This window comes from Aphelocoma coerulescens, chromosome 11 (assembly GCF_041296385.1).
Source record: "Aphelocoma coerulescens isolate FSJ_1873_10779 chromosome 11, UR_Acoe_1.0, whole genome shotgun sequence".
In the NCBI taxonomy this organism is placed as follows: Eukaryota; Metazoa; Chordata; class Aves; order Passeriformes; family Corvidae; genus Aphelocoma; species Aphelocoma coerulescens.
This window is the reverse complement of record NC_091025.1, coordinates 21,015,228-21,158,419: the sequence shown is the minus strand read 5'-3', so window position 1 is coordinate 21,158,419 and position 143,192 is coordinate 21,015,228. Positions and strand designations below refer to the sequence as shown.

The 143,192-nt window shown below is 39.2% G+C and overlaps 5 protein-coding genes across 13 annotated transcripts; 2 read left to right on the top strand and 3 right to left on the bottom strand.

Moving 5' to 3' along the window:
- Positions 1-6,269: 6,269 nt before the first annotated feature.
- SLC7A9 (solute carrier family 7 member 9) lies at positions 6,270-17,997 on the bottom strand. 3 transcript variants are annotated; one of them, XM_069027112.1, is made up of 14 exons: positions 17,904-17,997; positions 16,914-17,284; positions 16,583-16,708; positions 15,255-15,402; positions 14,077-14,319; positions 13,405-13,530; positions 12,981-13,080; positions 11,613-11,657; positions 11,143-11,266; positions 10,078-10,181; positions 9,189-9,285; positions 8,282-8,431; positions 7,551-7,725; positions 6,270-6,577 (listed from the first exon to the last, which is right to left on the bottom strand). In XM_069027112.1, exons 3-14 carry the CDS (start codon positions 16,685-16,687, stop codon positions 6,513-6,515), a joined length of 1,482 nt encoding a protein of 493 aa, XP_068883213.1. In that variant the 5' UTR covers positions 16,688-16,708; positions 16,914-17,284; positions 17,904-17,997; the 3' UTR covers positions 6,270-6,512. The 3 variants fall into 3 exon arrangements, with proteins under 3 accessions (XP_068883213.1, XP_068883212.1, XP_068883214.1); XM_069027111.1 differs by having other exon boundaries at positions 16,940-17,284; XM_069027113.1 differs by lacking the exon at positions 17,904-17,997 and having other exon boundaries at positions 16,864-16,945.
- Positions 17,998-29,592: 11,595 nt separating this feature from the next.
- CEP89 (centrosomal protein 89) lies at positions 29,593-83,861 on the bottom strand. 3 transcript variants are annotated; one of them, XM_069027291.1, is made up of 19 exons: positions 83,718-83,860; positions 81,273-81,379; positions 79,964-80,119; positions 79,166-79,334; positions 77,779-77,884; positions 76,154-76,182; positions 74,917-74,971; positions 72,911-73,129; positions 72,383-72,525; positions 71,972-72,022; positions 70,800-70,883; positions 69,278-69,379; positions 56,526-56,637; positions 55,712-55,892; positions 54,666-54,833; positions 53,833-53,974; positions 52,454-52,543; positions 39,203-39,372; positions 29,593-32,207 (listed from the first exon to the last, which is right to left on the bottom strand). In XM_069027291.1, exons 1-19 carry the CDS (start codon positions 83,754-83,756, stop codon positions 31,970-31,972), a joined length of 2,361 nt encoding a protein of 786 aa, XP_068883392.1. In that variant the 5' UTR covers positions 83,757-83,860; the 3' UTR covers positions 29,593-31,969. The 3 variants fall into 3 exon arrangements, with proteins under 3 accessions (XP_068883392.1, XP_068883391.1, XP_068883393.1); XM_069027290.1 differs by having other exon boundaries at positions 79,166-79,364; positions 83,718-83,859; XM_069027292.1 differs by lacking the exon at positions 29,593-32,207 and adding an exon at positions 37,172-37,990 and having other exon boundaries at positions 79,166-79,364; positions 83,718-83,861.
- A 106-nt stretch (positions 83,862-83,967) lies between these two features.
- On the top strand, positions 83,968-87,486 carry FAAP24 (FA core complex associated protein 24). 2 transcript variants are annotated; one of them, XM_069027296.1, is made up of 5 exons: positions 83,968-84,387; positions 84,650-84,811; positions 85,424-85,563; positions 85,872-86,024; positions 86,626-87,486. In XM_069027296.1, the coding sequence occupies exons 2-5, from the start codon at positions 84,700-84,702 to the stop codon at positions 86,866-86,868; spliced, it is 648 nt and encodes a 215-aa protein (XP_068883397.1). In that variant the 5' UTR covers positions 83,968-84,387; positions 84,650-84,699; the 3' UTR covers positions 86,869-87,486. The 2 variants fall into 2 exon arrangements, with proteins under 2 accessions (XP_068883397.1, XP_068883396.1); XM_069027295.1 differs by having other exon boundaries at positions 83,968-84,392.
- Positions 87,487-88,808: 1,322 nt separating this feature from the next.
- Positions 88,809-117,179, bottom strand: RHPN2 (rhophilin Rho GTPase binding protein 2). Of its 2 annotated transcripts, XM_069027293.1 has the most exons (15): positions 117,021-117,179; positions 108,381-108,496; positions 105,077-105,205; positions 102,244-102,319; positions 101,162-101,239; positions 100,368-100,492; positions 99,269-99,435; positions 96,808-96,995; positions 95,360-95,516; positions 94,780-94,899; positions 94,489-94,683; positions 93,624-93,700; positions 92,755-92,901; positions 91,780-91,935; positions 88,809-90,516 (listed from the first exon to the last, which is right to left on the bottom strand). In XM_069027293.1, exons 1-15 carry the CDS (start codon positions 117,087-117,089, stop codon positions 90,265-90,267), a joined length of 2,052 nt encoding a protein of 683 aa, XP_068883394.1. In that variant the 5' UTR covers positions 117,090-117,179; the 3' UTR covers positions 88,809-90,264. The 2 variants fall into 2 exon arrangements, with proteins under 2 accessions (XP_068883394.1, XP_068883395.1); XM_069027294.1 differs by lacking the exon at positions 105,077-105,205.
- A 126-nt stretch (positions 117,180-117,305) lies between these two features.
- Positions 117,306-139,148, top strand: GPATCH1 (G-patch domain containing 1). Of its 3 annotated transcripts, none has more exons than XM_069027288.1 (22): positions 117,306-117,750; positions 120,997-121,145; positions 123,458-124,351; positions 125,402-125,536; positions 125,819-125,904; positions 126,285-126,445; positions 126,791-126,888; positions 127,024-127,082; positions 127,412-127,657; positions 128,444-128,591; positions 129,327-129,406; positions 130,421-130,625; positions 131,234-131,521; positions 133,265-133,443; positions 133,711-133,838; positions 134,108-134,241; positions 134,568-134,737; positions 135,402-135,612; positions 136,338-136,439; positions 136,906-137,024; positions 137,546-137,691; positions 138,835-139,148. In XM_069027288.1, the coding sequence occupies exons 3-22, from the start codon at positions 123,868-123,870 to the stop codon at positions 138,854-138,856; spliced, it is 3,201 nt and encodes a 1,066-aa protein (XP_068883389.1). In that variant the 5' UTR covers positions 117,306-117,750; positions 120,997-121,145; positions 123,458-123,867; the 3' UTR covers positions 138,857-139,148. The 3 variants fall into 3 exon arrangements, with proteins under 3 accessions (XP_068883389.1, XP_068883390.1, XP_068883388.1); XM_069027289.1 differs by lacking the exon at positions 117,306-117,750 and adding an exon at positions 118,707-120,278 and having other exon boundaries at positions 135,405-135,612; XM_069027287.1 differs by lacking the exon at positions 117,306-117,750 and adding an exon at positions 119,839-120,278.
- The last annotated feature ends 4,044 nt before the right edge of the window (positions 139,149-143,192 follow it).

The window sequence follows — 143,192 nt, the reverse complement described above, 5'->3', positions numbered from 1 at the left end:
GTATCTGTGGAAACGCAAGCATACCCATGACCCCAAACGATGAGCTCATGAGGGCCTTCCCACTGGTTAGTGAGTAAATTCCGCACCCAGACTTTTGCCCGGGGCAGTTGTGTCTCACCTGCAGACTGCAATGAGAGAAAATGATTCAGAATAACAGGATTATTTGAATTTTGTGGTACTGTAAGGTGATTAATTGTACACAAAGCTTTTTCTAGTTCACTCTGTGGGGTTTCTCCATGCATTCCCCTTTTCTGCTTGCCCAAAACACGCTTCAAGGTACCATGAGCACATTCAACAATGGCTTGGCCAGAAGGAGAATGTGGGATACCAAAGGTATGGTCTACACCCCATAGGTGTAAAAACTGCTGCGTCTTCTCCGAGGCATAGGCAGGACCATTATCGGTTTTCACAGAAGCTGGCACGCCCAGGACTGAGAAAGCCAATTTCCAATGGGCAATGACATCACGGCCCTTCTCTCCAGTGTGAGCAGTAGCCCACATAGCCAAGGAGAAAGTGTCAATAGACATGTGCACATATTTCAAATTCTGGGATGTGAGTTACATCCGTTTGCCAAATCTGCAAGGCTTTTAGCCCTCTGGGGTTTACCCCCGCTGGCAAAGGCGCAGCGAGTCCATGACAGTCAGCACAAGCGCTGACAATGTCGCATGCTTTGGTTGGTGTCAAATGAAACTGCTTCTGCAGAATATGTCCACTTTGATGGAAGAAAACATGCAATGCCTTGGTTTGTGCAGTTCTGTCAGGCTGAGGCCCTACCCACGCAGGGTTGGCCAGCATGTCAGCCCTGGCATTGCCTTCTGTTAGAAAGCCTGGTAAATTGGTGTGGCTTCGAATGTGCAGAATGTAATATGGATGCACTCGAGCCTGAATTGCAGACAAGGTTTGCAACAGCGAAAACAGAGCCGCATTGTTCACCTCCTTCAGAAGGGAACAATCTAAGCGTTGGGTGATATCTGCTACATAAGCAGAGTCAGTAACCAAATTCAAAGGTTCCTGTGAGAATCGCTGAAAAGCCATGGTAACAGCCCTTAATTCAACTAACTGAGCAGAGTCTGACTCGGATTGGTGTATTAATGAACCACCTCAAAGGCAGTGTAGGATCCTGTGCGCCTGTCTTGGTTTTGAAAGACAGGTGTCTGCTAAGGAAGGCAGAAGCCTCCCTTGAGGTGGCAGATGTAACCCCTTTCCCTCCGAGTTATTATAATTTTGAAATCAAGGGCCTTTAGGCAAAGATGTGGGAAATAGGAATAACAGTTCTTTACTATTATATATCTATATGTGTATAACCAGTCAAACAAACAGCAATAACTCTGGCAGTAACAGCAAACAATCACAAACCCAGTCCCAGCCTTCTCGGCTGTCAGGCCCTTTCCCCTCGGGTGCAGTTCCGCTCGCAGCCGGCAGGGGCGCTGGCGGCTCCCGGTGAGCAGGGCAGGTGCGATGGTTCCCCCGCGGCTGCAGGGGGCGCTCCGGAGCGAGCTCGGGGAGCAGCGGCACCGGTGGCCTGGGATCCCGGGGAAGGATGGAACAAAGGCTTCACAAACCCCTGGGCAGCTGATCCCGGACTCTCAGGTACAGCAGGCTGGAACGGCAGGCTGGGAGCGGCAAGCACAAACACAAATCCCGGGTGGCAGACGAGATGTATCCAAACGGAGAACCCCCTGGGGCTCCAGGCAGGCAGGGCGAGCACGGCTACAATGCAGTGAAGGCTCGAAGCAGCAGCAGGGCAGGGCGGCCACAGCCCAGCTCCTAACAGGGCAGGGAAAGCAGCTTTGGGATCCTGGTGTTGTTTCCAGCAGAAAAGAGAAACGGCCGAAAAAAGGAACCAGCAGCTCCTTTCTCTGCAGCTTCTCTCTCTGGACGCTGAGAGTGAACTGAACTCACACTCAGGTGAAAACAAAAGCCTGGCCAGGCCCTTTTGTCTTCTCTTAAGTACGGCCATTTGTCCCCTAGCAACATGCATATGGGAAAAAATTCCTTTAACAGGAGAAAAACTAGGACTAAACTAAAACCCCAACAGCGCCCTTACGCAAGGTGACCCCTACTAAAAATTTGTCCCAATCCGTACACCCCAAGCTGCCAACACATCCTGTCCCCAAAGGTTAAGGGAAGTGGTAGTAACATAAGGCCTAATCATAGCTGTGTGCCCCTCTGAGTCCTTCACCACCACAGGCCATTCACTTAAATAGCTGTGTGGTTCCTCCTAATCCTGGCTGATCCCACCAGGGCTAAAGGCCATGAGGGAGGCCATGCAGAGAAGGAGATGATGGTTACATCAGCACCCGTATCAATCAAACCTCGAAGCTGAGTCCGAGGCGGATGGGCGTTCGGCAGGATCAGGGTACATGTCATCTGTGGCCTTTGGTCAGAGATGTTTGCAGTCCAGAAGGCCTGCGGAAGTCCCGTAGATCCACTGCCGTTATCTTTGTGAGTTTGTTGTTCTATCCTGGGGACACAAGACTTAAAAGGCACTAATTTAGCAAGGCAGGTCTTTTCAGGAATAGTTACAGGGGGTTTTTGCGTGGAGACCATCACGCAAATCTGACCTTTAAAGTCAGCATCAATAACTCCTGAGTGCACTAAGATTCCTTGATGGGCAACATCAGGTTTTCCCACCAGCATCGCACTGGATCCCTGGGCTAAGGGTCCTTATGCGTCCAAAGGAACCTTATAAATACCACTGGAGTCTAAGACGACTGTGGCTGCGGTGTGGACGTCAAACCCATCTGATCCATGGGTGCTGTCTGATCCCTGGGTGCCGTCTCTAGGGTGGCTGGGCAGGCCTGTGCCTGTACCTGTGCCACTCTGGGGGAGAGACTGCATCGGAGAGCAATTCCCCCTCCTTGCACTTCCTTGTGGAAGTTTCCCAACAAAGGCTGACCGTCGGCATGAGTCCGGGATCTACAATAGTCCGAGCAATGCCCTGGCCTGCCACACCTCTTGCACTGGGGGATCGGTGTGTTTTCTTTTTGGCTCAGCTTAGGCCGCTTCCGTTTCTTCACTTGTTTTGGTGGCTTTGGTTCACAACCAGAAGATGTGTGAACAGGCTGCAGAAGCACAGCCAAAGCAGACCTTTTCTGGTTCCCAGATCCCACCTTAGCACAGGCCTCAACCATGTCCGTTACCTCAGGGTCCCCTGGTAAGGCATCTATGATTTTTCTGCACTCCTCGTTTGCGTTATCTCTCACTAACTGCCTTAACAACATCTGTCTTAACCCATCATCCTTAACCTGCTTCTCGAGAGAAGCAGCGAATGAAGAAGAGAGGAATGACTGTGATCTCCCTTGAACTATTTCAGTATATCACTTTCTGGGCGCAGATATCTCTATGGTTTTCAACAGGGCAGCCATGCCAACCTGCTGAGCTTGCTGCAGGACACTAGAGGGAAAGGTACCCTGTAGACTGGGATCAGAGAAGGGACCAGTCCCCATAAGAGCATTCGTTCTTGCTGCCTGTCTAGGATCGGCAGCAGGGAGCTGCATATTCCCTAATGCATTTCCCTAATTCCCCTTGTCAGCCAGCTTACTCCAGGTTTTCTCAAAAACTGTAAATTGTGTATGTTGTTGAAATAGTATTTGACCTAAGTGTCTGATATCAAATGGAGCAAGCAAATCTGTATTTATCACCCTTGTTATCTGCATAACCTCAGCAGAACCTAGCCCATGTTGTGCCACCTTGGATTGCAGATCCTGCGCAACCTTCCAAGTAATCACCTCATGCTTATCACACTCACCTGAATTTGGGAGAGCCTTATACACTGGGAAAGCTTGGATCTCTCCTTTCAGGGTGTCACTACCATCCTGAACAGCCTGTGGATGGAGTGTAACAGCTTCCTGATTACTCCCAGAATCCTCAAATCTGTTTGGCATCCCAAGTGTTTCCAATAAATTCCAATCTCCCTCCTCCAAGGTTTGCATCTTAACTGACTCTAAGAAATGATTGTAGTGAATCAGACACACTGTCACCATGCAGTCCGGGAAGGTCCAGGGGCGAGACCGGAGCAGCCTTTTCTTTCGCCACCTGGGCAGCTTTACGCCCCGGGGCCAGAACCTCATCTGCCTCACTGCCTGATGATGAATCATCGGGTAAAGGCAACTCTGAGGTGCTGTGAGCGAACAGAGGTGGGCGGGGAGGAACGGACTGACCAGAGGCAGAACAGGCAGCACAGGCTACAGTCGGCTGCACTGTAGTTTGAACTGCAGCCTCTTTTTGGGATGCCATCTCGGTCGGTTCTGACCGAACTGGTGCTGGAACTGCTGCGGCCATCTCCGGGGCTGCAGCCACGCCCGGCGCTGCGCCTGTCTCCTGTGCCGCGGCAGCACCTGGGGCCACCACCGGCCGGGCCACGGCCACCGCGTCCGCCGCTTCTGTCGCTGGTCCCGGCTCCGCAGGCAGCTGGAGCGCCGGCGCCGCGCCGGTCGCTGACACCGCAGCCATGGCTGCCGCCGCGGGTTCTGCATTCGCCGGCAGCCGCGGCACTTCCGGTTTCAGCGCTGGCCGGGACACTTCCGGGTTCGGTGCCGCGGCTCTTGCGGGTGCCGCGGGCGGTGCGGGCCCAGCGCACCCTGCACGGCGGGGTGCCTCTGGCATCTGCAGCAGCTGCTTTTGCAGGCTGAGCAGTTCCGATAGCTGTCGTGATGTATGTGGCAGTTCCGACAGCTGCCGTGAGATATTCGGCAGTTCCGTCAACAAAGGCAGATGACATATTGGAAGGTCGACTGCTCGGGTCTGCGATGCGCAGAACAGTCCGGCGCCATGGAGGGCGATGGGCCGCACCCGGGCATTCTCGGTGCGGCCACGCCCAGGCCTACACCGGCCAACAAGGTGCAGCTGGGCAGTTTCGGCGCAGCCGATGGGCTAGAAGCCGCCATAATTGACATGGGTCAATTATGCATATTCAAACTTTCCCCAAACCAGTTTACATGTTCCAGGAACTGTTCAGCATGGGTTGTCCTTGGATCCGCCTTTTTAGAGCATGCACATTTCTTGGCTGTGGTTTCAGTCAGTTTTTATCATCACCCTCAGCGTGGGCTTTGGTCTATGGTTTCTGCAGACGGTAGTTGCTGATAGTTGGCATGTCAGTAGCAGGGGTCTTCAACACATTGGTTGGATGTTATCCAACCAAGCAGACAGTTCAATTACCACAAGCAGAACTATATTAGCTATTTTACTATTATGTCTAAGTTTAGTTAATGACAGAAATAAAGGCATTAGTTATTGTTACAAAACTACATCTTTATAACAAAGCTACTTTAACATTATACATATAGCATCTATTTGTAGAAAGCCAGTATTATAATATGCATCTATGACAATAACAAAGCTACTTTATACAGATTGCATCTATTTTAACATTTGTAGAAAGCCAATATTATAATATGTATCTATCACATTAAGATTATGATCTGGGCTCAGAGAGAGAGCAAAAATGTAAAGGTACATGCAGCTGAAATCAAAAAACAACACCTATGTGTGTTCTGCAGCTTAAAGCTGCATAGAGAAGTGATGCTCAGCACTGCCTTTTTATATTCTAGGATGTTTTTTAAGGCAGCAGCCCCTGAATGTGTCTCTGTGAGACTGAAGTTATAGAATGCAATATTCAACTTTAAAGACTGATGTTTTGATAGCTAATGTTTGGTCTAAGAACCTGAGGAGAGAGCTAGTCTGGCATTAATGTGATTTTTGTCCTTTCTGTGATGCTGTAAGTAAGAGCTGCATTGTTCTTTCCATAGTGTCATCAAAAGAATCTTGATGCTGTTGCTGCTAAGTTCTGCCATCTTCATAACTGAAAAGGTTTTTGAGTCACTTCGTATGGAAAATCACACTACGAAAAGCCAGTGTCCACAAAGGAGACAGAGGAGTCCTGCAGCTTTATTCGAAGAGATGGAGAGAGGCCACTGGGGCACACACCCACCAGGGTTCCTCTCCGAGGTTTCGGAGGGTACAGCCTCCTTTTATCCTAAACTCCTGGCTGCATGTTGCCCTCTTCCTTTCCCCATTGGCTGAGATACTAGGAAAGTACAGCCTTCCCAAACCACCTACCACATATCCCCACTTGAACCTGTCATTTTATCCCAAAGTTCAGAAGTTCAGGCTTGTGCGGACCCTTTGTCTGTTGCAGGAGTCAAACAGTCTGGGTTCTGTAACAAACCTGTGGCTTGAAGTTGGTAGAGACATTAAGACCCATTTCAAAGACATTAAAACCCACCCCCTCAACCATGGAATTGTTTGTAAAGACATGAGCACACATCTTTGCTTTCAATTTTAATTCAGAAAACAAGACACCACAACTGATTAGCAAACAACAAAAGCAGCTTTGCTGGACACTGTAGTCTGGCTTAGAAATCTTTTATTATGTATATTTAATGCTTTGAAGTACTAATGTGTTGCAAAACTAATACACCAGTACAAATTTAGCAATTATATATGTGTGCCAAACGACATTGAATCTACTTCAACCAGTACAGCACTTAACCTGGTAGGTATAAAATACTTCACTGAGTAACTTCCTCTTCTGGAACAACTTCCAAAAGCATCTGGAGGTGCATAGTGATGGGCTCTGAGGAAAAGATTTATTGTGAGAGGCTTTATCAGAGAGAACAATATTTCAATTCAAACTATTTTTCTAAGTAAGAAAATTATCCTTCTGCATAGTTGTTTGTCTTATCTGTATTCCTATTTCAAAATGAAAAATAAAGGATGGGGAATAAACAGTCTTAATATCCAAACTACAGCATTCCACATTTCCAAACTTACATTAGAGTACAATGCTTCCAATTACATAATTTAAATTATAATTCATTACAATTATTTAATTATAATTAATTCTATTAATACATTATAATTAATAGGCCCAGGGGACAAGAGAGACAGATGATGGATTTTTTGAATGCTGTAGAACTACTAATCCTGTTGTATTCAGCTAGTTCCAATTAGCCTCTTAGAAATACCTGTGTATCCTGTTTTACCTGAGATAATATCAGAGTTTCTCTAGCGACTATGCAATCAGTTAATAAATGGTCGTGCTGGGTTCTCGCAGCTTTCACTATAATCAGCACTGGGATTATTTTTTTATCTTAATGCTGTTAACATTTTCTTTAATAAGTATTGTAAAATTAATAATCAGAGTTAAGAGCCCAGTGTTTGGTGGCATAAGAAGTTATGTCTGCTAATCTTTAGTTAATCGCTAAAGCAATGTTTTGAAATACAGATAACTGAAAAACTAACTTTATGGACTAATTAGTTCCGTGAACTTTAAAAGTCGGTTTCTTTGTGTTACTACAGTGATGTGTTGTTTTTTGTGAATTAAGTTTAATTTTTCCTCAAGTCAGACATTACTTTTTTTCAATAGGAAGAAGTAAAATACAGTCTTCAGTTAAGCCCACTACATGCTAGGGAAATTGTTTCCCCCCACATCCTGCTCATGTGCTTTAGAAGGGATGGACCAGATAGTGAGTTTTATTATAGTAATTAATCTCAAGTTTAGCAAATGTTCTGTTGAGTTTGGAGCTGGCTACCTGATGTATACTTACTTGATATTTTTTGGGGCCAGTTGAATTTGAAATGAACAAAAAGTACATAAACTATAAGTCCACTAAGTATAAATAAAATACAGTACAAATAGGCCAGTTCAGGTGCACTGATGATTGGTGCCAATACCAGTAAAATTGCGACCAGTGTCACTATGACAGGAATGATGATGGGTATCTGCAAGATACAAAGAATAAAATCACTTCTTCATTCTTTAGCTGTTCTTACAGAGGTTTCCTGTATGAAAGAATATTTTGATTGTCTTATGCATTTTTTACTTTTAAAATTTCTGGAATCAGATGGGGCAACTGAAGGAGTAGCAGAAGTATGGATAGGGAAAACTCTTCTGCTAAATTATTCACTAAGATCTCTTTGTCTGCATTTCAAATTTCAGTGTACAAGCTTGCAGTTTAATAAATGTGGGACCTGACTTATGTGCAATGACCTGGGGTCTTATTTTGGATATTCTTTCAGCGGTAGTCTGCTGACTGCAATTACACATCTCTGAAAATTTGGCTTGTGCCCTGTGGTCTATACAAGTGAAAACCAACATCTTTTCCCAGTCCTTATGAGCTTAGTCCTAGTGCAGAACTACTATTAAATAGCTAGATTTCAGGTAAGGGGAGTAAAAAACGAGGATAATGTGCAAGGGTCCTGGTTAAATATCCAGACACTTAGGGTGAATCCATGCTACAGCATCTATGGAATGGAGGAAAAGCCATACAGAACTTACCCTGATAGGTCTCCTGAGTTCCTTCCTTGTAAACCTCATAACAATTAGTCCAAGTACAGTTAAACCATAAAATATCCAGACTGCAAAACTGAAGTAATTTATGAGTGTGTCAATGTCACCAGGAATAATATAAATAATAGCAATGGCACCCTAAAAATGAAAACAAAAATTAGTATAGTCTATTATAGAAGAAGGCTGAATTTTATTTATTTCCCAATACTGTTGTATGCTTAGTGTTCCAGAGAATGAACTGTGAATGTTTTTGCTTAAACATTTGGGTGTAAGTGTATTGCAGCACCTTTAAAGATTGTGACTACATCCTGCCAACATGTCCTTATTTTTGTATGTAATATTAATTCCATTTTAAGTCAAAATGCTTATAATTTTTATGCATAAATCTGTTTCATTATTAATTGAATATCTTGAAGATACAAAATGTATTTTTAGGTTTTTAATGTTACTGGGATTGAATAGATCTTGTTTTTCCTTGAAGATAAATGGGTAAAATAAAAATAACAAGATGTTCTAGATTTATTCTTAAATGTATTTACTGACTGGATTTTTTTAGTGAGATGTAAATTTCGTATGTGGAGGAAACAGGGTAGTGATAGCTTGCTTGCAAGCATCCTGTGAAAGGATTCTGTAATACTAACCATTCATTTAAGTTTTTGATTTCATGCCATTGATCCTTAACCATTTTGATTTTTAAAATCCAGTTCTGGAATGAGTATATTCAATTTACAGAAGTTGGGGGTTTTATGTAGTCTTTTTTCCAAAATGTATTTAGCAATTTTTTTGTCTAGATAGTTAAAGATATGTGTCAAGACTGCTTGTAAGAAACTGTGAAAGTATGTATTACTGGAGAATTTTTGTTGATAATTTTTCTGTACTTGGAATATATACTTACATAAAATATGATAGCAGGTGCTGGTGTTAAGTGCTTAACACTAATGTAAGATAGTACCTTTAGCATGTGCCCTTCACGACCTGCAACATAAACAAGTCTGACAAAACAAAAACAAGGCAATGTAGTTAGTGTGGCACCTAGACTTTAAGTGGCACTACTAATAATAGACATCTGACTAATTTAATCAGTATTTTCTTTGATATGCATTGGGATTTAAAGAGTATTGTAGCAGTTTAAAATAAGGGAAATAACCAGTATTAAAGCAGTGAGCTAAAACAAATTCTGAACCAGTATTAAAATAGTACACTTGAAATTAATTTCAGAATCATTATTTTGCACATATAGTTGAAAATTATTTTGGGAAATGTTACCTACTGTGTCCCTTTTAATTAAATATTTCCTTTTTCATGTGCTTCATAGCAAAAAGCTATATTGACAACCTTTTCTCTAAAAATGGCCTTTACATCCGCATTGTTTTCAGATGGTTTTGAAATTTTAAAATACTTTAAATAGTAAATGGAAGCACTGAACAACTAATAGAAAGGAATAGCTTCTCAGTTACGTTTGCTGGTGTAGTCATGTTTTTACTGCTAACTTTTAATTGTTTAATTCTCATCTTTAAAACTGATGATTGATGAAAAAACCCTTTAGTGCTATAGTGCTATACCTGCATAGAATTGAGAAGAGACCATGTTTTCTAATTTTTCAAACCTGAACAGACACTGTTTATTTTTGAAAATTAATCAATAAGGCTAGATTTACAGGCAATTCTAAATTACATTTTTATAATGTGGATCAGAAGAATGTCTTTATGTCTGTAGATACATGTATATAAATTTTTCCATCCTTCAAAATCTTTCATTTGAAGATATTTAGAATGGGAACTTACCTGCCTGCAGTAAAACAGGTGCCATTGGCAGATCCAAGTGTAGAAAATACCACAAAGAGAGGAACTATCCAAGAGGCTGGATAAAGGACTCTATCTCCAAATGTCTGGGATATGGGATTAAAATTAATAATTTTGGCATTTTAACTACCATTTAGTATATTCAGTAATGTTAGAACCTCTCTGTAGGTAAAGTAAATCGGTATCTGAGCTATGTTACCAACAAAAACATGTTGTATATTTTGTGTTCTTAAACAAGATTTAACTTGATACATTCTTTGCTGTAACTCCTGGTGCAGACAAGCTGCTGAAATGCACAGAAGATCTAAATTTTAAAAGCTTTTATTTAAAAAAAAAAAATTAAGCATTTCAACATGTGTACTTCTTCACTTTGCTACCCTATATACTGTTTGTTTTCCCCGAAAATAAACATTAAAAAAATTGTTGCATGACCTCAACAGTTATTTCAAAGACATGGAAAATTTACTGAGCAGAACTGAAGCGACAGATGTATTTTTTAAGGTTTCAGAAACTTACATAGTTTCTAATTCTACCTGTAAGAGTATATCTTGCAAAAATGTAAGAATTTTATCTTTCAAATTTGTTAAGAAAAAAAACCAAAAAGAATAAGGTGGAAATGAATGATGGACCATTTGCTGTTATCTCCAGAACAACAAACTTTGATCTACTGTCATTTGGCATGTGTTTTTTTTCTCAGAAATACTGAAAATGGCAAAGCAACTGTCAAATTTTATTTCTCTTTCCATGTTTTTGATGCCTATGGAAAGCAGTCACCCTCTGAGCTGCAATGTTTACAAAATGTTTGCTGAAGACTGTATTACTTTTGCTTCCTTCTTTTATTCCTATTGGGATATTATAGAACTACTCTTTAAATTAGGCATTACTGAAATTTTAGATTAAGAAATGATAGCAGATAATGGAGGAAAAGGTGGCACTAACATCTTAAACTAATTTTATCTTTAAAAAATTAATGGAACTGAACGACTTACATGACTTCAATGCACACAGCCTTCTTCAGATGTTCTATTAAAAAATTAAGTAGCTTACCACAGCAACTGCCTGGGACTGCAGGAGTTCTGTTGAAGTCATTACGGTGAAATAGGAAATGTTTATCAGAACATAACAAACCGTAACCAAGGGGATTCCAATAATTATAGACAGTGGTAGATTTCTAAAGAATGGAAAAGTAAGATCCCATCAGCATTGATCTATCACTGGTACAGTTGTCATAGTAAACTGTGGATTCTTTCTTTTCCTGATATGTTCTTTAGGTGTATTTACTTTTTTTTTTTTTTTTACTGTAGAGCTAAGGAAATCAGGATTATAAAAAAGGAAAACTATAAATTATGCAAAGATACAAAGCCTGTAATACAGGCTAATTAGCTTTGTCTGTTAGTGCTCAAACCTTGAATAACTAGTGCTTTTAAAAAACAAACCAAAATATATGCTTGCTTGTAGAAAAATATTTAGTGTTTGATTTTTGCCAGTAAAAACACTGCTTTCCTACATAGTTTTACCTGTAAGGATTTTTAAGTTCTTCTGTGATGTAATTGAGTTGATTCCTGGAAGGAAAAACATTCATAGAGTATTTTAGCAGTCAGGTGTTTAAATATGACTAGGCTATAAGGTGAGGTGTTATTTCTTGTGTTATTGTTTTTAATCTTTTCAGTTTAAAAAAAAGAAAAAAAATAAGTACAATCAAACTTTTAAGTGGGAAAACTGCAGGACAAAACCTGTGTGAGCTTCTTATCCAAAAGTCAGCCTCTTGATTCACCATCTCTTTCTGCATTATCTCTATTATCTCTGAGACTTTGAAATCTTGGATAAAATATCCCAGAGTAATCAAACAAAAATTTGGTAGACACTAAGATTTACAAGATTGCCTTTCAACTTCAAGCTTTGCAGTATTTGAGTCTTTTCATATAAAAGCAAAAGTGTGCTGAGGGCAAGGAGTGAAGCAAGCCTGCTGATGTTTCACAGTGGTTCTGTAAGTCATACTAGCATAAAAACCTTTCTAACGATTATACCTATCTGAATTATAATTTCCAAATACTCATTTTTGCTAGAGCATGTAGACAAATTGAAGCAACGTTTTTATATTCATCTGCTCTGAAAATGGGAAGAGTTAGTATTTATGGTTCAAAAGGCAAATTTTCAAATGTTAGTGCCTGGTGGTTACATACACAAGTAATTATTTAGGAATTAGCTTCTTTGCCCTCTTAAAAACTCCATATGAGTGCCTGAATTAGGAGACTTACATGCCTGAGTTGAGACACTCAAGCTTGGAAATAGAACCTAAAAAAAATCTATTTAAAAATAAATTCAGCTTCAGAAGCTTTTAGGTACAGACCTATATGCAGATTTATGCAGTTTGTACATTTAAGAATATCAGTGGATTTGTGCCAACAGAACACTATGCCAACTGACATTCCCTGAGAAAAAATCTGCAGGTTGAACGTCATAATTTCTGATATAATGTTCTTTTTTATGTTCTCCTGTACTAATCAAACACCACTACATATTTTCCAACAAATGGAATTTGATGGAGTAACCTGCAGGGAGAGCTATTTTGCCTAACACAAGGGAATTAAACTGTGTTATATCCTCCTCATCACTTCAGTTTCTAAGCACCTTCAGCAGCAAAGCAGTAGTAGTAGTAGTCCTTTTTGGATCTAATATAATTTCTTTCCCTAGTAAACAGCAACTAAAAGAAGGTGGAGTTTTGGGGGTTTTTTTAACCAAACGAGTGTTCTTTTTCCAGAACTCATCAAGACATTCTTAATAACAGGTCAGTTGTTAACTTTCTCAGAGAGTTCCACAGGGAGAGAGTAAACCAGTTAAAGGCTGTTAAAATGTAACTGTTAAGGCTAATAAAGATTCCTTACCATCCATCATACGCCCAGAGTCCATTATAAAATGCCAAACTGATAGAGCTAACAGAAATTTTACTGTCCTTGAAAGAATCTTTGAAGTTTTCAGTTTTTCCTGCAAATAAGAGGAAGATTACTGATCAGTGTTAAAACTAATTCTTGTAATCCCCACCAGATGAAAAAACATTCCAACATATGTCTCATGTTTTGAAACTTTTCACTTTAATTAATACCCTTTTGTATTAATTGATTGGTAGTGTTGCATTGCCCACCCATCCCCATTCTCTAAAAAAAAATACCATAGCTTCCAAAAGATGCAAAACTGAATGAAGAGATTCAGGGCTGTGCCTTATTACTGTGTCACTTCTGTCAGTGGGGAACTTTTTAATGATCATAGCAAAAGCTAAAAGAATTTTTCAAATAATGTATATTTTATTACCTTTTGCAAGGAGAACAATTCCACTTACAATAATGATTGTGACAATGATCATTTTAGCAGCTGTGAGAAAATTCTGGAGGTAGCTTCCCAGCTTCACACTCAGTGAATTCACAATTGTAATTACCACTAAAAGAAATCAAATTACAAATTTTTGCATTGTTTGTCAGAATTTAAAGAAAAGTTGCCCCTCCCCTTATTTACTGTACTGCTTTTCCCTCCCTCACACTTTTTGTCTATATTATGTACAGTTTTTAATTACTGTGTTTGGATAACTTTTAAAATAGTGAGGAAAAACACATTTATGAATTAGATTTTGATAATACCTTTTACAAAAAATATTTTGAAGTTGCACAGCATTCTGATAAATAAAAATAGTATTTCCACACTTATTTTTCCTTCCTTTTCTGCTAGAGATAAGAATTATACAGCTGCATCTATCTTAATAAAGAATTAAAAACTCCTTGGACTAGGAACAAACCATTTTTAAACCTATCCTTTTTATGTTGTTGGATTAGTTATTGTGGGAAGGACTGTGTCTTAAAGATTTCTGGTGTCTTTGTGAAGATGAACCTAAGGAAGTTTCAGGGTACGGAAGTGCACTTATTGATGGGGCCAGACACAAGTCACTATGCAGTTTTGGATCTGGCCTGTCTTAAAAAGTGTGAGTCTTACCAATAGCAGCTGCTGCAAGACACTTGATGACAACTTGGGGTGGATCACAACCTGGATAAAAAGGGGCTGATGCATATTCTGCAAAGCTGAGACAAATGATTGCAAATGAACTGGGTTTTGTAACCAGTAAGCTTGTCCAAGAAAACAAAAATGCTGGAATTGGGCCAAATGCCTCCATAAGGTAAGGATATTCTCCCCCAGACTTTGTGATCATTGTACCAAGCTCAGCAAAACAAAGTGCACCTGAATAACAAGAAAAGCAGGTTCAGTTAATACACTTGTGAACCTGGGACTGCTTGAAGAGATGATCACATTTTAATAGGTAGAAAAGTTAAGGAAATTTATATATACAGTGCATCATTACTCTCTTCAAGTTTCTGTATATTTTACTGTATATGCAAAACAAAATTTTAATTACCTGTGAGCAATTGAAAAAAATACCCTGAAATTATTAAGATGCAGTCTAAAAATTACTACGATTGATGTTTAAGACTTCACCAAAACCAGTACAAACAAACATCGTGATTTCATTGGATTTCCGTTTAAGAAACGAACACTATAAGAAGTGTTTAAGTGGCTGACATACCTTTTGGAAACCTCAAAAAACAGACTTTCTGCACAATTTTGAAATAAAATGGCTGCTAAGTACAACATTAAAGCACAGTGATACTTCCTGTTCTATTGCTGTATGTGGCATCTTGAATTAAGGGTTTTCTGTATGCTGTCCACCTTGATACAATGCTCAAAAATTTCTTTGTTTTACTTCTTGAAATATTTTGAGGCGCTTAGTGCTAAATTTTCAGATAACAGGGTTAGAATCATGGAAGTAGAAAGCTAGCAGAAAGTACCTAGCTCACTACCAGTAAATTTCACATATTGCCAGTTATTTAAGTAGAAGAGTATTCTCTTTATTACAGTCAGTGGATGAAGCAGGCAAAACTAAAACTTTGTTTCAAAATAAATTGAGAGTGTGATTTACAATTTTAAAAACTTAATTTGTCTTCTATAAACACCCCATTTTAAATTTATGGTTGAGTACTGCTATGGATATATACAGCAGGATTTAGTTGATTTTGGTCTAGGTGCTATTAGCTAATTTGTGAAATGAGAGTAGTATGCAGAAACAGCAGATTTAAAGATTTAAGGCAAAGATTCAGATTCTTTGTTGACTCTTTTACCTAATGTTGCCAGAACTCCACAGGCTGCCCAGACAGTTAAACAAGGACCCACAGCTTCAACATTGGCAAGCACTGATTTTGGAGAAACGAAGATACCTGAGCCAATAATTGTACCAACAATCATACAGATTCCACTAATGAGGCCCACCTTGAAATAAAATGAGATGTATTTGTAAGCAATTTCTAGTAATTCAGCAATTACTTCTCAGTATCATAGAACTATAGTAGTTGTCATTACTGACTTATTTTTATTGGCTTGCAATATATCATTCTATAAAGAAATATATTAAAACAATTTTGCAAGGTTTCACTCTTCTTTCCAAGATTGGTGTGTACCCTGTGGTGTACTCCTGCTGTTTTCAAAAGTACATCTATTTGTGTTTTGCCTGCCTGTGTATTTCCTTTATTAAACTGTCTTTTGGATTGGGTCTCAAATATAACCATGGATGGGTGAATTTGCCCTTTCCTCTCTGATTAAGCAATGACATTCTGTTACAAGCAGTTGGTGAATTCTGAATTTTCCAGGATTCAGAAATTGTCTTTCATGGATGGAGTCTGTTTTTGTTTTGGTTTTTTTTTTCTTTCTGAGCAGCTGTTTTCCTCTCCTTGCTTTAAATATTTGTGCACAGGAATCGTGTTGATACTGCTAGGTGGTGATAAGATCATGTTCTCCTAAATTTGTAGTGACCTACAAGTGGCACAGGCAGCTTAATATTTTCTGATAGTTACGGCTACTCTAATGACATCAGTATTTTTCCAGTCTTGCCATCAAACTACATCAAAACCACATAGAGAATCTTTTTCCAGGTAACTTAAATTAATTTTAAGAGAAATGCCACTCCCCTCCTGAGAGGAAGTGATACAACTGTTTTCTAAAGCATCTGTAATTTTCTGGAGGAGACAGATTTTCACTTGTCTTCAAGCACCAGTGCCTATTTCCTGGCTATAAACACTAACAAATTTTCATAAACAATGAGCTGGACAACCCACTACAACTTCTGAAAAGTCCATGTGGAAAAAAAAAGTAAAGTTTATGAAATGCCTCAGTTATCAACTTAGGATAAGTCTTTGAATTCTTTTTATATCGGATAACTTAAACGACATATTCTTGGGGTTTTATTCTGTTTATATCAGAACCATTTAACTCTAGTAATTAGCAGTTTCTAAAAATTTAAACCAACCACATTGTTGAGATATTAGCATATTTTTGCTAAATTGGGTCACAGTAGTGGTTTCTGTAGGCTGATGCATATGCACAAATACCCCCTTCTGCCTCCCTCTGCCAACCCCTCACACATGGATCAAAGGGGGAAAAGAAAAAGGTTTGCCTGCTTTTGTAGGTTCATCGTTTGAGGTTCATGATTCTGAATGGATTGTCTGTCCTCTCTTCCTTTGTGCTCTCCTTTTCTTTTCTTCAAGCTTTCTTCACCCATTTGTTTTTCCTGTTGAAATTTCTAAGGGAATAAAAACAAAATCTCACTGTAGCATAATAATGTTGCTTGACTTTTGCTGATGATGTGGGTCCAAAATAGTGTAGGTAAATATTACCAGGAAACAAATACATGCACACACTCACTCAAAGGCAAAGGACTTCCATCGAACTACCTACTCAGAGAAGAAATCGAAGAGGAGAAGTTATGTCAACTTCTGATGTCTGACCTGCTGTGGATTTTCCTCATACCCACCCGGCAAGTGAATATCTGTGTCTTCTATAGCAGACTACATTCAGTTTCGAGGATGTCCTTACTGGAACGATCAAGCTTTTATAGCCGGTCCTTCCTCTGTATTCCTCCAAATGTCCAGACAGATTTTATCTTGCTCCCAAAAGCTAGTCTGTTTTCTCCTTATCTGGGAGACATTCTTTCTGTTCTTCATTAAATTAGGCCCTGCCTCAGTTCCTTGGAGATGGAAGGATCTGATAAACAGAGTGTGGGCTACTATAATTATCTAATTAGCAACTCTTTGCCTCAGGAGTCACCAGTCTTCTCTGTGTTGATTCAGGATGAATGTCTTCCACTCAACGTTTTGTCCTGTTTAGAAAAGGAATGTAAACAGTTTGTTTTCAAATTTAAATTTAGACTTACAATTTTTTTTTTTGGTGAGGATTTTGCTTGTTTCCCCTAGTATTGGCCTACAATACAGTCTGAGACAGTGAAGGAAATTGATTGGGTTAGGTCCTGAGTCTCTAAAGTGGATTCAGTCAGAAGTCTCTTCTCTCCTAAGACTCTACAACTATAATTTCTTGAATTTGAATGCTGAAGATAAGTATGCTTTTATACAGATGGTAACCCTGGAAGGCATCATGTCTAGGAAAGGTAAGTTGGGGTTTTTTGTAAATTAAGTAGTAACTGGCTACAGAAACTGCACCATTTTAAATTGACAGAACACCTATCTCAGTATTGTGGTCTTCAGAAACATTTGGGCTATAAAAACATCTTTTTGATGTTTTTTATCTTTTGAATTAAAGATTTTTTAAAGAATCATAACAAATCCAACTTTTAAGATTAAACCTATGATAGAAAACACATGAAGAATGCAGGGCTTGGGTCCCTGAACTTCATTATAGCTTTGTGCCCAGCGTCTCTCTTTTAAAGTCATGTATTTAGACTACTTCAATTATCACCTTTAGCAATTCTTGCTTTCACTTACCTTCTTTATTTATATTTGTTTGGTGTTAATCGAGTCCGGGAATTCTTGTCAAGTGCATTTCTCCTATTATTTCCCAGCCAGTTACAAGCAAGGAATGTCCATGTCTGAAACCAGAATATGCAGGAGCAGCAGCTTAAGTACAGAGGTTATAAAAGGTAATCATTAAACCCATTCTCTGCCAAGAAGCTTTGAGTTAGGAACCACAGGTAAACTGATAGTCCAAGTAGTTTATCTTCAAAAACAAGAAAACCTGTCTTTGTTCCATTTGTGAATGTCTCTCCAGTGCCTAAGTAAGTAGTGTATTACATAGTGGGAGTGAACCATAATTTGGAGAGTCTATTTTGATGATTTTTATAGCAAGCAGTTGCTAATTAAGAAATGCTTTGGAAAGATAACCTTGAAGTAATTGTCATTTTATGAGTGCATTAAAATCATCTGTAGAGATGTTATTTGAATCCTATAAAAATAGTTGATGTTTTTATCTTGAGAAGGTAGAGAAGCATGAGAAAAAAGGTTTCCTTTGTTTTTCATTAACCTGAGGCAGCTGAGTGGGCAGCTTGTGTTCCCTTTGCTTGCAGTTACAAATATTTTCCATTTTTGTAAATATTTAAAAATCTTGCTTCAGTGAAAAATGCCATTCTCTATTTCTGTGCGGTTGTATATCCAGGAAAAAAAAAGTATTATTATCCTGAATTCTGTAATAAGGCAACAGCTTTCATTTGAGCTAGTCATCCCTAAAACACTTGGAAAAAAACCCTTATTCATGTTAATCACTTAATTGTTTTTAGCAATGCAGTTGAACAACTCCTTTGCTGTATGACATTCAAACCCAAACCCCTCTAAATGCAGATGAGTTTTTCAATAAATATCTACTGTTAAAAGCTAAAAGATGTTCAGATACTGGTTCCTGATGTTAACATTTAACATTTGTTGCCTTCTTGAGATAATGCCTCATAAGCAGGCAGTACAGGGCTGGAAATAAGACCAAATTGCTTGGCCTGAGTATCAACAAAACTATCCTAAGCATGATTTGACAATCGTTTTCCTCACTTTTTTTTTAAACTTTTTAAGCATGCAGGATTGATCAACAGGAATTTCTTCTGTAATGATGATGTAAATCTGTGACTAAACATGGACTCTTAAGAATATGTGAAACACTTGTTTCACATGCCTCGTTTGGGATCAGGTATTATGTAATGTATTTCTGTGTTCCTTATACTGGTAATTTTGAAATGAAGATTTATAATCTTATCATTCCTATGTTGTTCATGAAATGCTACAGAGACTATTGAAATAGCTAATGTGAAAAGAAAAAAAGAATGGGAGGATCATATTATGGGGCTACCATTGTCCATTGAAATGAAGCAGGCACATCTTTCACATCATCTCTACCCTGCATCTTCCAAACCAACAAAAAAAACCCTGAAAAAACATGTAATTTTGATGAAGATAATGGGGTATGTAACCTTTAATGTTCTGTTAAGTAAGGTTTTGCTTGGGAATTTTTCTTAGATTTAGTGTAGGTAGTCTTTGATTTTTTTTGTGTAGATGTATGCCTCAGTTGACTTTTCTTTCTCCTTCAGATCTGTACTCCATTTTGTTTCTTCAGGTCCCATAAAAGACACATTGAAAATATGTTGTTTGAGTTTTTGCCTAAGCAACTGGTTTCTTTAGTCAACCTGGAATGTCCATCTGGAGGATTCCCACCTGTTCAATAGAAGTCTTAAGTCTCTGTAGTGATTTGACCTTAACTAGTCTGTGTTTCTTTATAAAAATAGAAAAGTATCTTCGTTTATTGTTTAATTTTGTTTTAGGCGTTACTCTTCTTGGGATGATGTAAACCTATTAAAAGATTTGCAATTTTACCAGCAGTCCTTTTCCTCAGCCACTGAAGTTAAAAATAAACATTGATTTCAAGGATTCTAATAGTATTTCCTTCATAGACAAGAGAAATGACATTTTACAGCCCTGGGAAAAGAGTCCTTCCTTCTCAAATAGGTACACAGATGAAGAGATGAAGGAGTTCAAATTCCAAGGGACTACACAGGCAAACACTCCAGGGCTGGTCCTATTTAAATACAGCAGTTTGAACCTTTTCAAATGCTATTTACCAATTAAATTGTAAAAAGTAACATTAAACTTTAATTCAGGAAATAGCAAGGGCACAGTGTAGAAATACACTTTATTATCATTACTTACTAATAATAAAGGTTAATGTTTGTTAGGGTTGGTATTTATTGCTTGCAGTAATGCATGTTCTACTTTGACCAATACTAAAGCAAACCATAAGGATCATCCTAACTTGCAGCTTTTAATTGTAGCTTAGCAGCATCTCAGAGTGGATACTTTCCATTCTAACATTCCTGCTTACAAGTTACTTAATTTTAATGAGAGGACCAGTGTGTTTCCTTGTATTTGGCCTTGTTTGAATCTGACCATTAATAGATGTGTTCTATGATGTGATCTCAGTAACGTCATCCTTAGAAGCATTTTTTTTCAGAGTAATTGCAGGTATGCTGCAAGTGGAATATAAGGAAAAGGTCTTATTTAATAGCTATGGTGATGGTGGGTTATGCTACGGATTGCAAGATCTTTGCATCTTGTGGAAGTCAAGAGGAAATATTAGGTGACTGTAGTTCTTAACAGAACTACTTAATAGACTATGGATCTTAACAGAATATATGGGGTTTAAATACCCGTATGTTTCCCCTACATAGTTCTTGGTTAAAGTGTAATTCTTTTTTTTTCTGTGACAAATATGGCTTTTGAAAAGATATTCAGGTTTGCTAAAGGTTTTGTACTATATCTACCTGAATAGTGCAGAGTCTTCCGTCTACAGAGAGATTTCTTTTGGTATAATGTATTTTTTAAGCACAGCTGTTCAGAGACTCTTAACAAACTCCTAAAAGCTGGGTATGTTGTTCTATCCAAAATGTCATAAAAAAATCAAGGAGTCTCTTCATAAGGATATTCTAAGGGAATTTTCATGGCCTCTGAAGAAAATTAGCTTGAGTATGTCACACTAGGTTTTTTTTTCAAAGACTCTGAAGTTTTTAACAGTGCATCAAAGTCTGATCAGAATCAATGATTTTTCTGATAAACAACCCGCTTCTCTTTTAAAAACAAGGCCTGATTTTCATCTCCTTTTTGAGTCCAAAACTCACATTGCATTCCACTGGCCTTTCACCAAGGAGGGATTACCAGGTAACATTGATTTTGGAAGACACATCTGTCTTGTGCCTATCTCTAGCTGAGGAAGGAAACAGTGAATACTGAAGCACTCTACTGAGGTCATGATGTTCTGTGCTACTTTTGAAGTCTCATTTTAATTTTACATTTATCAAAACCAAATACTTGAGGTATAAAACAACTCTAATTGCTACAACAGATATCCTTCTATATTTCATATCTGAACATGTGCTTAATAGGTATGTTGAAATAAATTTAGTACAGAAGGAAAAAGTTCAGGACTAAAGAAAATCTGGAGAGCTCATTCTCTGAGAAACCACATTTTTGAACATAAAGAAGCCTTCAAAGTGCATCTGCTTTTCCAGATTCAAGCTGATTGGTACCATGGAGTTTTTACCACACTTATTTACACTAGATTTGGAGAGAAGGATGAGTGCTTAGAATTCTCCTAAATGGAAGAGCCCTGCCTGGCCAAGGATTTGTAGTCCCGAGGGAAAAGCTCTTAGAACTCCTGATGCAATGTACCAGGAGAGTGCCATGAATTTTTCATAGTGAAAAAGTCCTAGTGGGTTCTCTCTTCTGAGCTGGTGGAAGGCAATCTGATGGGCTGAAAAACAGCATCTTTCAGGCTTGAAAATAGAGGTAGGGGAAAAGAAAACAGCTGGGTTTAAATGACTTCTTAATGGTTGGGGGAAATTTTCTAGAAACTGGAAAAAATGATAAGGCAAGTATATGTCAATGTTCTGTCAGTTCACAGGACATTGGTACATACTTACCTTAATGTGACTGCTGAGTGTCAGACTCTTCCGGGTATTTATGCAACCAAGACACAGAATATGAAATGCTTTGTTTTGACAATAGAGTAAGAAGTAATGCTACTATTTTAGCAGTAGTTGACAAACGCATTGGAACCACTGAGATTTACTCTGAACTCGCCTGTGGTTTTGGTTTTGGAAGAGTGATAGCAATGTTTGCTTTTTGAATACATAATTACATTATTTATTCCAAATTATGGCAACATTGTGTTCAGTTATTATGGACAGAATATGCTCTGTAAATTCATCAATGTAACTTGAATGTGACTACAGTTCCACAAATCCTGAATTGTTTTCCCTTTTCTTGGTAGGAATGGAATAATGTTTTAATGTTGTCTTGTGAAAGGAAGCTGAAACTACTTAATGGATTCGATTTACTGACTGGAAGATCTGGAAGATATTTTAAGTGGAAGGCAGGTGCAATATAACGGAGTCAGGATGCTCTGCCAGCTGTGGTCAAGGGAAAAGAGCAAGTTGCTATTGTCAGGTGGGTAACAGAAAAAGAATAAATTGTCATGGGTAGAATTATTGTACTAGAATAAAAAGTCAAATAATTTCTTAAGTCATCTAAATTTAGCATAATATCTATGAAACAAGGCAAAGCTATGATTTTAAAATTCTCATTGTTACACACCTTTAATGAAACATCATCTGGCAGTAGTGACCCAGTAAATCCTCCTAATAAAGGCATTTTTTAGTCATCCTGGATTTTCTGAAAACTACACCAAGCATGGGAAAAAAATGAGAACAAGTGTGCCACCTTCATGAGACACAATAGTTAGCATCACCAAAAGCTTTTGTGGCTCCTCAGCTATCGTGTATAGAAGACATTCTGAAAACTTTTGAATTCTGGCTTGTGAACATCAAGCAGGATTCCAGAATGTGCTCTGGTATGTGATTTCTATGCAAATCATGCCAGCTGGAGAGAAGAGAGCAGAACTTTGTTTAGCTGATTGCTGCAGGAGGTACAAGCTCTAAGGGTTTACAATATCTATATAATGTCCACAGAGTACACTGGAGTTTAGGTAACAAGTTCTTCATGAATATGCATCACAGAAGTTCTGCAGCCTCTGCGAGTTTCACATGCATGTTCCTGCTCTCATTTTTATAGCAGTACTCAGTCTAGATGATGTTCATATCTTCTAAGTGTATCCTGTTGTAATCAACTCAGCATTCTGGAAGCTGATGGCTTTAGTCTTAAAACTGTTTAATGATTTTTGACACTGCCATAAATCTTATTCAGTACCATCACATGGCACATACAGGACAACCTAGGGATCAGGCCTAGCCAGCATGGATTTAGGAAAGACAGGTCCTGCTTGACAAACCCTATCTCCTTTTATGACCAGATGACCCACATATTAGATGAGGGAAAGGTTGTGGATGTGTCTACCAAGACTTCAAGCAAGGCCTTTGATACTGTCTCCCACAGCATTCTCCTGGAGAAGCTGGCAGCTCATGGCTTGGACAGGTGCGTCTTCACTTGGTTGCAAACTGGATGGATGGCTGGGCCAGTGGAGTGGTGCTGAATGGAGTTAAATCCAGTTGGCAGCTGGTCACTAGTGGGGTTCTCCAAGGCTCAGTATTGGGGCCAGTCCTGTTTAATATTGTCATAGGTGGAGTGGAAACTTCAGATGAAGTTTATTAGAGAAGCTCCCACTGAGTCACAAGGTGCAGAAAGGACCCTGTACTTTCTAAACTCCTCAGAGTGCAGCCCGGGGGCAGCTGGATCCAATCTTAGTCCCAAACTGTCAGTGACTTAAGTCTGAGGAATTATAGACACGTGTTATTGAACCTTTGTACAACTTTGTCCTGCAGAATTAAGGATGGCAAATTAGATATATTTATATAAAAATTAATTATTTATTATGATAAATTATTAGACAAAAGATCTTAATCAGAATTAATTACTACACAGTATAGAAGTATAGGATAGGATAGGATAGGATAGGATAGGATAGGATAGGATAGGATAGGATAGGATAGGATAATGCCCTATAGCAAAGCAATTGTATCAAAACTAGCAAAAAAACTGTATTATTAAGTAAAGATTTATGTAACTGACCCATACAACAACTTGGGGCAAATTTTGTTCACTCAGTCTTGATGAGTAATTTTGAGGGGTGTCTCCACCCAAAGGAGGAATCTCCATCCAAACTCCAAGAAGGGATATGTTAGAAGAACCTGCCATTTGGAAGTGGGACTGGACTTTCATAGTTTAAAGTGATTGACTGCCAGTCATATGTCTCCAGATGGCTTAGCAGCTTATCTGCCAAACCCTTGCCTCACCATCAGGATATTAATTTGATATGTAATGCTGGTTTTAGGTTAATTCAACACCAAAAGCAGCACATGAGCCCCTCTCGGTCCACCATTGATAGCCTTGTAAATAGGCATTGTCCAAGTTGCTTGACCACATTCCAGGACAGAGCATCTTGCTCCAAGCATCCTTTATCTGGATGAGAAGGTCCAGTATGCCTCAGTCATTTCAAAGGCACCACCAAGCTGGGTGGGAGTGCTGATCTGCTGGAGGGCAGAAAGGTTCTGCAGAGCGATCTGGAAAGGCTGGATAGATGGGCTGAGGTTCAACAAGGTGGAGTGCCGGATCCTATGTTTGGGGCACAATCCCATGCAGTGTTACAGACTGGGGGAAGAGTGGCTGGGATGCTGGTCAACAGTGGCTGAACCTGAGCCCAGGAATGCCCAGGCAGCCAAGGTGGACAATGACACCTGGCTTGCTATCAAAAATAGTGTAGCTGGACCAGGGCAATGATTGTCTCTCTGTACTGGGCACTGGTGAGGCCACACCTCGAGTGCTGTGTCCAATTCTGGGCCCTTCACAGCAAGAGAGATCTTTTGGTGCTGGAGCCTGTCCAGAGAAGGGCAGAACTGGGGAAGGGTCTAGAGAGTAAGCCCTGTGAGAAGCAGCTGAGGGAGCTGGGGGGCTCAGCCTGGAGAAAAGGAGGCTCGGGGGGACCTTCTGGCTCTGCACAACTCCCTTACAGGAGGGTGCAGCCAGGGGAGTTGGGCTCTTCTCCCATGGAACAGGGACAGGGGAAGAGGGAATGGCCTCAGGCTGTGCCCAGGGAGGTTCAGGCTGGACATCAGGAGGAATTCCTTCACTGAAAGGACTGTCAGACATAGAGAGGGGCTGCCCAGGGAGATGGTGGAGTCCCCATCCCTGGAGGTGCTGAAGGAACTGGACATGGCACTCAGTGGTCTGGTTTGGTTGACAAGGTAGTGTTTGGTCAAAGGTTGGATCTTGAAGGTCTTTTCCAGCCTTAATGATTCTGGGATTCTGTCCATATGGATCACAGCCTTTGTGAGGTCGACTTCTCTGAAAACTAAAGCTTCATATATGCAGTTTGAAAAAGAGCTAAATTCCTATTGCTTCTGAAAATGTTTGTAGTTTCAATTCATGTATCTTAAAACAGGGTGACAGCAAGCCCTAGGAGTAGAATTCTGTTGTTCATGCACTGTACAGCTACACTGAAGCCATCAAATACAGTTTTCTCCTCATTTGGTATCTTATCACTCAAGGAGTTCAACATCATAAAAATACTTGTTTCCACATGCAGGTTTAGTTTGAATGGAGTTTCTGTGGTTGCTTTTAGTCAGCTTTCCTATAAAAAAATATTTGCCGTAATGGTAAAAAAGCTGCATCTTTTTCCTAGCAACTGTGTGGAATATATACTTTCTTTGCTGAAGCTTTCTCTGGCAAGTGTTTTTTTTAAGTTGGTTTTTTGAAATACCTTCTGTAACCTAGATGTTTGGATGTGCTAACACAGAACTGTTTATTCCGGCTAATTACAATTAGCCAGTTCGTGCCTCTGCACTATCCCTAGTACATTGCTAAAATGCAGGATGAAAGAATTAACTTTCAGTTCCTTTTTTGTAGTGTTGTGATTCCACATCCTTTTGACTGCATTATGTTAGATTATGTAGGTTAAGATTATTTTCCTACCAAAATTTGAGAAGTGCTTGGTTTTCTGCTTGGAATTGCAAGGTGATTAAAATTGTATGACCAGTGGGGAGGAGAACTAATAGGTATTAAATAGTGTTCAGAACACTTGCACGTGTATGTATACAAAATGCTTATCACAGTGAATGGTAAAAGGGAAAAATTCACAGATCCATCTTTGTATCGGAAGTGCTGACTTATTTTTTGCTTTTGATCTTTAGATCAAAATTAATTCTTAATTAAACATTAGATTGACTTAGATTGGACAAGTCCTATCCTAACTTGTCCACTTTGCTTCTAACTCTTGTACGCACCTCTTTCCTGCCTTCCTGCTGAGTCCTGCAGAACAACAAGAGTATGACAGTGAAGAGGAATCACTGGGCACAAGGCAGCAGCATGTTTGAATTGGGATTTTAATACAGCTACAAAAGGAGAAGGTAAGGAAGGCAGTTGTGTCTAACAGCTTGTCATGGTTTGACACTTGCCAAATGCCAGGCACCCACGACAGTGGCTCACTCGCCCTCCCCTGCCACAGCTAGGCAAAGGAGACAAAAAAAACCAAAATGAAGGGTTCACGAGTTAAGGACTAGGAGAAAACACTCCAAGGGCATAACAGGCTCAACTTAGAGGTACAAAGTGAATTTATTACTAACAGAGTGAGAGGAGGATAATGAGAAGTAAAATAAGCCCTTGAAACACCTTTTCTTCCCCCAACCCCTCCCTCCATCCCACCGACAGCGCAGGGGGACAGGGCAGGAGGGTTTGGTCAGTTCATCACCCAAGTTCTTCCACTGCTCAGGGAGAGGAATCCTTCCCCTGCTGCACCGTGGCGTCCCTCCCACAGGAGACAATTCTCTGGGAACTTCTCCAGTGTGGGTCCACTCTCACGACCACCAAAACTGCTGCAATATGAATCCCTCCCATGGCCACACAGTCCTCTCAAAACTACTGCAGTGTGGGTCACTCTTCCACGGGGTGCAGTCCTCCAAGGACAGGCTGCTCCAGCCTGGAAGCAGGGACCCTCTCTCTCCACCAGGTCTCCCACTGGAACACAGCCTCCTCCAGGCATCCACTCACTCTGGCATGGGCACCTCCCCCAGGGGCTGCGGGTGGATCTCTGCATCCCCCGTGGATCCCCAGGGGCTGTGGGTGGATCTCTGCATCCCCCGTGGATCCCCAGGGGCTGCGGGTGGATCTCTGCATCCCCGTGGATCCCCAGGGGCTGTGGGTGGATCTCTGCATCCCCCGTGGATCCCCAGGGGCTGTGGGTGGATCTCTGCATCCCCCGTGGATCCCCACGAGCTGCTTCACCATGGTTGTCACCACGGCCTGCAGAGGAATCTTGGCTCTGGGGCCTGGAGTACCGCCCTCCCCCTCCTTCTTCACTGACCTTGGTGTCTCCATGTTGTTTCCCTCACATGTTCTCACCTCCTCTTCTCTAGCTGGAATTAACAGTGCCCCTCTTTGTTTTGGTTTTCTTCTGAAATCTGTTATCACAGAGGCATTACCAGCCTCTCTCAGTGGCCCAGCCTTGGCCAGTGCCATGTCCATCTTCAGAGCCATCGGGGATTGGCTCTGCTGGACATGGTGGAAGCTTCCAGCAGCTTCGCACAGAATCACCTCTGTGGCGCCCCTGCTACCAAAAAACCTGCCTGTACAAAACCAAGAAGTGTAATACTGTCATCTCATCACTTCTCACAAATCCTTGGTGGCTGTACTGAGGAACTGCTGATCACTCTATCCTTTAGATAGTGTTTCACACTATGCTGAGATGCATCTTTGTCTTCAGACCTGTCTGCCTGATACCCCTTTATTTAAGCTATTTTTCCTGTTGCTCTGATAAAGTAAAATGAGTTTCAGAAATACTGTTCCTTGTGACATTTGGTTACCAAATAATGCTATTAACTCTCCTTAACTGCACCTCCTAGAATTATCCTCAATATTTGATATTCTGAAGCTGAAAAGATTAACTGCCAAAATACACAAAATGTCTCTAACTGGATTGGTTTCTAGTGGTTACTCTTTTTTTCCTTTCTTATTTTTAATTATTTCTTTAGTGCAGAAGTGATGGAGATACATTATTTAAGTTCTTCCTTCTATCTAGCTTTTGAGACATTGGATTTGGTTTGATTAGGTACTGGTATTGCCTGCTAAGCAATTAAGCTCCTAAAATTATCAACTTTGTTAGTAATTTTAGCAGGACTTTTCTGTTGCTTTTTGTTTTTCCTTTATATTTAAATGTTGCGTGTTTTAATAAAACCATATTTTCTCTTTTTCAAAAGAATATTTATACATGTAATGCTATTCTTTTAATGGTTTTTCTAGTCCTAAAATCCATAGTCAGCAATAAGCATTTTTTTGTGTACTTTCTGTACACAGAATTATACTAAAACCAAGCGGTTTAATGCAAGATGAAAAACATACAGAGCATAAGATTTATGTTTCTTCTGAAAGAGATTTACAGGAAAACCAATTCTTTCAGCTGTTAATAAAAGAGAGAGTCAATTTCTTTCCTGTCAGAAGGAACTGGAGGGAAGCACCTGTCTAATCATCAATTCTATTTGTGCAACACTTGGCACACTTGCAAATGTTTTTTACTTTTGCTGATCTAAAACAATTCCAGTATTTTAATGTCCAAGTATCTCAAATGGGTGATATGTTCATATGTATTTAAAGTATCCTATAACAGGATTATTTGTTATGCCAAAAATGTGTTCCTGAGCCACAAAAGGACTTTTTCATCCATGGGACATAGTTTTTTTCTCAGTTTTTCCTGTGGAAATGTCTTGGTTTGAAAGACAGGTGTCTGCTAAGGAAGGCAGAAGCCTCCCTTGAAGTGGCAGATGTAACCCCTTTCCCTCCGAGGGAATCAAGGGCTTTTAGGCAGAGATGTGGGAAATAGGAATAACAGTTCTTTACTATAATATATATAACCAGTCAAACAAACAACACTGACTCTGGCAGTAACAGCAAACAATCCCAAACCCAGTCCCAGCCTTCTCGGCTGTCAGGCCCTTTCCCCTCGGGTGCAGTTCCGCTCGCAGCCGGCAGGGGCGCTGGCGGCTCCCGGTGAGCAGGGCAGGTGCGATGGTTCCCCCGCGGCTGCAGGGGGCGCTCCGGAGCGAGCTCGGGGAGCAGCGGCACCGGAGCCCTGGGATCCCGGGGAGGGATGGAACAAAGGCTTCACAAACCCCTGGGCAGCCGATCCCGGTGTCCAGCTGGAGCTTCGGGAACAGCAGGCTGGAATGGCAGGGACGAGCACAAATCCCGGATGGCAGATGAGGTGTATCCAAACAGAGAAACCCCCCGGAGGTCAGGGCAGGCAGGGCGAGCAGGGCTACAACACAGCAAAGGCTCAAAGCAGCAGCGGGGCAGGGTGGCCACAGCCCGGCCTCCAGCGGAGCAGGGAAGGTGGGCTGGGGATCCTGGGGTCTTTTCTCCGCAGAAGGAAAAAAAAACAGCCGACGAAAAAACAGCTTCCCTCTCCTGCGGGGACTGAACTCCCCACACACCCAGGTGAAACAAAAGAGTAGCCACCCCACCCTCAGTGGGTAGCTCTTTGTTTTCCTAAAGTAACCAGCAATTGTCCTCCTAGCAATTGTCCTCCTAGCAATAGTATGGGGGGAAAATTCCTTTAACAGAAGAAAAACTAGAACTTCTAAAACCCCAGCAGGAAACTGCGTATGGAGAATCACCCATGGATTTGATTAAATGTTAGCTCATATAAAGTTTAACAGCATATTTTAATGATAAGCAAATGACAAAGCAAGTGTAACATTTCTGAACGAAGTCTTAAGAGTGTCACTGTCAAGGTGCTGCCCTTTGAACCATGTATTAAAACTTACTCTAAAGAGCTGTGAAAATGTGCAGCAGGTGTGGCATAACTACAATTCTAAGACATTCCCAGATCACTTCAGTGCAAGAACAGTTAGGCCAATATTGAGAGTTTTGAAAATATTGCTTCTGTTTCTGAGGAATTACCAATACAATAATTTCCCTTGTAAAACTGCTTATTTTTACAAACTCTTAAAACATACTCAAAAGGACAATTAAAACCAGATGAGAATATTGTAAATATTAAATCAGTTCTGAGATTGTATGTGCATATTCAGAGATGCTTATATTAAAAAATATGACACGAAAGGCTTCATTTTCTAAACCTGCCTTCAAAAACATAAAAAGCTGTGGGTATAGCCATGTTCGATGCTCTTCCAGGGTCTGCATACCTGTAGATTGAGGCTTGTGTGGAAACAAGAGGAGTGTGTATGTATGTATCTAACTTACCTCTAATATTTAAGAGGTATTTCAGACCTGACATTTCAAAAATAGCTTTTTTTTTTTGGTCAAATTCAAGGAAGAGAGGAGACAGGACTGGTTTAGCAATAGCTCAACCCCAAGCCAATTTCACTTATTAATGAAGTTATTTAAGATTGTGTTTAAAAATAGTTTCTGGTTGTTATGTTGAGGCATAGAGTCCTAAAATAATCAAGTTGAAAAAGCCAGGAGAGGCTTCAAAAGGATTCAAAGGTGTAGCTCTTGTTAAGTCTCTGGGCATGGACCAAATGATACTGTGCTGTTAAGAGACTAGTTCTGTTAATCAGTGTCTTAATGACTCTGGCATGCTGAAGTTGTATCTTGATGAGCTGGTAAGCTTGTTGCACTTGTTCTATTCCTATTAAAGGAAAGTAATTAAAGCACATCTTAAAATCCTGCTTGTATATATATGACTTAGCTACTTTGGTGGTTTCCTATAATCAGGGTAGTATCTGGGTGCACTGAGATTCTGCCAGTGCTTTGAAGGTCTGTAGATTCTTTAACTTTGCACTGTACTGCAGAACCTGGCTTTGAAAGCTGTACATCTACCTGTCCGTGAACATCATGGTGTGACATGAAGTGCTGTCCCCACCCTCTCCTGAATAAAGCCATTCTGCTGAGTCACGGCCTTACTCTGAAGGAAAATGCTGCAGGAACCTTTCTAGACACAAACAAGATGTAATTCTTTTGGTATTTTAACTTGGTTTTCTGCTCTTTTTGTTAACTTTGATCAAAGCCAATGAAATTATTCATTATTTCTAATACTACACAACTATGAAAGTTACAGGGTTTTTGTATTGTTACAGTTTTCTGGTACCATTTATATTTTGTTGTGAAAATGAAGCAAAACCAAAAAGCTGATCCAGCAAGTTATATGTAAATCCAAAATAAAGTCACATAATAGTAATTACATACTACTACAAAGCTGATGTGCAATATTGTGAAAAATCAACAATTCTGAAAGCTAAGACAAATAGATGTCAATAATCTAAAGACATAAACAATAAGCACTGCTTCAGAGAATACTTTGGAAAGAAGTGGCTTTTGAAGCCACTGAATCTGAAGCAGGATGAACAAAACAATCTGGAGAAGAACTGCATCCTGTGCTGGCAGCTCATCCCCTTGGCAAAACCATGGTAGGAGCTTCCCAACACCTACAGGGTTCCTGTAAATCTACATGGTGGACAGTTGTGCATTCAGGCACCAGCAGTTGTCATGAGGATGCTTCAGTCTTGTCTGCTTCACAGTCAAGTTTTTCTCTGTCCTTGAGATGACAAGAATTTTTGGCACACGATCTAGTATAAGGACATCCTTGCATCTTAGGAAGTCAAGATGCTTCATCATGAGAAAAAGTACAAGCCACACATTTTTTTTCAGCTTGGATCATACTCCATCTGGTGTTCCAGGGAGAACTTACTGAAATTTGTCCTTTTAATTTAATAAGCACTGTCTCGCTATTCACTTGTTTTGTGACAAGGTATGTATCTGGGCTAAACACCACGCTTACCAGCTGCTTATCCTGTTAACTAGTTACTTGTTGTTAACTTAAAGCTGTATCACATTTTGTCTTAAGAAGGAATAGCCCTTTCTTCAAATACCAAAGTAATATTTTGGGCTAGATTTACACTATTCATAGTACAAGTAGAGCATATGTTGTTGTCATTTTGATGACCTTAAAAATACAGTAATTGTATTGAAGAGAGTAAACATTCCATTACATCTTGTGTTGCTGAAAAAGTCAAATTCAGGCACCAAGTTCTCTTTCTTGGATGAGATGCAGGTTCTTATCACTGGGATTCTTGCTGAATTTCATTTTTAGTAGGGGATGAATTTTTCACATCGCAATAGCTAAAATCATGTCCATAAACTAGATCCTTCTGAGAGCTTTCATCTAAGTGTGCTTCATGAACTGTGACAGCACTCCACATGTTGCTCTTCCTCAGGGATTTATGTAAGAGTTCTCTCATTCTCCTGTTTCCTTTGGCTGTGGATCCCCACATGATTTCAAGTGCCCCTTCTGTTTTCCTAGGAAAAAAATGAAGAGAAATCCTAATTTTAACAATATTTCAGCAGTACAGAATAACAGTATGTGGATAAGCAAATTAGAAATGGCCAGTATTTAGGTGCTTGAAATTATCTGATTGAAATTCATTCCTATTTTGCTTTTGAAAAAGCTCATTAAATGTAATGCTAAATAGGATATGACCAGAAAATTACCCATGTAAAATTACCCATTATTGAACCCATGTAACAAGCTGGATTAAGTCTGCACATAGAGCAGTACATGTGAGACCCAAATACCATGACTACCACTCTCCACCGACTTGGGCTCCCTCGTGACCACAGCTCTGCTTCCCACATAACACTGCCCCTTCTGCCCAGAGCACTGTGCTCTCCACTCCAAGGCCCAAAGGGTCTGATCAGAGTGTCAGACTCTGTGCTCAGCTAATGCATCTTTGTGGGAACCAAACAAAAGTGCTATAAACTTAGAAGGTAGACAAAGCCCAAGAACTTGGGTTTCCTTTGACTCCTAGTGTATGTCAAAATACAAAATAATAAAGAAATGAAGATCAATTGATGTGGAAAGCATAGCTGTTGCATGGAAAATGAGCACACATTTTAGTACTATTAGACTAATACAGTCCCCTCGAGGGCACTTCCTGAAGCACTGAATAGAACTAGCCTTCTATACAAATTGTCCCCAATACCAGGCTCTAAAATCAAGAAACAAGTCAATGCCGAACATAAATGAGTTGAGAGTAAATGCTGTCATTTACATGTCTACATTGAGGGCAAAAGGTGTACACTAGAAAATACAGAATCAGTACAGCTTACAGAATCCTTAGTGATCGATAACATTGAGAATGAAGTGATGAAAAGTGGCCCAGACATAGTACCAGCCCACTTTGTGTTTCACCTTATGACTGGATCTATAGATGGAAGATAAAATAACCTTATGCAGAAGGGCTTAAGATTATTCTTTTACATACTGCTTGGAATGAACTTTTGGTGGTGGAGATCAGTAACCATTGAGAATGGAATTAAAGCAAAAGGTGGCAGGTGAAAGCAGTACAATTGGCTAACAGTTCAAGACTTTGCCCAAGAACGTGAGAAGCCACAGGTAGTGGGTTGGACCTTTCCTTTTCTGCCAAGTCACTAAAAAGCCATTGAGAAGCAATCTCTCATTTTTGAAACACCAAAACTGTAGATGACTTTGTTCTCACAAAGTATATTTCTCCAAGACTGTCTAATACTACCAGTGCCCAGAGTATGCTTCAAAATGCTTTACACAATGGCATTTACCATTATCCTCAGCCTACATTTGGGGGAGATTTGAGGCATATACACCACATGACTGAACTCCCTCAACTGACAGTCCTCAGTTTCACTCATTGGTTGATCTTGGCCCTCTGTATTGTGATCTTGGAACATTTTCAGCATCTTGTTTTTAAGTGAACTTGTACATCTTGATAGGGACACAGTCCTGTTCTCTGTTGTCCCTTGTCTTTAATTGGAGTCTTCAGGCACTGTGCACAGCACTCTTATGTTTGACAATTAATACACAAGAGCTTAATCTGGTTTATCATTATTGTAGTACAGATCATTACCCAGGGTTTACTTCATCTGCTAATTTCTGAAATTGAGACTTCTTTGGTTTTTTACGGTTGTTTCACTGTTAATGCTTTCATGGGCCTAAGGCATAGAAAATTTGAAGTAAGATTATGAAACTAAAGATCACCAAGTTCTGAATTATACATTAATGCTGTCAGCATGCCTGACAAATAGGATTGCCATTTTCAGTCCATGTGTTCAGTTTAATGGCAACTGCATTGATTTTAGAAAAAAATTAGTTCAAAGAGGTTAGTTTAAAAGTGTCCTCATGCTTAAAATTACTTCAGTAGAAAGAAAACAGATACCTTTAGAGGTAGCAGTTTATCTAAACTCTTCTTGGAAGACTAATTTTTAAACAGAGCTGAGACATGAAGAGCCAGAGTGCTAACTGACTTGGCTTTGGAATGAGCAGTCAGAGCGCCTGCTGCACACACAGCACACTGCAGTCACAGGTAAGGCTTTTCAGTGTGGCACAATGTACTGCTTCATAGTTCAGCTATTCTCCAGGTGGGCATCTGAGAAGAAGCAGTTGCATCCCAAGTGTAGTTACACAAGGGGATTTTGTTTGAAAATTCTGACCTGATGGAAATTTAAAAATGCATTCAGCAGAATGGGTTGGGGAGAAGGTGTCTTAATTCTTGCTAGTCACAACCTCCCTTCCCTTAAGGAATTTGGATTACAGAGCAGCTTGGTTAATACAGCTGCTGATGGTCTGTACATTCTTCTCAACACCAAAATTTCCTTGCCTCTACAGCTGGTTTGCCTCTTAAAACAAAAGTCTTTTCCACTTGGCATTTAAAACTAGATACATGCTCTGTTTAGATACATGAGCTGTTTCCAGGTGTCTTTAGTCAAAAGGCATTAAGTTTATTTCTTCTTAATGTAGGCTGTTATTATTTAAATAAGTAAAAATAAAAATTTCATTCAACCCGTAACCTAGCCAAAATGTAAGATTATATATCTTGTTGAGAGTAAGCAAAATGCCAATGCCCACTGATGTTTGATGAAAAAATTACCAGAAGTAGGTTCTGAAAGCAGATTCTTCTTTACAAAAGACAGTTTTCTGCCCTCATTGAACTAAATTAATTCAGCCTTAATCTCAGAATCTTATTTGGGCTGGCTCAAGAATTTATTTTCATCTATCCTGTAACAGTTTATTTAAATATTTCTTATCACAAAGATCAACAGTTTTTATTATGGTTATAATTTCATATGTCACCTCACAGGTAAGACAGCTCCTCCCCCTTGCCTATGCACAACTGCAAAGCTTTTCTGCTGTTGACCTTCTTCTAAGGACAGTTTAATGCACTTTCAAACCTGCCTTCTGCATCCAAAGCACAGCAGCTGTAACTACCTTGAAGTACTGTTTATTTGCAGAAGTCTTATGAAATAAACTTTGACCTAGAAAACTCATAAAGGTAAGTGTCCTGTCAAATTACTGGAAACATTTATGAACCTGTTTTTTAACCCTAGGATCCCATCATGAACTTCATTTATTATCTCAAACCTCTTCCTTAAGGAAAGGTATGTGATATTGATCTCTCTTAAGGTTACTCAGTGACTAATATTAAAGATGTCACTATCAGCTGCCTGAAGAACAAAATGCTACTGCTTTCTTATCAGTTGCTTTAGGTGAAAGGTTGCTGTGAATTTGCAGTATTGTCTAGCAAAGGCTGTAATTACTGAAAAGGCTCTTGTCATGGGTTAGCAAGCATAGTCCCAGAAGTGATGTTCTTGCAAAGGGGGGCTTACAGCTTCCTCTGTGACCTGACCTGACAGAACCTATCAGCTGGCCTGTTTGAATATGGACAATTCTTTAAGTCACTTAAAGTTGTGACGCCTCTGTGATCCACACTTAAGAACAGACAAACCCTGGGGGCAGAGGCCTGTCTCGATTCCGGTGCTGGGACGCTGCGGGCCCCGTGTGGGGGCTGGCGGGCCCAGCCCAGGCCCTGCTCGGGCCAGGCCGGGCCGGGCCACGGCCATCCTGGAGCCGACGGGCCCTGTCCCACCTGCGGAACCCCCCCTTCCCTCCATCCCTGCTGTGAGCAGCCGGAGCGGCCCGGCTCCCCCTCTCCAGTGTGGCCAAGATTCAGCTGAAGCTGCCCTGTGTCCAGCAAAAGAACATGGGAGCAACAGCGATAAGCGACATTCCAGCTGCAAGGCCTGTGTGAGAATAACCCTTTTAGTGCTGTGAAGAGCTGAAAACCTGAGGGAAGAGAAAGAGGAGATGCTTAAAGCTGAAATTCTGTTGTAAAGCTATGATGCATCAGAGTACCCGTTGTAATTTCATGAAGGCATGGAGGGGGAGGAGAAGTGTTCTGAAGGTGTGGTATGATTTTTTTTTTCTTCTTTTAGGTCTGTTAATAAACTTCTTTATATTCTTTCAAGTTTGGTGCCTGTTTTGCGTTTCTCCTAATTCTTATCTCACAGAAGGTAAACAGTGATGAGTATTTTGGAACAAACCACTACACTAAATTGGTGTTTCTGCTCGGTTACAAAGCAAACCCACTACAGCTCTACAGAGCAGCTTCTAGGAAGGGAAATCTACATATCTTTAGAAGTTTTTTTATGTATCAAAAGTACAACTACATCTGTGTTTCTTTTTGAAAACCAAGTAGAAAAATTCTCATCCCTTGGATGCAATGGGTAAGTACTGGAACTCCTGGTGTTTTGTCCTGAGGTGAAAGAATGCAGGAGGGGAGAAAATTTCAAAGGCAAGTCATCTCTGTTATGTTTGATGAAAGCCCATGCTAGTTTGGATGTCAACTTGTTAAAAACAGAATGATCAGAGAAACAGCACATGAATATTGCTACTTTGCCTACACATGCATTACTTTTGACCATGCTGTGACTGCAGCAACTCCACCTCTGGGCACACAAGGGGCTGTGTAATGTGCTGTGACCTGCCACCACTCAGGTGTGCTGCGCTCCTGTCCAGGTTAATAAGGTGGGGCTGCTCATTTCTGTGCAGGGTCTCACTGAAAGAATGGTGCTGTTTGCAGATCTGAATTGGGACGTTCCTTTGCTTTACAAGAAAACTTACCAGCAACAATAGGTACAGTATGCTTTTATGATAAAGAATTTTATGGTGGTAGCTAAGTCAGACTTGCCCCAATTTCCTAACTCCATATTGTTAAATTAAATGCAAGAGCAAAATAAATTATATGAAAGAGTTTTCTGTCTTCACCTGCTTACAGTGATTCACCATACCTTCAGCTAGATTTTAAAGTAAACTGGCTTTTCTGCTTAAAATGTGGCATGCTACTTTGATTTCCATTACCTAACAGTAAAATTAGAGAATAAATTAGAAATTAGAGAATAAATATTTATTGTATGCACTTATCTTAATGTCTATGTAGGCATTTTGCACAGAAACATTATCAGCTAGACAGTATTCTGGACTAAAATTCTGCTCTGTAAACACAGCTAGTCACAATAAATCTAAATGTTTGGTACTTTCCTAGCACTAGCGACTTTGGTTGCCAAGCTACAGATGATGAGCAACATCTCAACTACAAATAATTTTCCCTTCCTTACTCCTGTGACTGTGTGGAGGGAAGGGAGAGAGAAAATAATTAGCCTTGTAAAATCAGAAATATACAAAGCTGACCAAAATACATGTTTAATTTCTGGCTGATAGGCATAAAAGAGTAGATGCATATTTGGATTACCTTGGGAAACTACTTTATATTGCAGTACTTGAGAAGAATAATGGAATATGAAGAAACTAGCTCATATGAAAAGTATCAGCCATGGTGTTAGTTAGTTTTATTGATTTTGTTTCACAAGCATAAAAATTTATTATTTCTTATATAGGTGTAGAACTCAGCTGACTTATCAGTAACATTTTTTTTTAATCTACATTTTTTTTAGATAGTAATCAAAGGAAAATAGTGAATCATGAGGTTAACCAAAATACCACTTGAAAGATGACTCTAAAAATTCTTTTTTACTTTTAGAGTTGTGTTCATTATATTATATTCTAATAATCACTGTTAAGATTCAACTACACCAGAAAAAAGCAGTCACCCATCACACTGTTCATTAATGCTGGAGCCTCGAGAAATGAAAGATGTATCTTGCTGGGGTTCATCTTGGGCTTGTTTCCATAAACCACTTTTCTTCATCATCATACAGTTAAATGGACTACAGTGGTGTAGTTCCAGGTGCAAATCTTGTTTCTTAAAAGTCAGCTGCAAGTATTAATTGTGTGTGTTTACTGAAGAAAAAATGACTTAATTTAGACTGAAAAGGTAAAAGTGGTATAGTATACTGTATGGAAAGTGTAATTAGTTATTTTACACATCTGTGTTACACCATCTAATTTGCCTACTTTGGGGCTATAAGGGTGAGTTTTGAACGATCCATATTTTGGGACTTCAAACTATGGTCTATCCTATGTTGAAAAAAAATCCTCTTTATTTAATTGCTGTTCTCGACAGTAAAAAATTGTAACATGAGCCTAGCAATATGAAAGGCACTTAATTAGTTAAAAATCCTAAATAACTATTTCCAGAGAAATGTGGATCCGTTCAATCTGGTTTTTAATGTAAATTTCAGAGATTAATGGAGTGTTCATTGTACAACTCTGCTACTTACACCTGTTTAATTGCACTGTATAAAGTAACCGAGGAACTGTGCTGATATAAAGGTAGATGATACCAAGCCTTTTTTTTTCTATTGTCTGTCAAAATCTATTTAAATCTATTATTTCACAATGGCAGTGATGACTTGAGAAATGACTGCTTTATTTTTTTCAGTTGTAAAACAGTTTTTCCTTTATGCTGATAATGTGAATGTGCTATGAAGCTTTCCACTGTCAGAGGGAAAAAACAGCCTTAAAGGACTCTATATTCAAAGGATATTTCAACACTGCAGTCATAATCTTCTATAAATCTGTTAAATTATATTTTCTTCTCTTCATTTTGCATATAGCCAATCTAAGTCACTTATTAATAGGTCAGTAAGATAGATTCAGAACAGAACAGATCTTTCTCATTAGATTCCCTTAATACCCTACTATTCTGAAAACTGTTCAGGGGTGTGAATGGGAAAGTGTTCATTAGCAGAAGGTGCTATTACATAAATTAACATATATCTTGATTTATAGAATCCTTTCAAATTATCGAAGATTCTCTCAGATTGATATCCTTCTAAAGAAGTCTTAAAAACAGCAGTAGCCATCTAGAAGAAATTCCTCCTTCAAAAGATGTTTCCTGGAGCTGGGAACTATGAGCAGGGTTTCAGCATTTTCAGTATAGCTAAAATGAGTGAGTAAAGCAACCTGGAACATACCACGCGAGACTCTGCTGGAAAGTGAGCACTGGTGGCTGTGTGCAGGTGCTCTCCCTTGTCCCTTTACCTGTTGGACCTACTTGGATTGCTCCTGGCTGTGCCCCACTCACCTGTTTTGCTCCAGTACTTCATTGAGGGTTTCCTGTTTGTCCTGCAGCAGATGCTGCAGGTGCTTCTTTTCTTGCTCATACTGAGCAGTCTTCCTGGAAAATTCTTTCTCCTGCTCAGTCATCTTAAGACTGATATCTCCAAGCTTCCCAGCTGCTTTCTTTTTATATACCTATAAGGATTAAGTTAATAGAAAAAAATGGGATTATGGGAGAAATAAGGACAAATCATTACCAACAAAAGAAACAGCTAGAGATACTGATTTTCAGTTTAATCTTTACATCAATGCTGCCTTGCTTAATTATGTCAGGTAGGTTGCATTATGGGATTTTTTTAACCTATTTGTTAATTGGAAGGTATTACACTTCATTTTGTTCTGCATATAAAACTAGTGTGTACAATGAATACCATACTGTATGTTTGTTTTATAGTGAACAGAATTACCCGCAAAAAAAGGTTTGTTTTCCAAGATGCAAAGCTACATTTTACAGCTCACCACTTGCTGAACAGTACATATCAGTACATACCAAGAAAAAGTGTTTCTGTTTTGTTAGTTGTTTAATCTTAATACTAAGAGGAAGAAAAGAATAGCTTTGCTTGTTGCTTCACATAACAGTCCTTCTGTCCAGTGAAGCACAAGTGATTTTTTGATCAATGGCTCTAACAACTAAATGATAACTAATGATTGGTGTCATCTCAAAAAAAAGAAAACAATTTTTGTACAAAGTAACTTTGCTTTCTGACATAACATCTCCATTAAATTGCATAAGCACACAAGAAACTGAAAAATATTGTTTGTGTATTGTTACACATTTCTAGATGCTGCTGGTCTTGACAATACCAAAATCCAATATTAATTTTTAGTCTCATGATTACAAACAGAAGGCTAAAACTGTTATTTTCTCTGCAGAGTATGATGTTTCCTACAGGCTATAGAACAGAGTTTTGGGATGGAAACACTGCCTTTAATAAAACCGTAAGCTAATTTAGTGAAGCTTTGAAAATACTGCTATTTATGTCTTGCTAATACAACATTTTCTCTCAGGTGCTAATCACTAAGGTTTTATCTTAATCTGAAATGGGGGAGAAAGATTTGAGTTTGCCTTTTAGAGGAATTTTTAAAAAGGCATTTTTAGACGTGCTGTAAATAAGGCTATATAATCCTTTCCACAAACTGTTTCCTTTCTGGCTCTTGCAAAATGTGTCACTGTGGAGTTTAATTTTCTAGAAGTAATAGGACAATAATAGATAATAATATTTACCTAGAATATTAGTGATTCAATACTTAAGGTTGACTTACATAGGGTTTTTATCCTAACTTTTCCCTGACAGTTCTAATAGAATAAGAAGCCTGCAAGTTAACCAGTCACATCACTCAACTTTATAGATTCCCAGAGAAGTCTTCAAAATGCAGAGTAATGCTATGGAAGGCTAAAGGCAAACAAGTTCCTTCTGAACAGAAGGTTGGTCAGAGCCAGCCTAGAAGAAGTGCAGAGTATAAGGAAACAGCTGAACTTTCCCCTCTGTCAGAAGCTCCAGCATCTGTCAGGTTGTAGTGGGTTGAACCTGAGTTAATGGACAGTCTTTTAGACTAATGACGCTTCTCACAATTTACATATTTAAACCACACGGAATGGCGGGAATTGCCTTTCATTCCAGCTCTCCTGCGGGAGGGGGGGGGTCTCGGAGCCTCCGGGCCCCGCCGGGCTGGGCCGGGGCCCCTGCCCTCTCCCCTTTTCCCAGCGCTGCGGCACGGACCCTGGGTCACTGGGGGGAATTGTCCCAGAGCCGCAGGCAGCTAAAACCAGCCATGGACTGCCACGCAGCTAAAGCCAGCCATGGAGTGCCACAGAGCTAAAGCCAGCCATGGACTGCCACAGAGCTAAAACCAGCCATGGACTGCCACACAGCTAAAACCAGCCATGGACTGCCACAGAGCTAAAGCCAGCCATGGACTGCCACAGAGCTAAAGCCAGCCATGGACTGCCACGCAGCTAAAACCAGCCATGGACTGCCACAGAGCTAAACCCAGCCATGGACTGCCACAGAGTTAAAGCCAGCCATGGACTGCCACACAGCTAAACCAGCCATGGAGTGCCACACAGCTAAACCCATCCGGCGCGGCTCCCTGGCACCGGCGGGTCCTTCTCCTCTCCGTTCGGGGCCGGCGGGGCCGGCGGAGCCAGCGGGAGCCGGCGGAGCCTCCTGTCTGCAGCCAGCACACTCCGCGCTGAACTGAAGAGGACACCACGCAGCCAGCAGCACAAAGGGAGCGAGGCTTTCTCCACCGTAAAGCCCGAACAAGAACACTCTTCAACGTGGCGGCTTCAGAGTCAGAGAGAAAGATAAAATGAGTCCCGTGAGACGAAGCTGAGCATGGCGACGGGAGAAAAGAGGGCGGTGCCGCGATTCTCGCACGTAGCTTAAAAAGCTTTCTGCAGGCCGTGGTAAGAAACTGTAACATCACAAACTGTTTGTCTCCTTGATCCATTTGAAGTACATGGGGGGATGAAAAGTTCACGTGTGGCCTATGGAAATTATGAAGAGTGCCTATGCCAGGCTACAAAGAAGCACTGAGAGGCTTTTTAGCGACTTGTGGCGAAAAAAAGCCTTTGTGTTCAGGCCAAAGTAACTCATCCTTAAAAAGATTAATAACCCCATGTGATGGCCTATGTTTGGCAGTGTGAAGGAACTGTGAGATTTTTCATGGAAGAGATGTTTTACATCACAGCAGATTGTTTCTTTCCGGGCGGGTCTGCTGTTGGTGGCAGTTTGGAAACCATGTGGAGCTGAAAAAAAACCTTTTTCCCTTAAGCATATGAAAGAGACTTATCAAGAACTGCAACACTGACTAACATCCCATGTTACCCTTTGTGTGAGTTGGGTAAAAGGAGGAAAGTGCTGGAAAGGGGGAGGGGGTTTGCTTTAATTTCTTGTTATTTCTCTTTACTTTTAATTCTATTAGTAATAAAACTTCCTTTGTACTGCAACTGATTAAGGTTTATGCCTGCTTTGCTTTCTTCTAATCCTTATCTCATAGAGGGAGAATAATTAAGTGGGGGATATTTTGAGCCAAACCACTACACTAAATTGGTGTTTCTGCCCAGCTTCGAACTGAACCCCACTACACAGGTCCAGCTTGGGGTGCAGGACCTGAAATGCCCTCTGTAGGTGAGAAGCCCATAATAATTTCAAAGAACAAGAGAAAAGTTCCTCTCTCAATTTTATCACGAAAAAGGGCTGGTGAAGTGTAGCATTGGTGAAACCCCGTTTTTCATCAGGTGGTCACTGACTATTCAGCTACCGGGCGGTCTGTGTTCTAAGCTGAGGTCTGTGTTTTAAGCTGCACTCTGCCTCAGATGCTTCAGGCCTCTGGCTCCTCCATATCCCACAGCTGCCTCTGTTGGCTCTGCACTCCTGCTCTACCTTTGCCAACTGAAGCTGAGTCTTTGCTGGCTGCAAAATCAAAGGGCAAAAGTGTACCTTTTCCTTACGGCCATATTATTATAGTCTGAAACTAGATATGAGTGATACATAGTTCTGATCTTGCCTCTATGGAGGGATTATAATTAAGTCTGTGTAAAATGCAGCCTGGGCAGGTCGGGCTGGTTCTGGACACACTGACGTGTAGCTGCTGGCACTTAGAGAGCCTTCAAAGCAGGCTATTACCTTTGAATTGTTAAAGACAACCTATTAATGTTTTCTGAAGTGAAGCAAGTAGCAGCAAACGGACTGGTTGAGATGACAGTTTTCAGGATGAGGATATTAACACATAGCTCGAAGTCATAATATTTTCCTCTAGAGCTGGATAGGGCATGCCATGGCCAAGGTCACGGCATCCAATGTACATAGTAAGCAAGATGAGGAATGATCATGGATGCAGGTGCTGGTACTGAAGAGGACATAATTTACACTCTTCTAAAGTCGTTTCAGGAAGGTATCCTCTTCATCACCATAGTTCTGTTACACCTTTTGTACTGAATTACAAGCTGAAAGTTGGAGAACTCTGAATAAACAGCCAACAAAACATTATTTCTACAAACAAGCTGCTGGCTATGATACATGCAATGATCTGGTCATTTGTTGAAGTAAGAAAGATATTTTCTGTCAATTGCATTTTCTCCCATTGTTTACCAGTAAAATTAGTATTGTCCCTTTCAAAAGAGAGCAAAGTACCATCTGAAGAAAACTGTCCCACTTCTCTATAGAAAATGTTATAATTCTGATCCTCACAGAACAGCCCTGTAATGGAAGTACTGATGAATTTTTACTGTGTGCCAATTTTCTCCCATGGCACCTAAAAACTTCTAAAATATTTTAAGATCACTGACAATTATCTTCAGGGCTGTGTAAAAAAGTCATACATGGGGGTTTCCTCCTTAGTAGTAGAAGATGACAGTGCTTGTATTTATAGCCTTCCCAGAACAACTGGACTGGGACAACTGAAAAGTGACAGCCTATATATTCAGAAGGTTTAGTGAAAGTTTTGTCAGACAGTACTGTGGTGTTAATAGGGGAAAAATACTTCCTCTATTCTCAGTGAAAAAGATGTGGGAAAACTGTAGAAACTTTTAAATTCAAAAGCCAACAAAATCAATATTTTGGGAAAAATATTAATATTTTTGGAAAAAGTTAATATGTAGTATTATGTGCTAGAGTAAATAAGCTTCCTTATTTGCAGATTGATATTGGCACAGAGATGAACAGTAAATAGTTGGGAAAGCAATAAAAAGGGAAAGGATTTATACTGGAGAATCTTCAAAACTGTATGTCCAAAGGTATAAGAGAATTGTCTGTACATGACCTTTGACAAGAAATAATCTAGTATTAAATGGAACACTGGTAATAGGAACATTGTCTCCTTCAAGTGTGCTGGCATCAGCAACCGGTTATACAGACACGAAGTTGCGCAATGAGTACACGTAGTTCTGAAATACACAGCTCCTCAGTGATCAGGCAGGAAGTGTTAGGAATAAATCTTTATTGCTTTCTCTTCACTAATGACAATTTTGTACTCTAAATGCAATAGGTAGCAAAATGGCAGAAAAAAAATTAAGGCTGAACTAGTAAACTTGCATGAAAATGAGGGCAGTTACAGTAGGAGATGCTAGATGGTAGGTATCTTCAGTACAAAGGTTGTTTCTGTTTTTACTAAAACCTCATGACTAACAAAATTATTATCAAATAGAGATTCAGAATCAATGAACTTGTTGTAATCTAAATTATTTTTTTAACAGTGTGTGCATAATTTAAAGATTATAACGCAGTGAAGGAAAGGAAAAGGTGTCTAATGATGAACTGGAGTGCAAATTCTGTTACCAGAGATTTACTGCTCACGGTTCTATGTCCAAAATCTTGGATTGTTTTCACAGAATTTATACTAGATGTTTGACTAAAATACTTCATAAAAACCACAGATTTTCCTGTGTGATCTGTCCCTTTTGCATGAAGTTGAAGGACTCCCTGATGAGACAAACATTATGTCCAAGCTCATATTAAAAGAGAAAACAGTGTGGAATTCTGACTGTAAAGAAGTAGTTTTAATACCAGAAAAATTTGCTTCCTCTAATTCTTGCCATGGATCATAAATATGCTTGGTAATTACAATTATGGAAGTACAAAGAGACCCCCAGCCAAAGTACTGGCTCAGGTTATCATGCTGACCATGGCACTGAATCAGTATCTCTCAGTTTACAGAATCACAGACTAAACTAGCTTGGAAAAGACCTTTGAGATGATGACCTAACCTCACCTTATGAACTAAATCATGGCACTGAGTGCCATATCCAGTCTTCTCTTAAACAGCTCCAAGGATGGTGACTCTACTACCTCCCTGGGCAGCCCATGCCAATGCCCCATCACTCCTACTGTGAAGAATTTTTTCCTAATGCCCAGCCTAAACCTCCCCTGGTGCAGCTTAAGGCTGTGTCCTCTTGTCCTGTCACTGATTGCCTGGGAGAAGAGACCAACCTCCACCTGACTACAATCTCCTGTCAGGGATGTGTACAGAGTGATAAGGTCTCCCCTGAGCCTCCTTTTTCCCAGGCTAAACAACCCCAGCTCCCTCAGCTGCTCCTCACAGGACTTGTGTTCCAGACCCTTCACCAGCTGTGTTGCCATCCTCTGGACACTTTTGAGCATCTCAATGTCCTTCCTAAATTGAGGGGCCCAGAACTGGACACAATGCTCAAGGTGCAGCCTCACCAGTGCCAAGTACAGGGGAAGAATGACGTCCCTCGTCCTGCTGGCCACAGTGTTCCTTATACAGACCAGGATGCCATTGGCCTTCTTGGCCACGTGGGTACACTGCTGGCTCATGTCCAGCTGCTGTTGACCAGTACCCCCAGGTTTCTTTCTGCCTGGCCACTGTCCAGCCACTCCGTTCCCAGCCTGCAGGGGGTTATTGTGGCCAAGTGAAGGACTCAGCACCTGGACTTGTTAAATCTCACATTGTTGTATTCAGCCCATCTATCCAACCTGTCCAGGTCCCTCTGCAGAGCCCTCCTACCTCCTACCAGCAGATGGACACTCGCACCCAGCTTGGCGTCATCTGTAAATCTGCTTATGGTGGACTCAATCCCCTCATCCAGATCATCATGGAAGATACTAAACAGGACTGGCCTCAACACTGATCCCTGGGGGGACACCACTAGTGACTGGCTCCCAACTGGATGCAGCACCATTCACCACCGCTCTCTGGGCCCGGCCATCCAGCCAGTTCTTAACCCAGTGAAGAATGCACCTGTCCAAGCTGTGGGCTGCCAGCTTTTCCAGGGGCATGCTGTGGGAGATGGTGTCAAAGGCTTTGATGAAGTCCAGGTAGCCAGTATCCTCAGCCTTCCCTGCATCCACCATGTGGGTCACCTGGTCATAAAAGGAGATCAGGTTGGTCAGGCGTGACCTGCCCCTTCTAAAGCCATGCTGGTTGGGTCTGGTCCCCAGGCCATCCTGTAGGTGCTGTGTGATGGCACTCAGGATGATCTGTTCCATAATCTTGCTGGGCACCGAGGTCAGGCTGACAGGCCTGGAGTTACCCAGATCCTCCTTCCAGCCCTTCTTGAGAACAGGCTTCCTCAAATTCTTTGGCCACCTTACAAATTCATTGGCCAGCTTAGTCATCTGGGCCCTCCCTGGTGAGTCAGGATTGATGATATATGGAGAGCAGCTTCACAGACTCATCTGCCAGTTCCCTCATCACCCTAGGATGGATCCATCTGGTCCCATAGACTTGTGAGCATCTAAATTGCTCAGCAGATCTCTGACTGCTTCCTCCTAGATTACTGGGGGGCTATTCTGCTCCCTGTCCCCATCTACCAACTCAGGAGGACAGTTGTCCTGAGAGCAACCTGTCTTAGTGCTGAAAATTGAGGAAAAAAGGTGTTATGTACCTCTGCCTTTTCCTCCCTGCATCCAATAAAATATGGAGGTTTTCCTTGCCCCTCCTTTTGCCAGTAATATATTTACAAAAATATTTTTTATTATCCTTCATAGAAATGGCCAGATTAAGTTCTAATTGGGATTTTGCCTCTCTAATTTTTTTCCTACATCACCTAGCGATATCCTTAAACATTTCCTGAGTTACCTGCCTCTCTTTCCAAAGGTGATACACCCTTTTTTTCCCCTTAGTTCCTTGAAAAGCTCCTTGCCCATCCAGGCCAGCTCATCTTTTGGCACATAGGGACAGTCTGTTCCTGTGCCTTCAAGACTTCTTTCTTGAAGTATGTCCATCCTTGCTGGACTCCTTGTTTTTAAGGGCTGCTTCCCAAAGAACTCTCCAAATCAGTCTCTTGAATAGGCTGAAGTCTGCCCTCTGGAAGTCCAGGGTGGAAGTCTTGTTAATGCCCCTCCTTGTTTCACTGTATACTGAAAACTATTATTTCATGGTCACTTCCCCAGCGGTCCCTAACCATCACATCTCCCACCAGCCCTTCTCTGTTTGTAAACAGCAGGTCTAAAAGGGCCCCACCCCTACTAAACTTGCTCACCAGCTACAAGAAGAAGCAATCCTCCATACACACTAAGAACCTCCTAGATTGCCTCTTCTCTGCTGTGTTGAGTTCCCAGCAGATACCTGGCAGGTTAGTTACCTACAAGAACAAGTGCTGGCAAGCTTGAAACATCCTCCAGCTGCTCGAAGAATAACACATGCACCTCTTCAGCCTGGTTGGGTGGTCTATAACAGACTCCCACCAAGATGTTGGCTTTCTTGGCCTTCCCCATGATTCTTACTCATAGGTACTCAACCTTATTGTCAGTAATCTCAAGTTCCATGGTGTTGAGAGCCTCCCCAATATCCAGAGCCATGCTTCCACCTCTTCTCCCTTGCCTGTCTCTTCTGAAGAGCTTGTAGCCATCCATTGCAGCACTCCAGTTATGCGAGTCATCCCACAACATTTCTGTGATGGCAACTGTGGCACAGCTTTGCTGCTGTACCAAGGCCTCCAGCTCCTCTTATTTGTTACCCATGCTGTGTGTGTTAGTGTACATGCACTTCAGCTGGGCTGACTCTGGCTTGCCACCCTTGGGCTTGTTTCTGGAGAGCCTGGTTGCATCCCCTTCCCCTTCAAACCTGGTTTAAAGCCCTCCCAATCAAACCCACCAATTCATGTGCTAGAATCCTTTTGCCCTTGTTAGATAGATGGAGCCCATCTGGCTCCAGCAGGCCAGGTGCTGTCAAAGCTGCCCTATGATCAAAACCCCACAAATTCTGCTGATGGCACTAGCCCTTAAGCCATTCATTGATAATGTGGGCTTTCCCATTCCTTTCATCATTCATCCTTGCTACTGAAAGAACTGAGCAGAACACCACAATGCTTCTGCCCCATCAACCAATCAACCCAGAGCCTTGAAGTCCTTTTTAATTACCCTGGTGCCCTTCTTGTCAACCTCATCACTTGCCAGCCTGGACAACCAGCAGTGGGTAATAATCCGAGGGCTGAATTAGCTCAGGGAGTCTCCTGGTGATATCCCATACCTGGACCCCAGGGAGCCAGCAGACTTCCCTGTGGGATGGGTCTGATTGACATACAGGTCCTTCTGTTCCTCTCAGAAAGGAGTCACCTACTACAACTACCCTTCTTTTCTTCTTAATACAAGAGGTTGTGATCTGTCTGGCAGACGAAGTATAATCGGGAGGCTCTCTGGGCAGATTATTTTCTTCAGTGTCATCCACCTGACCCTCTCAATCTCAATAGGACCTTGTACCTATTCTGTAAGGGCACCTGGGAAGTGATGGGGGCCAGGAGGGAATTTTATTACTGCCCTGAGTGTGGGCCCATTTCCATTCTCCCCCCTCTACTACATTTCCTACTTCTGCCTGATGGTAAGAAGCATGGGATGGGGCTCCTCTGATTCCTGCAGGGCTTCTCTAAGGGTTGGAAGGGTGTAACTCCGCCAGTCTATTTCTCTTTCACTTTCCCTAATAGTCCTTAGCCTTTCTACTTCTTCCTTAAGCTCTGCCACCAGAGCAGATCATTCACCTGTTCACACTGCACGCAGGTGTCTTTTGCACTATCCTCTGATACTACCACCAGGCTCAGACATTCTCTGCAGCCAGAGGTCTGGACAGCTGCATACTTCTTGGAGGATTCTGTTTGTTAGTACGCTTTTACTAGCAATGGCTTTTGATAATTTGAAAACAATTACTAGGAAAAAAGAGAGGGGAAAAAAAAAAGACACAACCCACCACCAGGAGGGTGGTGGCAACCCTGCCTTTGCTAACTGCTGAGCAAACTGCCGTTCCATGCCCTCACAGACTGCCATGCCCCTGCTTGCCCACTCCTGTTCACTGTGCTTTGAGAAGCTTGCCCTCCCTAGAGCCTTTTGTAAATTGCCTGCAAATCACCCCTCCCTTCACCTGAATGGCTAGCAAGAGGGCTCAGAGTCGTCTGCTGGATCAAGAGCTCTTTTCCAAGCTATGCAAGCAAGCACTCAGTATACTGGTATGGCTGCTTGGATTTCTTTACTTTGGTTCCCTCCCTCTTGGGGTCTGTTTACTAGTGATTCAAAAGGTGGTGTGTGTGTTTTGTTTCCTTCTAAGTGTATGTGTCATATATGGCTTAGTGCATCTGCCATGGAAATTTGTGACTCCTCTTCATAAATACAGTATGTAGTGTTTTAGCAATTGATAAATTTTTAACTGAACACAAACTTTGACCTCTATAGACTGTTAAAAATCCATATAATATGCCATGTATGTATTTCTGTTAAAGCACAATAACTTGTGCTTGGCAAAATTGCAACATGGTACTGTGTTTTTCCTTTTACTGAAAGGATGGTGGTTACTATCACCTGATTCTGAAGTTACAGATGGGTTTTTGACCACCATCTCATTAACTGTTAATAAAACAAATATTTGAAGGTTAGTTATTGTTTAAAAAAATCCTGTTAAATACATTGTCACTGTTTTTAGAAACAGATGGAGATTGGAAATGTTCTGTGTATCACTGTTCGAAAAACCAAACCAAGTTCCATTTATAAGCTGCTTCAGGTCTGAGTCAAATATTTTCTGATGTCAAAGGGAAATAAAGTTGCATGAACTGTTCTGCTCTACAACTGTTGAATCCTAGAGGGCCAACTAAAGAACAGTTTTCAAGTAAGCTTTAACACCTTCCATGATTCCATCTGCCTGAAAAATTATCTGACATAAGTCAGTAGAAATAAACCTAAAAATGATTTCAGAACTAAAATACCAAACTAAATTTTGTTTCCTTAACACAGTTCCTGGACAAAATTGATTTATTTTGTATTCAGCTTATTTGATTCTGCTCTATCACTCTCTACATTTCATGTGGTTATACTGGTAGCCTACAAAATGTTTTGCACAGTGAATGAGTTTATAAAGTTTGTTTACAGTAATATCCAAATCCCAAACTAAAAATGGGTATTTATAAAAAGAATTACTTTTAATTTCCAATATAACTTCAGTATATACAGTTTAAAATGTCATAAAGCTATGTATATAAATATGGACGTAGTTTGGGGTTTTAGTTTAGCAATAATCTGTTACTTAGCTTAAGATTTTTGTCTTAGGTAACAGATCTGCCAAATCTTGATTTGAGATTTCTCAATGAAAAACAAAAGCCACAGAATTTTGTTAATTTACTTTCTCCAAAACAATTAATTAAAAGGGAGAACTCTGTATCAGAAGACCAGATCCAGTTTTATGCACAAGGCACAAATGACCTGACTTCAGAGGGAAGTGTGTGCCATGTGCTTCCAGTGGAGAATGGCTGGCCCACCTAGCCTTCCTTCTTTCCTTCCATCAAGAAAGATGTGCAGTGAGGTGAAAGAAGCCCCAGAAAAACGTTTTTAGACACACATGGTTGCATTTGACCTGTAACAGTTTTGGATGAGCTTGTTCCTGAGATACAAGGCAACAAACTCTGCAACAGGCAAATATAAGTATACGTAGTTATGTCTAAAATATTGAAAATACAAGTGCCTACAGTGGGAGTCTGTCAGTAACTCAAAGCTGTAGGCTAGAAACTTTTCTCTCCTCATAACCTGAGGACTCTATGCTCTACTTCATATGTATAATTTGTATTTCTTATCTTTTGTCTTGTGGAAATATCAGAAGATAGCTAAAAGCCAAAACAAAATAACCTTTTCTAAGATAAGAAATAGCCTAACACATTATCAATAACTGTGTCTTCTTTTCAGAAGAATTCATGCGTTTTAAGTACTATTATCACTGGAGACAGATAACACTCAAATACCTCATAAGAGGTTTATCCCAAAACTCAATATACAGGACAGTTACCCAATTTGTGATTTCCTAAAGCAGCAAAGAAAAAATTATACTAGCTTTTAGCAAAGCTAAAATATATTAATGTATCCATTAATACGATAACCAAAGAGCATATGGTGTTTGTAGGTGCTGTGTGACTATTTAAACCCTCTGCTTTACTGACAAAAATAAAGAATGAAAATGTTTTGCAAGTAGATTAGTCTTACTTTTGCTAAATAGAAATGAAATAGAACTTTATTTACAGGCTTTTTTCTAATTTCCATTAAGAGTTGATGGGTTGAAGATTTTTTTAATTTGGGTTTGCACTTAAAAATTCACTACATGTAAATGTTCTTTATTTTATGCCAACCCCTTCTCTATCCCTTACAGTAGTCACAGATCTATTACATTGCAGAAAATCCATATTTAACAAGAATACAAGCCACTGTCTTAGTAGGGGAGCCAGACATGAATGAGGGTGAAAAAAACTAAAAACATTTTATGGCTGTATCAGTATAATTAGGTAAATCTTTTAGGATAGTGTTTCATGCATTCAGGTATTTTATGAAGGTTCCTTACAAATTCAAACTGTTTTTCAGCTTACTGCTCTCTCTTTAAACTTACGATTTAATTTATTTGTTGCTAATTTCTATACTGTATCAATCCTTAAAAGGAAAGTGCAGAAGGAGCTGGTCTCCATTATCATAGTGGTGGTGCACATTTGTGTCATTTGATGCAGGAATAGCAGTGGAGGTCTTGACTGGCAAAGTGTAATACAGAGACTCTCTGCTTTAGGATAAACTGAACAAATTTGACTTAATACAAAACAGCTTTTGAAAGTAATATATACATTACTTTCTACCTATAGAAATCAATAAGCCAGGTATCTTTCTCCTTTCTTTTCTTAAGATTACAGTAAAGGAAATCATGGTTGCACCAAAGATGCTGAAACATAAATGTTTCAAATTTATTTCATTGTTATATTGCAATTACATACTGTGCTTTTTATTTGTTTAGGGAGTTGTAATGATAACTTATAATGTATTCTCTAACTAGGCTGGATGTTTGAACATCCTCTGAGTTTCTAAACCTTCTACCCTATGGTCACATGAAAGTACTTGATGGTAACTGTACACTTGAGACAATGCTTTTCATTCTTCCAAATCTAATTGTAATGGACTTCAAGTTGAAGGAGTGGTACAGCCTCAAAAAAGTAGAAGACAGAATACTTGGGTTACACTACAGAGCAAAAAATGAAATACAAATAATATTTAAGTATTATTACAACTAGTCATAATTCTCCAGGTAATGATGTAAATGCGATGATCTGGCAGGCATGCAGTGCACAAATACAATGGAAGAAGATACTAGTGAAAATTATAATGATGATCTATTTTGCTTTTTCAAAACTTCTAAAGATAATCCATAAGTCTTTCCTAAAAACATTGACACAGATTTACTACTTTTCTCATTAAAAAACCTCAAACATTTCACAACAGATATTTAGCTTAGAAACACTGCTTACCTTAACTTTTTCTTCCAATCTTCCCAAGCGTAGACTGCCTTCTATAATTTTCCTGAGAACACCATGATTCTCATTTTCCAAACATCTGGCCTGCAACCATGCAGTATACAAAGCTACTTTAATAAAGCTAAATAAGCTAAAATAATGTAATCATTATATTTGTCAGGGCAGACAAAATGCATACACTGAGGGAGACACAGCAATTCCATTTTGAACTCCAATAGTCTGAAGGGAAATTATTCTCCTAATGGCTCATTAATAATTTGTCAACTGACTGTGAATACTATGAAACAGTATTATTCTGAAATGAAACATACTCTAAACCCAACCAATTCTGTGGGTTTTTTTCTACAGATATATGTATGTATACATAGGGATCCCATTTTTATACATGAGACTCATCCTTCGGGTCACATTATGCAAGTTGCTCTCAAACAAGCCCTTGAAACTGGCAGAGGTTTGAGCAAAGATATTTCTAATATGGTATGCCTAATATTTAAAAGTAGAGATTGAGATCTAAGAATCAGTTCCCCCAATTCCTAGGAGACATTTATTGTGCCCAGTTTCACAATCCTGAAGTCCAGTTTGTAGTGGACAAAGATTTGAGTTGTGTCACCATCGTTCCTCTTCTAGAATTAGGAATTAACTGCTGTATCTTTTTACCCAAAGCTGATGACAACCTTTGTCTACCACCTGAACAACAGAAGTAAAAGAAGCTTTATTTTAACAAAGTTTTGTGAAATGATTTCAGATTCAATTTGAAGACAAGAGTATGAATATGAAAAACTGAAATTGTGTCCAATGCCTTGTAAAAGAAACAAAATGGGCTTATAAAAAGCCCAGAAACCTCCATGCCAGGCACTTCCACTAAACAGAAGTTGTTCCAAAACTCTCAATTAGCCTGTTAAAATGACTGCTAACCAATAAGGAGCAATAATATGCATATGCATTCATAGCAGAAGGTCCATACAGATCACTTCAAGGACAACAGTCCACCCTTAAACTCAAAACAAGTATTAAAATTTTACGATTGTGTGCTATTTTTAAATACATGTAGCTCAACATCAACTTCTAAAACTAGGTTAAAAAAAATCTTTTAAACTTGGTATGTGCCATTGCAGACCCTAATGCTCATGTGAATTAAGGCTTAATTATGTTATCTTCAGAAATAAGGGTAGTTGCTTTTAATTATTCCTCTAGAAAAAAATCTTTCACTGCTCCTATTGTATTTGCTAACGTCTACTTAAATAGAACTAAATCCTTAAACTGAAATTATAGCTTTATTTTTTGATAATTCAGATTAGCAATAACTTGTGCCAGTAGCATGATAATTGTGTGAAATATCAATTAATGCATATTCATTATTTAAAGGTAATTACCAAAAATACAAGATGATCTCGTTCCTTAGCTATCTTCTCCACCAGCCCAATAAGGTTTGTTAGATAGTGATGAGCTGTAACTTCTTTTTCCATTGCTTCCTCCAGCTGCAGTTGCAAAAGACCTATTTTCTTCTTTAATCGTCTATAAAAGAAAAAGGAAAATCTTCGGATGGGGAATTAATAATGGCCTTAAAAAACTTGCATCATATGTGCAAATCAACATGTACAAGTCTCAAACAATCAAACATACTGTTAAAAATGCATTGGCACAGAATATTTGCAGTACCAAAAGTATCATGTCCCAATTTTTGGGGCTGTTTCTTCTTTACAATATGTTACCTGAATAACAACAGTAACAATGATTCAAAAGAACAGTTTGTGCAATGGCTACAAGTTCATAATTCTTAAGATATAGAGCAGTAGTATTGTTTTTACCTTTTAAAATATTGTGAACTCATCTCCAACTAGGTGCATGAGAAGATCTGCAAATAGTGTAAGTCTTATCCTTACCTAACTGCAAATAATGTAAGTCTACTCATCTTCTTTTCAGATGAGTACACCTAATGATTAATTGCTATAGCTAACTACTAAATTAAATATACATTCTTAATTTGCACATAGACACAGAAAAGTGAGCAGGAAAACATACAAAGGTTAGCAAAATATGACAACCAGGCCTCAAGACATGACAAAGATATGTTTAGGAAACATGTTTTTTCTGCAGTAGGTAGAAAATACACATTATGGGAAGTTAGATGATATTTTTTCAGGTATTTCTGTTGTTTTTAGAAATAAAAGTATTTCTATACAAGAAAATGAGACTGTGATAAGACCTGTTTGTCTTTTGAATCATTTGCATCTCACTTTCCAGGATCTTCTTGTCAGCCATTAAGTTATTTTTCTCTACGAGCAGTTTCTTGTTTTCAGTTTGCAGTGATGCTATCTTTCCCATTACATCTTCCACCTCGCAGCGCTTTTTCTCCTGCTCCTGTTGTAAACAGCTGCAAAAACCAACAGGTGTCATGTATAGATTACTTCACTAAAATGCTAAGTTACAGGAAGATACCCATGTTGAAGTTTTGAAAAAGATACACTGAGAATGCTCAATGTTAAGTGATGACATCAGAGGTATTACAATCTCATATCAAAATCATGATAATTATTCAAGTAATTCCTTTGGACTACACTTTATTTAAATTACAAAATATGTAATCCAGATGTAATCCCTTCATTTTTTTCCCAAGAAATTACTAGCAATACCAAAATACAAGGTCTGAGAACTTCTCAGGATGGCACTGTACCACAAAGCAGTAATCTGCACTATCCAAAGCTTGAAAGCATACAAATTTACAGAATGTCTTCATGAAAACATTACTCTGCACTCTGTGCTGCATGACAGCACTCCTGAGTTGTGCTGTTTTGTGTAATTTCCATATTGTCACAACTGGAGAAACTTAGAACTTCTAGTTTAGAATTTCAGGATCCTTTAGACATGTTCCAAAGATGGGAACACAAGAATGAAAACGTTTTATATATAGAATTGATAGAAGCAAATAGATTTGACAAAAATGGTATTTTTAATGCCTCCTCTTCTACTATTTAAAATGGTACAATTAGCAGTATGTACTCTATGGTAAGAACACTTCTACCAATGTTTCTAGATCTGGGATTTCCTTTTTGTCATTTTAAATGTCTCTAAAAACCAAGACAGTATTTTTTAAATACTTCTTTACCTTTCTTTGTGCTTTGGTAGTTACCTTCCTGGATTACCAGCAGAAGTTTCCCCTGGCCTCCTACCTACAGAGTGCTACATATGCAGCTCTATTCATGTGCGTGCCTTGCACCAATGTTTCTCTGTGCACTATATGTAAACTCATACCTTTTTAAATCATTCACCAAAGCCAAGTGCTCCTCTGCTGTTACTCTGCTATCCATTTTGGCTTTCAGCTCTTCACATTTAGAACACAATGTTTCTAGCTGCTTCTGGTACTCTGCTATTTCTTCCTCTTGACTCTGTTTCTTACCTTCTAAGATTACTATTTGTTTGGTCAACTTCGAAGCTGTTGGAAGGGAAAAAAAAACCCGTCAACTGGGTATAGCAGAACTAATTCAATGACTTGTGAAACTCCAACAAAACCATTAATACATTAATTCCTAGTTGTTCACAAAATTATGTAACAGTGGATTTGTCAATTTTTAACAGTTTGGACTTGACTTTTTGCTGTCTCAACAACTTGTTTCGGAAAAGTGCAGGAACTTCAAGAGTACTTCTTTTCAGGGCTATAAACTCATTGAAATGTCATTTTACTCTGAAAAATTCTGATTCAGTTTAAAGTGCTCTTCAATTATGAAAAGGGCTGTATTGCTGTTTAACTTAAAGCGCTCACTTTTTCAGAAGCAGTAAGTCAGAATGGAGTATTTTTTGTAGTGTCAATAGGTGATAACGACATTTTTTTTCAGTATCAGTTGACATGCAGAGCATAATCTCCTATTAACATTACCTACATTCAAGGATGCTTTTTAGGCATATATAAAGTCGCAAAGAAAACCCCAGCTAACCAAAACCAAAACTCCACCAAGCCTGCCAAAACAAAAAATGACAATAGAAAACAAACAAAAACCCCTACAAAAATCTAAACCTGCAGTACCATCTTTAGTGTAGCTCAGATGACTAGCAACTCAAGTACTTTTACCTTCGTGAACGTGTTGTCTGTGACTATCTTTTGCTTTAGCTTGTTGAATTTTGAGTTGCTCCATCAACAATCCATTTTCATCCAAGACCAGCTTGGCCTGAGTTTGCAGCTGCTGCCTGCAATGATAACCAGCTTATAAATAAAATATAACTCTAATGTTAACTTACGTCCAAAGAACAAACACAACTGATTTTCAACAGTGTAAACTTACAAAATCATATTTGAACCTCTTTAAAAAACAGATTAAAAATCCTTATTGAAAGCAATATCAGGACCTGAGGTAAGCCTACTGGAGTTATGAACTCATAACAATCAAAATGCGATTTATTTTAAATAATGTTTAAAATCTTTGAGTAATGGAAGCAAAAATTCCCTATAAAAAGAAGGAAAAATAAGTATGTGTGAATTAGGATCATAGCATCATAAAATGGTTAAGGTTTGAAGGGACCTCCAGCCTCAGGAGGCCATCTGGTACAACTGCCCAGCTCAAGCAGGGGCACCTACAGCCAGCAGCCCAGGACCATGTCTAGATGGCTTGAATATCTCTAGACATGGAGACTCCACAGCCTCTGGACAGCTTGTTAGAGCACTCACCATGAAAAACTATTTCCTTGCATTCAAAGGAAGCCTCCTATATTTCAGTTTGTGGCAGTCGCCTCTTGTCATTTCACAGGGCACCACTGAAAAGAGCCTGGCTCTATCACTGTACCCTCTCTTCAGGCATTGATATCCAGTGATAAGACCTTCCCTGAACCTACTCTTCTCTAGGTGAAATGGTCCCAGCTCTCCCAGACTTAAGAAAGAGAGAATTAAAGCTACATAATGGTGCAAGATTTGCAGACATCTTTGTAACTAGTACCTGAAGCAAATTTGTTTCCAAATATATTTATAAGATTTGGATTTACTTGACTTTGATTTGTAGAAAAATACTGCCACTGACTTTTATGGGCCTATAAGGAACATGGGTGTTTAAAATGAACTATCCTGAGCAGAGAACTTAACTCTCTGCTTTTGAACTTTTATTAATTCAGCTTTAAAAAAAAACAATACCAGTCTTTCTGATGTTAAAAAAAAAAACCTTTAAAAACTATTCACTGTTCTAGTAAAAGCTTAAAAAGAACTATTAGCCAAAAGGCATGCAGAAATACAGTACAAGTGTCAGATGATAGCACATTAATTTAAACTGAAGTTGTCATCAGTCAGTAAGAGTGGCCCAAACCCAAACAAAATGTAGCAAAAGTGACTCTTAACAAGGATTTCTGATGATAAGAACTAATAACACAGTGTGTATCTGCTTTGTTCATGTGTGGCCTGACCTACATAAAAATGCTTCCCATTGTGCACTAATCTAGACAGGGACAATTTCCCCTACTATCAAATTATATTCTGACTAAAACTGAAGCTAAAGCATACAGCTAACAATTGGCAGCAGAAAAATATAAACAGTCTACCCTGAAGATTTTTGCAAACACAGAAATGGCAGTCAACTTATACTTCTATTCATTAAAACCTCTGTGTACAGAAGCTTGCAAGTTTAGCTGACTTCTTTAATTTACTGCACTGGGCATAAGAGAAGAAAGGAAATGTGTATCAGCCACTTGAAAATCAGTCAATAGCTAAGAGCTGTCAAGCTACATCCTCATCCTCAGCTATGCCTGGCACCATAAGGCTATTTTATTAAAAAAAAATTGAAAAATTGCTGCAAAAGGGGGATTAGGTTGATGAAGACCAATTCCTTCATGTGGTAGAAAGTACATTCCTGCAGCAGTCAATACAAATAGAAGAGCACTGCACTGCAATGTTGAGTGTGAAGAAGTCACTGAAGGTAGAGAGCAAAAGCTACTTAAAGTGATATTGCTGCTGGCTTCCATGCCTTGCTGTACCCTCCCTGAAAAAACAGCTCCCAGATAGAGACTATAGACAGCCTGAAATAGCACAGAGAGTTCTGACTTTCTCTCATTCATTTGCAGAGGGGCAAAATTAAAAGCAAAGGTGTTAACTGAAAAAAATTAAACATTTAAGAAGCTGGAACACCTTTATGAAGAGAGTTTTGAAATTTGTGGACAGTATATAAGCAGCTAAGGATACCTGAAATATCCACAGTATTTTATTAAAGCACCTATACAACACTTAAGATACCTTTGTAAAAACCTGCTTAACCAAATCTATACAAATACTAACACCTGTACTTCTGCCTCATTGAAAGTAGGTCTATGCTACTGGGTGAATCAGCAGAAAGACCTAAGATTATGATGAACACCATTTCTTCCAAAGTCCTCCTCATGTAGACACTGTGTCATCCAAGCACTTGCATGCAACTACCTGTGTCATGGGTGCAGGAAGAATTTTTATGTTCAATCATATGGGATGCTGTTCCAAAACCTGTTACACTGGTTAGGAATTATCTTCCAATTTCCACTTTAAGTTTGTTTATGGTGAATGAATACCCAGCTGTTGTCCTAGTAACACCATCCTGAGTACGATAATTGCAGCAGAAGAACTTTTTGTATACGCCGTGTCTTCTGCTCCTGCTGTACACACACAGAGCAACACTCCTTTTTCAGCCTTTGTTCTGTAAGGGAGAAAGGCCAATCTGCCTAAGTTCCAAATAAAAGAGGGTCTCCATTTCCTTGGCTACACCACACACCCTTTCAGCTTTGATTCTCTGTACTTAAATATGTGTACTCTCTGGAGATTTCCATACAACTGTATTGTTATTGTCTAACCTCTACTGGAAGGACCTATTCTAACATACCCCATGACCTTTCTTTCTCTTTATAGCTGTTGCCCTAAAAAGCTGACAGTCATCTTTCAATGAACCAGTACAAACATTCTTCTCCATCTCAGTTACCAACCGATGAATATCTCACTTAGGTAAACTGTTAGTAAGTCTCAAGTATTTTTTACTACTGTCCTGGTTAAAAGGAAAGGCGTCTGCCAAGGAAGGTGGGAACCTCCTTTGGAATGGAGAATATGACCCCCTTCCCTCCAAATTATTATAACTTGAAATTGAGGGGCTTTCAGGCAAAGATATGGGGAAAGGAATAACAGTTCTTTACTACTATATATATATAAAAATAAAAAGGCAAACAACAACATCAGCAACAATAAACAAACAAACCCAGGAACCCAGCGCCAGCCTCTCCCGGCCGCAGGCCCTTTCCCCTCGGTGCAGCTCCGCTCGCGGCCGCCAGGGGCGCTGGTGGCTCCCGGCCGGGCAGGGCACCTGCGATGGTTCCCCCGCGCCTGCAGGGGGCGCTGTGGCGCCAGCTCGGCCCCTCACTGCGCCTGGTTAATGGCTGGGTCAGCTGGCAGGAGAGATGGAAAAGGGGCTTCCTCTACAAATTCACGGCGGGCAGCCGGTCCCAGTGCCCCTCCGGATAGCGAAATGGGCACTAGCAGGAACCTCAGAGCAGCAGCGGCAGGGCAGGCACCCCCAGGGTGGCAAACAAGGTGTAGCAAAAACTCCGGAGCCATGCCAGGAGCCGCAGGATGTCCGGGCTGGCAGCGGATGTCAGGTTAAAATGTAGCGAAAAACCCGAAGCAGCGGCAGAAAGCAGCGGGGCTGGGCAGTGGCAGCCAGGCTTCTGCAAGCAGCTGCCGCACACAGCCGGGAGACGCTCCCTCTGGGAAGGGGAGAGAGGGTTGGGGTCCCCTTCCCAGTGAGGTCGGGTGTTGGAAAAGGTCCCAGTTCAACAGCTGCTCTTGCGAGCAGAAGCTCACCCATGGTAGGAGAAGCAGTGAAGGACAAAACCTCCGCAGTGGCAGGGAATTCTCTGGGCACCAACAGTCTGGCTCCAAAACCGCGCCTGTCCCCTCTGATCCTGACACCAAGAGAGCGAGGAGCTGAGCCCAGCCCCCTGACGCCCCAGCCAAAATCTTGCAGTATCTCTGCACTTCCAAGGGAAAGCCCCCCAGCTAAGAGACTGCAGTCAGCTGCACCCTTCCCCGTCCTCCTCCTCCTCCCAGCCACATCTTTTGTCTCCCAAGTATCATCATTACCATCTCTTAGGCAACAAATGGGAGAAAATTCCCTGGGAGAAAGAAAAGCATGATGAAAAATCCTAGCTTCCAACAACTACTTAACTTCATTATGCTTGCATTGTTTCACTTCTCAAGAATGCCAAATTCTTCTAATGCCACATTCCAATGCCATTATATATTAGTGGAAAACTGATATCATTAGCACACTGTAATGGTATGTAACCTGCAATATCTGGGACAGAATTACATGGGCTGCAGGTGCAAAACTCCACTTTCATATTTAATCTTTGCTCCAGAATTATTCCAGGCATTGCAGATCAGCACTGTTCCAACAGGACAACCGTGATGCTATTGAATCAGGGGGATGGGAAGCAGAAGAATTAGTTTGTTAGGAACAATGCATCTAGCTTGGTCAGCATACCAAAGCAGGAAGAAAAGAGACCACTGATAAGGGCAGTGCGAGTCTCAGACAGACATCCTGTGCTCAACCCAAAACTAGCTCAAACCAGTCTCAAAGCTTAAACTCGGGCCAGGGGTATAAAGAGCATGCGCAAGGAGGAAAGGTGAAAAGTTCAGGATGAGGCAGACTCCTGACTTTATCGAAGGAAGACCCTCGGAGACCCCTACCAAAGCCAACAGACAACACTGCGCACGCACAACGTAGATGTAAATGACTTTTGGCCTCATTTTAATACAAAGCGAGGCTGGGTGGGGCTAGGTGATGAATATGTATGAGTTTGTTAGGAAACTTAATGAATATGGAACTTGTAACCCGATAAATACCGAGCTGAATGCAGCTGTCGGCACACAGGGTTTTGGAGGAGCTATTCCCTGTGCGTCCCAGCGCTGGAATAAAGCATACCTACTTTACTACTTATTCTAGTAGTGGACTCTTTCCCGCTCATCATTTTGGCGAGCAGCCAGGAGAAACTCTGTCTGGCTGAAGGATCGGCTGAGGAGCGGACATCCTAGGTGCGCCCCAGGGCTTTCCTGGAGGATCTCCGCCCCTCGGCTCGCTCATTGCGGCGGACAGACAACGACCTGCTGAAACTGCGGATAAACGGTATGTTTTGCATTTAGGGTGCCTGTAAGTCGTACGCGTGGTAAGCTGCGAGGAGACGTCCCGCGCACAATGTAGTCCCTGTGAGGTAAAGGTGGGGCTTGCAAGCAACCGGCTACCGGAGCCGGCAAGGAGGAATCACTGACCAACAGAGCAGCTGCCAGTGATCCTGAGAGCGGATCGGGTGGTTCCAGAAAGGGGGGGGGGGGGGGGGGGGGGGTCCTGCAGGAACTTGTTACTGTGTTGGGAAAATATAAGCGGGACCCTGAAGCTATTACAAGTGAGTGTTGTGAACATTTTTGCTACTAGTAGCTGGTTTGAATGTTGTTGTGTTGTTTATATGTCTGTGTGGATATTAGTTGTTGCTGGATTGCTTTTATGTGTATGTAGCCGTGTATTAGCTCACCTATTCATTTGTAAATCGTGTGTTGTGTGTTACTGTGTGCGTGTTACTGTGTGTTGTTTGAGTGTATAATATTGAAGCATTTGTTTGGGGTGGTGCTTGATTGTTGATTTTGGAATCGTGGCTGGGTGAGAGTTTAGGAGAACCCCTCCCCCTCAGTGGTTCGGTTTAGATTTGTGGGAGTTTATAAATCCAATAGGACATTGGATAGAGAGAAATGGCGAACGGGTCCCTTTAGAGAGAATAGACAGAACCTCTGCAGGAAGAGTAGTAGCTCTTGATTAGGAACAACCAGCAGCAGAGAATTTAGGGTTTGAAAGAGTACGTGGAATAGCTTGTTCTTGTGGATATGTCAGAACTTTTTATTCAACGGGAGGGTGGCAGGTTGCATGGGTATTGATACAGTGTAAAGTTTGTAAAAGGAGGTAGTACTGCTCTTCTGCCAGGCGGCAGAGCCTGTGCTCTCAGTGCTACCAGCAGTACCCTAGTGAAGTTGATTTTGAGCCTGAGATTTTAAAGATTGTGTGTGGAAAGTTGCATTTGGTACCTGAGATTTGGGAAGTTTGGGAAGAAAGCTAGGAAAGAGCTGTGAGAGAGTGCAAAGAAAGATTTGGGTGGAAGCGAGCTAAAACTAGGAGACGGAGATAGAAACAACAGTGGCTAAGCAGGGAGGGAGGTCGTTACCCCATCCCTCAGTAGTTATATGGTAGGAGTATAGCCCCGACTCTTTCTGTTCATGTGTCCTATCTGCACGAGTGATAGAAGGGACTCCCTGCTTTGTGTGTGGGTGTAAGAAAATTCCAGCCCCACACCGGCTGTGGGTTTTAGCTCAGTGCAGATTTCGTAGAAGTCGGAGACATTACAATTCTATTTATTTAGCAAGCAGAGATCTGTGCCCGGAGTGCTGGGAAAGCAAGAAACATTTTGTTTTAAAGCTTTTGTGTGGCAAGGAGCATCACATTCCTAAAATAGTGTGCTAGAAACAGATTGGGAGGAAGTAACGACCTTTGAAGAAGATTGAAGAGGATCGGGGAATTTCACCCTAGCAGATCCACTGGTTATAATGAAGCTAAGGGAAAAGGGAAAAGAAACAGAATTTTTGGTTGATACGGGGGCAGCATACTCAGTTTTAAATAAAGCTTTAATGCCTGTGGGGGATGACTACATTGTGGTACATGGAGCAACTGGCCAATCTGAAAAAGTTTATTTTTGCAAGCTGTTGAAATATAAAATTGGGAAACTATGGGGTATTCACAAGTTTCTGTATTTACCCAATTCTCCAAAAGCACTTTTAGGGAGAGATCTATTGGAACAATTGCAAACAACCATTACTTTTACGAATGGGGAAATTATTCTGGAGGTAAACGATCAACAGTACATAGAAATACTGAGCCTAATATTAACAACCAAAGACCCTGCAGAGGAAATTAGGGATGAGATAATGAGCCAAGTGTTCCCAGGAGTGTGGGCCACAGATGTACCTGGGAGAGCCAAAAATGCAAAACCTCAATACAGATCAAACTCAAAGAAGGGAAACAACCAGTTAGAATTAAACAGTACCCCCTTAAAAGGGAAGACAGGAAAGGAATTGGCCCAATAATTGAAAAATTCTTACAGTTGGGATTGTTTAAAAAGTGCCAGTCTGATTTCAATACTCCTATCCTGCCTGTCTGTAAACCTGATGGATCTTACCGGGTGGTACAGGATTTACGGGCTGTTAACAAGATAACTGAGGATCTCTATCCTATGGTAGCGAATCCTAACACTCTGTTAACATGCTTAACACCAGAGCTAACTTGGTTTACCGTTTTAGATCTAAAGGATGCCTTCTTTTGCCTCCCTCTCCATAAAGCCAGCCAGAAAATTTTTGCATTCAAATGGGAGAGCCCTAAGAGTGGGTGCAAAACCCAGCTCACATGGACAGTGTTGCCGATTTAAGAACAATCCCACCCTGTTCGGAGAACAGCTCGCAAAAGACATAGAGTCCTGGGAAGCCCCACCAGGAGAAGGGAAGCTATTGCAGTACGTGGATGATCTCCTAATAGCTACCCGAACAGAGGAAGCTTGCACAGCCTGGACGGTAAGCCTCTTAAACTTCCTGTGACTCCAAGGGTACAGGGTATCCAAGAAAAAGGCTCAGGTGGTGAAACAGAAAGTGATCTATCTGGGCTATGAAGTCAGTGCTGGGCAACGAACTTTGGGGCAAGATCGCAAAGAAGCGATATGCCAAACCCCAAACCCCAGACAGCGAAAGAGTTATGGACTTTTCTGGGGATGACAGGGTGGTGCAGACTGTGGATTTACAATTACGGGCTGCTCGTGAAACCCCTATATGAGCTCATTACAAGGGAAAGCAGAGATCTCCAGTGGACAAAGGAGGCCATGCAGGCCTTCAGCCAGCTAAAGGATGCCCTCATGTCAGCTCCAGCTCTAGGACTTCCAGATGTGAGTAAGCCATTCTTTCTAACAAGGGATTGCCCTGGGAATACTAGCACAGGACCTGGGCCCATACCGACAGGCAGTTGCTTATTTCTCTAAGCAGCTAGATACAGCAGCCAAAGGATGGCTTGGGTGCCTCAGAGCTGTTGCAGCAGTGATGCTAAACATCCAGGAAGCACGCAAATTCACCTTGGGTCAGAAAATGACTGTGCTGGTATCCCACACGGTGTCTGCGGTGCTGGAAGTGAAAGGTGGGCACTGGCTCTCCCCACAAAGGTTCCTGAAATATCAAGCCATCATGGTAGAACAAGATGATGTAGAAATAGTGGTAACTAACACTGTCAACCCAGCTTCCTTTCTCAGTGGGAATCAAGGGGAACCGGTACGCCATGATTGCCTGGAAACTATCGAAGCTACCTACTCCAGCCGCCCGGATCTAAAGGATACCCCTTTAGACAACGCAGAGACCTGGTTTACTGATGGGAGCAGCTACATCATCAGTGGAAAGCGACATGCTGGGTATGCAGTTACCACCTGCCAGGAGGTGATAGAATCCGGACCCCTGCCAACAAACACCTCTGCACAAAAGGCTGAAATAATCGCCCTAACCCGTGCCTTAGAGATGGCAAAAGGAAAGAAAATAAACATCTATACAGACTCAAGGTATGCGTTTGGAGTTGCGCACGCACACAGGGCCATTTGGAAAGAAGGAGGACTGTTAAATTCGCATGGAAAGAACATCAAACATGCACGAGAAATAATGCGGCTGCTGAAGCAGTCCAGCTATCTGAGAAAGTAGCAATCATGCACATAAGGGCACATCAAAAGGTGAGCTCAGAATTGGAAGAAGGGAATGAACTGGCGGACAGAGGCAAAAGAAGCAGCAAAAGGTAACAACAACTGGAGCCTTGATCCCGGATGGACAACTTTCCCTAGAGGGTAAGCCAACATATAATAAAAAAGACAAGAAATTGATTAAAGATGAAAGGGGAACATTTAACCAAGAGGGATGGGCTATTACTGCAGAAGGAAAATTGGTTATTCCCTCTCATTTGCTATGGGCTGTAGATAGAGGGGAGCACCAGAAAACACACTGAGGAACAAATGCCTTATATAGCTACTTAATTGGAAAATTATCGCCAGAAACTTATACGGAACTGTTGTGTAAGTAACTTGACAGTGTAACCTTTGCCTCCAGACTAATCCCAAAAATACCCCCAAACCAAAAATGGGCCAGACTGGGAGAGGCCATGGGCCTGGACAGCAGTGGCAAATTGATTTCACGGAACTTCCAAGGAAAGGGGGGTATCGATATTTATTAGTGCTAACAGATACTTTTTCAGGATGGCCAGAAGCTTTTCCTACTAGGACCGCTAAGGCTTGGGAAGTAACCAAAGTGTTACTACAAGAAATAATACCGCACTTTGGAGTTCCAGGCACAATGTCCTCAGATAGGGGACCACATTTTATTTCAAGGGTGGTACAACAAACTAGCCAACATTTAGTTAGTTTAGTCCTAGTTTTTTTTTCTGTTAACAGAATTTCCCCCCCCCCCCATACATGTTGGTAAGGGAACAAATCACTGATCATTGGATACTTAAGAAAACAAAGAGCTACCCACTGAAGGTGGGGTGTGCCTGGCTACTCTTGTTTCACCTGGGTGTGGGGTCAGTTCGCTCTCTGCGTCGGAGAGAGAGAGGAGTCTGCTTGCTTCGGCCACTTTTCTTTCCGCTGGAAACAACACCAGGATCCCAAAGCCGCCCTCCCTGCCCTGCTGGAGGCCAGGCTGTGGCCGCCCTGCCCCGCTGTTGCTACGAGCCTTTGCTGTGTTGTAGCCGTGCTCACCCTGCCTGCCTAGACCTCCAGGGGGTTCTCCGTTTGGATACATCTTGTCTGCCACCCGGGATTTGTGCTCATCCCTGCTGCTCCAGCCTGCCATTCCAACCTGCCGTTCCAGCCTGCCGCTCCTGAAGCTCCAGCCGGACACCGGGATCGGCTGCCCAGGGGTTTGTGAAGCCCTTGTTCCATCCCTCCCCGGGATCCCAGGGCACCGGTGCCGCTGCTCCCCGAGCTCGCTCCGGAGCGCCCCCTGCAGCCGCGGGGGAACCATCGCACCTGCCCTGCTCACCGGGAGCCGCCAGCGCCACTGCTGGCTGCGAGCGGAACTGCACCCGAGGGGAAAGGGCCTGACAGCCGAGAAGGCTGGGACTGGGTTTGGGATTGTTTGCTGTTACTGCCAGAGTTATTGCTGTTTGTTTGACTGGTTATATATATATATAGATATATATATATAGATAGATATATATATATATATAGTAAAGAACTGTTATTCCTATTTCCCACATCTTTGCCTAAAGGCCCTTGATTTCAAAATTATAATAACTCGGAGGGAAAGGGGTTACACCTGCCACTTCAAGGGAGGATTCTGCCTTCCTTAGCAGACACCTGTCTTTCAAAACCAAGACAAGGCATAGACTAGGAACTCCACACTCCATACCACCCCCAGTCAAGTGGTCAAGTAGAGAAAATGAATCATCTCATTAAACAGCAAATTGTGAGATTAAAGCAAGAAGCTAACTTACCCTGGCCCCAATCTCTTCCACTTGCATTGTTACAAATTCAGACCAAGCCCAGAATTAAGGAAAAGCTAAGTCCCTTTGAAATACTTTATGGGAGACCATATGGGGTACAGAAAGGAATATCTACCCAAATAGGGGAAGAGACGCTAGCCACCTATATGATTGCTTTAGACAAACAGCTTAGAGAAATTGAAAAACATGTGGCTGGAACTCGAAGTCGAGGCTTGGACGGTCCTGTACATGGCATTCAGCCTGGAGATTATGTATATGTTAAGTCTCTTACAGAAAAGACTGGAACCACAGAGGGAAGGACCATTCCAGGTGCTCCTCACCACTTACACCGCAATTAAGATCAGAGAACAGAGTGCCTGGATTCACCATACCCAGGTAATGAATGCTCCAGAGACCCCTTGGAAAGTGACCCCTGGGGATGATGAACTGAAATTGAAGTTTACCCGAACAAAATGAAAATGTTAGGGTGGCATGCAAGTATAACTCAGAAAACTGGTTTCTTTTCACAGTCATAATTGTAACCTTCAGTTGGGAAGTTATTCATAGGAAAAAAACATATGGTCCCAAGCCTTTATGCAGTTTACTGGACTGATGGGGAAATATTCTGATTTTAAAAAATTTAAACCTGTTGACTGTGGTCATGCACGGAACGGAATGCCACAGTTTATGTAATTCATCTTATTGTGTCATTGGGACTAAACCATAAAAGGACAGTTTTTTACCCCTCCGAACATAGAGTATGGGCTCGGATGGTGAGAGGTAAGTGGCAAACAGTAAATTTAGACTCTTGCATCACACGGTAACAACAAGGATTTATCTGTGAAAGTAATACACTTGATGCCAGAGACATATGTCTTCATGCAGAACAAGGCATTTGTCACTTTGAGATCCACCCAGACACTTCACCAAACACTGTACTTGTATATATTGGTCAAGGTTGTGTGTGCTTAAGAACTATCTGCACTTCTATGATGATAGATGACAGTAATATAAATGTAGCTGCCAGGAATCACTCTAATTTTTGTATCTGTAATTTTACTAAGATTGTTGGGTATGACTTTTCGTATTTAGCACCAGTTGTGTCTCATCAATTAATAAGGTCTAACTACACCATTTACCATAAATTGCTACCCACACCTATCGAGATAGACCTAACATTAGTAAAGCAATTAGTGAAACATCAAGACCTAATGAAGATTTTAAGAGAAATCCAAAGAAATGGGGAAAGGACCTTAATCACCATCCATTATAACACACAAGAAATAAGCAGAATCTTGCAGAGAGTAAAACAAGATGCAAGCCATAACTGGTGGGACTCGCTTTTCGGGTGGTCACCTACCGCAACTGGTATCCTAAATACATTATGTCATCCCATCATTGTCTTATTAACCTTGGTTAGTACCTGCCTCATGCTATCACGTTACTTATTTGGAACTATGGAGTACTGAAAAGGTTATCAGTTTTAACTACTTTGTCAAACGCACATGGGAAAACATTAAGGGATGCCTACCAAAAAAATTCATTAGACAAAGAATTTATGTATTAGTAAAAGAATTTACTAACTCTTTAGAAAAGGGGGGACTGAATCAGGGGGATGGGAAGCAGAAGAATTAGTTTGTTAGGAACAATGCATCTAGCTTGGTCAGCATACCAAAGCAGGAAGAAAAGATAAGAGACCACTGATAAGGGCAGTGGGAGTCTCAGACAGACATCCTGTGCTCAACCCAAAACTAGCTCAAACCAGTCTCAAAGCTTAAACTCGGGCCAGGGGTATAAAGAGCATGCGCAAGGAGGAAAGGTGAAAAGTTCAGGATGAGGCAGACTCCTGACTTTATCGAAGGAAGACCCTCGGAGACCCCTACCAAAGCCAACAGACAACACTGCGCACGCACAACGTAGATGTAAATGACTTTTGGCCTCATTTTAATACAAAGCGAGGCTGGGTGGGGCTAGGTGATGAATATGTATGAGTTTGTTAGGAAACTTAATGAATATGGAACTTGTAACCCGATAAATACCGAGCTGAATGCAGCTGTCGGCACACAGGGTTTTGGAGGAGCGATCCCCCGTGCGTCCCAGCGCTGGAATAAAGCATACCTACTTTACTACTTATTTAGTAGTGGAGTCTTTTCCGCTCATCACTATTAATTCTTCAGAAAAACAATTTGTTTGAGGGCAAAAAAAAATTTCCTTAAAAAACTTGTGTAATTTTAAAAGTTTGTATGAAACAAGCAAAATAATTAGTAACTTTTAAATTAATTTCTAGTATAATAACTTGCCATTCTGTAGGGGTAATAAAGTTATTTAATTGCTCATGCAGATCTTTATTCTCCTTCACCAACTCTTCAACTTGTGCTTTAAAATTCTTCATATCCTCCTGGAAGACAAAGGATTTAATATAAAATTCTTTATAAGTATTTTAGTTTAATTTTTACATCAACAAAAAATTTTATAAGTACACATGCTTGGGTGCCTTCGATCTTGTCTTAACAAAATATTATCTCACTACTCACTCAATCTCTAATTCAGGTATATCATATTTGATTTCTAAGTTGTTTCATCAATCTAGTAATATTTGATTAAAAATAATACTGATATTTGACTTGTGCCACATTTTTGCAAGTTGTAGATCTTTAGAAGATAGGTTTAAAAAGCTGAATTCTGGAAATTACTGGATGATACTACCCATTTTCAGTGGGAGTGACATGGATTTGAATATGGTAAGGCAACACAGTGAATTTACAGTAATATAAAAAACCCTTGCTGTTTTCTGCTAATTTTATGGCTTAAGTTTTTGAGGGAAATACATTTTTAAAACCTAGGAAAGTTCTGCTCTGAAGCAAATAGCTATTTTTCAACGATTCAGTGACAAAAAAAATACTGCTAAAAAGCAAAAAGAGTACCCATTCTTTTAATACCTAGAAGTAAGTATTCTTCTACCACAAAACCCACAAGCAGCTGGAAGGGCAGCAATACAGAGCACTGACTTCCCATTATGAATGACAGTTGTAAATTCTTTCTACCACTGACTAGTTTACTAGTCACTGACTAGTTTTGAAAGGAATGAGAGAGATTTGTCTTTACAAACAAACTGTGGGTCTGCTGACAGGTAAAAGCTAGATACTGAGAGGTGAAAGAAGCAATGGGAGGAATTCCACTGATTGATGAAAGGAGTGAGAGGGATTTGTCTTAACAGACAAACTGTGGCTCTGCTGATAGGTAAAGATAGATGCTGAGAGGTGAAAGAAGCAATGGGAAGAACCATGAATTCCATAGGAAAAGAAAAAGAGGGGGTATACATTAGAAGGAGGTCTGCATTAGGTGATTTCTGAAGTCTGTACCTCTCAAGTACCTCAGCCAATGAGGAAAGAGAGGGAGAGTGGGAAATTTGGCCAGGAAATTAGGATAAAAAGGAGGCTGCAGTCCTCTAACAATTTGAGAGACCCCAGGGGAAATGCCCCATGGCCTCTCCCTTTATTCTAATAAAGTAACAGGACTCCTCTATCTCCTTTTTGGACATAAACCTCTGGTGTTTGTGGATTAATTTTCCTGACAGTTTGCTCTGGTTTTAGAGCACATCTTACATACTTACTCAGTGTAGTGTGTGCTCCTAAATGTGAACAGGCTCACAAAATCAAACAAGCCAAGTAGGATAAGACAGCACAATAATTATGCATGGAAAAGTAAAACAAAGTCACTTTAAATTTTAGGCAGACAACAGCTTTGGCAATTCCCTTTAAAAAAAGACAGTAATTTATTTCTGCTTTAGTGTATATTTTTTCCAAATGGCAACTTGCCTCATGTTCAAGAATAAAATCTTCCTTTTCTCTTATTCTGTCTTCATACGCCAATAGAAGAGGTGACAAATACTTCGTATCCAACTTAAAAGAAAATTTAAAAATAAATACATGTAAATTAATTACAAGCCATAATTTCATCTGTATTTTTTACTGCTGCTATACATTATTAGTTTTGAAAGCTGTTAAAGGGGTTTCAAATATGACTTGTAGACTAAAGTGCAGAACTTATACAAGCATGCAGACGACCATATGCAGAACAATGTTGTAGAAACACTTAATAGCACTGTGTTAGGAGCAAGTTTTGGAAAGGAAAAGACTGCATGCTTTACTTGCACCTTTACTTCACTAAAAAGCAGCTCTAACTTACACTATATGTAGCACAGCAGAATGTGGATGCAAATGAATACAAAACAAAATTCAAACACTACAGTGATTACTACTACTAAAAAAAATTATCCCAGATTCATTAGCAAGTGGGAAAGGAATTTTTACACTCTCAAACCTGCATCTTTAAGACTAAATACATACGTATGTGATTACTGGCTACTATGGCTAGAAAGACAGAGCAGGAGAACTTTCCCATTCTGTATAGTTCTCAGTGACAGTGAAGAAGGAAGACACAAGATCTGATTAGTATTTCAAGGAGAAATTGTTTTACATATTACAAATGCATTCCCTTTCACAGACTATTTGCCTTCCCCTTGTCAGAAATTCATAGGCTACTACTGGACCCATGACCATTCCTACAATCAGAAATATTCTGTTTCCTTTTAGCATAATCTTAAAAATAATAACAGCAAAAGATTAACAATTAAGAAGATTAACAATTAAGCAATAGATCTTGAAAGAGCTTGAAGCAAGCTATATGCTAGGCAATTCTAAGTGAAGATGGCATTTATGATTCTCAGTGTAACAACACTTTTCAAGAGCTCAGAGTTGGTGACTATGTGCAGTTTTGTAGCTTACTGTACATTCAACTGGAACTGCACACATTCATTACAGAATTCTGCCCTACATATTTTTCTGCAACAAAAGAAATGTTCATAATATTCTATTAGTATTTGATAGTTCAGCAGATTAATACCTGAATATTTTGATTCCAGCAAAGAAATTCTACTACTTTACTTAGAGAGGAATGAACTGTTAAGTGAAAGTATTACTTGACTTACCAGCCATGGTGGTGGTGGTCCTTTCATGGGTAAGCTTTTCAGCTTTAGATTCTAGAGTAGATGTTTTGAAAGATACTGACATTACTTCCTGCTTTTTGAAGCACCAGCAACTGCCCACTGCAGTCCCAATTATCACCCCAAACAAGCTTAGGTTTCTAATTACATGTGTTGCATATGTAACACATACTCAATAGAACTGGAAATTCCGTATATTACTGATACAAAATAATACTGAATTCTTAACATTAGACAATGATAAATGCTTATTCTAAATTATTTCAAATTTCAGAAAAAGCCTGTGCAATTTGTAGACTGTGGAAATTTGGAGAAAACAGTCATAAAAACTCAAAGATTAAATAACAGACAATGGGACATTTCAGTAGAAACTGCCCTGAAAACCATGATTCTCACCTCTTCTTGGGACAATGACCTGAATTTAGTTTGATAGCGACTTAATTCTACATTTAAACGATGGACCATCATTTTCAAAGCATCATTTTCATCTACCAGTTCTTGTGCTTGTTGTCTGAGAGAAAGTAATTCTGTTGCCTCCTCTATTAAAACAAATGTCCAAAAAGAAAGTTCCATTAAAATTCAAGAAATGTTCACAACAATTTGATAATTGTAATGAAAAAAATTAAATAAGCTAGAATAGTAATCAATAACTTCTCTCAAAATACTGTTATGGAAAAATAACATGAAAAATTACTAGCAAAAAATCCATTACATATCAAACAACCAAGCAACTTTTTTTTCTTATCATGTACGTATTCCTTGACAAAATTTCTACAAATGTAGAAAATACTGTTTGGAAACTACTTCTGCATGGATACTTGCCTACATCAATGACTTGAAACCTACTACTAGAGGAAAAGGTTGGAAGAAATTAGAAAAATCAAAACAAGGTAACTACAGAATTAGCTTTTATGTTTCTCCCACCTTCTTTATGTGAGTTCTCTGCAGCTTCTTTAAGTCTTCTGTTTTCTTCTTCTAGTTTCTTCAGCTTTAATTGCTGTTCTTCTATGTGCTGTTTTGTTCCCTCAAATTGTTGGACCACAGCTTGGTATGCCTTGTTCAGAGACCAGTTTTCTCGTTTTAGCTCTCTGACCTTTTCTTTGATTGTATTTTCCCATGCTTGCCTTGCCCGAACAGATGCATCTGTAGTGCCACAGTACAAAGTATTTAAATGCTATCCAGATTGCAATAGGAGTTTCAGCAAATTACAATCCATTTTTTTCTAATATTAGCACTATATATGTGTATATATATATAGTAAGATCTAAATCAGCTCATAGCTCCCAAAGGATAAGACTGGAAAGAATAAAAAAAGTGGATTTGGAAAGAGAGCTGTGGAGTAGCTGCAAGTTCCCGTCTTTTCTCTCAGACACTAGAAACACTCCTTCTTTAAATGGAAAAGATCATGTCAGCAGATCTCTCTCTCCCAAACATCAGCGACTGGAGAGGTAAAACTGAAATGTCCACTGCAATAAGCAAAGTGTTTGTGCCCTGCATGGACTAGTCAGTATTCTCGATCCCTAAAATTTTAATCACCTATACAATGAAAGCTTTACATTCCTTCCCACTGAACAGCTGCAATGTTAATGAACAGAACTCACTGAACAATTCTTATAAAAGTAAACTTTTAGATAATCTGCAAAACTGTGGATATATTGTTGCATCAGTAATAATGGATCTCACTTCCAAGTTTTCCTTTCCATCTGTATAGAGTAAATAGCTGAAATGAAGGCAGAGATTTTACCCCTACCTGTTGGAAGCCGTGCAGGACGGGGAGCCCGGATCCCCGGCGGGGGGAGCGAGAAAAACAGACGCCAACCAATATGGTTGAAAAATGCACTCCGATTTATTAGCAGTCTAAAGACACTTATATAGTATCCCAGCTTGTTAGCTCCTAAGTGGCTTAACGCTTATCAAGACACATTTCTATTTCTACATAACTGGACTACATTGGCAGTTTTCCACAGTCTTGTTATGATCAAAAGAATTTTGTGCTTGCCTCCCTGTATACTCCTAGATATCACACCTGCAAGTTCGTTACTCCCTGAAATTTCTCAGGCTGAAACTGTTTAGTTTCACACAGGGACTTTCCCACGGAAAATGTCTCTCATACACAAGCCTAAAAACCTCCAGCTCAATAGCTTGCACAGTTCTTTTATTGATCCCAATAATTCTATTCTCCAACACCTACCAGCACAATCTAACAGCATACAGTTATCAATACAACTAAGTATAGGACAGTTCCTTAGTTCCTTCATATATATGAAACCCGATACAGAGCTATCTATTGTACTGATGATGTGTAACAACTTCATGTGTTTAGTAGTATCTCAGGCAACTCTGGCCACTGTTAAGTTCCTGTGAAAAGGCGTAAGATACTTGGACAGCACAGACACACACAAAACCCCATGAACTTGTAATAGGCACATTTCCCACCATGAGACACACAGAGCTCAGAAGTACTGTGCCTGAAGTTGTCAGGTGGATGCAGAAACACACAAATTAGCTGAAGGTAGACCACCTATCTCGTGACTGTATGTTTACATTTTACAATTTCAATTGTGATAGGATACTTAATAATGGTGACATCTTCTAGTGTAGATTGAACTTAATGTATTGGAGAGGTCCAATATGACTTTAATTTCATTACATCATTTCACAATCATTTATTTACTTTAGACCTCAAAAGTCACTCAGATTGGAAAATAAAAACAAGTCTAAACCACCTAACATAAAAAGTCTGAAACTATTGTTTTTAGACATATCACAGAGCACTTTCTCATCTCTTGTACAGGAAAAATACTTTCACAAACGCACACACACAGACAAATTAGGCTTAGAGAACACAACCAGGAAAATGTGTTTTCATATACGCATGCATATTAATAAAGTGAACATGTGTAGTGAAGTCATAGAAAAATCCAAAGTACCTGGGGATGGTGGAAGTTTCTCATGTACCAGATTTTCAGCTATTAATTTTTCCTCCTAGCAGAGAAATAAAAAATGAGACAATTTGCTTTAACAGCATTGCTACTGGAGAACTTAAGAAATAAAACTTTTGAAAGAGTTTCTTTTATATCAACAAAATTGAAGGTTGGATTCACTGCTGATAATACACAACTTACCCTTTACTCATCTGGACATCATTTTGTCACTTATCACTACCATCAATCACTTGTAGACACCTGAAACTCACTATTAAACTTAGCTGTCAGAAATGTGCAGTTGTCATAACCATTTTTTTTACGGCTGACATAAAAGTTACATAAACACAAACCTTCTTGACAAAACAGGAAGGGTATTCTTCCCACTTGTTAGTTTGTATAAAGTATGACTTTAGACTAGTCAATTATGTCAGTCCCTAACTGTGTATCAGCAAATCAATTAAAATGTAAAATGTTTTTCAAAGTTGAAAAACTTTGTTCTTGCTTTGCTGGAAAAAAACAAAAGTATTTGTACATTTCAGAAGGCTTTTTCACCAGGAAAGAATTACAGTGTCATTTATATTAATGTATTTACTTGAGGTGAAGGTGATACAGGGACTTTCTCCATGTTTTTATGAAACAGTAATGAAGTTTTGTAAGGATATGCTGTCATGCAATTTAACACACTGATGATACTGAGTGACACCAGTGACTTAATGAGACAACACTCATGAACAATTTCAAAGAAAAATACATGTGGTCAAGAACTTGTAGAAAAAAGTTATGATTATAATGAAAGAACTGACCGTTTTCATAAACAATACTTTAGCAACTTGATCTGAGAAACTAAATTTTTGGGTATTCCTTTTCAAGCTTATGAAAGCAGTCAGATCAGCCCAAATAGAAAACTATAGAAAAATGTGGAGAAGTCAGGTTCAGAATTTGAAAATTATCAGTGTGAGCTCTCTCTTGCTCACATGTTGTCTCTCATTCTCAGATTCTTTCTTTCACATGAAGAATAACAGAACACATACTATAAAAAAAACCTCAACAACTTTTGTATGGCCTATTTACCTATATAGTTGCATTTTTTCAAAAGGAATGATTAGCCATTCTTGTACTCCAAAAGAAGAAGATTCTGTAGTGGCAATAAATTAGTTTCCTGTGACTGTGAATTTAGCAGCTTTTTATGACACCCTATTTTCCAAAATGCATCCTAAATCAACTTTTATTTAAGTCTTACCTTTATATTCAAGCCCAGATGTTGGTCTTCTGTCAAAGAAAAACAGATCTTTCCGTCAATTAAAAATTATTTTAAGTCCATAAACTGTAAGGGTTCACAAGGATATGTATGCACACATATTATACATGCAAATAAATGTAAGAAAGTCCTCCCCAAACCACAGATTAGATCACTAACTTTCCATTATCTCTTTCATGGTGTATCAGGACACTGATGTGAGACCTCACTTTACCTCACACTGGATAGATGCAAGGGTAGAAGAAATGAAGCTGTATTGTTGGCTTCCGTTGTAAGTTCAGAATTTGAAGAACAAATGAAATATTTTAATTGATTTTACTGGACTTGAATCCTGTTGCATCTCTGAACAAAGCAGTTGTAATTCTGACAGCTTTCAAGACCTGCAGCACTTACTATGTAGAAGAGGGATTAGAAACAGTGTATATATCCTGTATTTTTTCAGTTTAATGCCTCACTTCTCAAATGATTTTATCAAAGCAATCCATTCTTTCTGAATATTGTTCTCTATAAAACTTTTCAAACTACTCCACCAAACTAATACTGAAAAAATGCTGGGATCCAACATAAAGAAAATTTAGACACATAATTTTTTTCAAAATTGACTCCGTTTTGCTTCCTCTTTCCTACCCACTAGCTACAGAGTGCTACCATCCTCTGTAAAAACTGCATTTTCCAGCTCTGAAATGAATTCTTATTTCATTTTCCTGATTTTAAAATAAAAGACAAGATAATTATGCAAGAAAACCTCTATTCAGGTAGATTGGTCTTGGTCTACTGTAATTTTTTTCTCCACAATATTCTATTGTTACAAGAAAATAGCCCAATGACAGGTCCAGTAACAACCCAAATGTCCCTAATCTAATGAAATTACTTATTTTAAAAAAATTATTTGTGAAGCTTAACAATTCAGATCTTAGGGTGATAGCCTGAGACTGATGATCATGCTTATTCCTCTATTTTGAAGAAACATCCTCTCTGACCTGATGTACAATTTCAAGGCCCAGACCTTAAAAGACAGCAATAATGATACAAATTCTGTAGAAAGGATAAACAACACTACTATCATGCCATTTGATTATTAAAAAACTCAAAAAGTTTTTGCTATTGTTTTTCAGACATGGCATTTTTTCACACAAGTAAAATTACTGATTAAAAATGTTTTCCTCTATCTCTACTTTTTTTTTAACATTGCTAGTTTCTATAGTTTCTGCTTTTTTTTCCTTTTTTTTTTAACACAGTAACACTTCAATAGGTTCCAGAGTACAAACGTGACTGCTTCTGGCACATATATCAACAAAAATAGCAACAAAAATAGTAGAGAATGACTGTACTTGACAAGACAGTTCACAAAACTTTCCTCCCTGCCCCCCCATTTTACAGTGGCTGACAGTTCGTTCCACAATGAATATAGACCAATCTTTCCTCTTTATGCAGGTTTTTAATTTTCTGTAACTATTAGAAATTGTGAAGTATTCAGTAGCATTTCTTTAACTGCCCTTTTAAAAAAGGAATACAACATTACAATATAGTATTAAATTTATTTATTAAAAAGTTATTTTTCCAAATGGAAATGGTATGGCATTTTGTCTTAAAGTAAATTTACTTACCTTCTATTTGCACACTTGACTTATCCACCACCACCTGACACTCAGTTTCATGGGAAGAAACCCCTTTCTTGTCAGCATAAGGAACAGGAGATGGTGGAAACTGTTCCTATGTAAAAATAAGACAAACCTCTCTAAATCATGAGATCACTGTTAAAATAGCCCATGTACCTTGATATCTATATGAAACATTTAGTGTATCAACGTCCCAGTCACATTTAGAATTGTTCACTAATATTTTAAGATAATAAATGATAAGACTTACTTCTTCTCTTGTTGTTTTCTTGGGGGTTTTTTGTGGTTTTTTTTTGTGGTGGTAGTGGTGCTGTTTAGGGCTTTATGTAAATAAAATCTAGCTTTACAATGGTCAACAGGAGGTTAGCAAGTATGATAGTGATTATTTCAAGGGCAAGTATTCTCTTGTTCGGTAACAGGAGTCCATGAAATTATTCTCTGTTTGCTTGTTTGGTGTGGCATACCTAATCTTGATCTTAATAAAAGATCAACCATTTATCTACTATATCACAGCAGTGAGGGATTAATTAACCATTTTTAACATTATCCTTGCTGGCTTTCCCATTGATCACATACCAGCATTCCACATATTCTACTCACACCCCTTTTTTTTTTTTTTTGTTCCGTCCCCTTCCCTCTTACCAGCTACTGTTTCTTTACCTTGTGGTGTTTTTTGGATTCTTTCACATTTTGGGATTCGTGATGTACATTATAAGACTGATATACTGTACATTATATGACTGATAAGTCAGTCTACTTTACTAGTGCTGGGTTTTTTTGAAGAGGCATTTTTTAAGAGATCTTTCATTGCCTTTTTCCTACTCAGGTACTTCTTTGTGTTTGTTAAATTTTTGTATCATTTTTGATTTAACTTGAAATGTGCCTTAGGAGTATTAAGTTCATTGCTGGTTAAGACAATCCAAAATTATAGCATACAAAAATCTCCTGGTCTTCAAGACAAGGTTAGTTTATTTTGTTCGATTCTGAATCTCCCTATAGGTCTGTGCTCATTAGCACAATCCTGAACCATTAACTAAGCTTTCACCATTTAACAGTAAAGTCACTAGTGCTTTTAACAAATCATCTACTATGTAGGTACCATGCTCAATATAAGTTACTGGACATCTTACAAGACTAAATTACACATGATGATTATATACAGTACCAGTGCACTCCTAATAACCAGAGATAGAGACTCTGACAACCAACAAACCTACCTAACTCATGTGAGAGTAAATGAATCACAAAAGTTAGCATGAAATAAATATTGAATAAACATCTGAAGAGTAAGAAGAGAACACAAAGTATCCGAAATATTAACATGCATTAATATATTAAAACATGGTAAAGGAACTAATGCATTTAAAAATCCTACCTTTTTAGTTTTGCGGGGAACAGCATAAATAGCTTTGGTGCTAAAGCTTCCTTCCCTTTTCTCAATACTCTGACAGCTGGACTCTGCCTCTTTATCATCGTCTGAAAGATATGTATCCATGTCATCTTCACCATAATTGCCTGATATTTCCAAGGACTGTAGAGGAGATCTGTCACAACCATCAAGTTTCCAGTTAGATCTGCAAAAAAGCAATTTAATGCCTGTTTCAGCACTGCTTACTCTTCAAAAAACCCTACACTAGTAAAGTAGAACCATCAGTCTAACAATGTACACAAGTCCAAAGAGGCAGATATCTAAGCCTCTGTTAACTGCAGACAAGGAAGTTAGTCTATGTATGCTCTAAACCAGACAATTAACACTGGTACTACCTTTTCCTCTCTATCTTAAAAAGACAGATTAGAGATAGAAGGTTCCTAATTCTACCAAAAAGACAATTTGAAATAATCATTTTAGCACAAAGGAAGTATCTTACATGTAATTCAGGTGATTCCTCAGTTCATCACATTTTGTAAAACTGATCATCATTTGACAGAAATAGTGTTTTACTTATGACTGTTGTACAATCCAAATCTGCCTCTCTGAGGATTGTATGTGTGACACCACTTTACAAGAAATGGAATAAGGATTGTTAGACACTTCAAACTCAATTTATGATGTGGTAAGAAAAAAGTAAGTAGTTGTAACAGCAGCAGTTGCTGTCACTCTTTGGTAAAATTGATCATTGACAGATTCCATTTCTAATGTAAGGTATCAAACCAGAAAGTATACACACACTACCCTATTCTGAGCTCTGTGACTGTTGCATATGGCTCAAAACATTCTTGCTCCAAGTAGGTTGAATCACTTTCAGAAAGCGATCGCTGCCGAGGCTGAGGAATAGCAACAGTGCGCCCTGTTAGTGCTGTTGCAAGGATAGCTGCTGCTAGAGCAGACCTGGAAGAAAACAGAAAAATGCAATGAAGCAATTCTGATGCTTTCTCTGTGCTCCACATTTTATATCTTTTCCTATGCAAAATGTCTTCACTATTTAAGCAAAGCAAAATGTTCACAGTTAACAAGCATAAATACCACTGAATGCTAAACTATTACCTCCCAAAGTAAAGCACAAAATGGGGCAAGCTATTGTAATGCAGCTATCCAAGAGTAAGGTACAATACCTATTGGTTTTCCCAAATCACATGCATGAAAATTATGGAATATACTGAGTTACTTTCCCAAAATTCACATTAATAATTTACAGTATTTAGCATTCACTTTAGCCATAACAATACTACCTGGTGTTGTGTTGAAAAGTTGCTATTTTTCCCTACTCTGAATGTTTTACTGATGACTCTGAAGTTGTTAATAAATGTTGGCATACTGCAAACCAGGACAAGCATACATAAACAAAAGTGCCTATTTGTGGGATGCTGTGGAGTACAGAGAAGAGTATGATGAAAAGGAAAAACAAGTAGTAACTAAGATTAAAGCAGTGAAATGCTGAGAATTGTAAAATGAATGACAAGAACTAGAGGCCAAAAAGGAAGAAGAAATTAACTAGAATTAAGTAGGAATGTTACAGACACTAGGAAGATCATGGAAAACAACCAGAATTGAACTAAATGCAGAGAAAACATAGAATAAAAACTGTAAAAACTACAACTTTAAAGAAAAATAATATGCATTTTTCCAAGCCAGTGTGGTTTTACATGCCAATTTTTTAAGTCCCTGGTATGGTAGCAAGGTTTAATTTATATTTTTCTAATGGACTAGTATTTCCTGACTCACAGCACTAGTGCTGTGCAGTCCTACACACTACTGTAGCAGCCAAATTAAAAATTACACTAACTTTAAATAGTCCATTCGTCTTTAATTGACTCAGATAAGTTACATGTTCATAATGGTTACTGTCTTGAATATTTACCATGCTTAGGAGTGGGGAAAAAAGTTCAGAGTAGGAAACTGCCCCCCTTAAAAATATATTATTTTTATGAAAAGTTTTATGTAAATATTGCAGGGACATGCAATTCTTCTAATCAGGCTTTTCTAGTATGCTACAATACTTGACGAAGCAGGGGAAAAAAAAAATCAAAACATCAAAACATACCTGGGCCTTTCTGGAGAAGGGTTTGGACTACGAGGGGGAGGGGTTCGGGGAACTGCAGGTTTAGGAGCTATGGTAGCAGCAGGGACCAGGCCATGAGCTATATGTTTCTAAATGATTTAAAATAAAATTAGTTGACAATGACTTTAAGGATTACAGTGAAAAAAACCACAGAACTGAATGTGCACAAAAACTAACTATGCAAAATAATATAAAAAGGAAGAACAACTACATGCAATTAATGTAAACAGAAGACTTGAAATGGCATTTCATTCCCCTTAAAATCAGAACCCCGCATAAAGCTGGCAAGTTCATTTAATAATTATGAACAGCTGCTCTTGAAGGTTAGAAATGTAATTTACATGAGACCCATGAATGTATGTTTTCTATCCACTATATCACAATTTGCAAAACCAGAATTTTAACTTACCATTTCTTCCTATATATATACAAGAAAAACAGGACTAGAAAATAACTTTTTTCAAAATATCTGAATGCTGGTTCAGAGTAACAATATTAGTCCCTCTCTTCTAGAGTTTGTCAATCCTCAGTCATAGCAGTATGAGATGGAAAAAAAAAACCCTACCACTAAGTTTTGCAGTCAAAGGTTCAACCTTAATTTAAAAAAACAAAACAAAACAAAACTAATACATTTTAATCAGAAAACACAGTAATGTTTTTTTTTAATAGGATAATATTAAATACCAGCTCAGAAAAACTGGGACCAGAGTTCCTACAAAAAGTACTGTGAAGGGAACCATATACTGGTTGAGGTTGGAAGGGAGCTCTGGAGATTGTCTAGTCAAAGTTCCTGCTCAAAGCTGGGTCAACTACGAGAGGATGGCTTGGGATCCTGTCCAGTCATGTCTTATGTATCTCCAACCTGGTCCAGTGCTGAACCACCTCACAGTATTTTATTATTATATTTAAGTTGAATTGTCTGTGTTTGAGTTTGTGGTCACTACCTCTTGTCCTCTCTCTAGGCATCAGAAAATACTATGCCATAATAAAGTCCATCACCTTAGGACAGATGTTACTTTTTTATGGGGTGAAACAGGCTAAGTTCCTGCTATTTCTGCTACAGATCTTTCTTCCCCCAATTATTCTTTAATTCACTTCTCCAACAGGAGAATGAAGATGCAAACTGGGAAATATTTCTGGTTTTATACAAAGGAATATCAAATGATTAAATGGTGCATTAAAAGATTGTCTTTTTACTCAGTTTTGAAAGTGCACTGCTCCCTAATTCTGCATGTCTGTCTGGCATACACCACTTCATTTACTACAGGCTGTTGACTGTAGATACGACTATGACTGACCCTACTATGACTACCAAGGAACACAGCTAAAGCCAAAGTCATTCCACGGTAAAAGTGTAACAACAACATAAGATCAATACTTCCATTCTAGTAATAAAAAATAATTCAGTTAGTTCAAGTGATTCGGCCAAATTGGGCCAAGAGACACTTCCGAGACAAAATCCAAGAAGCGGGTATTTGCTTTGTTCAGCGTGCTGTGTATGCGGGGATCGCTCCGTCTAACATGCACACACCCCAGGCACACGGCAGATCACAATATAAGGTTGCACAGTCATAGGCATATTCATTTATGCATATTCATCATTTTCCCTAGAAAAGGGGGGGTTATGCAAACTGTTTCTTAGAACTCGCTATTATCATTACGCGGAGCGCAGGCCCAGGGCTCCCTGGTGGTCGTGTTCGGGAAGGCTCGGTGGGCATTTGATGAAGGCTGAACGTCTTCCTCACTCTGCACTTTTCACCTTTCTTTCCTAGGCATGCGCAGTCTCTTACTAGCTGTTTCAGCATTTTCTTCGCTGGATCCAGCAAGCTTCTGTTCCCTATCTTTTGCCAAGTTAGTCAGCTAGCTTCTACATTGGCTACAATGTATCTTATTCTAGCCTCAGTATACCCAAGCATGCCTAAGTACAATGATTTTAACCCTTTCACAAGTACGTTGGAAGAGAACACCCGCACAACTGCTGACAACCGTACAGCCTTTGGCTGCTCTGAGCCTTCGATCAGAAGGCTTTATCAGTTCACTTTACAGCACTGAACGTGTTCTTCGAGGACCGCCTCGGCAAGCGCTGGGAGCGAGCGCGCTGCACTGCCAGCCCTGGCCAGCGCCCAGAGCTTCCCTGAGGAAAGGGCGCGGGAATCTCCCGCCTCGCCGAAGCTCGGCGTTTCTAAAGAAGCCGGGCAGGCCCGGGACTGAGGGAAAGGAACGCACCAGCCCCCGGACACCATTTTCTCTTTGCTTAGGCTTCATTTTTCTCCCCGATTTTCACTTCAAACTGCTCAGTGATCACCGGCATCAGCCGCAGGGCACAGCCGCCTGCCCTGGGGACCACCCCTCCTCCCACTCGCGCACAGAACCCTGCTGTCCCCACTCACGAGAACGGAGCCCCACGCAAGGCGGAGCGATACTCACGAAGGGGCCCCTCCGGCCTCTCCTGAACAGGAACGCCATCGGGACGGGAGGGCTCCAACCACTGCCTCTACGGCCGCTTCCTCGTCGCGTCGGTCGCCTCTCGCTCCGCGATCCCCCTGGTAACAACGCCGCGGCGGATTTGCTGCGAGCTCGCACTTCTCCAATCAGCACTCGCCTTACTCTCCCCCCGCCCGGCCTTAGCGACCTACCCGTGGCGAGGCCCGCCCGCCTCCCCTTCCTCATTCGCTCGCGGCCTGCGGAGCTCTCGCTCCCGCTCTCAGTCAGGCGCGCGCTCGCCGGGCCGCTCGTCTCCCGCCGGCCGCGCCTCTGGGCGGCTCAGCGTGGGAGCGGCGGCCGCGCCTGGGGCCTCTCCTCGGCCCTCAGCGTGGGCTCCGCTCTGCGAGTGGTTCGCTGTGCGTGTCTGTGTGTTTGCGGTGGTACCGGCTGGCCTGTGGTGCTTGTGCTTAAATCATGCCTCAGTCTCCCAATTCCCCTTAAAGTCAGAACTCCGCGTAAAGCTGGCAAACACGAAAATAATCTCTCCCAGCAAGTACCTGTTAATAATCGGTCTGGAGACTTCCGGCAGCTGAGGGATGGAGGTGCCTCTGGAGTTGGCTTTGCAATTCAAGAAGATTTTCTCCCAGCAAGAGTGGATGAAGGCACGGAAAAGGCAATGTGTGTTTTCTCACCATCTATGTGTTTTAATTCTGGCGTTTTTCAGATTGAGTGGTAAAGCTGAAAGTAGAATTTGCAAGCCAGCAGCCTGTATTAAAGTGAATGGAGTTGCTGGCCGATTTTGATATGCTCACCTTAACTGTAAGGACGCTTGAGGAAGGAGATAGTGTCTCTTCCAGAATATTGTATCCTAAATTTAGGATTAAAATGTGTAAGCTTGGAACACGTTTGTAAAATGCGTTGCTATTTTTCCACAGTTCTTTCTAAGGTGTAACTGCTACTGAAGGAGGGTTTTAAAGGAGGTCTGATGACAACAAAAGTGAACTTTCCTGTAACAGCAGGATCTATAGTTGTCCCTTACGGGCACGTGATTGGAAATGAGAAGTGGAGAGGCTCAGAGGTAGCCCAAAGGCTACAAGGTAAGTACAAGCAAATTGGAAGAGGAAAAGCAAGTCAGGCAAAACATTCCCCTCTATTGCCCAGTAACGTTAAGAATGGCTGGAATATGCTTTACTCTGTGCCTGACTGGTCCCATATGTGTGGTACAGACTATGTTAGCAGGCTGAAAGATCCCGTTTGTTTGCTATGTATTTATGTGATCCGCTCAGTTTCCATAGTTGCAGAGCACTGTTGGGAAGCAGCAGAATCTGCTATTGAGGGGCTTTGTTCTCCACTGAACTCCCTTGAATTTACACGTATACTCTGCTACTGTCTTGCTGGCACAACGAACTAAATTATGATGATCCCTCCAGAAAAGCATGTGATATTTTTGTTCAAGTCCAGAGTTTACTGAGCAGCTCTAGTACTTTTAAATCTGTAGATTGGAGCTGCTATTAATTGGCATTACTAAAGACATGACACAGTAGTTCAGACTGCTTGTAATAGATTTACTTAAAGGGAAAAAAAGGCTTTTTATAAAGTTCATTATGAAGTCACTAGAATTATTGACACTTTAGGAAGGTCGTGCTGTGAGGCAATTATTACTATATTTTTAACTACTGTATTTTTTCTTCTAACAATCTCACCCTAAGGGAAAGTTAGACTCATCTTCGAAGATGGCTTGGGACTGGTGGACTTTCATCTTTCAAACAGAACTTGCATTCTATTTATTTCTGAAGCAGATTTGGTTGCAGGGGATGAATTCAAACGAAGATTGGTTAGGTTTAGAAAGGTAAGTGCTATATAAAGAGAAAAGTTTCCACTTGGTATTTGTTTATTCCATGCTTCTGAAGACATTCTTCTTGTGGTTTTTTTCAATTCCAGTGGAGCTGAACTTTTGGGATAATTTTCACCTGAAAATTGAAAAATTCTGCAGCTGTGTGATAATGCTGTATTAAACCTCAGTCCTGCTGCTGCAACTTATGTTCTTCCTCTGATTTGCTATTAGGCAGCTCATACTTGAAAGAATTTCCCTCTGTTACATTGCATCAGCTTGTCATTAACAAGGTTTTTTCTAATTTTTTTTTCCTTTCAATGCAGGCCAGCAGTCTTAGGGGAATTGTAATTGTAGAGAAAACCCAAATCAGTGATCAGTACTACTTAGGAGTACAAAAACTTGTTGTACTTGAACTTGGAATGGTGTTGCTTCCTGTGGCAAATCAAGGAGAAGCTTCTCAGCTTATTATTCAACTAGTAAGTTTCTGTGTTATATTAATATATGGGATGTATAGGAAAGTAGGTAGATCTCATCAATGATCACTCATTTTGGAGAGAATACAGAGGCTCTTAAAGGAACACAGTATCATTTGAACATAAGGAATAAATCTTCTGCAACAGTGATATGGCAGTATAGTTCAGTGGAAAGAAGGCTCATTTGGGAGCAAAGAAAAAAGATTGCCATTTGCCTAATACTACCTAGTGGCACCTCAGTACCAGATTAGATTTAAAAAATCCAGGATCACATCCTTCAATGTCAAAACCAACTTGAGATTTTGCTTTCTCTAAGGCTAGGGAAACTGTTTTTAAATTGTTTCTTTTTACCCTTTCTCTGACTGCATTAAAAAGGTGACAAAAAGAATTGTTTTCATTTGTTGTTGCTATTATGAAATAGTTTGTTTCCTAGTAAGATTTTGTCAAACTGCATCCAATAAGGGAGCACACCTAAGGAGGGAGCTTGTTTTTAAAACTCCGTAGTGATTGCGTTGAACTGTTTTGAGATGAAACTGTTTTAAACCCTGGAAGCAGCACGCTGGCAGAGGCGCTGGGTGTCGCTGACAGCTCTCTTTGGCTCCAGGTGCGAGAGCAGAGCCGGGATCACGGCGCTAACCCCTTCCTTCGCAAGCAGCGCGCTCAGCTGGCAGAACCGGCAGTGCTCCAGACAGTGCAACAGATACCCGGAGTTGGGAAAAGGAAAGCTCTGCTTTTACTGCAACAGTTTGGAAGCATCCATCGGCTTTGTAACGTATCCATCAATGAGCTTGAGGAAGTAGTTGGACAAACAGTAGCACAACAAATTTATACTTTTTTACGTTCCTGATGTGCATGCCCAGTGGTCTTTTGCAAAACTTGTTTTTTTTCTTCTGAATCATAAAATGTTGGGTTTAGTAATCGCATATTATGCTAATTTCCGTAATCATGGCTAAAAGCAACTGGTGGATGTTGACTAATTGTTTAGACTCTGATGCTTCTTTTTTACATCTGCTCTGTTCGTATAGATTAAGCTGTGAAAATTGCCTTGGAGAGAAGGCAGTATTTTGCATCTATCTGGAACAAAAAACCTAAGAAAGCTGTCTTTTTCAGTATCTGTGTTAAAAAATGGAAGAGTAATATGCTTGCTTACTTTGGTCTTCCAGAAAAAACACCATATGAATATGTGCATAGTAACTTCTCAGTAACTGGAAATATGTTACATGCTTTTAAAAAGTTAGCATATACTATACAGTAACATCTTTGATTTGTAACCTTTTGGAGTTCCTTTGGAAAGTCCTACTGGAATACAGGTTTGACTTTACACTAATTTATTTCTCTCATTACTCCTCCAGTTCACAGGATGTTATAAAATTTATTCCCATCTGATATCCAAAATCTTTGTTAATTCATGTTGTCCTTTTGAAAATAGGTTGGGCTACTACTAATAAATTGCAAAATACTTGGATATATTAATTATAACTTCTAATATGTTGATTATACTATCAATTATACTACAATATAAAGAAAATAATATGGGAAGCTTTGAACAAAATTCATACTACTCTTCCAGTATTAATATTTTGAAAATTTATTTGTGAAGAGGATTGTTTTTCCTGGCAGCTTCCATTTTTTAAAAGTTATATTCTTATCCCCTTTTTTAAGGGTAGAATTGCCTTTTTCCATGAGGTGTGTGAAAAGCATCTTTCATACCACTTGGGAGTTTGGATCACAGCAGGAAAGCAGCTCAGTAGGATTTTCAACTCCCTTTTGTGGGAGCCTTGGCACCTCTGTAAGTCATCTCTTACACTGGTTAGCATGGACAGCAGATAGACCTGTTTTTTATATTGATTCTGTACGTGGGATGAAAATTTGTCTGTAACTTAGATATAGTTATTTCATTTAGTGAATAATAAACATCAGAATTTCCAAAAGTACAGAAGAAGATACTGCTTTTTTTTCAGGCAACTAGGGAGTACTTAAGCTTCTTTATACATGGGTTTGCTTAGATTTTATTCCCTCTTCTCTCAAATTTTGTCAGTTTGCTATGAAGACTGGATTTCATGTCTAAAGGCACGTGGCTATTATGCTGCAAGACAAACACCTTTTTCCTATGACAAACGGCCATCTGCTTAGTGCATTAAATAGAGTTCAGCTGAAGTAGTAACAATTAGCATTAATGGAGTTAGAGGCTGAACTACTAATCTACTGCTAACCTTTCTTTTTAGGGCTTTACAGCAACATTATACATCCTTGTGGGTAGACACTTGTTACAAAAATTCCTGTGGTCTGAGCAAGATATAAGGCACACACTCATTTCACTGCAAGTTAAGGTAGCTGTTGGCTACTACTCAGTGTAGAATGAATCTTTCGTTAGCTGTCAGAAAACTAAGAGTATTTCTATATATACTAAGAGTATTTGTCCAAATTTTTACTTGAATTGAGGGGTGTGTTTTAAAAAGCCAAACTTTCCTCAAGGGCAAGTGAGTGTGATGATGGGAAGGGAAAGACAGTTAATCAGGAGCTAAGAGGGAAAGTAGTTCCAGGAAGACTATCATAGTGGGTGGGTTAAGAGAAGTGAAGAGCTGGAAGGGTGATTAGTGTTACTTTGCTAAAGGTTTTGTTACTTCGATAGCAATTTTAGCACACATGTGAAGTCAATCTCATCTGCCTGGAATACTGTATGGCAGGGGTGTGCAGATCAGGATCTGACTGCTGCTGCTTGTGTGTGTAAAAGCACTACTACCAATACACATAAAAAGTAACTACTAAGGATAGGCAAGTCACAAGTAATTTACAACTTATTTTTTTATGTAACTTTTATAGGGAAACTAGAAATATGTTTACACTCTTTGTAAGGCAGTTGGTTTTAAACTCTTAAGTTTATATTGCACAATACAGGAACTTTTCTTTGAAGTTTCTTAGATCTGCGTAAGCAACATTACAGAAACAAACACATGGTCTGGCAACAGTAAATAGCTAAAACCTGTAAATTACACATTATCCTCCAACCTGCAGCAGAATCAAAAAGCTACTACTAAATGACAACATTGGATTTTTATTCATAAATAAAGGTCATCAAGATATTTACACCTACTACACAAGAAACTAAAAATAAATGACAACTTTAAAGTTTACACCAAGATGCAAATTTTTGTTTAAATTTTAAGTATCTCTCTACTCTGTAGATGGCAATGTTAACTAACACTAATGTGTTAGCAATTTTCAATTAATTTCAAGAAATAGAAGATTCTCAGAGATGCTCACCAGTTATTTTTTGTCCCCCTCCCTACTATAGATATAGCTTGCTCATGAATTGTTCCAAGGGTAGAAGGATTTTTTTGTTGCGTGATGTGATAGTAAATAAATATTCTGCCACTTAGCACAAGCACTTCTTTTTTCATATTTTAAAGCATCACTGCAATTTATGTGCCCTTGAATCAATATATTATGTCCATTTTGAGATTTGTTTCACAGCTATCCATTTTATCAAGGCTAGTGAGGTACAAGTCTTAAGGTAAGTAGGTTAAATAATGTTTGGAATAAAGCCTGTTTTTAACAACTGAATCAGCAGACATTTAAAATGTAACCTAAATCAGAAAAAGAAAAGAGTAAAAGCCTTTTGGAGTTCAAAAGATATTTTAAATTTTAAGCCTTCTAATTCTCTTCCAAAATTAAATTACCTATGCAGTAGACTACACCTAGTACTCTGAGGAAGCATCTCTGCATAAAAACACAACTCTATGACACTGCCCCTTAGCACAAGACTAGTTTCTCGGAATTACATTATTCCCTCTCACCTGTGGTTAGTTAAGATAATTCTTTAAAGTAGTGTTAAGTGATTTATTATTGACCCTAAAGTTTAGGGGCAAAATCATTCTTTAATGTGTCCCCTATTGTTTTGCATTCAGCAGCAAGTTTGTAATAAATAACTCCCATCTAGCATAGTTATAAAAATCAGTCGTAACTGTATTTTGAAATTCCAAAGAGTCCAGTCCTCATTGTAGGCAATTCTATAATCTACATCTAGTTATTGCATATCTCCCAAACCACTTCATTCTAACCTTCAAATATTTAAGTTTTACAGTTTGTGCCAGCTTCTGACCTTCTCATGTGGCTCAATGCACAGCAAATGAAGTCAACAGTATTTATCTGAGTTTATACATATGCATATGAAGATAAAATTGATCAATATTTTCATATACATTTTAAACAAAAGTCACGTTAACAGATCCTTCTGAAAGATTCAGTACAATGAACTTTCTGTATTCAAAAGTGTGAAGGGAGAAAGCTTCTTCTTAATCTGAGAACTTCCAGCCACAGCTGAAGGAAGGCAGAGTGTACTTGCAGCTTTCTGTCTGTTTTTAGTTCCCCAACTTAAAAAAGGGAGTTTTAGTGGAGCTTTCTTGGTCTGATCAATTTTATCCTCATCCATGGCTAAACAGATTAAGGAGTATGTCTTCTGCATTCCCATAGAGTAAGTTGCACTCTTGCTATGCTGTAGGAAAAAAGAGAAGCATTGTAAGAACCAGTCATCCAAAATGGGTCAAAATTTTGACAATTAACAAAAGGTTACTGTGCAAATAGTTTTCCAGGGCAGACTGCAGCAAGCTTTCTGTGCTAATGACATTATTAACTGAGCACAAGGCCCTTCAGAGTGCTGTGATCCTGGTATTTTGCACATGTAGACTCAAGGGTACACTCTGCAAAGCATGAAGGAACTTGTGAATCTTTTCATGGATTGTTAAACATTTACTGGCTTCTAGCGTAACTATTTAATACACACACTAACCTCCCTACAAAGCTCAAGTATGTAGTTCTTGCACAAATCTGAAGGGGAGTCCTTTTGCCACCTTTGGACAGGTTCTATGTTGATCACAACTATAAGAGCTCCTGTGTGACATTCTCTTGGAATACCTGAAAGGCACAGCCTTCTCTTTGTTATCGTAGCTTTGCCCTGAAGGAATTTGATTCTATTCCAGCCTACTCTTTCCAGTTGCAACTTGGAATGGTAGATGTGTAATTCCTTATTTTCAATATAGAAAATCAATTTAAACAAAACAAGAAAACCTAACAGCAAGGGCACCTTAATAGCTTCTAAGGCAACACTACTTGAGTGTCTAAGCTGGCCAGGGAATGTTAAAAGCATGGAGTGGATTTAGCTGAGCTACAGGTTCTTCCACACAAGTAGTAAGTTACTTAGAGCTTAATATTTTTTTTATCTTGTGATGACTTTCCCTTAGTCTACAGCTTCTATAGTAGCTTAGTAACTGACTAGACAGTTAAAAATCCACCCAAAAAATGCATACATTAATCCATGATCTAATACAAAAGTCACAGATCATTTAGAATAACAATGCATAGAAAATAAACATGTGGTCTTGGATGTTCTATTTCATTCCATTATTGTTTAATTGTGTTTTTTTCAATGCTAAACAGGGTAGTGCCTTCATCCTCTGGGACAAGTTAGGGGAAATAAACTATGTCTTGAAATTTATCATGCAATTAATCTAAGTAACTCCACTACAAAAAAGCCCACCACCCAGCCATTCTTATGCAGACAGACTACTTTAGCTTGCTAGCTTGCAATGGTTTAAACAGATGGTTTAAAAGTGAACACATGTCTGAAGGCTTTAAATATTCACAGGTTGAGTGGGATATCTGACTACATGGAAGTAAACATTAATCAGGAAATGAATGCAGGCAAGTGAAAAAACTCTCGCATATCAAATCTGCAAAACGTATTTGCCTCATTACATACCAAAGATGCCGCTGTATCCTGGCAACTAATAACATCGAACTCCATGGGCTGCTTTCCCACACTTTTTAATTTTTCCAGCACCTCATTCACACCAAGCCACTTGCAATCCATGCCACCAATTGAAACAATGTAGTCACCTTCTTTTAGGCCCGCTGACTGTCAAAAAATTGGGCAAAGGTTATTATCTGGAATTATAAAGACACGTGAAATGTTTTTGTCATCATACAGTATCTGCCCCAAAGGCATTTCACTCTTAGATGCTACAAGCCCAATCTCTAGCCACACATGCACAACTTCCCCAGGTACACAAATTACCTTTTGAGTTACCATTGAAGTGATTCTGGTATTCTCAAGTGTTGGCTGTTTTTATGTTCTTTTCACTTTTCTTCTTAAGTAAATGAACCCTATGCTATGCTATTGTCCCCTACAGGACACTGCATTTTCTGCAGTGTTTTACTCTTTCCTCATTATTTTCATTTGTACTTCTGTGGATACTTCTGCCTTTTCTATAGCTAAACTGCTCATTACTACATGCTGCTTTATCCCTTTGGATTTTCCCTGAAAGAACAACATTACAAGCCAATAAAATGTTCTTGCCCCTCTTTCCTTAGGCAGACACTACATCTTGCATTCCCTTCCCGATCCTTATTCTTGTTGCTACTTTTTAAAGCATTTATCCCTTCTAACTTCCTGAATAAGACAGGAAGTAACATTTGCTTTTATTATTTGTGACTTTTTAACTATTAAGAATGAACAGAGAAAGAAATCAACTCTGTTTCATGTAATATCAGGGATATGAGTACTTCAACAATCTACAGCGTATATAGCACTGCAAATGCATTCAGATTATATGAATTGACTATACTAATATACAGAACTCAATAAATACTCCAGACACGAGTATGAACAAGCTAAAGGTACATTTTAATGCTAGAGTCTGCAGAGAAATTGTTAATATCACACCACTATACTTACTGCTGCAGAACAAACTGGATCAAGACAATAAACCTGTACTGGTGAACCTCCTTTGAGACTGAATCCAAGCTCTCCTGCTTCATTGTGAAGGCGAATGGTACGTGGAGCCGTCCACCTCTGCTTGGCTGAGAACACTGTCAGTGGGCCCTGGAGGTAACACAACAGCAAGCATACTCTGGTTTACTGTCACTTATAAGCAAGCATTTCTGTTTTTGTAAGTCATAATGCTTTAAACTCATCTAGTGTAGATTTTACTCAGGTTAACTTCCAGCTAATTCCTCTGAAGTACTAAATCCTATTGACTGTTCAGTTGCTACTTCAAACAGAGTGGGATAAAGGCAACTGCCAAGTTGTTCCAGGGTCTCTTATTACAGCATGCAGAATCTTTTGGCTGCATAGGCTCTAAGGTCCTACATTACTCCATTTCAGAGCAGATAAACTAATTCATGAAACATTGTATATTCTGATCCTAACCATAACTCCCAGTTCCTTTTGCTCACTGACACATGCAGAGACACCTGAAAGACTGGCTGTGTCACACACAAGTCACATGTTCTCCATGCCTGTCTCCACATACTATGTATTTCTCCCCCCTTTTGTGTGCAATTATCTATTGAGACTTCATGGGACTTTTATGAAGGTTTTCAAGACTGAATACCGTGCAAGCCATATAGAAATGGCACTTTTATTCTTTGCTGCTCTTGACTTATACCTCTAAAGCTAAGGGTGATTTCTCCAATAACTTTTGAAAAAAACCCAGTTACTACGTGATAATTTTTTCAGGCTATAATACCTGTGTCCCTTCCCTCATGTTAAGAGTGAATTATATCACAATGGCAGAGGTTGGTCAGCATTAGTATGTTACATACCAGCTTGTGAAAGAAGTCTTTAACTTTCACCTTGGAAAACTGAGGAGCAATTGTTCCTATTTTATGTTCTGTTTTAGCTAAAACAAAAAGAAAACAAAGTTAAAATTAAGTATTAGTTAAGAGACATAGAAATTTATTTTTCTTGCATTCCAAGCTAGATAGGAATTTGTCCTAAATTCTTCCTAGACTGTGGAAAAATTAATTTTTGTGGGAATTTGTCAGACAGATATCAGAACTGCCTTAAAAATATTGTCAGAGCTCACAGTATCAATACAGAAAACTTTTAAAAAATCCATCTGAACAAAACTATGCTATTCCCATCATTAATTTATTTTTCTTTGAGAAGATTTTAAAACCAGCACTCATAATTTCCTACTGCTTCCAAACAGGAAAAAGTTGTATGAACTGGACTAAGGTAGAAAAAAAAAAAATAGCAGTCAAATTGAGTTAACAATCCAGACTAATACAAGAGTTGGGCTCAAGAAACAGTTACTATCATTTTTCCCCCATATAATTTTAACTTTTAAAGTTTCCCCATTTTCTCTAGGTCACAAGATAGTCACCAAAAAAAGCTGGATTCTAACTAACCACCATTGTTACCTACCCCAAAAAACAGTGTTGCTTGAGACAGGAACACTGTAAAACAGTTCTAACAAAATATATTGATCAAAATATATTGATCTGTGATTGAGGAAATGTAAGAAATCTGAACTCTACAAATGTACAGTATATGCTTACACATTATTTATGTTATGTGTGGAAGCATATTATATATGTATTCATATATATAAATTAAAGGCATATCCCCATGAAAGCATATTCACATATGGTTAGATAGCCTTTATTTCTGGCTGTGTACACTTACGGAGTATATCTGGAGCCTGGATTAGACTTAGAAAATCATCTTCTGTCTCTTGCTGAGCATATTTGAGAAGTGAACGCTTATGTGCAGCTGTCAGAACCTCCTGAAGAACCTCAATGTTTCGAAGCTTTTTGCATAGCCCACAGACTCTTAGAGCTTCTTCATGGTAAGCAATGGCTTTGCGTAAATGTGCTTTCCCTGAAAACATTAGAAACCATTGGTTGTCATCCACAGACAATAAATACAATGTAATTTTCAAATTGTAGCTAGTAGCTGTGTGAAACTTGCAGTTACCTAATTGTTTTCTCTGAACTTTGTCCTTTAAAACAGCAAGAACCATCAGCCCTTCAGGCACATAGTCATACAGCTGGGACAAAGCTTTCTCCTGCTGATCTTTGTCATCGCTGGGCTGCACTGTAATAATGGATAAAAAACATTAACCATACACATCTCTTTGTCTCCTGTTCCTTTATGTGTATTGTTGTGTAGTTATTACTACATTCTCTCCCAATGCAGTATAATACTTATATATGTGTATATAAATATATAAATTTTGGTTTTGGTTTTAGCATCTACAATATGCAAGTAATACTTACATGCCAGAACATATTGATAAAATCTGAACTATTTAGTAGCATATAATGGATATAACTTTTCTTTTGTTTCTGTAAAAGTTAGTTTATTGAACTTTCACATTTTTCTCAAAAAACAAAAAGAACATGACCTCTTTTGAGTGGAGAAAAATGACCACAAGTTAACATATATTGAAGCACCAAAGTTCTTGTCTCCAAGACTTATCCACAGACCAAATTATAGCTGTTGGTGCATTTATTATTTTTATTTATATGAACATATAAAGAAGTATGGTTCTTACATTCATGGTCACACAGAATGGTGGCAATGAAGTAATGTGCCAGAGCTTTGTAATGGTCTGACTTTATTTGTGCCAGCTTAGACCAGGAATAGGGAATATTCTCTTTCACTGGTTCCTGACTCATTGCAATGTTAACCAGCATGTAAACCTCTCCCACCTAAAATAAAGCACATAATTGAAGTATGAGAACTTTAATACTAGGTATTAGGAACTCAAGTAAGGGATATAACATTCAGGCTTAAGATAATTTCATGTGCAATCACATCAAAGAAGGAAAAAAATATGGTTAGCATGGGTTGGAAATAAGTTTGGAAAAAAAATTTGAAATGTCATCTCAGATTTTTCCCTCACCAGAAAGGTAAATCAATTTTGTAGAAGAACAAATGGACTAAGTCAGTCAATCTATATGGCTTCATAGTTAAATAAAAACACCATATAATAAACAGGTCTTAATTTACAAATATATCTCATAAATTCAGTTGAAAAAAAGGGTGAAGCATAATCAAACAGTAGATTTGTGCTTCACTTTTAAACTGTGGAGTCATACATAGCCTTAAGTTTGTGTGGTCTAGTTAAAACGGGGATGTTGTCCTTTATACAGAGGAAATAAAATAGTTTTTCAAGCAGTGAATGCTGCTTTAATGGATCAAACTACTCCAACTGACAGAATCAAAAAATCTTTCCCCTGCAGCTGATCAATCCTACAGATATGTCGGTGGTTTTACAGGGTTGGCTATGAAAGGGTTTGCCTGTTTTTCTAGTATGGAACTACTTATGTATCTGCTACTCTGAAATAACTGAGAAAGCATATGACTATCTTCGTGGCATACCTATTTTTTGGTACATAACTCAATCAAGTATTAACACTACCTTCTGGGGCAAGCCTATCTCCCCATTTTCTGGCAAGTCCCAAGATAGCTCTGCAGGTACCAATTTGACTGTCCTCATCCTTGCCTCAGTTACAATTTAGTTTCTTTCAGATTAAGCTTTTTAGCTTTGCATCCCTTTCAGCTGCTGGGAAGCAAGACAGGTTTTGTTCAATACTTAACAGGGAACCACACAAACAACCCTGGCCTTCTACATGTAGTTCTGGGGATGAAAACAGTACTGTTTGAAAGACCAACATAAATACCTTGTAAAAAACCTTCAGCAAGTTCACTGCCTGAGTGTTTCAGGATATTTCTGTTAAACTCCATGAATTATGAATTAAATAAATTGTAACAACTCTAAAATACTACTTAAATTTCATCTATTCGTGTTTTAATCTTCTGAAAGATTGTGCTTTTCACTGTAGTTTGTGAGCCGTCCCTTGTTATTTTTGGTTTTCAGTAAGGGTTGTTAACATTTAAATTTAATAAATTCCGTTAATATTACTAAAAGCTGTAGGTAGTAACACAGCCTTGTAAACAGTTATTTTAAAGACTAGATTTAAAAGTCCCATATTTTACCTTGGCAACTTCCTGGGTCATTTTTACCAGTGTGAAAAACTCATTGCGTATTCCAGAAAGACCAATCTGCTCAAAAACACACTCTTGAGCTTGTGCAAGCATCATTTTTACCAGTACGTTCAGCATAGCTGGGCTCATATCATAACTTGGTGTGTGAGTAAAGGTCTCCTTTAAGTAGCTTAGAACTCCTGTAATTACAAGATGGTTTTGTCAGCATTACAAAGAGAAACAAGTGAACTTAATTCTAGCATGTACCATCATAATTAGGATTGAAAGCATATTTTCTAGTACTGTACTACAGCAGTCTGAAGGGATTCTTGGTACTTAAGAAGTTAGACTGACCTACAGGTTTTCCTTTGCATTGCCATCAACCATCCCCAAGTACAGTTCTCAAAATTACATTTCAGAGGAGCAACAGAAACTGCAAGTTTTGATGGCACTGCCTTCAGATTTGCTTGTAAAAGTTCTTGTGGTTGACCATAAGACTGTGCTGAACTGAATGTGACTTATATGTGGGAGTGGTAGGCTATGGCTTATCCAGGGAACAAAGAAGAGAAAAATCTGCATAGCTATAAGGAGATGACAGTATTAGAACCTCTGGATAGAAGGAAAAGACACAAGCATATAAACTTAATGAAATATTCATTTCCTCCTAAAATGCTGCTAAGTGCATTGTGTGTCCCAGTGAAAGCTCCATTCCATGCCTGTAAACTAGAATTTTTATTTATACTTATAAATATAATTAATGGGGTAAAAATAAGATTCTTCTCTAGACATTTGGTTCCACCAAAATATTAATAATTTCTGTCATATATCAAATTTAAAACAAACACTAACTGTAGTGCAATACTAAGTAACAGTTTCATGGATGGAAACATAACCTTCAGTAGGCATGCCATCCGACTGGTTTAGTGAGTTCAACTAGCTTGCTAATGCTGACAATCCTGCAAAAAGTATAACAGTAAGACCTCTGCCTTTTAAGTATTCCAGCTTCTGTAATCTTACTTCTTGCCATTACACTCAGTTCTGGCCATGTTGTGCAGTATTTTCCTACTAACGGTGTCTGTGATTTTTGATTTTTCATGTTACACTTTTATCTGAATTTTTAACATGCCATTACACAAATTTCAAATACGGCTATGCCTACCTTTTTGCACTAAAAAAACTGGTAAGTCTGGGATTAGGCATATTCCAAGTACTGATGGAATGCCCTACTGAAAGGAACCAAAAGTATAGGAGGAAAAAATTATGGTTTTTTTTGTTCTCAAAATATTTCAGCTTATATTGAGGGTAAATTCTATGCAACATCTTCCATTCAACACTGAGAAACAGTTAACACAGACTCTGTTATCATGCTTCTGCCAACACAATGAAGTGTTACGGCACCATGCACAAGTACAATGAAATGCCTCCTGCACATGTTGCTTTGGGGCCCTGCAAAGGTATGTGGTAGTAAATAACACCTTTCCACTTTTGCATTAATTCTGTTCTGCAAACATGTTGAAGTGAAAAGCAGTGATTTTTTTTTATTTGCAAAATGGAAGGAGCAGCAGTAATATTGAGAAATTTCCCAACCACTGAAATTTCTTTGAGATGAAATACAAAGGTTGAAAAAAAATGTATTTTAAATATGCACCAAGAAATACTGTAATTTTTTTTTGATAGCTGTGTATTCAAAGGAGGGGATTTATGCAAATTCAACTCTGTGCTCCACAGTTTTTAGCTGATAAAGCTACCCATACACAGCCACATATTGTTAGTGCAGAATTAAATTTTACAGTACATATTAATTACAAAGGACAAATCTTCAAGTATTACGTGTAGCACAGATGATACTTACAAAACAAATCAGATAATCTATTTAAAAGCCCCAACAAAACCAAAAGATTTTGTAACATATTAGTTCAAGGGATAGGATTCCCTTTAACAGAATTTCTATTTCTCCTTGCTTGGGACAGAGATTGATTATTTTGAACCTGTTTACCTTTGGAATCTATGGAAAACAGGTAGTCAGCTCCCAGTGAATATCAACTTTCACCAGAGAAAAAAGCAAGATTAATTTTTAAGACTCCCATATAAAAAACCAGGCTTAAAGGGTTTTTATCAAAGCTGTAAATTGTCTCTTGTACAGATTTGACACCAATGTGCTATCACTGAGGTAAAAGCAGTTAAAAGTTGGTGAAAGAAGGAATGAAGCAGTTAATGCTAGTGCTGTAACTTGGACCTTTGAACTGCAGTTCAGTAATCATTAACCACAGTATTCACTATCTTATCTGTATGTTCAGACTACAGTTCCAGGTTTTGAATTAAAGCTTCACCTGAGCTCTTCACTAGGCTTCTTGAATGTCCCTGTTCTTTTTTTGTGTAATGAGCTCAGTAGCAAATGCAGAAATCTGTACAACATCAGAATGAGATTGTGAACACTTGCATGAAGATCTTTCCAGTATTTTAAGATGTGTACCTGCAGCTTTCTGAAAAGCATCAACAGCATTTTCAAGTCCAGCTTGGGTCTGACGATTGCATCTTGTTGCAATCTGGGTGTAGAGAGCTCCAATATTGAACAGAACACTAGCTTTTTCAAGCAACAGATTTTGTTGACACACTGGGACACCTGTAAAGGAATCATACCTTGGGAAACAAAAATTAGAATAAGTGTTAAGATTGGCAGAGTCCATTGAAAAAACAAGTATTTTCATTCTGTTTTTCTGAGTAGTGGAATTCTTAACTGTTCTGCCACAGTGAAAATGAAGGTGAACAGAAACACCACTGTGTTCTGCAAGGACAACCCACATAATTAACACAAGCCAGAGAACAGCATTATTTGAGACAGTTTTCAGTAGGTTTTACAGTAGTGCTTCCATAATGTCATTATATTTAACTCAGAAGTACCTATAAAATATCAGAGGTGAAGAGCATACCAGGAAAGTATCCATACATGCTGCTATGCTCTCCTACTTATATGTTGCCAAAGATCAAACACTGGCATGGTCAGATCCTCTACTGTTTGTGTTTAAAGTTTCTATTTGCAGTTATGACTAGAAATTTAACAGCTCCTTTTGGCTACATGGTAGTCATGTTTTTTCATCATAAAAATTTTCAATTCAGAGTCAAATTTTGCTCACAGCTGTAGTAAATACTCCCTTATAAAAAATGAAGTCACTCCTTTCTTTCTTCTGGCCCAAGTGGTCTTCTTAACAAATTGTAGGAGGGGAATTAAGGTCTGACCCCATTCCTTGTCCTCATTTTGTACACCAAGGTTCAGAATTCGGTAACATCTGTAGCTGTCCAAAATTAAGATTATTTTCTCTCTTTCTCCCTTGTGCTAACCTGTAGCCCAAACCATAATCTAGTCAATGGTTTCACTCTAAGCATGAAAAGGGTGTATTGTATTCAGGTTTACTCTTAACTTAAGAAAAAAAAAAACAATTAACAACACACACTGCAGGGATTCAGGAGGAGAGACACACTGACGTGCTTCAGATTAAACAAAAGACAGTTCATGATTAACCAGTGTTCTGGGGGGAAAAAAAGGACTAAAGAAATATGAACTACACACTTACCATGTAAATAAGACTCCAATGTGCCTGGTGGGTGGGAAAAATCTGTTTTCTATATAACCAAGTTGCAGGAAATAGCTTATCAACATCTCAATGCCAGCTTCGTCTCGGCTAGGAGTGCGGCAGGCCTTGAAATACAATAGATTAAAATTAAGTGCATACTGTGGAGTTACAGGATGAATACCAAAACCCTGAAGATAAAGCTCTGCTTCCTTTGGACTTCTGCATATTATAGAAATGTGTGCAGTGTGAGAACAGTAAGCTTAAAGCCATATGGATTCATGCCAAAAGTTTTTCAGCTGCACACAAGTAGCACGTAACCTTTAAAAAAGCAAACAGAATCTGTTTGGCAAGTCTCAAAATTAGAATACCTACAGTCTTTATTTGCTACAGAGAAGGCTTATGTTTCTAGCATAATACAGGAAACAAACAATAGTTAGAAATACCCACCACTTTATTACAACATTTTGCCAGGTTAATCCGCTTCAACATTCTTCCTGCTAAATTTAAAATACTTTAAAATAAAATGTAGTAGGTAAGACAAGTCTTAGATCAACAAGATTTACAAACTTGTGTCAATAGCTCAATCATTTTGCATAACTTCATCTGTTTCTTCACTTTTTCTTTGCTCAGATTATAAAGCTTTTGAACAATGGAGATTCATGTACCATGTCACAGAAATGAAGTCAGTAAGAGCATAGTAAGCCCTAAGTAATAATGTCATCTTTTGATTCCATACAAATGTTATTTACAACTGTATATTAGAAGACCTCATAGTACATCATACTTGAACTTACTTGTCTCAGATCCATGAGATCTGCTATTTCATCTTCATACTCAGAACTGTCTTCACTATAATGTTCCAGAATAAAGTCCTAAAAGAGAAAAAAAGATAAAAAATTGGAATATCTAAAACTAGCCTAAGCTATTTTTTCTGCAGTTGTAAACGGTACAAAATTGATTCAGTTGTGATTTTAACAGTGTCTACTCCCTTCCAGTCAATAGTACAGTAACATATAGCAAGGAGACTACAAAAAGACACTAGAATTAATAATTTGATTTGATATCTTAGACAAGAAATTTCACTGTGATGTAAAGGAACCAAACATCTCCTACATCAGCTCCAGTGGGTTTTAAAACAACAACACTTAGTGGTTTTGAAAGGGACAAACAAACCCTGTTATTTAAAATGACAAGGGGATCAAGTGACCATAAAAACTTGTTAACAGAAAGAGACTGCCAAATTCTTCTAAGCTATTCTAGGGCAATTCCACTTAAAATAACAAAGTTGCAATGACATGAAGTGGTACCATGATCTGACCATGGAATTTAACCCACAGAAGTAAAAATAGAGACAAATGCTACAGTGATACAAGATGGTTTACTGTGAGATAAAAATCTACATTGCACAATACACAGTAGTTCAAAAAATACAGACGATGGCTCAAATAGCCAGCAAAGTGTATTAGTCAACAAACAAGTGCTCAACACTGCTTCCCAACTGAGCTACCCTGGTTAGTGCAAGTTGATGTATCACTACATTATGCTGAGTAAAACCTTTATTACTACTTCCTTTCACACTTGTATCAGTAATCAATACTCTTATTAGAAACAAAACCACAGAAGGAATTTTTATTCTCTTTGGTTTAACTCTGTCTCCAAAGGGGAATTTCTTATAATATTTTCGGACTCCTTGTCCTGATTAGATAGGAGCAATGACCCAAATAATTGGTAGTTAATTTTTAGCATGGCATGATCTTGATTTTAGGGCAAAACAAAAAATAATTTGTACCTAAATTACTTCTGTTTCTTTGAACATATCTGAAATGGAAGTTACCTCTGTTAACTCTTCATTCTGAAACCTATATGTAAAATTTACCTTGAGAGGGAGCGTAAAGTCTACATCTTTGGTTTCCTTCAGGCCAAGAGGTACCAAGGGAATACTGAAAGTCTCTCTATGGAAAAAAAGCAAAAATATTCAGAATTTTTTTTTCCGCTTGTCTGTTATAGTTACTTTTGTTTTATTTGATGACAGTAAGTTTGTACACTGATGGGATAAAGGGAAAAGTATATAATTTGTAACAATTCCCTATTGCACAAGAGAATCTGCCTAATGGCCTGTGACTTCTCAAGAAAAGAGTGAAGAAAGCTCCTTGCCTGCATTTTTTTTTCATTTAAGCCTATTTTTCCTTCAGGCAAGGAAAAGGAGACTCTCAAAGGCTGGCTCACTGCAATTTAGCTCCACAGCTCCTAGGAGATATGCCACAGTAAGAGCCACGGTAAGTATCAGTAGTTATAATCAGTATTTTACGTGCTACCAATGGTTTCACATGTAGTAGTTATGCATGTAACAAAGGGAGAAGCAGGGCCAAAGTATACCAACTTTCACAGTGAAAGGTCTAGGAATACAAAGTCCAAAAACTACTTAGTTTCTAGACAATGCTAGGTGGTAGCCTCTAGACAAGTCAACCTCTAGAATATCAAAGAGCAATAAGGATGAGAACTGACTTTAAAAAAGAACAGAATTGCTTCCAGATATATAGTTTGTTGTGTAGATTTAACAGATCAGTTTTAAGTAATTATAAGGTTTATTTAATATTTTAATTTTTCCTGAAAACAACTTTTTGACTGTCTAATCATTGTTTAGAGCATTCCATTCCCAACTACATAATCCCACATTCATTTATGGTCTTATTAGCAAAACCAGCTCTCTTATTCCATCTTGAGAGGGTGGCAGTAGGAATGCAGCTTCCTAAGCAGAGGAAGAGTCTTTCATAATCCAGAAAGTGACTCTGCTAGCTTGAAAAGGACTTCCAGCATACAGAGCCAAAACACCACTTCAAGTAGTGCAAATGATCTGATTTTTGATGAGGCTTTTAGAAGAAACCTCAACACTTCCACTACAGATTATATCAAGACTTTTTCCTCAAAAAGGAAGTGAGACACATGGAAAAGAAATCCTAACTTACTGATGTAATCAATTCTAGTACCACCCACAGTACTTGTAGATATCAGCACTGGTCGCTTAAAGAAAGTAAAGTTAATTTTTTTCCACAGCTAAGGTGTCACACTCATGCAGCCAATGTCATGGGTGTATTGAACAGTTAGGGAAGTGATCCTGAATTTCCAGAACTGAGTAGAAATATCATGCTTCTCAATCCAGCTGAGATGTGTGCAAGTACCGGGAAGGCCAACCCTTCAGACTGTTTTAACACAATACAGGTTAATCCAGTAAACCATGGGTGTGACCTCATGTTGACAACCGTATGCACAGTAGTCAGAGAGCAAGTATTAATAGCTACTTGCTGTTAAAGGCTGGAGAGCAGTTATGAGTAAATTAATTATTTTAGCTGATGAAACATAAAAAGCATTTCGAGCTTAGAATGAAAAGCATAAGAAAGGCAAAACACCATTCAAAACAGATTGGGCAAGTAGGATCAGGAGAAAATAACAAGCATACTGCTGTCCAGCCTCAAGGCTTCTGCCTGCCTTGGGGCCTGACCTACTGCTCATCCTTCAATGAGAATCCAAATATTTTTAATATTCTGTAGCTAGAAGAAGAAATAGTACTTGTGGAGCCCTGCTCTCATTTCCACAGCCATAACTGCTCTCTGTGCTCACATGCATCTATGAAGATCAGTTAGATCTTGAACAAAAACCCCAAATCTCAGAAAAAAACCCAAAAATAAAAAACAAACCCCAACCAAAAAAACCCAAAACATTTTTGCATCAAACAGTTGTCAAAGTTTGCCATGGAGGTGGAGGGTAGGAAGTTTATCAAAAGTTTCTGTTAGAGAAAACTACAACGTAGATATTTTGCATTAAGTCAGCATTCAGTTGGAAGTTACCTCTCTGGAAATGTGCTTCATCCTTCTACATTAAGAATTCCTTGTAATCCACCAGGAAGTTTAACACCTAGCTGAGAACAGTGCTAAGACGGACCCAAAACTATACCCCCATCACATGAAGCATTTCAATTTGTACCTTGAATAGCTGTTAGTTAAATAGAAAATATTTTGGTTTAGGAGCAACAAGACGTATAACTGACACAGAAATAATTTCAGTATGCAGGCAATGAATACTCCTTAACTTTGAAGTTTTACCTTTGAAGAATAATCCATTGCAATTTAAAAATTAGTGTGCTCTTCAAAGTGGAGAAAAATATCTTGGGAAAAATCCAACTTCATCTACTAGAAATTCCTCTGCTTTAGCCAAGGAATTTGTGGTTTTCTGTCACTGAAGGGCACACATTCAAGATTACCTAATCTGCTCTGAATATCAAATCAGTATTGTGTTTCTGTTCTCCAGCTAGGGAGGACTTTGTATGCACCACATTTGAAAAGAAATATTACTATATCACTAAGTTTGTTCACTCCAGAATGCACTGAGCCAATTAGCCATTCCAGTACTGGAAATTCTGCTAAGTTACAAGTGTTTGCAGTATAGCCTCAAGAGCTTTCAATTCTCACTATATTCTTCTCTTCAAAGGAACTTCATATCCAAGGATTAGTGGTACATACATTTCCCAAGAGAAGGACAAATAAGCAGACTAACCCTTAGTCAACAAAATCTCCCATCAAATCTGTGCTCTTCCTATCAAGCTCTCTGTTCTTTCACATGATTCGTGTCCAACATTCACACTCACCTAGAAACAATTTTGAAGGGTAAACAGAAGATCTGTTAATAATTGAATAACTTAGCTTTATACTTACTCTGCATTTTGATAAACTTCTACTGAGATATTAAGTCCTTCCAATTCTTCCTTTAAGATCTGCAGGTCTGAGTTTACAAAACTCAATTCCAGTAGTACCTGCTCTCGTACTTTGTTGTTGGTGGTTGCTCTGCAGAGACATATCAATTTTTTACTGCTGAGGAAAAGGTTTTCTACAAGCTTGGTTGACCCCCCCTTCAACCTTCAATGCAAGCATTCTCAGCATTTTTAAGATTTTTTTATCTCCTTAAGAGATGATACAAGACCTCATGTTTCAGAATTTATTAGGTTTTTCTGTCAAGAGAGTGCCTGGGATAGTTTCCAGATAACAGCATGCAGCCACAGAAGATTTCCTATACGCCAAATTTTCCATGTAAGATTAAGGGTCAAGCTTTTTTCAGATACATTAATCAACAAAATTAAAGCATCTTAAACAGAATCACTACCCTATTTTCAGATTATGTGATTTCCCCCCCCCCCCCAAAGAAGATAGGTGGGTGGAGGTGGGAGAAGTCAGGAGACATTTTTCAAGAGACTTCCCCACCTTATAAATTGAGTAAAGATCTGTTGAGACTTCTGATCTTAAGAATGAAATAAAATAACTTTATCCCAAAAGTTATTACAGAAAGAAATATCTTTCAACCACATCTTTTTAATACAGGACAACTTTCTCTATAATTTGATTTTGTTGGATGTAAATATGATTTGGTTTGCTTGTTTTATTTGCCATTTATGTATTTAAATGGCAACCCTTTGAACTGCTAGCACAATGGATGTTGGTATTTAACACCCCCTGAGCATTTCTGTGTGATGACTTGTGTACTTATTTCATAATTTCTAACCTGATTCTCCATACTGACAATTTTATTAGAATATTACTTTTCAAAATACCTGTGGATTTATAGATACAGATTATTTGAGTTTAAGATAAAAGGTATCCATGCTTACGATATTGTACCCTTATATTAGAGTCCAAATCTTAAGACAATAACGAACTTAAATTTGCAGCATTTTGCATTTACCTTTATTTTAAGACAAAATCCACCCTCATAAATATTTATGAACAACCACATCATAAATCTAGGCTCCACTTGGAGCAGTTCTCCAGTTTTATGGAACACCTTGGTGAAGAACTAATTTTTCCAAGAATAAAATCCTAAGTTTGTTTTTTATATTCTAAATTAGTTGTCTCTGAATTTTCTATGCTGTACTTTACTGAATACCTTGGATTGCTTAAATTAGGCAATGTTAACATCTGTTGCCTTCATAAGTCAAACTGGATACAAACATATGGTGGAGTGGATCTTCCTTGAAAAAGGCAGCACCACAGAGATAAATGGGCAAGTTTTGATGCTACAAGCACTTTAATTATGATATATTAATTTAATTATTTAATTAATTTAATAATTAAAATAATTTAATTATGATATATTAAGGCTCCATGTTTGGTCTAGCTTACCATCCTCCACAGGAGGGATTCTAATATCTTTTTCAGAAACCCCAAAGTTCCATCCAGATTGACTTCTCTATTGGCTCTATTGCTATGAACATCCATTTCAATTAGAGTTAATTTGATTACCTTTTCATGTTTTTTACACTGTAGACATACTTTTTTGTGACAACCAGGCAAAAGACAGCTACAGGGACAATGTGATATTGTTGAGATCCATACAACTCTACTCGGAATTTAATTTTAACTTAGAACTCTCAGAACAAAAAGACAATGAAAAGGAGAAGGTGACTTTTAGAAATTCTAAGAACAAAAGTCTTTGCACTATATGGACCATGTGCTTCAAGCCTAGTGGTTACTTTCAGCCAAAAGTAAAGAAACCTGCATTTCCAGATTTTTTCTCAAGTCCTACTGCAGGAGGCTCCTTGTAGACAGCAATTGGTTTCAGTTTCTCTTAGAACTTGATGAAATTCAAAGAGAATCTGCAAACATAAAACTTGTTTATGTTTTTCCTTATGAGACTGTAAATACAACTAGTCATCAGGTTACTTTTAAAATTGCTTCTTTCAAAGAACTAGCAAGTTTTAATAGTCTGACAAGTGTAAATTCATTTTAGATTTCTGAAATCTTAAAAATAAGTCTGTTCCCACTCGGATAGCAACTTCAGTATTTCAGCAGAAATACTGGGACCAGAAACTGAACTTTAGGATATTTAGGTGAAATGCTACCAGTTTTCACATGAGCTATTACTCATCTCTTTAGCCCTTCCAAAACACTCCTGAATAGACAAGCAGAAACATTAACTGAATGAAGCATTCCATTTCAAAAACAGATATAATAATACTGCTAACCATACAAAAGGTAGTAAAATTCCAAGTCAATTACCAGAAAACAAAGCAAACTTAAGTCAACCACAGAGGCTAAAATTACCAAAGTTTTCAACCTGTCACATCTCTTGCAAGAGTGGAGATAAAAGCAGGTAACAGACAATGGGCAACCTATTGATTATTGGCAAGTTTAAGAAAATTGAATTTATCCAAGCATTTTCACTTCTTTAAGTATATTTACTAGGTTTTGTTTTTGAAGACCCATTGTTGCTTCAGTTGCAGAGAAACAGACACTACAGGAAACTACTACAGGTGAGCACTGGGATAGTTTTCAGTTCTTCTGTGTAAGATTGGAAAGCTACAGACTGTTTGCCAGCAGTTAATCACGGGATGTAACAGCCTTAAGACAGGGTCAACATAAGGCTATGCCTATGGGGACAGTGACATATGAAAACATATCCTAAAAAAATGTAATAGATGAAGAGCAAAATCACTTCCAGTTATGCCAAACCATAGAAGAATTTGGTGGCAACTGGTGGTAACCCAGCTCAAATTACATGTGTACCACCCTGCTATTCCTATATCATTACTACTACATGGAATAAAGAAGACAACTGAGAGTCCTTCCTACTATGCAGCACAGAACTAAAGGATCTTGGGAAAATCCAAGAGCATAGTGGCAATACCTTTATTTGATTTGAGGAGTAAAAGGAACTCATTACAATATTCAGCAGGGTCCACTTGCCATTGTCACAAGCAATAAAGCTGAACCAAGAGAGCAACCTAAGAAAGGCTAACATTTACTGCAACATAGCAGTACTGAAAGTGCACTTGAGAGAAAGTAATGACTCTATAGAGCTATAGCTTGAAAAAATTCAGGGAGATTCACAAATCATTCTACCTTAATAGAGGCAGCATGTTTGGGGGCAAAAGGGAGAAAACACAACAGCCAAGAGACTCCTACAAAATTAAAAGAAAATTAACCAATTCTTGCTTGGGCAAGAGAATTAGGAAAGCATGATCTATACCTTAAAAGATTTTCAGCACCAGCTCTCATTCTCACTGCTCTTAAGATCTGTTGGTTTAGAACAGCTCTTTGATTTTGCAGTTTGCTTCGTCCAGTCTCGGCAAGAGGATTACATCCCTAGAATTAAGAAAACAAGTTTTTTGTTGCTGTTGGAAGAAACTTAAGAGGGACTAACACTGAATTTAAATGAACCTTAATGGCATAGGTTCTGTATGAATACAAATTAGCTACATTGACATCAGTGATGATCTGACATCAATGACAGTATTTCTCGTCTCAAACTTGGTCACTAAAACCAAAAGAAACCATGACCACAGTACATTTTAACATTAAAATCCAGCCAGAAAATATTTGTTTTAAATCTTAAGTACACATGTGAGCCAGTCTCTTCTCCCCTAAAAATATTTTCAAGATATTTTGCAAATGCAACCAAATTTGGCAGAATGTTATTAAATTTCTAGGATTTTATGAAAACAGTATCCAGCAAGACAGCAACTCCCATCAAAGCCTCTGCTTAACCCTTGCAAAGTATCAGAGTTCCATACTGGGATATATACAGCCTTGAAGTACAACTCTGTCCAAAATAGACTTTGGTGCTCAAAGTTTGGGGCTGAAAAATCTGCTCCCAGTTTTAGGAACCTTTCGAAGGATCTCTGATCTTTCCTTCTGGTAGCTCAGACCTTCAGTACAATTCCTATCCCTCCTTCCCCAGGTTCATCTCTTTACATCTCAAATTTACCAAAATAGAGCTTAACAGGGTAAGATGATTACACCTTCAGACTCTTATCAAATTAAGCTCTTAAAAAGTAAAGTGTGAAATCCGGAATTCACAAGAATGCTCCCATATATGTGCATACCTTACACAAGTAAAAGACTCAAACTACTGAAACCTGTGTTTGAACAGGACTGAGCCATTGTATTCTGGTGAGCATTGAAAAGCTAAAACTGATACAGATGAATAGGACTGCATGCTTGTCTTTTTTGTTTGTCTAAGGGAAACACAATTTTAACACCTTTTTAAAATACATTAGAAATTTCCCTTCCACACCTTTATTCTTTGCCCCTGCCACCCCTTTTTTAAAAGGTATCAAACGCCTTTGAATCTTAAAACTAATTCTGAAGCAAATAAAACCACTGTTTTAAGGCTTATCCTTAAATGAAGAATGTCCTTTTGAGTGGCCTCACTGAGTATCATTGCAAAGCTTATCAGTCCTGCTGGATTGTATGCTACACAAGAAGGAGGCTCAGACCTCCCCAAGTCTTCTTTTAACTATTCCAGCCACTAAATTATGCGCTATTTTGGACCTCTCCCTCTAAGTTTTGACTAGAAAAAAATTGGTTTTGATATAAGAGCATTTAAAAGTCTATCGAAAAGCTCTAATTATGAGGGGTGAAGCAATGACATATCAGCTAAACAGAAGCAAGTATTTTAATAGAACATGAAATTCTAATGATTCTAATGAAGCTCAGTTCTTATTTTTGTTGTCAAGTGAGAGCCAGTTGACTTGACAACAGAAAAATGAGCTCATCAAACCAGATTACACTAGTTCAACTGAGAAGGCACATAACCCAATACTGTTAATTTTACATATGTAGTTCGAAAATTTTGTAATAAATAGGTAAAGTGACAGGAAGCTTGTGCAAACATCCTCAGAAGCACGTAACTTGAAAAAACACACCACACTGAATTACTGCATTGAAATACCACTCACAGCACAAGCCTACAGCTCCCTTCATTGAGAAAGCTCTCACAAGCAAGCTTGACACATAGAAGATGAACTTTTTACTCAAGAGAACACACACAAACTCATTCATTCACATCAGATTAGAAGTAGTCCTTTAACTACCAAATACTTTACGCTCCTTTACACACAATTATACACAAAGACATAAGCAAGGCACACTTTAGTGCATAACATGGTCTTGTAGCCACAAGTTGCTTTCTGCTCTTAGTCTGGTTCTTTTTCTGGGATGCACCTGTTCTTTCCCACTTTGCTTCTCCTTCATTTTGTTGTTGTATAGTCTTTTCTACTACTGCTATTCAAAGCCTCATCTTCTTCCATTCTATCTGTGACATTTTTCATTCGAACCTCACCAATTATTTCCTCTTCCCCTTGCATTCACTTTGAGTATTTAATTCTCCTCTCAGACCCATCATCTCCATATTCATGCACAGGTATTTCCTTCCACCTTCTTTCTTGACCACTTAGTTCAAGCATCCTTCTAAAATGTATCCTTGCCTTGCCCTTCATTATTTTTCTGTAAAGCTGCAGCTTCCTCCCAGAACTCCCTTCCCTTTCTGTGTGCCAAACATGTTTGATGACATCATTCAAATACTTCTTTACAGCTTCGCTTCTGGAAAATTTTTCCAGAAGATCAACTGCCTCATTCCCAAGCCCATTAAGCTCATAGAAGTGATTTGTTCATTTTAATGAACTTTTGATCAAGCTCCCACTGAACAATGAGTACGAAACAGCAGTGATCTGAAACTCTCTGCAAAGAGAAAAAGCGTAAGAGATGTTTCCCTGCACTTCAGGTCCCCAGGCACTAATCTCTGTCGGAAGGAAAACCAGCCCTGGGCCCTAAGAGGACAAGGCACTGACAGACCAAGGTATCTGTATAACCTCCAGTGTGCCTGCAAGTGCAGCAATTTTGATAAAAGGCTTCTTATGGATAGAGGAGTCTGTTTTCAGGATATGCTCACCTGTTGCAAGCATATGCCCCCCATTAACTTCACAAGGCCTATAAGGAATTAATATTTCACTTTTTGGAAAATGTTGCTTTTTACATCTCCTGCACAGGGGATGAGGACACTCAGCTAGTTTGTGTTCATTTGCAGGTTTAAACTCTTTATTGTAATCAAGCTGCCATAAAACTGATGAGTAGAAGTCTGTGTAGAAGGCAGCAAAAATGACCAATATGTGAACAAAACCCACAAGAAATACACAATCTGGGAAAGATACCTCCCTGCGTGAAGCACAAATTCTGTGTACTAAAGTTATTTAGCAAACAGGTCCAAACAAGTGCTTAGTTTCGTCTTCCTCCATGTACAAGATTGCTTTCCCAAACAGCATTTCTACATGGCTCACATCACATAATCAGTCATGATGAACGCAAAAATCATGACTGTTTGCCAAGCAATGAGTAATAGCAGTAAGTATTTGAAATTAACATAAATATGATTTACAAAGTATTGGTTTGAACTTTTAAGATGAGCCACACTGTCTGAAGGTGACACAGAGTTGAAACTGGGTGTGCCTCCTTACTTAAAGGAAAACATTCCTTTCCAGCCAGTGAAGCCTGTGCTGCTTGTCAAGCCCAACAGTGTACACAACTGGCCATATCCTCCAGGTATGTAAACATGTATGTTTAAATAACAAGTATGTATGGAACTGCTCTAATAGCAATTGCAGCAAACAGCGAATTTCACACCAGCATTTCTAGAACTGATCCCAAGTCCTGCTAAATTGTCATTTCCTACTTTCTTCCAGTACTATAAATTAGTGTTTATTTTTGCATGTTACCACTAGTTCAATTTTGAACATTTAGCTATATACTGTAGATCTTTTAGAAGTACAAGGTTTATCTGAGGGACTTGGTTGTTGTAGTTGGTTTTTGTTTTAAGAAAAGAGGTGGGGAAGAACTGGTCTTCCAGAGCCTAGTCTACTTGTGCCATGAACAAGTGTTTTATAGTTCTAAGTGCCTGGCCCAAAGAGTAATATAAAGTTAGAGAACTAATTGTATTGAACTCCAAAGATGCATTTCCTACATGAACTCCATCTTGTCACAGAACTCACTAAGCAAAATCAACAGTCACATTTCATCAGAGACATCTGTCTTTTGACTAACCAAGTTTCAGATGATTCTTAGTTTCACATGAAGGCCTACTTTCTGTTTTAGGTTTTATGAATTTGTATATGTGTGTGAATATGGGATGACAAGGGTTATGAATCATTGCTATGTTGTTTCTGTCCTGCAAGACAAGTGGAAAGAGAACAAATAGCCAAATAAATATTCCTGTGTCAATGCTAATGTTGACGGTTGCCTGGCTACTAATGACTTAAAAAGAACCCCATGAGCTAAACCTCAGTGGAAGGACAGGTGTGGCAGGTTGGTAAACTGATACATTAACAACAGGTGGGGGGAAGCCCTGCAGAAGAAAGCCCAAAAAGAGGGGAAGGACATGCAGAGCTAATTAGGGAAGTGCTGATTCATGAGCGAGTTACCATACCTATCATTTTCAGTCTGGTGCTTCATTTATGGGACTGCTTGCTTCTGCTTGCAGCCTTCTTCCCTGACACAGGGGACTAATATACAGTTTTTCTTTCTGAATCAGCTTGGTCTATATGATAAGTATCTAGCCTCACAGATGGAGGCAAAGCTTTAAAAAAAAGAAAATATGCATTGTTGTTCAACTGATCAGAATCTAAAGATTCATTAAGCTAGCTGTCCTACTGCTTCTGCCTCTGTGTAGCACAGTGGACTGCTATCCAGAACAACCAAATTGAAGCTGGGATGCTTCATGCTGAGCCAGCCAATACCTAGAGAGCTGCAGAAATGGTAACCTTGGAAAATTTAACTATGGCTTTTTCTTACCATGTATTGCAACTTTCTGACTGATGAGAGAAATTTGAAAAGTTATGGCCAATGTAAGGCGTGACAAAGCAGTAAGTCAAGGTGGGAAAAATAGAGCAGAAAGAACTTGCTAGGCATCTCTTCCTTGCTCGGCTCCTATCCACCAAAAAACCAACCAAACAAACAAAAAAAAACCAACAAAAAACACCCCCCAAAACCAAGGCAGGCATAGCCCTACTAATAGGTCATCCCACAAGCATTGGATCCTGTGACTGGATGAGTACTATATTATAAATATCCTGACTTCTGCATGCTGATGTGTCTCGGGGATATTTACTTTGCAAAAGCTTACTGATTAAGTGGGGTGGTGGTGTGCTATTTAAAAAAAAAAAAAAAGAAAAAAAATAGAAGGGGAGAGGAGCTTGAAAAAAAGAAAGCAAGCTATTTCTCTCACAAAAATTCTAAGGTAACTAAAAAAACCCTGGAAGACATCATAGAACCATAGCATGTGTAAAAAATAACCATGGTTGGGAGAAGCATCTCATGTAAGCAAAGCTGCACATGACAACAGACCTGCTTTAATTACTATTGGTCTGTTGAAAAAATCCTTCTTGTCTAAATGCTTTGCTCTATTCTTAAAACAAATTGTTCTTTGCTCTTATCATTAGTTTTGTCATTATTTTCATAGGGAAGAAAGACTGGGGGCAAAATTTGGATGGGTGTGTGGGATATGCATGGTTGATTCACAGATCAGTAACTGTGAAATAATGTGAAACTCCATACAGAGTAGGTCCAGATATGAGGGTGATGGTCTAAGAGGACTCACACCATCCAGGAGAACAGGTACAGTTTGCCCTGGCAATGTACACTAAACTGAGCCAAGATAAACAGAACAGTAGCAGAACCAGTTCCTGGTATATTATCTTCCCAGAACTTAAAGTTGCAGAAGCTCCATCTTCTTTTTGATGGAAAGTAAGGTGCTTCTTCCATTTTGCCATATCCTCTTCAGGACGCCAGCAAGGATATTTCTTGTTGTTGTCTGTTCTGCTTTTAAAAGTAAAATTCTTCTCACAAGTTTGGTTGCAGCTCATCAAACAGCTGAAGAGGGTTGTTTTGGAGGGGAGATATAAGAGGAAGTGAATAGGGGCAACAGTGACAGAGTTATACATACCCTGTGTGGCACAGGTAAATTTCCTTAAAATTAGATGATCAAAAAAGAAAAACCACCAACAAAAGACACACAAGGATTGAGCCAGCTCAAAGCATCTTTCAGGTTTAAGGAAAAATTTAATTTTGCATATATAAATGATAGGTCTTTGCCATGGGGAAAAAGGAGATAATGGAAAAAGACGGGGTAAGGGAAAGAGGAAAAGGTCTCTCTGGAGCAGCTGTGACATCACTGGAAGGGAATGGGGAGGGTAAATCTGAGAGAGGGTGCAAGTAGACTTCAGTTGCTGGCACCTATCACATCTCAGACTCACATGGCAGAGTCACTTTTTAGTGTGACAATGGAAGTCAGAGCAGGAAACACGACTGTGCATCTGTGTCCCTATTTTTAGCCAGTCACAGTTTTATGGGGCTCCCTCCCTACGTTAAAAAAGAAAAAAGGCACTGAAAAAAATTAAGTAAGTTGTTTTACATACTGCATCTTGGGGATACTGAGGGCTGCTTTCTGGTATGCTGTATTTAAAACTTCAAAAAGCATAATACACAACAGAGCAATACAGACTTTGAGCCCACTTCCCATAGTAATCCATTCATCAAAAGAAAACATCAAGAGTCTAAGGCAACCTCATTGTGTACATAGCGCTTGGAAGCCATGTTTGAGCAGGACCAATGCAAAGCAAGTGTTTTCACCTTGCTCCACAACTTACAGAATAAAAAAAAAAAAGTAAGCGTCTTTTGACCTAAAAACACAAGGACTATCCTTGAAAATTGATGTGATTCTGCACCAACAAAAGGGGACATGCATATACTGCATTTAAAGCATCTCCTTGGGTTCACAGCTTGTACCTGTTAAAGATTCCAGGAGTGGGATTGTTTCAGTGAGGTTTTTTTGGTGTTTTGTTTTTCCTCCCCCCTTCACCTGGAACTTCTAAGTCAGAATTAAAGCTCTGACCTTTGAGACCATTCAACTAATGTATAACAAGGTATGCTGGTTTCCTGCTTACTTTTAGGGACCGAAGGCTCTGAGCATCAAGCCTAATCTGAAGTTCATAACATTATTAAAGACACTTAGGAGCTGGATGAACCTTTCCAAGACCTGAGGGAACAGAGGAAAGAATGTTTCACTGCAGCACTTAGCTCACTCAGATTTTATCAGATTCCCACTTTTTCATTACTTATGTCTTAAAAGTAAGCAATAGGAAAGATGCTCATCATTAGATATTAAATTGATCTTACAGTATTTTCATATATGAGAAAAACTTCATTCCTGTCCTATAGGCTTTACATTGATCTAACACTGTTTCAGTGACCTTAACTGTAACATACAATAACTTAATTTAAATAACTCAGTCCTTTAGCAACTCTGAGTGTAGGAGATTCACTACTCTTACGACCTGAGGCACAACTTGGCTACTAAACTTCAGTTAGCCCTTATCAGTAAAAACAAATAGGTGGAAAAGTTGATTTATTTAACTTAAGTTCATGAAAAGTCAACTTTTTTACTAAGATGCCTCAAGGCAGCCTACGAGCTTCCTACAGTGTAGAAAACATACCTATGAAAACTAAGTAATTACAACTTGGCCACATTGTATGATTAGCTGCTACAGACTACTAAGAAAAAAGTAATTTACTCACCAAATATTATAGTAGGATTACTCAAATGAAGAAGCCAGACAAGATTTGGGCAAAGTTTTGTTTCAGTCTGTCTAGTTATTTACAAGGTGGTAGTGATTCCTTGCAGCATGGCTGGCACAGGTAAAGCTTAGCTCTTTTCAGCTAGAAACAGTTCCTCTGCTAAAGGGCAATGGTGTTGTTAAAGCTCCTGCAGGCTTATGAATTTGATAAATACTACGGCAAAAAAATCAAACAGCCTGTAAAGAGGGCAACAAAGCAAAGCATATGTGCCTCCCTAGGATGTCATCCAGGTGGTTGCTGAAGTGTGTAATGGGGCTATTTTTGTGCAAAGGCGGGCAGCAACAACCTGATGTATGCAGCTTCCCCCTCCCCCCTCCACAGACTAGACGGTTCATGGTTTTGGATCCAGAATCTACACCAAAACCCCCGTGTACCTACACCCCGACTTGAAACCTATAGACGAAAGTTACAGGTGCTGAGAACATAAAAACAGCAAGGGAAGGCCGAATCAAAGCTCTCTGAAAACAGCACTTACTGCCCTTTACCTCCAGTGAAGTTCACAGGACCCCACAGGGCTGCCTGCATTACAGCAATACTTAACTATAATTACTGCTGTGAAGAAAGAACTCAGGTGCAGGTTATGGCATAAGCCGCCCAGTCAGTCTGAAAAGTAATTAGGGCAAGTGTTCATTAGGAACTTCCTAACGAATCTGTTAACTTCGTTACCTTATTCCAGTAAACTTTCTTACAGGTATATAAGGTAATTTACTAGAGAGCGCGCGAGGAGACGCGGTGAGTAGCAAACGGGGAAGAGAGCGGGTGGCTGTACGGGGGAAATAAAGGCAGCAAAAAGAAGGCCGACAAGCGCAATTTGACTCATTTTGTGAAGTTAAAAGTGCTCCTGTCCTTCAGGGTGACGCCCAGCTCAGAAGCAGGAGAGGGCCGCCCGGTCCCCGCGCAGCGCCCCGCCAGCTCAAGGCGCATCCCCTCGCCGGAGTCCAGGCCGGGCAGCCCCTGCAGCCGCGCTCTGTCAGAGCGAGGTCCCCATCTCGCCTCCCTGCCCCGCCGCCCCCCAAGGCTGCTCCCCATCCCCGCGTGGGCTTCCATGGGACGGAGCCCACAACGCTCCGCCGGGAGAAAGCAGACCGTGAGCGACGGAGAGGGAGCCCCCAGCCCTGAACCATCCTCGGGAGGCGCTGCCCCGGGCACACAGCCCACTGCGCACGCAGCCCACCCGCCCCAGGCTAGCCACCGAGCCTCCCACCTTCCGAAAGTAGCCGTCCCCCGCCGGCTCCGCCGCCTGGCAGCCGCGGGGCAGCAGGGCGTCTGTCATCTCTAGGCGAGCGGGCCGGCCGGCCGGCCGTCCTTCCACCGCTCCTGCGAGACGAGCTCTTCCCCTCGACGCCGCGACCGCGAGGAAATGCCGCCACTGCCCCACGGCACCGCCCAGCCCCACCTCCGGTGGTGGCGGGGAGGAGCTGCCCCGCCCCACGGCGCTGCTCCTCCGCCGCCCAGTGGTCCTGTCGAGGTCGTTGCAGCGACCCCCGGGCCACTTCCTGTAAAAGCCCTGGCGGAGTCGCTGAGGTTCCCCTCGTTCGGAGACGGGCGGTGGCTGTGGCTGACTGAGAGCGGAGCCCAGTGCCTCGCTGCGCGGTGGCAGCTCAGCTCGCTCCTTTTCGGCCCTCCGGTCGTCCTCCACTGGAGCGTGCCGGAGTCTGGCTGGCTGCCGCGAAGGCACCGCTCGCCTCCTGGCGCTTCCCCGCGGCTTCCCGCGCCGCCGAGCCTGGCGACGGCACCGTAGGGCCGCCACCAGCTTTCCCTGGGGTCCGCCTTAGGTAGACGAGGTTCCCCGCGGGTGGCTGCCCCTCAAATCAGGCTCGTTCATCTGGGAGGGATGCTCCCAACCCCGGAGGTGCCCCCCGCAGCGAGGAGTATCACCGTCGTGGTGCCCAGGGCCCACACGGCCACATCGCGCTGCAGCGACCGGCTCTGGGGTGCGTATCGACCTGCCGGCACGGTTCGCAGGACTGGTCTCTCCCTGGGCTCTCTGGGGGGCCCCGGCCGCCCGCACCCTGATATGTGTAAGGGCAGGAGCCTGGGAGAGGTCCCGGGCCCCTAAAAAGGGCAGCGGTATCTCGGTGAAAGGTTCCAGGAAACTGCTACGGGACCCACCTCAACATCTGCAGTTTTCCGTGCTGCAGAGAGACCACCTGTCTGAAACACTCCATTGCGTAACCGGTTTCACAAATACTATTGGACACTTGTGTGAGGAATTTGCCGATATTGGTTCCTATTCCTAGCCATGCCTAACCTACAGAGCTTGCTGCGTAGTTAGCATTGAAAGATGGCAATACTTCTATCGGTATTTACCAAACTTACCTTCCTCCCCACCTCCCCTGGCCTATTCTCTCTCTTTTTTTAGCTTTCTTAGAATTACAGTGTAATTGTGTGAAGCAAAAAAATCTGAAGAGAGAACATCTTTTTACCAAATGAAAAAACATCCTTGGAAATATATCCTTAAAGGAAACGGTTCTTTGAAAATACTGGGGTCTCTAGAGGGTTCTACAGGGCACGCTGGTTAAACTGTGTGTCTACTAGACGTTTTTAAGGAAGAATACTAGAGTCAGTAACTCAGAAATTGGGATCCAAAGATTTGCTGTCTTGAAATCAGCTGAATGTTGTTTTCTGTGATTTTGCTCACTCTCACCTCACTACTTTTTTTCCCCCAATAATTCTAAAGATACTGGATGAATGTATCAAAATATGTAATAAATATAAATAGGTGAAAGTAGGAAACTTGCTCCAATTTCTGAGTTTGTAAAAATGTTTTAAATTTTATGCTATTAGAAAAGGTACTTATCTGACAAAAAGGATTTTAAAATTAAAATTTTGCAAATCAGTATAAAATTCCAATGTAATACATAGAAACTATTTTAAGATAAATGAGTCATTTGCTAGCACAGGCTGTGCTGATACAATCTGGCAATTAAAACAACATTAACGTGACCATCTTTCGAGTTTGCACTGCTGTTACTGGCTTTAGTGAAAACTGATCTCATTGAAAGGCTAAAGCTATTACTCCAAATAAACTCTTAAGAGCCTGTAGTCAGGCCAAAGGCTCAATTAACAACAATGATGATTATCATGGTTATGTGTAAAACAAAAATTTGCAGAAATTTCTGCATGATACAATACCAAAGACAATTTCTAATGTATGCTGGTGACAAAATGCAGCCTTTCTTCGTTGCTGGTGGATTCTTTGAATAAAGCAAAGTCAGCACATCTAGTAAGTTTCTGTGGTAAAATCAGGAGTCCAAGATAGCGTGCTTCCTCCCCATTGTTAGTGTCCGTGTCCGGGGTGTATCACCAGCACCCTCATAACTGCCAGATTAGACTGTGCCTTCCCCTTACTTGGATAAACGGTGTTTCATCATGATTGCATTAGGACTGATAGAGTATTTCTTAACCAAGTCACTGTAGGTTTTGTCTGCATATAGTGAAGATGGTTTTTTTGCAAAAGGCACATATCGATTGTATGGTCTCAGTAGTGCTCAGCTGTATAATGACTGGGTGGGAGTGCTCTCTGACCCTGGAATGTAAATTGCAGTTTAGAACATTCCAAAACCTGATTACCCTCAAAAAAACCATGTCCCTGCTCTTTTCATCATCTTGTCTCCACTAACTTTTTGGTTGCTATTAGAATTCCTAAATAGAGTTGCGTTCATACCGCAAACTTTCTCATGATTACTGCATGAATCAGAAGGCTTAGTTGCTGCATTGTGAAGATTGAGATATACAGGCTAGAAATATAGATTAATGCATTCAGAAAATGGGTTCTGTAGGTACAGATGTTTGCTTGACATTTATCTTTAATATTACAAGAGAGTAAATTCTATGATCTGGTGCACTGGACATGCACTATCTGCAAGAAAGCATCAAATGCTTAGGAACTTGCATCTAAAGAATATCAACATGTTCTTAATGTGCTGAGGCCTGAGCAGCAGGCCTAAGCCAGGGCTGACTTACAAGATGAATCCTGGGCACTATGTGACTAACACCATCACTATTACTTAGCTAAAAATAGATGACCAAGACACTTAAGGTAGCTGTTTAACACCAAACCGGCTTCTTTAGAAACTTTCACATAACTTTGTGTAGTTATTTGCAAGAAATGTATAATTTTAAGAAACTTTCCCAGCTGACATTAATAGAGGCTTGTTTGTATGATATTTTAGGGAAAACTCTCCCAGCCGATGCCTGGGCCCTGCCCAAGCCCTGGCCCCATCTAGTTGGGAAGTGTGCCATCAGACCCAGGTGTTTCTGCACTAAAAATATAAACAAGTCACTTTGACTGGCTGATTTGGGCCTATAAAAACTGGACTCCCTCTCAGGGCAAATTTGGAGACTTCACCTATGGGTAGACACACTGTGTAGGATTTTCCCAATTGCCAGGAAGAATTCTCCAGGTCCTCTCCATGAAGTGGGGCTCCCCAGTGATTGCAATTGTGGACTCTGGATGATGGTAAAGTATTTAGGCACTTGGTGATGTATCTTTCTCAGTCACTATTTTCTTTCTTGCATAGTAATGATTAAGTGCATTACTTGCTTATTTTTGCTTGTTGTTATCATTTCATTAAATGTATCATTTTACTTTTGTGTTGCCTTACTATTCATAGTAAAATAAGACCATTCTTTCCATTGGTGTCTGTGTCCTTTAAGTTGCCCCGTTAATTGGCAAAACAGTTCTGTATGAAGTGTTGAATCTGAAAGCAATGATTCTTATCTCTGCATAGTATCTCTCTTAGTTTTGCAAAACTAGGTGCTAACTGGCTTTGTGCATTTTCACAGATAAAGCAGCCAGGTGATCTAGACAATGACCATGCTGGAAATTGCAGAGCTTGAGTTGTCCCATTTCTTTGTCCCACAATACTAAAGGTAAGAGGGACAAGAATTGGGACCAGAATCTGAACATCTTTACTGCAGCCACATATCTATGATATATATGTACATATTTCAGTTTGTATCACTCCACTCAGTCTCTTAATCCTCTCCTTCTCCTCCCCCATCATATGAAAAAATATGTGAATATATGAAATCCCATCAATAATCTTCTCTTTGGCCGCTACGAAATAGTCTCAGTTTGGGAATTTAAATCCTGCTGGGGTACTTGTTGATGCACTGCTCCATACCCAAGATAGGAATCAGGCCACTCTCTGGTGAGACAATGTTTCTTCTCTCAGATTTTACAGACCTTTTGGCTACATGGTGGTAGCAGGTGCCTACAAGTCATCTTTTGTCCCAGAGAGACCCAGAGGCTTACCAGCAAAAGCACCTTAGAGTTATACTGTATGAGGGGAGAAGTATGCATCAACTCCTGCTGTTTCTCAAGGTAGGTTTTTGAATTCTGAACCTGCCAGATGGCTACACATTTCTGTTCTTATTGTTGGTGGCTTTGAATATTAAATCTAGATTCTGATAGGAAAGACAAAAAGATTTTGTCAGTAACCCTGACAGCCTGTCGCTTTATGTCAATAAATTCCACTGCAGTGATTCAGTTGAGTTAGTATAATCTTTTATTTCTGAAGATTGCAGTTCTTAATGACGCAAATGTCTGCCTACTGTAGGCAAATACTAGGTGAGGAGTGAGAAAAGGTGATCATAGGTCGATTTTTTTCCCACTCTCTTTCCAAATAGGGGAGAAAAAAAAAAAGATTGCAAATTGCAAAAATAGGGCATGAGGCACAGTAGTAGCAGTGATGTGAATCTGCTTTGACACTGTCACAAATTTACAAGATGGCGTAGAAGATTTCCTTGCCAAGAAATTTACTGAGCAACAGTAAAATAATATGCAAATGGTACACAAACTCAGTATCGGGGCTTTGGATAACCACAGTGTGATTTACTGTAGGTGCAGTGCTCCACTGTTGCTTCTTCACCTTAGTGGTATTAACTGCATGTATTAACTGCAGCATTATCTTCACTGAAAAAAATCCCATTTACTATTAAATTACTAATACACGTTGCCTATTGTACTATGAAATCACAATGGAAACAAGACATTGCAGTTTATGTGGAAACTGAGACCAAACATGGGCAAAATCATCCCCACTTTTCCCAGCTAATGCCTTGCCTTTAACTGAGATCGATAGATGAAAGTCTGTGTATTTAAGAACAATATGTGTTATCTCTTTTTATTTTCCAATCCTTTAAAAAAATTAAAGTAGCACTTTGGAGAAGTTAAAGCAATGCCCCAGGGGCTGACCTTCAGGTGACTGTTTTGTCAGCTGATACAACAGCCCTGAGTTGTCAGAATGAACATTCAGGGAAACATTCCCATTGAATGCAAGATAAGGCAGAGATTAGTTTGTCTCTTTTTGTTGTTTGTTTGTAAAAATATGGGATTTTTATACTTCCTGTACTTGTATTTTTGTTTTCTTTCTTTAATGTGGTTAAAAAGCCTTTAAATGAATCAAGTTTTTGCTTTTTTGTTTTATACATCGATTATACCAATTTTAGTCTCAAGTTCCAGTGACTCACATGACTTAAAGCTAAGCAACAAATCTATTTGAAGAAGTGGTTTTAAATAACACAACGAAAGACATAGCAAGACACTTCTATGCCTGATCTTTTTGATGAACTAGTACAGAACCAGATGTTGAAAACTATGTATTGGAAAACAAAAGCCTGAAGTCCACCTATGGCTTTAGGGCTCAATTTCAGCCTTACATCCACTGGCAAGTATGTGACCTTTCATTAAAAAATGCAGACTGATGGGTTTTTTTTCACCAGACAAATTTCTATAAAAAATTATTTGAAACATAAGCGATTCAGTTCTACTAATATTTTAGTTTCGTTGCAATTAAAAAAGAAGACATTGGAGTTATTGTCTTACTTAACAGCAACAAATAGCAATTGTCACCTGGTTTAATAATTGTAAACGAGAGAGTTTACCATGGAGAAGGAAATACCACTGGGATGCAAAAAATGGGGGGAAAAGCTTCAGTATTTGATTACCCCAGCTCTTTGAATTCATCAGACAAAACACCCAAAAGATTTTCTGTTAACATTGTGTAAAAAAGGTTTATTTAAGCCGGTGTGTTAAGTCAAAGTCACGTAGTATCGACTATTCAGGAACAATTATTTCCTAAACAAACAGAAACAGCAAACACGCTTACAACTCATTTTGCCACTGTATGTTCTAGCTAAGTGCTTAGTAATGATGAGAAAAGATAATGCTCCTCGATACGTGTCTGTGGCTTCCACTATATTGTTCCTAAGTGAATTAGAGACCTAAATGAAACAGAGTACTCCCTATACGCATGGAACTGTGTAAGTATTTCCTATGGAAACCTGAAATCACATGAAACTCCAGTAGTTTCACTTTGAAAGAAATCAATTCTATGAATACAAATGAACAGAAATAGAAAATATACAGAAGTCTTACCTGTTAAGGGCAGGAATCTCTGAAGACTCTGTTTTGATTTACTTTCAAGGATTTCAAAGAAACTGGTGATACTTACAAAAGTTGTGGATTGATAGAATCTTCAGCACAAATTGAAGTGTTTCTTTTTTGTTTGTTTTTTTGGGGGGGGAAGAGGTAACACTGGAAATTAAAATCCAAATTTTGAACACTTGGGTCCTACTGGTGAATACTGGTCTTAGTACAAAACACATTCAGTAAACGTTTCTCTCTCGATGCAGGATTTCCCAAGGAGGTACAGAGATACCTGAAAGCATTCAGGGGTGAAGCTCTTTGAAGGAAGGTTTGAACGCTCTGACTTCTGCCCTGATTTCTGTGCAAATTCTTCTTGAACAGCCCGTAAAACAACGTGGTTAGGCAAATTTTGACATGTATTTGGTTAAGAGTACAATGAAATCCACAACTCCCTTGATTTTGATTCAGGGTGGAGTCCGCTTTACACCTTGATTTAAATAAAATCTGTTTCTCAGAGTCGTTGCTGCCCTCTTCCTAGCCCTGAGTCTGAGGGGGCCTGATCTATCTGGTGCATTCGATGATTCGAGGGAGTATCGCATAGCTACTGATGACCGAGAGTTTGACATTATGTGGCGTTGGTAATTTTTAAAGACACCAGACAAACATCGGACCACTGATGTGGAGCCGCACACGGCAGCTCCGCAGAGCTCCCAGACCGCTGGGGCTGGGAATTTTTCAGCCAAACACGGTTGCGCTGGAGGGACCCGTGCGGCCGGGACACGGTCCGGCCCCCGCCGTGCCCTCCCCGCTTTACCGTCGCTCCCCGCAGGAGGGGGGACCGAGAGGGGCCCGCAGGCCCGCGCTGTGCCCGGCGGGCAGGCCCAATGCCACGATGAGGCCGAGAGGCGTTGGAGGGTTCCAGGGCGCTCGGCGATGCCGCTGCTCCCGTCCGTCCGGCGCGGCCCCGGGGCCGACGGGCGCCGATCCGTCGCAGAGGCCGGTCTCGGAGGCGGGAGGTGCCGGGCGGCTCCGCCTCCCGCCTGTGGTGCCGCCACGACCCACGCGGCCACCGTCGGGTAAGATGGCGGCGGTGGAGAGCAGCGACAGCGAGGAGGAGGATTTGGTGAGCTATGGAAGCGCGCTGCAGCCTCTGCAGGAGGGTAAGGGATCCCCGGGAGGTTCGTTTGCTCCTCCTCCGTCCTTTCGTCAATCGTTGTGGCGAGCGCTGGGGAGCGGCCCGGCGTGAGGCGCTGGGGCCAGGGTATGCCGAAGGGCCTGCGCGGTCCGGTCCGGTTCGCGGCTGAAGGCCCTCCATCCCTTATTTTGGGGAACTGCCGCGTGTAGGCTCAGCGCAGACCTGTTTCCCCTTCCTCCTGCTGCCGCGGGGCGTGGGGCCTTTCTCGGCAGCCGTGCTGCCCTGGGAGAGGATCTGGCCCGACACAGGGCGAGCCGCCTGGGAGCGGAGTGGGGAAAGGCCTTCTCGGCACTACAGCGGTTTGCGGGTGGGGCGGGGGTACCCTGCGGATTGTGGCGGCGCTGCACTGGGTGGAGCCGGGTGCCAGTCTTTGCTTTTGTGCTTTCCCCAAGCCTCAGAAAAACCCAAACAAACAAAAAACCAAAACAAAAAACCCCCAAACAGTATAGTTCAAGTATAAAAGTTCGAGTGTACGCAGTAGTTGTGCTAATCTGACCGCCCGATGCTTTATCTTGATGAGATGGACAGGGCATCGTTGAAGGACTAATGTACAGTTGTGACTCCCAGGTCGGTGCCACTTTATTCAAGAAATATTGTTAAAAAGGGGAAAATGTTTATGTCAAAGTCTGTGGCTTTTATGTTTTGTTTTAGTTTAGACACTTTTGATGTGTAATTTCTCAAGCAATTACTGAAGAAATCCTGCCAGAGGTTTTGCACACTTAAAAACTAAAAATGTCCTTTCACAGAGAAAAACCCCAATGTTCTCAGAAGTCAGTAGAATTAAGAGTTTTGATGTGAATGCTTCATGTTTTTCCTTTAGCAATGTGCATCAAGGGTGTATACAAATAGTTACAGTGCGGTGAAAATAAACGTAAACTGCTGATGCTTTCCACTTCAGGGTGGCTAGTGTTTGATCCTGTTCTTACTTGAAAGGAAGGAACGGCTTCTGGAGGAAGTGGGAAGTCTCTTTTTCATGTAAAATTGTGTCTTACTTTCTTGGTTTATTTCATTGTAGGTGAACGAATTAAAAAGCCAGTTCCTCTTCAAGAGCAGACTGTTAAAGATGCAAAGGGACGATACCAGCGTTTCCATGGAGCATTTACTGGTGGCTTTTCAGCTGGTTACTTTAACACTGTTGGCACAAAGGAAGGTTAGATATTTTGCTGTCTTCTGGGAATGGTTAAATTGAGAACCATGTTTTCACATTAGTGAAAGCAAATTAACTGTCATTAAGTATTTTTGTTCCTGCTATTCCTTATACTGTGAACAGTTTGAGATAGTATTGCTGAAGTTATTCCTCCTTGAGTCTTTGGACTGTAATTTTGCAAATGTTCTTTGATGTATACTTAAGATGTAAGGTTGAAATATTTGGATTCTTTTCAAATACCATGTTGCCTTAAGTAGCTTACTTAAATATTTATCTTCTTTAAAGGATGGACACCTTCAGCTTTTGTATCATCACGGCAGAAGAGAGCAGATAGAACCATTCTTGGACCAGAAGACTTCATGGATGAAGAGGTAAATTTAGAAAGGAATCGAAAACTTGTGTAAATAGTTGCCGTAACAGCAAAAATTGAAGTAACTTTAAAATTACTTCTTGTACATGGTGTTACACTACTAGGTCATATAGATGGTTTCACAGGTTCACTTAAGAAGCTCCTGTAATGTCAATATTAAATAATAAAACCAGAACTCAACCCTTTCACTTTATCAGAAAATGCAAATGCTTTTGAAGGGGTTTAAGATATTTCCACTAAAGCTATTGAAAAAACTACTGTATAAGTAGCTTGAGAAAATTAGCCAATATGAAGGTTATGTGCCATTTTCATTACTATTACAGTAAGTAAGAATTTGAAGGATGTTTAATCTAAATGTTTTCATTTTGTGTATATTTCCAGGATCTTAGTGAGTTTGGGATAGCACCAAAAGATATTACAACTACAGATGATTTTGCATCTAAAGCTAAAGACAGAATAAAGGAGAAAGCTAGACAGATTGCAGGAGTAATTGCTCCCATTCCAGGAATCACTGCATTTGATGATTTAATAGGACCATCTAAGTAAGTAAATTTACATAAAAGTTTGCCAAACAGTTCCTTTCACTTAAAAGTGTTGTATTGCTTAGAAAAGTAATGTTTGACCACAGTAATTGTGAGAGACTGGAAGATCCTGCAGTGTTACATTTCCTATGTGGCCTCCACCTTGAATGTGCAGACTGGTACCATGTACACATTTATAAATGGGAAGGTAGTGCGTATGCAAATATTAATACATTCAGATTTGATTTTAAAGTGGGATATAAAAACAGAAGTTCAAATATTATATAGGTACATTATTTATCAACAAGTAATAAAGGTGTGGTTTGAAGTAATTTTGGGTTTGGCTTCCTTTTGTTTTCTCTGTAGAATAACAGTTGGGGTTGAACTGTTACGAAAAATGGGCTGGAAAGAAGGACAAGGTATTGGACCACGAGTCAAAAGAAAGCCATGCAGACAGAAACCTGGTAGGTTCAGGGAAGTTCCTGAGCTAGTTAACTGTCTTGTTAGTAGAAAGTTAATATTAGTAGAATGATTAGAAAGTTGATTTATTTCAACTCTCCTTTTATTGATGTAATGTGATGTTACGATGTCTCTTACAGATCCTACAGTGAAAATATATGGTTGTGCATTACCACCTGGACTGTCTGAGGCTTCTGAGGTATTGAACAGGCACAATTGGTGTGTTGACTTATGTAAGAATATGTGATAACATATTAAAAGAACAAAACAACTTCTTCAATGTCCTTGAACAGTATTTAAAAATGCATTTTCAAATCTTCTTAAAAGTGTTTATAAATACTTTTTATGTTTAATGTGAAGAAAGGTTTTAATATCTAAATTGCTTCTTTCGCTACGTAAGCAGGTATAGTTCATATACAGTTCAGGACATGCAGACTTGCCTAGGCTCGTGTTAACTGAATGTTGTAAAAGCTCAACATACAGAACTTTTAGTCATATTTGCTCTTATAAACTTTTATTTTATATAAGGATGAAGAGGATGAATTCCAGCCAGAGAATGTGACGTTTGCACCGAAAGATGTAATGCCTGTAGATTTGACTCCAAAAGACAATGTCCACGGACTTGGCTATAAGGGTTTGGACCCCTCACAAGCTTTGTTTGGTGTATCTGGAAGAGACCACCTGAATCTTTTCACAGGTGGTTCTGAGGAAACAAGCAATTTACTTGGTGATCTGAGACACAGTAAAGGAAGAAAACTAGGTATTACAGGTCAGGTGAGGACATTTTTTTAATGTGTTTTATGATTAATGCAGTAAAATCCAAATAATTTTGTTTTTTCTTACGTGAAAAGCTCCTAATCATTGTAGTATTATTGTAAAAAATGTGAAGTGTGGTTTGAGAATAGGATTTTTTAGAACTTATTTTGAAGATGTGGAAAAATCCTTAGAACTCTCAAATGCCTTCACTTATTGAAATTATAAAAGACAACTGTAAAAAATACCTGACTCTGAGTAGCTGGATGGAAAAACATCTTGTGTTACTTTGATTAGATAAAGCTAATATTCAGTATGATTTAATTTATGTTTTTGTGTATTGTACTTCCAGTAATGCTGTATCTGTCAGCTAGAGAGGTTTTGTGTTGCTCCAGGGTATTTGTAGTTCTTATCTAGAAGCACTGTCAGTTTATATTTTCTGGGAATTCTACTTGTTTAATTTCCATGTTAACTGACGTAGTATTTTCCTTTTGAGAACTTAACCTGGTCTTAGTCAGATTGCACATGTTATTTTGCTAGAACTAGTCTGCTGTCCCTGTCCTGTACAGACCAAACTTCTTGCTGTCCCTCTCTGCCAAGGGAGTGGAATGTGTTTGCTTTTGTGCTCACTAAGGTGTGGGGTTTTTTTTCCACCTCAATTTTTGTGGTGAAACTACATTTTTCCCAGTGTATGTATATTTGTACTGTAGATTTTATGTAGTTGAATAGATGCACATGCAGATGTGTTCTGATACGTGACTTAATACATTTATACTTTCAAGTTCTCACTTAAAATATATATTTTAGGCTTTTGGTGTAGGAGCTTTAGAGGAAGAAGATGACGATATTTATGCAACTGACACACTGTCAAAATATGATACAGTTCTAAAGGATGAGGAGCCTGGAGATGGCTTGTATGGCTGGACAGCACCAAAACAGTATAAATCCAAAAAAAGTAAGAACTGTGGTTCTGTCTAAAGAGTGAGTATAATATGGGGGGAAAAAACCCACAAATGTAGTCTCTATTTGCTATATATTTTAATTTTCAGCCTTGATATCTGAAAATTCAACTAGTCCTCCTTCTGTGTTGAGTGTTCAATTACAGAAATAATTTCCAAAGTCCTCCACTAATCCCAGTGTAGATTAAACCCTCAAAGCATAATTTCGAAAGGACAATATGTGCTGCTTTGTGAGATACAGCATTCGGTTTCACTGAAGAAAACAAATGATGGTGAACCACGGTTACAAAATATGACCCAGCCCTTGAAAAGAGAGCCTTTTTTTTAGATAAATTTCTGTATTTTCAGATAATTTTTGCAAATTTTATCTTGGTACCACTTTATTTTTACTGCACCGCTTAAATGCATGAAATACTGTAGTAATTTCTGGGGTACCTGTTCATGTTGGCTGTACACATTAATGGCACTGCTGGTGTTTGCTGTGCACAGTATGGACACTGTTGCTTCACGGTAAACCATGTTCAACCTGCAGCAATCACTCTGGTAGCAGTTTTTACTTGTATAATACTAATCCAGAATCAGAAGCCTTAATTTTAAATGAAAGGTGGTGAAAACAACGAACTACAATTATAACTCATAATAGACAGTGACAAATGGAAAATATTCAGGAAAAAAAAGAATTGCTAACATGTATGTTTTAAATATTGACCAACTTTGTGATCATTTTGTAGGGCCTGAAAGAGAATTTAAATATATAGGAAAAATCCTGGATGGTTTTTCCTTGGCATCAAAATCATCAGCTCCAATCAAGGTAAGCAGATAGTGATGTTTTATGTATTAAGAATAGCATCATTCATCATGTGAACTGTGTAGACTCTACTACTTCTCGGTGTTTTTCTGTTCTTAGAAATAAATGTTCTGGTCAGCAGTAAAAATTGCTGAATGAACAAAATTATAGCATTGGGGGCTGTTCAACAGAAAAACCTAAAATTTATCAGACTCCTGAAGGTATTTAAACCTTGCCTGTGTACTGGCTTTGAACAAATGCCTTCCAGACTATTCACTGCTACTTGCCATAAAGTTGGAGGAATGGTTTAATTAAACTGCAAAATAAAAAAAAATCACGTATTTTGGTTCTAGATCTTTGATATGTAACATTCAGTTTTCTGTAAGAATCAGGCCTCATGCTTCGTCTGCTTTGCTATTTTGGTGACAATTTAATTTCTGAGTCCTGTCTTCAAGTTGATATAATTCATGCCATACATATTTGTATGAATTGTATGTATAAATTGTATGACAGGGTCCTCTTTCAAAGGAAGAATATTTGTGTGGTATATAAAATTGTATTGTATAGGGAACACAGAATAACCTTTGAAGTAACAGCTTGAATGAAGAATGTGGGGAAAAACACTTTGAAAGACATTAAAATATAGTAAGTACAGAAGTACTCAGTAGTCCAATTAATTGATTAAATCATTTGACTTCAGTTAAAAAAAAGAGTAAGCAATGTTAAGAGGTATTTTCTCAAATAAAAGCAGTGCATCTTAAGACTTGTTAATTTTTCTGTCACTTAATGTGCTTGTTTTCCTATTTTTTCATAGTTGACAATATATTGTCAATATATTTGTTCCCAGAGTTTGTATTACAGTGCTGCTTACTGACAGGGTCTAAAGGAATTGGTAGCTTGTACTATCTGTTTTTACTGCTAAGATGTAAATTGAGGAATTCTTAGGTTGAACTGACTTTTTCTGAAACACATTAATAGTTATTGCATACAAAGTTGTCTCAGTGGATTTTTTTGTTTTGTTGCCCCTTTCACCCCCAGATTTATCCACCGCCTAGCCTGCCACGAAATTATAGACCAGTGCATTACTTTCGACCTGTGATAATAGCTGGGAATGAAAACTGCCATTTACAGAAGACATTGGAGGAATCGACTGGGAAACTGGAGAGTGATCCAGCACAGCAAAGCAGGCATGCTTTGAATGCAGCTCAGAGGAGGGAGCAGCTAGGAGAGACTGAGCTGAAAGGTATTGAGATACGTGACCATATTTTTGCTTGTGTTCCAGGTCCCCTTTTGTTTATAGAATGGTAATAATTTGGTCTGGCCTTGAATGCTTATTTTCTAACATAAATATATCAAATGTAGTTACCATAGCTAGAATACCATTTCATTCTTCAGTTTGATCTCAGCAGTTGAATTGTTGACATAGATGTCTGTATTTTCATTTACTTTAATGTTTTAAAGACAAAACTATGTGTTGGATTTTGTTTTGTTTTGGGGGTGGAGGGGGTTGTGGCCTTTTTTGAATATCCTAGGCTGTGAGGATTTTTTCTGTAAAATGAGGTTTCACTGAAATACATTCAAATATACTAAAAAGATAATTTGTAACTGTGGCTCACATTTGTATCTACAATAGCAAACTTTATTAAGTTATATATAAATAGCATAAAAGATGTAATAGTGGCCAAATTCTTATCTGCCATGTATGCCATTTTATTTTTAATTTCTGCTTAAGAGCATTTTATCTGAATGCGTACATATGTGGTAAGGATTTTTTCCTCTGCTAAAGGGGAAGAAATAGTTCTAGTAATTTTTCATTTCTGTTTATCTTTTACTGCTTTCTTTCTGCTTTAGGTCCAGCTCCTTCTATTTTGGAATATCTGTCTGAGAAAGATAGAGAAAGACTCAAAAAAATGAAACAAGCATCTGAACAACAAATGAAAGCAAAAATACTGTCTCAGCAGTCACCAAAAACCAGATTCCAGCCAGCCTCTCCAGAAGATGCTGCTCACAAATGGCAAATGCTGCTGGGGGGACAGTTAGCAAATGCTGGTTCTAGTGACTTCAAACCATTTGCAAAAAATCCAGAAAAACAAAAAAGATATGAAAATTTTGTGAAAAGTCTTCAAAAAGGAGAAAAAGGTGAAATGTTGCTTGCTTAATTTCCCCCCCCCCCGTTTGTTTTTTTTTTTTGTCCCAATGCATTTTATATTCACTATGAGTTCTCTTCCTTAATTCCACAGCATTTCTCCATTTACTTCTTTTAGGACCAATGTTAACAGATTTTTTTACTGATACTTAGTCATGTTGATTTCAGGAAAACTGCTCTGTTACTCAATTGTCAGAAAGTCTTGATTTTAGGCATTACATTTCATACTTCTACAATGTAGCAGAAGTTCTACTTCATTTCCTGGATTTCCCTTCAGCTTCGGTTAGTGGAACAAGCCTTTTCCTTTAGTTTCTTTCTCTTTGAGGAGTTAAACTGACAGATCATATAAAGGCAGAAAGATGATTGGGTAACAGTAGAATCAAAAGAAGCCCCATATGCTCTGCACCAGGGGGAGATAAGGACCTTAATGTGAATGAAGTATTTCACACTTGTCAGAGCTTGTATTATATGTCATTTGGATACTCAAACTTCTGCTGTCACTTATGTTCTTCTTAGAAAAATTTATGACTGTAAAAACACAGCATACATGCAGAGCTCTTACTCAAAACCAAAAAAAAATCCAATCTCCTTCATCACCTCTTTTCATGCTGTTTCAGTCTCCTTCCATTTTGTTTAGGTTTTTGCTATTAAATTATACTGTGGTGTATCTGAGATTAAACCAGGTACTTGCGATGCCTTGTGGTGAGTTTTCCAGTACTGTGATTTTTCTGTAAGGCATAAAAAGCTGAAATTGATCTAGGGAGTTCATCATCAGCTCATGACTCTAGATTGCCTTGAAATAAACTTTAAAAAAAAGGGTTGGGTTTTTTTTCAAATTTTGAAGTACACAGGGGCTATTGGGGAAGAAGAAGATGGGCACCAGGAAAATTTGACAGAGGAAAGCACATAGTGATAGGTAGAAAACCTGGGTTTGTTGTTTTAGTTGTGGTTGGGGGTTTTTTGGGATTTTTTAAGAAATCCTTTTCATTATATAAAATAAATATTTTCTGGTCAGTAGCCTCTTCTGGTTGCCACATTGGGACACACTACTTGAGCTTTGAACCCATAGTTCCTCTGTTCAGGACTGGGATTTTCCCTGGGTAAAACTGAGTATTCTCAATTATGACTATATGACTCTAAGTGCCTCCTCAGTCATAATGATGAAAATGTAGGAATGTATAAATAACTGGAATGGTCAAAGGTCTGTTTTACTGTGAGTGTATTTGCTTGGCTGGTATTATTTCCTCTTCCTTCTGGGAGAAAAAGTGAACCTGTTGCTGTAAACCTGTGCCCAAACTCTGTATTTATCAGTGGGCACTTTATGTACCAGAAAGCCCCTTAAAAGTTACCAAAGCCTAACCAGGCTTAAACTCTTTCATTCTATATTTTATTTATTGATAAAGCTTTGGATTATACTTTTTGTTTTAATCACCTGTTAAATCCGTTAAGTATTTTGAACATTCTTTAGAGGGCAATGAGTAAGGAATCAGTTTTACAAGTAAAATTATTTAAAATATCCATTTTGCACTTGGCAAATGCTGTCATTCTTGCTGTCTTGAAAAACTACCTCCATTTATCAGGGATTAACACAGTTGAGATTAATACTACCCTTACGCTAAATACACATTAAATATTTGCAAGGATGTTTGTTTATTACCTTATTTTTTGTTTGAAAAGTGTTGACCTGAAGTAAGCTGTGATCTCTGCTAAGCATTTCTCTCCCTATCTTACAATAGATACATTGGAGCGCTTTTTAGACCCAAATATGTCAGAATGGGAGCGAGGAAGAGAACAGGAGGAGTTCTTTCGTGCAGCGATGTTCTACAGATCCTCAAATTCAACACTGTCATCCAGATTTACCCGGGCCAAGTATGAAGATGATGTTGACAAAGTTGAAGTTCCTCGAGACCAAGAGGTATATGCTGTTAACAGTCTTTTAATACATATTGGAGCTGCAGTTGTTGCCTTAGCCCTGACATTGTTTTTCTTTTAAACTCTTATGTAGATATGTTGCTATTTTGTTGCCCTTTTGTTTAGCAGCTGTTGAAAACACTCGGTGCATACGGAGTAGTGATTTGTTAAACAGCATTTAAATATTTATGGCTTTGTCCTGTTCTTAAGTCTTACAACAGTTCATTAAGTTGTTACTTATTTAGCAGCTTTAATTTTTGACCTTTTTCAGAATGATATTGATGATAAGGAAACAGCTGTGAAGATGAAGATGTTTGGCAAACTCACAAGAGACAAGTTTGAATGGCATCCTGATAAGCTGCTGTGTAAAAGATTTAATGTTCGTGATCCATATCCTGAGTAAGATAATTGATACTTAACATTTTTAACACTTTTTAAAAATTCTGAGTTTTTCATTTGCTTGTGGAAAATCTGGCTTGATATTGTCTTGTGTTATAAGGGAATACAGAACTGCCTAATATTTTTATTTGCATCATGAAATACGGTGACCTCTGATAAAATAGCATGCATTTGAAGGACTACTGTAGGTGCTTCAGCTTGTTGTAGATAATTTGAGGACTTTTCTGTGTTGAAAACAATAATCAGCAAACACTTTTATTTCTCTCTAGTTCTTCTGTAGTGGGTTTGCCAAAAGTGAAACGAGACAAGTATTCTGTTTTTAATTTCTTAACTGTGCCTGAGCCCACCACATCTGTAACTCAAGCAACAAATGAAAAGATCCAAGAGAGTAACAGTCTCAGCAGTAAGTTTGTTGTTACTTTATTAATTTAGCTATACATGAGATAATAGTACAGAAAAAACATCTTTTTCATTGAGAACCTAGCCACGGGATTTTTTTCATTTAAAAAACCGAAACAAAGAAATTGAAAATAAAAATTCAGGGACATAAAAACTGAAGTTAGTGATATAATGCTAATTTCTTCTACCTGGAAGACATTTATAGGTCAAGTATTCATTAGAAAGATTTTAAAAATGTCAAACTGAAGAAGCAGAGTAATTTAAAATCAAGTAGGCCATGAAATGCAGAACAATTTGGCATGCACGATTTGAATATTTTGGATGTTTTAGAACCAAAGAAACCTTCAAGGTGGGATGTGTCAGATAAAGAGAAGGAGAAGAAAGATTCTATCAGTGAATTCATTAGTCTTGCTAGATCAAAAGCTGATGTTCATCAGCAGCCACCAGTGCCAATAACAGAAGAACATGGAACTGGGACACGTGAACCTCTTCCCACTCCGGTGAGTTTACAACAGGATTTGTACTTAAAGGGAATTGTTGTAAACCTTGACAACCCAGAAATAAGATGGGTCAATATATGAATTGATTTAATACAGGTCAGTGTGCACAAGAGCTAGCTCAGGATGAGCAAAGGCATGAGATGGCACTTTGAAGAATTCTGAGGTTATAAATCTGGGATGCAAGATGTTTGCAGCTTACAAGGACTGCAGATCTGATTATACCTGAAGTAGAGCTTAAGAGAAGAAAAAATGTAGCTCAGTAGTCTGGGAACTTAATTCAGTGACTTTACCACCACTCTGCTCACAGGCACAGAATGTATTTATTTCTCCTTTCCATAGAGGAGAGTGCATGTTTTGTGGAGAAAGGTGATGTTTTTTCCTTTTGCTTAAATTTAGTATTATATAATTGAACTTTGAATTAATGAATTAGAATTTATAATATCTGGGGATCTGTCATCACAAACTGCACTACTCTTTACAGGACACTGGCTTAGTTCTGCAGTGTTTCAGAGCTTTACTATTTGGGACTAAGATTTATTTCACAGCTATTGTGCCATCCAAATGTTTTGTAAATACCTATCAGCATGCTTGAAGTTATTCCTTATCAGAGAGAGATTGTTAGTTTCTTTAGTGTTTAAATACAGTCTGTTATGATGCTATTTAGCAGGTAGCTAATGAAGATAAGAATCAGGAGGAAGAAAGCGGGCGACCACCCATGGACTTATTTAAGGCCATCTTTGTGAGCTCCTCAGATGAAAAATCATCTTCCTCTGAAGAAGAGAGTGATGAAGAACAGCAACCAACTACTTCAGAAAGAGAGTCAGAAACCACCAAGCAAGTTGATGTACCAGACAGTTCTTCCTCTAATGTACAAGGTAATACTTAATGGATTTTCATTTTCATGCAGCATAAAATAAATACCTTGTAAAAGTTTCAAAGTTTCATTTTTGAATCACACATTCTTGGACTCTTAGGACAATGTGATGCTCCTGTGCAGATCATCTGAGATTGGCGGAGCTGGCCATGTAGAAATTGTGAATAGTACAGCACTGAGTAAGGCCTTGCATGTTACAGTGTTATTAGCATTGCCATGTACCTTTTGTGTAGATCTTACAAGCAAACTGCCGTATGGAATATGCCTATTATACAGTGAGGGGGAACAAAACATCTAGTGTTAGAACATACTTAAAATGAAAATACTTTGTCCACTTACTATCACAGTTGGTTCTATTGACATTTAACTTTTAGTGTTTATTAACCTTACACATCTCATGGAGTTTTTTATTCATTCTGGGTAGTGGAAAAATAGTACTGTGTTACAAAACGGAAGCAAACAAATGCACTGATAATAATTTAACTAATAATTGTATAGTTTAAAAGGTAAATTTTGATTTAAAAGAAAAAAACACCACAGTGTGTCGACACGTTTCAGAATGTCAGCTACCCAGTTGGCCAAAGCAGTCCATAGAGATTGAGGATGCTGATCAGTTTGCTTTCTTAAAGGTTTTTTGAAAGCCTCCTTGAACTTTCTTTAACACTTCTTGGAAAAAGTATTTCCTTATTTGCCTTTCAAATATAGCAAGTTTTGGTTTTCTCATAGAGAGTGTGACTGCTACAACTGATTCTTCGTTGCCTACTTCAAAGGAGGAACTGGATGCAACAGAGGAATTCGGACCAAAGTTGCCACCAGCTTTTTCTTCTGGTAGGTTCTGTAAGCATCTAGAGTGTAAATTCTGCACGTTGAAATTGTATATAAAATATATGATAACCTCTCTTTAAAAAAGGCATTTCTGAGTAGGCATTCTATCTCTTAAATGTGTGTGTTATGTCAAACAGCCATCAGCAAACGTTTTGTTGCCATGCTATGACCCACCAACAGGAACCTCTTTGCCTGTGTACCAGTTTTGTTTCAAGTCTGTAGAGGCAGTGATAAAAAACTGATGTGAAAATATAGCAATTTCATTTTGTACCAGATTGCAAAGGCATTTAATTACAATAGGGTTGTTGCAGTTAGGAGTTTTAGACATGTAATTTCCTTTCTAAAGCTTAGGGGTTTTGTTTGTTTAACTATCATATTAGGTTAAAAGCAATACAGAATGTAATAACCAAATTACCCTTCTTTGGTCTTTTTTTTTTTTTATTCTTTATGCATTTGCTTTGTACTTTAGGCACTACTTGGCAGCAACAAACAGTGGTGCCAGCAACTTTTCCTGGACCTAGTAGGAAAGAAAAACATAGGAAAATCAGAGAGAGGCACAAGACTAAGAAAAAACACAAAAAGGAAAAGGTATTAAATTTAAATACTGATTTTTGACTTGTTGATTCTTTGATCTGCCTTTCAAAATGTTTTATTATTTATGCTTGGTTTAGAAAAAAAAATATATACACCAGGACTAGAATGTAAGCAACAGAATTTCTCTAATGTTTTGAAACCAGAAAATTATCCTGCTATGATGCTGGTTTTTCCATATATACATATGTGACTACAGGTATGGTATTGTGGGTAGTTTCATGTTCTATGTGGAAGATGTCAGGCATATTCTGGGAATTGCATTCATGGCTTATATACAAGTATCTGTAATAAAACTTCTATTTTAGGGGGAGTTGAGTGCTTGGATTAAATGAATTTTGGTTTCTCTTTTTTTTTTTTTTAGCTCAGTCTGAGTAGTGGAAAAGAGTCATTGTTAAGTGTTCTGTTTCAGTTAAGCTTTGGGTCCATACTGAAATAAACTTTTGTCTTTTGTTGACATTCTGAAAAATCCAAGCCTTTCACAAGGAGATAAAGGATTATTTCTCTTCTTTTTACAGAAAAAGAAGCATAAGAAGCAGAAAAACAAAGGAAAACACAAGAATAAAAAAACAGAAAAAGACAGCAGCTCAGACACTACAGATAGCAGTGACAGCCTTAGTGATATGGATACCACAGGCTTGTCGCCTAAAGAACTTCTAAGAAGGTAAGCAGAAAGGTTACTTTAACACTTCAAACTTTGCAGTGAATAATTAAAGCATCAATTTAGTTGTCATTCTAGTGAACCTATTTGCAGCAAATGTGAATAAGCCAGTTTCTTTATGAAGGTAAAATATTGCTCACTTTGGTGAGGAAAGAGTACAAATATTAGACATTTTAATCTAGAGGGTAATTAATTCTAGAATAGCCTCTTAAGGTAAAGGCCACCATATACACAGCCCTGGTAGGGCTAATGGACATTATACTTAAAGATGATTGATATTTTTGGAAGGTATTTTGAATCGGAATTTAAAATAGAACACGTGCAGGTGGAGATTCATATTTTCATTTCTGTGCTTCTGTTTACTTGGGAACATTGAAGAAACATTGTGTGCTGAGATTCCATTCAGATAGATCTGTTGTGCAGCACCAATGCTTGAGCTAGTCTGCACTTCAGCAAGGGACAGTGAAGCAAGCAGAACAATGCTTGAGTCATGTACATGTCTTCTAAATTTAGACTGCCATTACATTTTTATAAACTAGAGACTTGAAGATAGTGCTAACATAAATGTGAAAATCAGAAGAGCACAGTTCACAATATTTTGCTTACATGCTTCAAGTAAGGTAGGAACAAACGTAACTGTGTCTGATGCAGATCAGTCAGCTTCAAACACGTCCCATGTGGAACAGTTGCTATATTGGCATCTGTTTAATGTCTCTCACTAGCTGAAGGAGAGGTGTCAAGGTATTTCTTGAATACCACATCCCTCTGGTCTAATGGCAAAGTGATTGGGGTTGAGGTGTGGAGTAGAATGGATGTACCAACTGGCATTTGAAAGGGCTCTGCCTTCCATTCCTTTGGAACTGAGTGTCAGTTATGCATTGGTGTTTTCTTATTAAAAAACAATCTACTACTTGGATTTCTGAATAGCTAAAATATGTTGTTATGCATTTTGCACAAAATAGACTTCTTTGTACAAGCAGTTGTTTTGGAATCTTCACATTTGCATGTCTCATCACTGAGAAAATGTTTTTAACTAATGTCAGATCTCTCTCTGAAACTAAGGTTTAAGAAACTGCTTGAGTAATGAAATGTTCTTAATGTGGCGTGTGACTGTTTAGTGTGACTTTTTTTTCCCTTCCTTTTTAGATTAAAACAACTTCAGTATTGAAGAGCTCTCTTGCTTTCTTCAGTATTGTGTGACTTGATCTCAAATTTTTGATCTCCTCCGTGATGGTAGATCAGTGGTGTATAATGTGAAGCACTATAGATACAGTATTCATATTGAATTTCTTTGAAAGTAAATGTGCATATGTTTATTTTATGATGTTTCATGAGTTCCAAATGTATGGATTGTAGAACATTGAAAAGACCCCTTTCTGGGCATAATAATCTGAAAAACTGCAGGCTCTGTTTTAATTAATTAAACAAAGCATTTTAATAAACTTTATTATTGCAAATAAGCTTTGTATAGTGATAATTTTTTATGCCTAGGACCTCTAAAACGCTGGAGAGTCAGTTTCAGTCTGAGTTAAGTTAGAAAGTTAAAACTAAAGCAATGTAGAATTTTTATTGGGTGCAATTTTTATTGAATCCAATGCAGAATTTCTCATTGCAGTTTTTGAGTATCCAGGTATTATTTATGCCTCTCCAAATTGTATAACATTTACTATAGCTGCTCTAAACCAGTAACCTTTGATAGAATCACAGAATATGCTGAGTTGGAAGGGACCCATCAGGATCATCAAGTCCAAGTCCTGGCCCTGCGCAGTTCATTTCACACAAATTATTATGGCTAATGTGCTTAAAACATTAGTACTATGATTATAATCTGCCTCATTTTATCTACTTACAAAGAAAACTGTTCATGCTACTTTTTGTCTGCAATTGTCATATTGCAGAGTAATTTAAATAGGAACCATGAAATCATACTGAGCTGCCCAGAGGTGGTGGGCAGCAGCTCTGGGGCCAGCTTGGAGCCCTGGCAGGAGTTGCTCATTCCAGTGGTCCGGGAAAGGCAAGCAGGCTGGGGCAGGCTGGGCCCCATGCCCACGGGGAGTTGGGGGGCTGCTGGCAGTCTGGGGATGAAAAGCTTTGTGTCCCTTTGTGTGTGGTTAATGCTTATAGCAGCTGGTGTTTGTTAGTTCTGTTCACACATATACATGCTTGACAGTCATGAGCAAACTTCCAAATGAGTGAAGAAATGACTTTTCAAAATACCTTTGCCAAAATTTGTAACAGTTTTGGTTAAAACATGTGGCCTAAGAGCTTGATGTGCTGCGTTTTGGTGGACTAGAATCAAGGAAACAAGTGTTTGAAAGACTTGAGAGACTTCCTGAGATTTAAAGATTTTTTTTTTTTTGAGTGGAAGAAGAGTTGGAAAACAAAACAAACCTCCAGAAAAATAAAAATGCAATACCCATCCATCAGCATTTTCTTTTCTCAACCAGATTCAGTAAATCTGCTCCAAGGTGTACCAAGGATGTGAACTTTGCTCAGTCAAATGGAATTTAGGATACATTCTCCTATGGTTCCTGCTTTCATACTCCCCCTCATGGACTAAACTGTCAAAAATAATCTCAAGGAAAACTATTCCTAAACATTGTTTCTTTACAGATTCTATTTAAAATTCTGTGAGGACACAGTGATAATGTGAGTTCCTGCCATTTTTGCTTTGAAGACACAAAAATACTTTCATGTTCTTAGGCAGTGAAGCTCTTCATATGTTATGAATGCAGCAACAACAAATTTAAAAAAATTAAACAAGGAATCTCAAAGCTGAAGTTAAGCAAGAATGTTATACAGACATGAAGATTGACTGAATCATCATGGAGCCTTCTGAAGGTATTTTACCGAAGTTTAAAAATAGTGGCTGTAAATGTTTTTGCAATCACAGTTAATAGGAGAACACCTATTTCATGCTTAGAACACGTTGGCATTAAAGGGTGACTATTGTAAGCACATGCATACACTAAGATCTCTAGTTTATTAATATTTTAAAATGTGAAAGTTGATGCACAAAGGTTGCTTGTTATCCTGAAAGTTCCTTTTTTTGACTTGTTAATGTATGTGACTGGGGAGTAGGAGAAGTCAGAGGTGGGACAGTTGTTACCCCCATTGCCATGTTTTCATACTTGTCACTGTCTTTTTCCTTGTATTTCAGTCTCAATTGACATGCACTCTTTTCTTGCTCCTCTTGAGTTTTGTGTAGTTGGCTGGGTTTCTCTAAAACTTCATTCACCCTGGGGAGAGGAATGGTGAGATCTGAATGGGGAAAGTATACACATTCCAGGTGATCAAATCTAAATTAAGTCTGTTAAGATAGCTTGGAGACATAGAGTTAGGTGAACCTGTGAGTGCTATGCAAGCAAATGACTGTGCTAAGCAGATTGCTGGTGTTGAGATCTGGCATACATTAAGCAGTCATGACTTAATCTAAGAATTGGTAATGAGTAGTAGTGCATTAATGTCATATGAATTCAGATGAAATAGCCTAATAAAGTATGTAAATTTTTGATTTCCTGCTGTGCAGTGCTAGGTTTCTACTATAACCAAAAACTTTTTCCAGGCATACTAAAAAGCCCAAGAAGCCCAAAAGCATAAAAAGTCCAGACAAAGTTCAGCTTAGCAGCATTATGTTATCCAAGAGCTGTGGATGGCTAGCTCAAAGAAACCAGGAAATCTAGAAGGAAAAAAGTCACATCTTCTAATGATGAGATCTGAAGTAAATCAGCATGTGGCAACTGTAAGCATATATTGTAGATTGGACATTTAAAAGTAAGTGTCTCAGTGTGTTAGTCATGACATTTATAGTTTAATAACTGTCAGATTGAGAGTTCCAAACTTTCCTGCTTTGTCTGAACTTGGAAGTGGAACTTCATTTTTCTGTCTTTAGTGAAATGCTATTCAGCTCTCTTACATATAAGGAAACTGAAATCAAGACCAGAAAATAAGAAGATAATCCATTAATTTTTTTCAAGTACAGTAAATCCATGAACGTTCTTCTTGCTGGAAAGATAATGTGCCACTTACAATGTGTCACTTGCCCGGAGCATCTAATTTCTGTATAAGAAATTTTATCTTTGTAATTTTTATCTAAGGAAGTTTTCTTTAACACTTGTTGAGCAATAGTTATTTTTCAGAATCTATCTAAAAGTATTTGCCTGAATATTGGGAACTTTCTGACAGCAATGTATAGGCAAGATTATGTAAAATGTATTAAGACAAGCCTAATTTCCTCCCCTACAGGAACAGATGAAGCAATTAGAATTCAGGAGAGTGTGGTGGATTTGGATCATGGGGGGTTAGGCCAGCCCTGACAATTTTCATTCTGGTGTTCTCCTTTTCTCCCTTTGAAAGAGTAGATGCCAAATGACTGGCTGTACTGAGAAAGCATTTGAAGTTCTTCTTGACAACAAACAGTGTCTCTGTGAACTGACAGTCCACATACCTTTTGGAAAACAAAGATTAATAGTGCATGCAGCAGACAAAGACTGAGTAAGTCTAGAAGGGTAGTTTTGACTGCAAGACTTTTTTGGCTTGATAGAACAAGAACATGCAGTAGCTTTGATCTATTTTTTTTCTTTGATCTTAGAGGCATTCCTAATCATTCTGGTGTCAGTTAGTACATTGACACACACTGAAAAAATAAGTGAAAAAGTTAAAAAAAAATTTACTTTCAAGTTTTGTCTGTTATCAACAGCTGCCAAGTTAGCAGGATAGCTCCTTCCAGTGAAAGTCCTTTTGAGGGAGCAGCTCTGGATCTGAGGCTTGGCGGCAAAAAGGGCAGTTGTAGTCAGAGGTACAAGACTTTATTCTCATGTTGAAGACAAATGAAAGAACACATCATGAAGCGAGTTTACATTGCCTACTTTCTAACTGATTCTAAAATCTCTTTGTACTTAGGCAAACAAAATTCTGATTTAAATAATTGGATTAATCATGGAAATGGAAGATGTTTTACCTAGGTGAAGGTATGATGACTGATCCTGTGATACTCTGAAATGTGAGTTACTCTGCATGTCAGCAGTCCTCATGGGTTTTTGTGTTAGATGGTTACAGTCAGGTGGGCACCATGATCCATTTGTAAATCTTGATTCATATTTTTGTTTTACTATAGAACTTAATAGAAACATAGAATTGTTTGGGTTGGAAGGAGCTTTAAAGATCATCCAGTTCCAACCCCCCCACCATGGGCACTACACCTTCCACTATGCCAGGTTACTCCAAGCCCTGTCCAAATTTGCCTTGGACACTTCCAGGGATGGGGTGGCTGCAGCTTCTCTGGGTAACCTGGGGGCCAAGGCCCTCAGGGCCAGGGCCTCACCACCCTCACAGCAGAGAACTTCCTCCTAATATTTAGTCAAAACTCACCATCTTTTAGTTTGAAGCCATTTTCCCTTTTCCTGTCACTTCAGGCCCTTGTAAATAGTCTCTTTACATCTTTCTTGCAAGCTCGCTTCAGGTACTGGAAAGGCATAATTAGGTCACCCCAAAGCATCTCGTCT

What these genes read in the sequence shown, in the direction of transcription:
- GPATCH1 (XM_069027288.1), top strand. Translation starts at nt 123,868, where the DNA reads ATGTGGAGCCGCACACGGCAGCTCCGCAGAGCTCCCAGACCGCTGGGG. An exon ending in GATTTAATAGGACCATCTAA is followed by an intron (nt 126,446 to 126,790) that starts GTAAGTAAATTT and finishes TTTTCTCTGTAG; the next exon opens with AATAACAGTTGGGGTTGAAC. An exon ending in AAGTTCCTCGAGACCAAGAG is followed by an intron (nt 133,444 to 133,710) that starts GTATATGCTGTT and finishes GACCTTTTTCAG; the next exon opens with AATGATATTGATGATAAGGA.
- CEP89 (XM_069027290.1), bottom strand. Translation starts at nt 83,756, where the DNA reads ATGGCGTTCCTGTTCAGGAGAGGCCGGAGGGGCCCCTTC. An exon ending in GAGGCCGGAGGGGCCCCTTC is followed by an intron (nt 81,380 to 83,717) that starts GTGAGTATCGCT and finishes TAAATCATTTAG; the next exon opens with AAACATATAGCTCATGGCCT. An exon ending in TTGGTGAATGATTTAAAAAG is followed by an intron (nt 54,834 to 55,711) that starts GTATGAGTTTAC and finishes TGGTTTTTGCAG; the next exon opens with CTGTTTACAACAGGAGCAGG.
- RHPN2 (XM_069027293.1), bottom strand. Translation starts at nt 117,089, where the DNA reads ATGACAGACGCCCTGCTGCCCCGCGGCTGCCAGGCGGCGGAGCCGGCG. An exon ending in CATTCTGTGTGACCATGAAT is followed by an intron (nt 94,900 to 95,359) that starts GTAAGAACCATA and finishes CCATTATTACAG; the next exon opens with TGCAGCCCAGCGATGACAAA. An exon ending in AGTTCAGAGAAAACAATTAG is followed by an intron (nt 94,684 to 94,779) that starts GTAACTGCAAGT and finishes TAATGTTTTCAG; the next exon opens with GGAAAGCACATTTACGCAAA.
- SLC7A9 (XM_069027112.1), bottom strand. Translation starts at nt 16,687, where the DNA reads ATGGGTGAAGAAAGCTTGAAGAAAAGAAAAGGAGAGCACAAAGGAAGA. An exon ending in CGATGAACCTACAAAAGCAG is followed by an intron (nt 15,403 to 16,582) that starts GCAAACCTTTTT and finishes TTTTATTTCAAG; the next exon opens with GTGGGCCTCATTAGTGGAAT. An exon ending in GAACTTAAAAATCCTTACAG is followed by an intron (nt 11,267 to 11,612) that starts GTAAAACTATGT and finishes TCCATTCTTTAG; the next exon opens with AAATCTACCACTGTCTATAA.
- FAAP24 (XM_069027296.1), top strand. Translation starts at nt 84,700, where the DNA reads ATGACAACAAAAGTGAACTTTCCTGTAACAGCAGGATCTATAGTTGTC. An exon ending in GGTAGCCCAAAGGCTACAAG is followed by an intron (nt 84,812 to 85,423) that starts GTAAGTACAAGC and finishes TCTCACCCTAAG; the next exon opens with GGAAAGTTAGACTCATCTTC. An exon ending in GATTGGTTAGGTTTAGAAAG is followed by an intron (nt 85,564 to 85,871) that starts GTAAGTGCTATA and finishes CTTTCAATGCAG; the next exon opens with GCCAGCAGTCTTAGGGGAAT.